This window comes from Myxocyprinus asiaticus, chromosome 5, assembly GCF_019703515.2.
Source record: "Myxocyprinus asiaticus isolate MX2 ecotype Aquarium Trade chromosome 5, UBuf_Myxa_2, whole genome shotgun sequence".
In the NCBI taxonomy this organism is placed as follows: Eukaryota; Metazoa; Chordata; class Actinopteri; order Cypriniformes; family Catostomidae; genus Myxocyprinus; species Myxocyprinus asiaticus.
Genome location: NC_059348.1, coordinates 13,163,229 through 13,271,286, shown reverse-complemented (window position 1 = coordinate 13,271,286; position 108,058 = coordinate 13,163,229). Strand labels below are relative to the sequence as shown.

The 108,058-nt window shown below is 38.3% G+C and overlaps 1 protein-coding gene across 1 annotated transcript; it reads left to right on the top strand.

Annotated features, from left to right (window-relative positions):
• Positions 1 to 6,015: 6,015 nt before the first annotated feature.
• pth1r (parathyroid hormone 1 receptor) lies at positions 6,016 to 89,796 on the top strand. The gene is made up of 13 exons (XM_051698036.1): positions 6,016 to 6,952; positions 56,154 to 56,256; positions 68,151 to 68,261; positions 70,948 to 71,072; positions 78,768 to 78,862; positions 83,479 to 83,665; positions 85,212 to 85,365; positions 86,029 to 86,089; positions 86,297 to 86,363; positions 86,532 to 86,626; positions 86,731 to 86,872; positions 87,097 to 87,138; positions 88,693 to 89,796. The coding sequence occupies exons 1-13, from the start codon at positions 6,878 to 6,880 to the stop codon at positions 89,044 to 89,046; spliced, it is 1,611 nt and encodes a 536-aa protein (XP_051553996.1). The 5' UTR covers positions 6,016 to 6,877; the 3' UTR covers positions 89,047 to 89,796.
• Positions 89,797 to 108,058: the final 18,262 nt, after the last annotated feature.

Below are 108,058 nucleotides of genomic sequence, written 5' to 3'. Positions count from 1 at the left end.
AAGTCCTGGTTCTCTAATATCTGAAATGAGCTACTCCCTCTACCTTAAAGAGGCTTAACACTGTCATCAGATAATACTCATCTCATCTGCTCTTCTGCTGCATGCAGCCGCTGTTTGTTTTGTGCTTATCGTGCTGTAGGTGGATTTCAATGTTGCCAGATGGCAGGCAAAGATCAGAGGCTATCCGATTCAATGACAATGTAGCGACTAATGGAGAGGCAGCAATATCGACTACAATGACACATACAGGCTTAGAAATGCGTGTTGTGTGTGTTTGATGTTGCGTAGTATGTGTGTGTGTGTGTGTGTGTGTGTGTGTGTGTGTTTGTGATGGGAAAATTAAATTGCCAGTAGCCTCTAGATCCTCCCTGCAGGGGTTTAGTATTGCTGTGGAGGATTATGAGGAGGCGTTAAATAATGTGTGGTGGAATGATGCCTTTTTTAAAAAAAAGCCTGACTTGTGAGGTTTTGAAAATGAGAAAGGTTCATTTGATATGCAGACTTCCTATTTTATTACCAAATAAACTGAAAGGAATGGGTTAAATTTTGAACCTCACTTTTATCCTATCGTTTAGTCATTCCCTTGTTAGTCAGCTTCAGACATGACACTGAACCTCTGCAGCGGCAGATTTACAGTGCAAAATAAGCTTTCCAAGGTTCTCCATCAATCCTATTTCAAACCTTTGCAGCTCCCAAATTATGGTTCATGCCTTCTGTAATACTGAGGGTGTTCATAATTGGAGAGAAGCCCAAACTTTAGGAAAGACGGTAAAGCATGCCACTAGTGGCTAGAAATGACAGAGAAACTAGGACGGTGGGAGTTTTAGCATAAAACAAAAAGAAAAGAAAAAGAAGAGTTTTGTACACATACTAAACTCTGCCTGAAGGGATGCATTGCTCTATTATAAACTAGATCTAATAAACTATCTAACATGAAAATGCTTGTTTTTCTTGGCAACACTACATAATACCTTGCATTAATAATTATATCATTTCAAGAAACTAGTTTCTCAATTAACTTGTTTATAAAACCTTGCTATGTATTGGATTCATTGTGCCACTGCATTATTATTAAGATTTACATTTGTTTAATGCTGGTTTTATACTCTTTCAAATTAACCAAATCAACCAAAGATGAAATAAGAGCTCCTTTCAACCAACCATTTTAACCCTATAACGCCGTGTGCATCAAATATGATACACAACGTTTGACGGCTCCAGTTTCACTCTCTGTTCAAGCTGAAAAGCCAAAAATACGTATGGTATGTACAGTAAGTTTCACATGTTTATGGCACCAACTAGCGGTTCTTTGTGGAAAAAAAGTGGTTTCAATGTTTATATTGATTAATTTAAAATGGCGGCGGACTTGTGCGAAAAGTTATTCTTATGTTGGGATAAATGGCAGCCTATTTTAATAAAGTAAAAGTAACAGTAATGATTTTATTGTTACTGATATTTTATAATGAGGATTTGCTGAATATAAGCAACTTGTGCTGCATTAAAATTTTGTATATTATTTTATTGAAAAATCCATATGAAATTACATGTATCAAATATGATACAACAGGCTTTTGAGGTAAATCTCTCAATCACCATTCCATTCCATTCATCCCCACCACAAAAAAAATAAAAAATAAAATAAAATAAAATTTAACAGAGCTTTGAAAATTCTGACATGTACTTTTTATAAGATATATTTAAAGAGTGAACTGATATTTCTGTGTATTTTCATACATGCAGCCTGCTCTGTCATTATAAAGATCTCATTATTTTACATTACAAGCTATGATGATGTCATCTTACCATTAGTTCCTGAAAAAAGTTTTACAGTTTCCCTTTTTTAAATGTCAATATAGTGTTTGGTGCATAAAATACATATGATAAAAATAGTTTATTGTTTTTTAATCATTATTCATATTGTATTGGATGTGCTGAATTGAACTGATACATTTCAATCCATATTTATAGACCAAGGAGAGGAAGTTGTTATGGCCAAACTCTCAAAAATTTGGTATCTTTCAAAAGCCCAGGGAGTCCTCTGATAATACACCATGATTTACCACTGTAGCATGTATGGGCTAAGAATAAAAATAAAAAATAAAAAATAAAATAAAATGTCCTAAACAAAAATGAATTGCTGGGCCTCTTATAATGACCTTTAAAGCATAATGTATGAAATATGATACACACATGAGCTATGCTAGTTTTCTTGTCTCTTTTATTACTTCAAGGTATCTTCTCACATAATTACATTTAACTCAGATATATATTTTACTTTCATAATGTTTTATTTGGTAGAGTATATTAAGCGAGATAATGTACAGTAATCCCTTTCAGGTTGACACATGACCCCTCCACTTAATGTCAGGTTCCTTATCCCTCTTCTGGGGTTTAATTTTGCAATAATGACTTATTGACTGAACATTTCGCTTACAAATAATTTTGTACCTATTTTTTTTTTGTTTTTTTTTTTTTTATGCATTTTTTAAATGTTATCAGTCCACGGACCCCTGCAGTATCTTCATGGACCCCTGGTTGAAACCCCTGGCTCTTATACAATTAAGATCACACTGATAAAACCTTAACAGTCATTAACAGATGGAAGACTAAAAAAGTGAATGTTGACTGAGGCTAACATTCTGCCAAACATCTCCTTCTTTGGTCCATGGAAAAGAAAGTAATAGGGGACATATTTTAATTTTTCATTGTTGGGTGATTTATCCTAATACATTTGACAGTAGGATATAGTATTTAGTTTTGAAACAAAAGTCCTTGGCACCTTCAGTAATGCATGCTCTTATCTGTTCTGAAAAAATGGAAACAATATGGTCTTACAGATTGCTATTCCACATGTGCCCTGTCTGACTCCAGATTAGTCTACTGATATCATGGGAATGGCTTTTTTCTTTTTTTTTTCAGCTACATTTCACCCTTTCAAAGTGTGCAGGAAACTAGTGTAGGAAATAGCCTTTACTTGAAGTATAATTCCCTTTTAGTTGGAGCTTTTAACTTCTGACAGTCTATAGGTGTATAGTGTTCTCAATGTCTCATTTTCCCTAAGAGCATGCTATTTTGCAGCCCTGGCATGTGTAAATAGTCACATACCCATAAGACCTTTCCGTAAGAGCTGGAATACAGGCCACGTGGGTGAGTGTACACAGGATATTTCCAGCCCCCATTGTTTAAATAGTATGAGTAGAAATTTTCCATTTATTCTGATATGAGAGAAGTCTTTATTGCCCCTAATGGATAAGGTTCAGATTGGGTGTGGGGAGAACAAGTGCAGAGAAAAAGGTCATCGTTCTCACTAAAAACAAGCAACACCTTTCAGCTGAACCAATACGAGATTGAGGATGGTAGAGTAGTATATAATTAAGTGTAAACCCAAGTGGATTGTCAAGACATCACCTCCTCAGTTAATGCACAAGAAATGCCATACCCATGTGAAATGAGGGGCACATATAACTCTAATTTGCTAAGGGAAGAAATTTTCAAAGCCAAGGAAAGATATGTTGATTTTACGCTAGCACTTATGAGATCTTTCCATGCTTCAAATCCTCATATGAACACAATGCAAATGACAGTGACAGATGAGTTCTGGTGCTTGTAAGCGCTAACTCCAAAATTTCCTAGTTTGTATTGTTGTATTTTCTAATGTTGCTAATCTAACACAGTGTTTTTTAGAGAGGAACTGCCAGTCAGTATTTTCAATCGGCTAGTTAAACATAAATAGGACAATCATTCTTATAATGAAATAATAATAATAATAATAAAAACAGCATATGGGCTTGGAACATAAGGAGTAAATCATATAAATAATGACCGAATTGCAATTTTTGGGTGCACTGTTGCACCGAAAATCAAAAATATATACACTATATAGGCCTATATATAACCATTGCTGTTTTTATATATTTGTGCTTAACTTTATGACAAACAAAGATGCTTGTTTAATAGATTTACACACGCCGCAGTGGGATTCTGTGATAATTATCTGTTAGCAGATGTAACATCAATACATGTCACTGTTTATTCTTTTCAACAAGAATACCTTGGGTACATTCTCTCATACTGTATGTGAGAGTTTGTATTAACCAGATTTCCTTTCTCTCCTTAGACCAAACATTTGGACACTAAGTCTGAAGTAATTTGATTTTGATGTTGATGTTCTTTCCTTCATTTATTTGCGGATTATAGAAGCTTGTTTTGGGATACATTCAGGTTTTAAAATCTGCTTAAAGATTTTGGCCTCCTAAAAAGAGAAATAAGTTCATTTGGACAAGCATACGACACGCTTCGAGGGGATTATTTACTGTTCTAAAAGATTTTTTTTTTTTTTTTTTTTTTTTAAGGTTTCAAGGTTTGAAGGTTGCAGGCTAAATATGTAATAACATTGCATAACTGCAGCTTTGGTTCGACTAAAACTGACTCATGGAAATAAATAGACCTTCTTTCAATAAGCATTCATCTATCTCACACATTGGACATTGATTGTTTACCTTAATAGTGAATTGACTAGTGAATAATAGTGAAACCTAGTTTTAGATTATTGTTTATTGGAGCCTAAAAAAATAAGGCTATAATTTTGACGAAGTCTCAACCAACATCTTTTTTCCCTAAATATTTACTACAGTCAGCAAACATACACACGGCAGGAGCGTATCTATGTTCCCATGGTCCTAAGTTCTCCATTTCAATATTCTGTTAATACACATTAACCCTCCTATTGTGTTTGGGTCAAATTTGACCTGTTTCAAGTTAAAATTTTTCATAAATATTATCCATATTATATATATTTCATAAATATATATATTTTTGATTTTCTCCCCTTTTCTCCCCAATTTGGAATGCCCAATTCCCAATGCGCTCTAAGTCCTCCTGGTGGCAGAGGACGAATCTCAGTTGCCTCCGCGTCTGAGACCATCAATCTGCGCATCTTATTGTGTGGCTTGTTGAGCGCCTTACCGCACATGTGGAGGCTTCATGCAACTCACCACGCGCCCCGAGAGCGAGAACCACATTATAGCGACCACGAGGAGGTTACCCCATGTGACTCTACCCTCCCTAGCAACCGGGACAATTTGGTTGCTTAGGAGACCTGGCTGGAGTCCTCAGCACGCCCTGGATTCGAACTCACGAATCTAGGGGTGGTAGTCAGCATCTTTACTCGCTGAGCTACACAGGCCCCCTTATATTTCACAAATATTAACCCTAACCCTATAAATATGGGGTTTATAGGACCCTTTGTCATGTGTTCATTATGTGCCATATAAATCTGGAGAACATAGCACCCTGAGAACAAAGGAATGACCCCAGCTATGGCACCATTAATTATTCTTTCAAACCTTAACAATGAAACTTTGAATTCATTCAATTCATCCAACCATTCAGATTACACATACTCTGCCCCATGCAAATGTGCACCTGATTTGCAACATGCTCCTTTCCCGGTTTGTTTTTGATTATTTCGAAGTAAAATCCCCCCAAATAATAAATGCAGCCAGGAAACTGTGTAAATCAAGATTGTATCATAAGTGGACTTCAGGGACAGTTCAAGAAGTGCATGTATTTAATGAAAAAGCAAATAGTAAAACTCTCGCTGAAAGACGCATTTCATAGGCCAGTGAAAATCTGAATCTAAAAGTCTCCCAGCATTGTATTTGCATAATTTTATTGGTTGCATTACATGGTGTAGACGCGCGCCGCTAAGAAACGCTCGTTTTGCCAACGTGAAGCACAACGCTGAATGCGCAGCTTGTGCAGAAGGGGCGGGAAGCGCGTGCTGTCTTGAGTCGAGGTGTACTGAACCCCTAGAGACCGTGAGCCAATCAAATCCCACACGCTTCCCCGCGAACCAATCAAACCCCTCACGCTTCCTCGTAAGCCAATCAAAACCCTTCACGCGTTTCATTGATAACTGCCTCTTTCTGTCCACTACTTCAATATGTACAGAGGTGCAGTGAGGGTGTCGGACGTGTGTGCAACATCTGGAGCCGTTTTGTCAATGAGGGGAACTCTAAACTGACTCAAAAATACTGACTGTACCTTTATTGATTTTTTCAGCGGCGGACACCTGACGTTAATTGTGAAGTAAAAGTAGAATTTCTTTGTTAAATTTAACGCTACTTTGGTTTGTCAGATGTCGTCTGCCTCAGAACTTCCGCGAAAATTAGTCTAGTAACAGAGTCGAGACTCCTAGTTTATTTCCAAACTCCCCAGCGAAACATGATGTATGTTTTAACTTACTAATCTACTCGTGGGGGAAAAGTGAAACGGACATTTCATTGAGGAGTCAGACAGCGTTTCCCTGTGATGACAGACTGTCTTTTAAGCGCTGATTGAACTGTGAATATCTTTTTATTGCGGCTTTCATTATTCACCACATCGCCCCACCAGTCTACTTTGAAAAGAGTTTAGCCTATACTTGTTTTGCCATTTCTGATGTGTCCCGGGAGAAAACTGGAGGTTGAGCCTGAGGGACGCCTCTTTATTATGTCGCTCTTTTTTACAGCAAGGCTGAAGGGAAATTGAACAGACCTAAAAATAAAGTCTCGGTTTCTACTCCACAAAGAATCATTTGAACTTCCTACCGCAGAAGCAGAAGGACATAAATAGCTCTGACATGTGGATGTAATTTCAGGAAAAAAGGCAGACAGATGCAGAGAAATAAAACGCGAACAGGGAACAGTTTGACTCTACAGAACTGTGACAAGGAGACGCCGTGAGAATATATTCATAACCTCACACGCCGCTGCAACACGATGTAAAGCAGACGGAGGAGACATGACTGACTCTAACGGCGCTTAAGTAGACGTGAACATTAGAGAAATCCCTTTAAGCCGCCATCAATTTGCGTTAACTTTCTTTGTAGGTCGGAATGGGAGCCACGCTGGTCGTTCACACTTTGGGTTTTCTCTTTTGCGGCACCTTGCTGAGTTTCGTCTATGGTCTGGTAAGTTCGTACATCGCTATTTTTATGGCAGAAATGCATGTTCATGAATTAAATGCCTAGTCTGGTCTCTTCTTCAAAGCGCTCCCCAATTTACAAATTGGACAAATGTGTAATTAAGCTGACTTTCTTATATCTCAAGTGATTCACAGAACCAGTGGTGTGGGCCAGGGTGGGTTGGGGTGGGCCATTGGAGATCATTCTATGACTTCCAATATATATTTATAAAAAGTAAAAAAAAATAAATAAATAAATAAGCATAAATTCTGATTACTAAAAGTGTGAATGAACTGTTTGAATGCGTCACCTCTCTGTTGCTAAGGAAAATTAGGTAAAAATAAATAAATAAATTGGTGCGAAAATTTGGCCCATCCGTTTTTACCGAGGGCCACCCAACAGTAATGTCCTGCCTACGCACTTGCACAGAACACTTAATACAGGGAGGGTCCCGCCGGTGATTGGTTACAGATCAACCCTTGAAAGTTCGAACCTGCAGCCTTTCGGGTACCACCAGCACAGGTCTTTATTAGGCTGCAGCACCCCCGTGTTTTAGGGTGTGTTCACACTTGTTATTCAATTCTTGGTTCTCTTGGTCCGGACCAAAAAAGAAAATGATACATTTAGTCCTGGTTCATTTAGCGTTCACACTGGCATTTTTAACACCGAACCTTAAGGTACAAAACAAAAGGCATAAGGATAAGGTTACAACCTGATTGGACAGCTTCAACTCCTGATGAACCCACTTTCCCTTAACCTATCACTGAACATTTGAACACTTGAGCATTTTTGTGCGTTTTTTCCAGTATACTGGAAATATGCTCGTCAGACCAAATGTTAATATGGAGCTTTACCTCCTCATTGCTCCATGTTTGACCTCTGCTCATTTTTGTTTTGCGTACACCGCTCTTTCCACTCTATGTTATCAAGTCATGTGATTTTTAGGGTTGCATCTTGTGACAGAGCAATCGCACCAGAGTTTGTTTAAATCGAACCAAACCTGCCAAGTGTGAACACATCATGATTAGGTTGTAATACTTGTTTTAATGTTCTCAGCTCTGCTGTCATATTTTCCACTACAGCACGTGCACTAAAGATGCTGTAGTTATCCTAATCCATTATGCTTTATGGATCATATTAGCTGCCATGTTAAACCAAAGATAACCTTGACAACATGTAAACCTGATTTGTTATAAACTCTAGCAAAGTGCATTTCCATTGGTAAAACCTTATGATTGCATTACTCACCCTTAGAGCTTTTCCCTGCTTAGATGCAATCCAGACACTAGAAGTGGCAGTGATGGGCTGCTGCTGAATTAATGCTTTGTATATAAACATCATGCACTATTGTTGTTTAGAGCAGTGACTCTTTGGTACTGGTGCCCTTATGAAAAAGCAGGATCCCCTGAAACCATGGTGATGGATGTGTAGTGATGTGGCAGGTAAAAGATGCTGCTTTTTACAAACTTCACACATTTTGATGTGCACTGTGTAATTAATTCCACTCCATGGTGAAAGCTGCAATTTGTCACAGCATGAACAGAAGGCTGGGCTTCGTGTCTCACTATAAGCAAGATCAATGACATGTCAACAAGTCTCCACTGTGTAGACTTTGTATACAATTTTATAGAGATTGTGCCAAGGATTTTTCCAAACACATTTTCCAAAATTGCACCAGCAGGGTTTCTTCTTCAAAAGAGACCGACTCAAGTGGTGCAGCACAATCACCCAAAAGTTACCATTTAAGGCACCACAGCTAAAGTATGCCAGACTGACGGAAAGTATGCTGGAGTAGAAAGTAAGGTGACAATGACCCTCTAAGTCAGTCTAACTCTTAAATCAGAAAGAGTCCAGAATAGATTGTGTGGGCCACTTATAGTGCATATGCATTAAAAAGTAAAGCAATCAGCATAGTTTTGGATCGATGCTGAATAGTTTTGTTAGTAGAAAATCTTTGCAGTGGGAGAAAAGGACATGATTTTTCTTTAGCTGTACATTTGCCTTTGTACTATTTGTGAAATAGTCGAAAATTGCTTACTATGTTACTGCTATTGCATTAAATAAATGAAGAGTAGAGGTGACATAATAGCGTATATAAGAGCAAGACTGAGGGAGACTGGAATTGTTGCTCCACTGTAAAGAAAAGGATAGCATTAGAGAGACTGTTAGACTTTGGTCAATATTTTACAGAGTGAATTGTGTGATTCTAATGATTGACTGAAATCTTTTTCATTCTTCCTGACTGTCTAAGGGGCATACAGTGTGATTAAATACAGTATGTGTCATGAGTAAGTAGATGTGTTACTTGCATGATTAAGCTAATGAGTGCATAGTGTAATTTAGGCAGGGCATGTTTCAAAGAAAATAAATGTATAGCAGCTAAAGGTGTAAATCTAACACTTGTGCTGCTAGGATAATAGGGTTACAAATAATTACTTTTTCTCTGAACATTAATCAAATGTTCAGAAATCAATATTTCCTTGCTCTGTGTTCGGAAAGTTACACAAAAAAATACAAATAAATAAATAAATAATAATATTTCACTAAAAAGTACTAATTACTACATAAAAGTTGTAATCAGATTACTGACTTTACTCATTACTTTAATTCACATTACCAATTACTTTAGTTACTTTCGAAAACATGTTTTCTCAAAAAAGTTTTTGTTTTTCTGCTCAACAAATTCAAAATAATGTCAGGTGTACATATTAGCGTAATTCATGTTTTAAATGTACTCTACATATAGCATAATATTTTAGAAATATGTGTAACCCAAGTAATAAAAGTAATGAAGTCAATTGAAAGTCAGTAACTGTAATTAGAATACATTAATTCATTACTTTGTAATTAGATTACACCCAACACTGTTCCCCACAAAATGCTATTTTATTACATTTGAAATTTTACTATAGTGCATGACTTGTATTGTGATACATTTTAATGTTTGCAATATAACAAACTACTCAAGTGCATTCAAATTGCATGGTAGCTCAACTGATAGAGTGTTGCGAAGGATAGTACGAGTCCCGAAGAGCACGCAATTCGACACGTGAGGATAAAATGCTGTGGCTGCTTCGGCAATTGCATTTTTAATCTCACATTTGCTTTTTGTGACACTATCAGTTAGGTTTAGTTTTAGGGTATGGGAAGGTATTGTTGATTTAAAACTCAATAAAGCATTAACCTTAACAACCTCTTTGGGAGAAAATTTAACTTAGTTTTAGCGCCACACAGTGGACATTTCACATTGGAACTGCTGCGAACATGTAATATCATTTTGCAAAAAATTTCGGCACATTCAGATAATTTTCATTAGATCACATTAGACATTTGGCCTTAAATCCTGCCATGTTTTTTGAATACATAACAGAGATTCTGTTAATGCCCATTATTGCTTGATTTCCTCTCGTGTGGTTGCATGCCATCCAAGAGCACCTTTTGGCTGCATATATAGTGTTTTCCTTTGCTTTTTCCCCACTGGGAGCCTTTTTTTTAAAGGGCAAGATCTGGTTGTGGCTACTCTGATTTAAGCGGAACCACTCAGATGCATGCAATCTAATAAAAAAAGACCCCCTCTCTGTGGTTACATGTCGTCCAGCATGCCTTGTTATAGAAAACGCTGTCTGAACTAAGTGATTCACTATGTTCTTGCATTTATTAAAGAGGAACTGCAACTTCTCAGGAGCCATGGCATGCAACTAATGCCTGTTGCATGATTAAGTTGTTACTTTGCTGCCCAACTGCATGCATATTTGTCCACAGAATAACAGTGAGAGCACTAGTCTATATTCACTTGTCAAACACCTAGGCTTCAAACTTAACCAGAATGGCAATGAGAAAAGGTCATATTGCAGATCTCGCCCACTGCAGGTATAGATCTGGCCAGTATAATAAGTCCATCATTGTGCATGGTGCTGCTTTATGAGGAAGACGCAGATGAGCAGAACTGATGGATCACTATAACTCTATTTCTCAGGCATTACTTCAAGGTACATAAGAGCCCATTATAGGTAAAACATGTAAATTTGCACACAAAAAAGAAGCCCATAATCATTTAAACTGCTTGGTGACAGTAGTAGAGACAGAAAGGAAGGATAGAAATGGTATAAAACATTTCGGAATACATTTATTTAAAAGCATTTAGCTAATTTTAACATCATCATCATCATCATCATCATCATTTACAGTTTATTTTTAACATCACTTACAGTATATTTCACACTTGTTTAGTTTTGATTACAATTACATTCAGCCATACAAAGAGTGCAAATGACTTTATTTTTATTAATAACATTCAGATTTCATGTATAAATAAATTTGCCTTTTAAAAGGGTTTTTAAATGGTTATTGAAGAATGTTTTTCCATCATTTACTAATAATTAAGAGTCCTGCCATATATGGGATTGTGTCTGACTATTGAACTCCACCTGTGGCATAATCCTCGCAGAGTTCTGACCAGTTTATGTTTTAAATGCAATCAAAACAACAATATTGTACATTTCAGTGTCTTTCCAAAGATAAAAAATGTGCCTGTACATTTTACATACCTCCGAAAATGAATGCGATCACTCTGGAAGTTTATTCTCTGAAGTCAATATTTTTTTGACTGTTTAAAGTCAGCCAAACTGGCAATATGTCATTTTTCTAAATCACATTATACCTGTCTTGCTCTTTTAAACCCTTTGAGCACATGTGGTTGGCTGCAAAGTGTGTCTTTAGTGAGTTTAATAGTTGAACGTGATTAGTTGACTTTGGTTGTTCTTTCTTCTTTAGAAGAGATTTTTGAGATAAATGCAGTAGGGAGAATGTAAAACTTCAGCACATTCTTTGATGCATCAGCAGTCAGATTTAATTAACTGTAACATTTGCTGGTACATTAAAAAAAAAGTGAAGTATGTGTCATTCCTTAGTGTTACTTTGAACCCTAATCAAGAGAACTGTAAAATTATAAATAGGCTATTTCAGCTTTATTTCTATTGTGACACAAAAGTTATTACAGCCCATATCTCTGTAACTGGCAATTTAAATAAAAAAAATAAAATAAAAATGGGTGATTCCTTGAAATCCCCCATGCATACCTAATTTATGTTTTCGTAAAGTGTCGTACTGTGCATGTACACACTGTTTACGAATTGCATTATCTTTAATGCTAATGGGATACTTTGTTGCCAAACATTTTTTTTTTTTTTTGCAGCCACAGAGCATGTTGCACTGTTTATTAACATTCCGACTCTACACATTTTATTCTGAAATATCTTACATGAAGAACAACGTTTCAAGTAAAACTGTGGAGTTCATTTTATTTTTAATTTTTTTTTTTTTTTGCCTGAGCACCTCCAACCTTACTATCTCCTCTCGACATACGGCCCAGAAACATCCAACATCCAATAGAGCAACATGAATCACCGCTGCTCCACAAACAGACAGTGAACACATTGATCCACTTTGGCTTACTGCCCAAGGTTCACCAGCATAGTGGCAAAACTCTCTGGCTCTTCTCTACGACTTCACACCAAATAAACGTTTTTGTTTGGCAATATTCTTAAAGTGTTCTGCACACTAAATACGGCTGGAGTTTCTTAAAAGGACTGAATGTTGAAAGTGCAGACCGCTTCACTTCATCAGCAGTGTTTTCACTGTTACTATGACAGCTTTGACCTTCAGGAAGAATTCCTGCTGATTGGCCCTTCCATTTGTGCGCCTATTACTAGATACAAATCGTCATGATTGCAATCAGACTATTTCTTCTTTTTTTTTTTTTTTTTATGGCTCGTAACCTTGCGTGCACTTGATGGGAGTAGCCAGTGTGTCAGTTGTTATGTCACATGGCTCTAATTGCATTGAGCAGGACACTGCAAGGTACAAAATGGTGCCATGGTCCAGTAGGTACCAGAGAAGTTATATCCTGGCAGCTCTGTGTAGTGATGATGTGTTAATGAATTTATGGTTTGTGGTGTCATAACACGAGAGTGATAGAAACTGCCTGAAGGATACAATACGAATTGCTTTATTTTCATACAGCCTTCGTGGTCAGTGTGACATGATGTGGTGAGTGATGTGGTGAGTCGAGATATATGTCAAATGACTAATACCCCTTGGCCTTAATTGCTAAGCAGCGTTTATTGTTCTTTTTTAAAATACAGTAGTATAGTAAATTTAATACCTAAACTAAACCTTATTTTAACATGAGTTAATGGTAAATGACAGCATGGACTAAGCAAGAAATGTCTAAGTTCAAGCATAAAACTCTACATGGCACAAGCTGATACTGTAGGCCCTTTGAACTTGTTATTTGTTGGCCAATCGGCTCTCTTACATGTGATGTTTTAGGCCAATCGGCTCGCATGGTGTAAGCCTAAGGTCCTTAGATTTGTAATCTGTTAGCCAGTCAACTTGATTTATCTCTTATTGTTTATAATTTAAATTGTTCAGTCATGCAGATAAGCCGGTTTCACTGCTAGCATGCTGTGAGAGTTTTTCTCTGAAACCCTTCACCTCCCCAGCTCCACAGTTTTAACACAGTATGTGGACTTTTCAGACAACTCCTTACCCACAGAATAAAAAATGTATATCAATATTAAATTAACGATCTGGAACGATTTTGCCGTGACGCCATCTGACCAGCTTACGGGACAAATCGCGTCCTGTATTGATTTGATAGGGGACGCATCATTTAATATTTTAATAAGGGATAATCCCGTATGAGCGAAGTGTGGATGCAGAAAATTGTGAGTTTATTGGGAGAAATTGTAAATCGAGAGTACAGCGGGAGGAGGGGTGGGAATTCGAGAAAAACCTGGTAAAATCGGGAGTGTTGGCAGGTATGGTCTAGATCAGCTACAAGGGATTGTATGTCTGGCTGGAAATATGTCAGATCTGGCTGGAAATATGTTATATAAACGAAAGTCAAGAGGGTTGTGAACAATGCTCCACATTATTGTGATGTGTTACGTTTTAATTAACAGTTATGGATCAGCTATATCAGTTAGGCTCTATAACAAAGAATGTGAAGTGGCAAACTGCACTCTGCTCTTGATCTGAAGTAAGCATGCACAAATTTAACCCAATATCATGCATTTATAACTTTTGTCATCACATCTGTCATCATGTGCAGTTTTGTTAAGAGCTTCATTGGATGGAGCTAGTTATTGCACTTCACCATCATTCAACATCCAGGGAGATAATTTATAAAAATAATTCTAAATATTAAATTAGATTAAATTAAATTTGACTTTACTGAGTTTATCCATAAATGTTAATTACCACTCTAGTCATATCTCATGCAGGCTTTTTGGTTAGTTCTTAATTTATCCATGCCTTCATTCACGATTAGTTCGTGTTAAATTAAGAGTTAGTTCAGGTATTAATACATGATCATGTAAGTGCTCTTTTTGTAAAGTATTACAAATGCAGTGTTTTCAGTGACCTTGCATGGTTCACATTATGTAAACACTCAACAAGAGCCTTTTAGCATTAAAGGAATGCTCTGGGTTCAATACAAGTTAAGCTGAAGCAACAGCATTTATGGCATAATGTTAATTACCACAAAAATAATTGCGACTTGTTCCTTGTTTATTAAAAAAAGAAAAAAGGTAAAAAAATCACGGTCACAGTAAGACACTAACAATAGAGGTGAATAGGGCCAGTACAAACACATTGAAATATGCACTTTTTCAAAACATGTAAAAATAAAACTTTTACATGTTAACATGATTTTAGAGTTCTGAAATCACTTACTATCCTTATGAGTATGAAGTTATATCCAACTGAAGTTATAACTTTGTTGTCATGACAGTGTAAACCCTGTAATTTGATAAATGGTGTAATACTGGCAATCTCTGATTTTATCCAGTGAAAGTCTTGTTAACCCGTATAATGTTTACATCTTGTGGCAAAACAGTAAGTATTTTAACGTTTATGGGCTGGCTCCATTCACTTCCACTGTAAATGCATTACTATAATTACAATATCCTTTTTTATATATATAGATACAGTATATAAATGAGGGACTAGTCAAAATAATTTTTGCCAGATGTAATTTGCACCCTGGTGCAAATAATGGTATATGCTATTTACACCCCAGTGCAAATAGTGTCAGATATTATTTGCACCCATTTTAAATACTAACTTACAGTTTGTGCATCACTGCAGTGTGTTTATTGTGTTTATTTAGAGTCCCACAGACACACTACATAAACCCCCACCCCTAAACCTAAACATAACCTTAGAAAAAAATAACCTTGGTTTTACTACAGTAACTAGGGTTTCACCATGGTATTTTTGTAAATTTATAGTAACCACAAAATTAACCATGGTTACTATATTACCACCATATTACTGTACTAACACTGCATTAAAACTATGGTTTCTGCCAAAAAAACAAGGTTACTAAAATATTAGTAATACAGTGATACAATCTACACACAAGCAATGCCGAGCCGTGGGAACGAGTGTGATCGACAGACTCCGTCTCCGGATCAAACTCTTATCTGCACTCCCTGACATTAGCCCTGACCAAATCACTGCAATGAAATCTATATTTATATTCATTTTTATCTATTATTTTTAGTAGTATTAAATGAAATATTAAGAGTGGAAACAGGAAATCGGATGGGAAAAAGAGTGGGACAAAACTCAGATTTGTACCATGGTCGCTAGGACAACAGTACACATTCACACACCATCTTTACACCCCACGCCACTGCAGCGATATCTATTGTTTAGTTTTCCATAAATTCTTTGGTTCCATCAGACTATTGGGGTGCAAATAGCTGCAGTGTGTGGAAGATGCTATTTACATCGGGGTGCAAATAGACACTATTTGCACATTTTTTTATGGTAATCATCATTATGCAACAAATGCTGTCAATTGAGCTTAACTTATATTGAACCTGAAACATATGTCAAAATAATCGTAATAATATTTTTTTACCAAATAGTATAGCCCTTGCGCACATTGATGTTTAAGAGATTTTTTGTGCTGTATTTTGATTGGGCATTACTAGAGGATATGGTTTCTTGCAGTTTTTCCAGAGAAGAGTGCCTCTCAAGAGGGAAGCCTTCAAATCCAGATGACGCAAGACACTACCTTTATCCCTGGAGTCTCTAATATGGTTAAAAACAACTCAAAATTGCAGATATTATAAATTATCACTCAAGTGGCCTGGAACATCAAAACAAAGAACACAAATAGCAGGCCAACTCCCACTAAGGAGTCAACATTCCTCTACGAGGGCTACACACTCCCAGTTAAGGATAAAAGTAAGTGGAAAGAAATATCCTCAACTGAAACCGCTATCTTTCTTTCTGGATGATAGAAACAATTAGAAAAGTATTCCAAACTCGTGGCATTCCGTGGACTGACGTACAGCGTGTACTGGCAGGAGTTCTTGACTCAGAACTCATGGCACGTTAATAGTGAAGGCCTCAGTTTCTCTGGCGTGGTAAGGCAATACGATGGCGGTGTTTGACTCAGGAACATGTTGTTTACTTGACTTCCCTTGACCTTTGGAAGGATTTTTCCCCACCTTTTTCCTCTCAAAGAATGTGGGAGTGTGAGTAACTCAATGGCACTTTTACAGCAAGCTAAATAGGTGACACAGCTAACACAGGTATTTAAATGAGAAGCATTTTGCCTGTCAGGTTTCTGGATGCAGTCCCTGTTTCGCCAAGCCTTGTGTACAGCGACTCATGCATTTCCTTTATTCATTATATATTGATTTCTTCTGGCTACCTGAGCCTGTGGGATGTGGTCAAATGAGAACAATATAACATTTTTTTGTATCAAAAGAACTGAGTAGTACTGAGCTACGTTTTCTCATAAACACAACATAGAGCCAAGACACAGGGATCATTATCTCAAAAAGTAGGAGGCGGTTGTTTTTTGATACGCGCCTGCTTTGACCTAATATGAAAAGAGTAGACTTTGTTTTCTTACATTTTTCCACATGTCTGGTTGGAATGATGTGTGCCATATGTGGGGAGCTGACAGGTTTCAAAGGGACGTGTGCAGAAGGATTATGTGAAGAGCATCATTACAGATACTATAGGGAAACATGTCAAGATTCTTGACAGATCTCAGGGAATTCTTGCTACTTCTTTGCATTGTGTCATTTGATATAACCCACACAATTTACAGGTTATTACAACTTTGAACATTTTAGTCAATTTTCTCTCTGATGCTTGAATTCCTGTTACTAGAGTAATTACATTTGATCAGATATAATGTAGTGACCCAAGCTTTACAGTATATATACACAGGTCACGTACACACAGCAGTTAAATATGGGTGTCACTCCTTTTTTGAGTACTTTATCCCATTTTGTAAGACATGGGATGTCGCAATGACAACCGCATTCTACAACCAAATTCACTTCTGAAAAATATACGTATTGAAAACCGAACTTTCATAAACTTTGAACTACGAACAGAACTGAGCAACTATGTGCCATTGAGGTGTGTTGCCAGACAATTACAGAAACAGGAGGTATGAGTGTTGACCAATTTGCAAATTTTGATATTGTCTCTCACCACCTTAGTTGTTCCCATCAGCCCTGCGGTCAGTGTTGGGGAAGCTACTTTGAAGCTGTAGTTTGACAAGCTACAAGCTACTCATAATTTAAAGTAGTTAAACTACAGTCAAGCTACTCTTTTGAAAAAGTGCACTACAAGCTACTAACAAAAAGTAGCTTGCTACATTGAAGCTACTTAATGAGGCAATATTTTTGCAACGTTACTATAAAACCAATTATAATAATAATAAAATGTACACTAATAACATTTATTAATTTATAAATGTATTAATTAAATACAATAAATGTATTTAATATATTTAATGAATAGTAACATTAATGCATTTTATAATGGCCATAAATTAAAACCAGAAAAGATCCAAATATTTTTATTCTACAGGTATACTTCACACATTTCAGTCCTCCTGCCCAGGTGTAGCCTACTTCCCTAAAGATCACATTTTTATGACAAACTCACCTTGGCCTGATACTTTGTCACATAATATTTAGTGTGGATAATATATGAAAAGATTCTCAGGGCTTGTTTTCTGCCCTCACCTGTGTTTGTTCATTGTATTTCCTGACGTTTTTGAGATGCAAGTGCCAGCATTACAGGTCACATACAGAGGTTGCGCTACAAATATCTGATGGACTAGCTGTAAAATTTCCATCATGGTTTATTTTCATCCGTCATATTCATTTAAATCCCTGATACGTAGTAAAGGCTATTTGATGTTGTCTCAATATAGTCAACATTTTCAGTTAAAAGTGACTTTGCATAGTAAGCGTGAGTCTGATAAAACATGTTCTGTTTAATAATTCGCAAAGTTAGGGAACATACTTTTAAAAGTGTACTTACGTTATTGATGTTTCTTGCTGAGAGTGACAATGCACGTTTGGAGATCTCTTTCCCGCACACACACACACAGCATGTGGAGAGAACTAGCGGGTGAGCGTGAAAGAGAATGTGTAAATAGCCAGAATAATCACATAAGGACATATGTACACATGAAAGCTGATGTGCTGTATCAAATACACAGAATGTATGATAGTCCTAATTATAGAGAGCACATCAATATGAAGACAAAGCCAAATCCAGGACATTTAGAGGCAATTTGGCAATTCCTGCTGGGCACTTTTTTTCACATCCGATAAAGAGGACGTATGGTCAACCCCTTTAGTAGATAGTCGCATAATAATACATGCCATAATAAATTATTTATTTTACCATTCATTTTATTTTTTGACATGAAAATAATAGTTAATTAAATGCTTAGAAATAGAGAAAATGTGTTATCAAATATTTATGTATGATAGGAATTATTTCTCTCACTGCTCCCAATAAAGCACAGATAATGAGAACCAAAATAAACTTATTCAGAACAGAAAATAAATCCCTCAAAAGGCAATAATAACGTATTTTATTTTAAAAAGTCTGAAACCTTCGTTGTTTCATAGAAGAATAAAATGGTGTTATTTTATCATTTTTAGACTTACCCTGTATGTCTTTTTGTGGTTGGTCACTTTAACCATCAGACAGCCTCTTATTATTAATAAGCTGTCAGTTGATGGCGATAATGCACTATTTTAGTTTGTGATCTGCCGTTACCAAATAAGAAGAAACACCCTGCCTGATTCTGAGCAGCAGCTAGAATACGCTTCAAGTTCGTCAGATGTTTTGCCAGTAGAAATTTGGCTTCTACGCAATAAAGAAGGCTGTTAGTTATAATCTGACCAAAACATGATTCCTGGAAAATGTAGTTCGTTACTAGAAAAGCTACACTGTTTTAAAAGCAGCAGAGCTACTGTCAAGCTTCTGAAAAATGTAGTAAAGTTAGTAGCGTCACTACTTTTAGTTAGCTATTCCCCAACACTGCATGCAGTTTACGTGTAATGCATACATTGCAACCCAGAGAGAGCGTGCTGTTTTAAAGCAGTAGCTTAAATGAATATTCCAGGCTCAATACAAGTTAGCTCTATCAGCTGCATTTGTGGCATAATATTTATTACCTCAAATATTAATTTCGACTTTGAAAATCCTGGTTGCAGTAAGGCACTTATAATGGAAGTGAAAGGTGCCAGTCCATAAACATTAAAATACACAGAAGTATGGCCACAAGGCATAAACATTATCAGTGTTAACATGATTTTAGTGTGAGAAAATCGTGTACCCTTTCTGTGTAAAGTTTTTGCTCATTTTCAACTTCATTTAACTACGTTAAACTGCTGTAAACCCTAAAACGGATGCAAAAACAATGATTTAAACAACTTTACAGCTCAAATAATACACAGGTTTTAACAGAAGAATTAATGTAAGTGGTTTAATTAAATTATGAGCTTCACATTTCTGCTTTAAAACTCTCCAAAAATTGGCCCCGTTCACTTCCGTTGTAAGTGTCTTGCTGTAATTTTTTTCACTGTGATTTTTGCTTTTTTTTTTAAAGAAAAAGAGGGAAATAATTTTTTGTGGTAATCAACATATGCCACAAATGCTGTCAATTCAGCTCAAGTTGTATTGAACCCAAAATATTACTTTTAAAGGGCATTAATAAAACACTGTGCAATGATTAATAAAAAATTGCCAGATGTTAATGTCTTTGGTCTCTAAGGTTTTTTTTCAGGAAAAATAAAGCTAAATAGCACCAAACTGTCAACATGATCACATAGGAAATCAACGTGTTGCTTCCGAATGTTTATGTACCCTAAAATTATGCTGTAATACTGACAAGCGCCATCCCCATCAGACATTTGTGCATCAATCCAAACATGATCACCCTTCGCTCTGGCACTACTGATAGTATGTTATGCAACCTACTTTTGAGCCACGGGTTCTGGTCCCATGGAACCCAGGAAGGTGGCACATTCACATAAACAATGGTGAGTGTGATTCGGAGGTTGCACTTTCATTCTGAAATTACATTTTTACTTCACTGACAGTTAGGATAATAAACTGTAGTACTTGGCAACAAAAATAGGAGTGCCGAATCAACCTCAAAGTTGGCGTTCGAAAGGACCCCTCTCCCCAACCTCACTGGGTCGGTTGGCGAAACGATCAAGATGGACCTTTGGACCTAAAAAACACTTATAAGTGTAGACTCAGATTAGTCTCTCAAAGCATTTTTTCACTTGTGGATATGCATCCATATTTGAAAAAAAAAAGCAGAATAGCATACTTTCAATGCCTGTGACACAATCAATTTGACTCAATCCCTTGTGGTTGTTGTCTTCTTCCATTTGCCTATCAATCTCCCGGCCCTTGAATTCCAAGCAACTCTGCATTCCACAACTCCCAGGTTGACAGAGTAGTGTTACCATGTGAAAATTCTCAGTCATGCACTTTTGCCTCTCCACTAATTTTTTTACCGACTTTCTTGCGCTTGTCCTTATCCTCTTGTTTCTTTATATGTACTAGAAGCACTTCTTTTTTAATGTCATCAAAGGACATAGGAAAAACATGTTTCCTCTGAGTGTTCCTGACAAGGAATGGTCAGATGCCCTGGGCATACGGCTTCTTCACCAGGCGGCACCAAACTCTTGGCAGAGATTGGAATGTAGTGAAGTGGGTGCAGAGGGATGGGGTGGGGGATTCTTAAAAGGACCTTTATTAGTTTCATTGCAAACCTTAGGGGCTTATGGGAGTTTGTAAGTATGCAGTTCACTGCTCCAGATTTTCCAGCCATTACCAATAAATCCTCTCAATGCCAGTTATTTTAAGTGATATTCAGATAGCAGAAAGGTCTTGCCCTCCTCAAAGCAAAAAGTAGGCAACCCTTGTGAATATATGTTATAGTTATTCTCTAGGCTCAACATCACTGTACAAATTACCTCTGCATTATTTACCCTTGCTTCCTTATTGTGTGGCTTTTGTGCCTGAAGGAAGTGGTTTGCAAGTTGGGATTGCGTGTTCTAGGCTGATAGGACTCCTGTTCTTTGCCAAAAGTCAGCGAGGGTATAGGCCTATGATGGTCCAAACAACAAATCAGCATTGCAGCCCCCAAGTGGTCTGCGGTTGAGCTGGGCAACTCTCCACTCTTCAGGTCTGGGAGTGAAGGTTGGTGATTTAGAAGGTAAGTTGAGTCACTAGAGTGTGAGCGCTAGCCTCAGTGACGTCATAGTAAAACACTGAGGCTCATTTATCTAGTGCCTCGTGCGCCCTTGTGACTCCTTGTTAATGTATGCAGAGACCGTGTGCTGTAAATGCAGCGCTATCAGAGCCACGACCAGCATTCCTGCACACGGTCGCTCACTGATGTACACAATCTGTTTTTCCTCATGAAGTCAAACATAAACATCAGGCTTGGAAATGCTACGGCAACACTGGGACACTTCACCAGAAAGGCCATTGGTGAAGGCTTGTTATGTTCAGGACAGATTTTTGTAGAACATTACGCAGACATACTGTATGTAGAAAGTATCCCAAACATCCCGAAGCCCAAACTAAGGATTGGGACTTCCAAGAAACCGAGTACGTTGATGTGACAGCAATGATCGATCATGAAAACTCATTAATTGCGTGACTTGATTTTCAGAAAAATTTATTTTAAACATTTTCCATCCATCAAAGTCAAGTAATAACTATTTGTGTGAGACCTGCCAAGAAAATCTCCTGGTCTAATTAGAAAATTACATTTTGCATAAAAAATATATATGATTTTTTTCATAAAAAATTATGACTTTTTCATTAAAAATTATGAAAAATTACAAACGGCATTATGACTTTTTACATTGTGACATTATTGTAGTTACGCACATTTTACCGCCTAATTCTCATTACCGCAGTGCGAAAAAAGATGGTCATTATGATATACTCATTACTGCAATGTGAAAAATGTTGATATATTATTTAAACTGTAAAGTATTAATATATCATAGCAGAACTCTATTTGTGTACTGCATTTAATTTTCACAAATTTTATTTAAAAAAATAAATGTACAACAGCATATTTTTGCTGTAATACAGTAAAAACAAATGACTGTGTCACAGTAAGTAGGATCATTATTGCATTCAATGGGAATAGTGTAAGTAAAACATCTGGACGCATTACGGTAATGAGAATTTGGGGGTAAGTGTTCTGAAAATAACGTCACAATCCAAAAAAACCTCTGGTTGTAAATATAGGCTTCCTTTTCATTAAGCAATGTATCATTTCAGACTGGTTTTGTCACCCATATACAAACGTGCCAAAATGAGGCCTCACTTTTAATTTTGTGATTTGTTACGGTGTTACGGTGGTATTTTTCAACTTTCATCAGCACTGTACAGTGACTTTTCATCCGGAGCAGCATGAAAGGATTAGAAGTTGTATACCACAGGACGTTTTCTTAAGTAAAAAAAAAGAAAGATAGCTGGAGCGAGACGATGAAATGATAGAAGAATGCAATGCAACAGCCAAAAATGTCCATCTAATCCATATGTACATAGACCAACAATAATAAAAAAAAAGACAACAAACTGAACTCACACCATAACCTCACGTACTCTATGCAGTGACCAAGAAAGACCCTGAAGTGCAATTGTCATTTTCTGTTAAGGTGCAGTTTCACAAAAACACAATGCTAATTGAAACAACAATTATTTTTTTCTTTTTTGCTTTAATTAGCACTTTGTCCAAAATAACATTGTGGTGTTAATTTATAAATCACAACTGCATGGCTGGGAAATGGAGCTATTTATTTAATTCTGCCTTGCATTTATGTCAACATTTATAATATGAACATGGAACTAGCTGAAGTCCCACTTACATCCTTGGAGTCCTGAAAACATACAGATTTAGTAAATTGTGCCCAGAGATGTTGTCAGACAGATGAATTTGTAATCTTGGTGTTATGAGGATAAGCAAAATTATTTATGCAAATCAGGAGCTCTACTTAATGGCAAAATTAAATATGAAATTTCAAATATTGTGTTGTTGATGTCAAAGTCCCTTGTGTCCAATTAAACTTGGGTTCTGAAATCAGGACTACATTGGTACAGTTATTAAAAACATGCATCAAACATCCACACCAACCCAGCCTTGTTTTTTTAGATATGGTAAATGGTCCACACTTATATAGCACCTTTTTTTAACCTTAGCGGTTCTACAAAGCGCTTTACACTTTGTCTCATTCACCCATTCACACACACACTCACACACCAATGACAGCAGAGCTGCCATGCAAGGAACTAGCCTGCCATTGGGAGCAACTTGGGGGTTCAGTGTCTTGCCCAAGGACACTTCGGCATGTGGAGTCATGTGGGCTGGGAATCAAACTGCTAACCCTGCAATTAATGGACAACCCGCTCTACCACCTGAGCCACAGCCGCCCGTGATATGCAGCCAATAACCTACAAACAAGGAAGTCTTAAATAATGCCTAAACTAAAACTCTGCTAAATAAATTCAGCTGACTTGATACATGTGTTAACGGACTATGATAATGGCCTACTCGGACAACACATTGTTTCCTAGAGCTGGCAGAGAATACTCAAAACAGACACAAGCAGCGTATCTATCAACCACAAGTAATATAATATTGAGCAGCAGCCATCGGAGTTGCATTGGAATGATGTCACCTCCCCTCTTCGAATGATTGACTAGAGGAGGAGCTGTCGATCAAGAACTAGTGGACCAATAGGGATGCAAAATGCTCCTTGATTTACATGAAACTCTACTCTCAAGTTTTGGAAAATCAAGCGCAGAACTTGGAAACAAAAGCAAAGAAAATTACAGCGTAAGTGTACCAAAAATGAAAATATGAGCAAAATTGTCAGAGAGCACAAAAAACTAATATAACCAACGAAAACATGAATTTGTTTGCAATTCTTTCTTTTCTTTTTTTTTTTCAATTTGGAATGCCCAGTTGCCAATGTGCTCTAAGTCCTCGTGGTGGTGTAGTGATTCGCCTCAGTCCGGGTGGTGAAGGACGAATCTCAGTTGCCTCTGCATCTGAGACTGTCAATCCGCGCATTTTATCACGTGGCGTGATGAACGCATTACCTCGGAGACATAGCGAGTGTGGAGGCTTCACGCCATCCACCGCGGCATCCACGCACAACACACCACGTGCCCCACTGAGAACGAGAACCACATTATAGCGACCATGAGGAGGTTACCCCATGTGACTCTACCCTCCCTAGCAACTGGGCCAATTTGGTTGCTTAGGAGACCTGGCTGGAGTCACTCAGCACACCCTGGATTCAAACTCGCGACTCCAGGTGTTGTAGTTAGCATCTTTACTCGCTGAGATACCCAGGCCCCCTTGTTTGCAATTCTGATGACTTTGCTTTCATTTTTCAGTTTTTTTTTTCGCAGCATATTTTAAATGTGTTTATATATTTTTGATTCATGCTTGTTATTTTTTGATCTGCACTTATTATTTTGATCTGCGTTTTTTATTTATTTTTGCGCTTATTATTTTTTGATCTGCACTTATTATTATTTAATTCATGCTTATTATTTTGATTCACGCTTATTATGTTTGGATCCGTGACTGCAATACTTTTGACAGGATTTTGATCCATAGAGCACTGTTCAATGAAAAAGTCAGCACTGACTCCAATGAAAACTGTGCAACACAGAAAGGAATAGACACTCACCAAAAATGATGACTGAGTGCCTGAAAACCACTCAGAAATACATTTGACCTTGCCATCAAGGTTCACTTACAATAGCCCATTTAACTAGCTCAAGGGTCGGCAACCAATGGCATTAGCACACGGAGGGGTAATCACTGGCACGCCAGCAACGGCGAGAGAGAAGTAGACTATTTTATTTATATAATTTCCGCAGCTGCATTCCAATCTACATCTTGATGTAATCCTTCCTTAAAATAAAATAAAAAATGGCAATCCATGTCAAAAAGGTTGCCGACCCCTGAACTAGCTAATCAAAGGGGTTGGATGTTTTTTTTTAAAATGAGACATCTGATAATTAAACAGCCTCTGATTAACGCCCATTGTGATGCCCACCATTCACCCCCTGAATCTTTCTGTCCCTCCTCCCATGGGTCCTCAACTCCAATCAGCCATTTACGCAAATTTCTGCTGTCTCTTCTGACCTCTGGTTGCACCATTGGACCGTGTGTTGCAGCTCGACCAGTTGAAAACTGACCTTGGCACGCTCCTTGCCAATAACTAATTAGCCTGTTGTTCTGGCTTAATTGTACCATGTCTCATCAAAACATAATCAAACAATTATTGTACAAGAAGTCAACATAAGGTCAAAACAAACCTATTTAATTTTTAATACATATGCCTTATTGCGCACAAATTAGAAGAAAATTATAATGTTTATCTTAGTAATCTTTCATGCCAATTTGCTCTGCTTTTGCTCTGCCTATGAAACAACTTTCATTTTAGGATGACACCACCAAGGTTTCAATCAAAGTTTGCAGTCGGTGTTTCGTTGAGGGATTAATGCTCCACAATTGACTGTAAACTCGGGTGTGGAATGCCTGCTTTTTACTATTACATTAATTCTTGATGGATAAACAGTCTGATCACACTGTGATTTCAAAAACAGGAGGTAGAAAGTTCTGCTCCTGAAATCGATCAGTGCTTACTGAAATTTGAACCACTGTCCCCAGTGGCCGAAGCTGGAAGTGTTGTTGAGGTGAAAAATCCACAGGGTGTCGAAAAGCGAGTTGTATTTTTAGTTGTAAATGATGTAATACAGTCAACAGGAATGCATGTTTTATTAACTCTACTGCTTAACCCATACCCCAACCCTAAACCTAAACCTAACCATCAGTGGAGTAAAAATGTAATCTTAGAGTGAAAATGTAAACTCAGAATTAGGGTTGTAATGGTTCAAGTTTCTCATGGTTCGGATTGTATCACGGTTTTAGGGTCACTTGCTACATGCATCAACATAAAGTGTATTTCAGAGATTACTTTAGATGGAATAACCTTGCTATTAAAATGGATACAAGTAGGAATGTTGTAACTTGGTTGTGACGAGGAGGAGGACGGGGCAGGGCCGGGCCTTGAGTGCGCAAGGCCGGCCCCCAATCGGGCTAATCAGCCGAGGAGAGAGAGTTTGAGAGAGAGAGAGCCACATGCATCTGCCGTGTGTGTTTATGTTTATGTCTTTTTATGTTTTCATGAAACATTATTTTGATGGTTCGTCCAGTTCCTGCCTCTTCCTTTCCCATTTTTAACCCTGTTACATTGGTCCTGAAACCCGGGAGGGAGGAGGGATGCGCTATCGTGTCGAGTCACTGCCGGCCGCCTGGACAACACACCATGCGCCCCACCGAGAGCGAGAACCACATTATAGCGACCATGAGGAGTTTACCCCATGTGACTCTACCCACCCTAGCAACCGGGACAATTTGGTTGCTTAGGAGACCTGGTTGGAGTCACTCAGCACGCCCTGGATTCGAAGTTGCGACTCCAGGGGTGGTAGTCGATTTCAGGGTATTTGAACATTTAGAAACAGCATGTCTATGTCCTGCATGATCATGTTGGGGTAAAATCAAGTTTACCAACTTTTTCTTCTTGTTGAATATCCTTTCTTCTTGTTTCACTTGATAATATGTCAGATTATGAAAGCAAAATTTTTTTTAAATGTCTTTTCTTGCTAACTTCAAGGGTCGGCATTGGTCGGCAAACACTCGACTCAGGCTAGGAAAGTGACTTGTAATTCCCACCTTTTGATCCAATCACTGTTGAAAAACAGTTGAGTTAAATGTCCACTGCAGAGGGAGATGCATGAAAAATAAAGGCGTGGCCTGTTAGCTTTGATGAGGTATAATCTAATTTTGAGAGAATTTTCTCTGTATTTGTACACAGAGCTATCTACCCTATTTAGACTGCAGGGAAAACAGGATAACATCGACCAAGGTTTTCTCGTATCTGACCACAAACATGCTGAGGCAAAGAGTTGCTCCTCAGAACACATCACATTTTACACGGAAAAGGTGTCAGAAACCAACCGTATTTAGTTTTGATACGCATGAGGAGGCTGTGTTCTGACAGTGGCCGTGGAGCGACAAAAGGGCACCGGAGATCCCTTGATAACAGCGTATATCGCTTTGACACTTACTTGACATTCTCACACTGAATTGGGGTATCGGAGTGTTTCAGAGTATTTGCTGTTTGGTAGTTACAGCCTTCATGTCATTTGGCACTGGCTATTTGTCTGAATGCCGGAGGTGTCACTAAACATGATGTGACAGCTAAGCCTAGGTCTTATTTCATAGTGCAGTTTAGATATGTTTGTAGCCATGAGACCTTCAAATAACATTAACATTCTGTCTCATAGAAGTGAGCTTTATCGGAGAATACATTTCGGTCATGGAGGATGTTTTACTATGAATAATTACATCCAGCAGTGCCCTTTAACTGCCGATTCATGGTGTTTAGAAGTGGAGAAACTCATCCTAGACTAGCAGTTATGGCAGCTTTATCCAGGAGCACCAGTTGATGCACTGACATGCAATTTAAGTTCAGAATGTATGCAAGAAATAGTGAAATCTTGCTCCTGTCATTACAAAGATGTTAACTTATATTAAAATACTATTTGCAAGTTGATATCTAGGGCTGTCAAAGTTAACATGTTAACATTTGAGACACTTAATGTATCATTAAATGAGAGCGAAATTTCAAAAGAGGATTTAAATGCACTGCATATTGAAATATACTGTATATATATGGCAAAATGTATATTTGGCTGTAATAAATCTATCAGTTAAAATGATCATGAGTTCGTAAATTAATTATTATAATTAACTGACCTCCCTATGCAACATCAACATGCATTTAACATGTTATTTCATATCTATTTGATATGCAAAACAGACATTAAAAAACATTTCTTACTGAGTGACACTTGTTACATTTATATGACGGTTAAGGGAACATAATTTTTTTCAGAATAGATCGAGACTTTGACTGAAGTTACAGACCTTTTGGCGTTTTGTTTGTTTTTCCCCCTGTTTGTTGCAGGACATCTCTCTTTGGAGGGCTTTCAGACATGTCTTTCATCATATTTACTTCCCTGAAATCCTTTAAGCTGTTTATCTGCCATCCTGCCTCTGGCTTTTGAAAATGTAATATATCCATTACATCTCACCTGTAATCTTTCAAAGTGAATGCTCTGGAGTCTTGCTCACTTGAGCAATGACAGCAAGCACTAGATTTACCAGGTGTATTTCATACTTTATGTATATGTCATGCAATCGAAGATAAAAGTTCAGGAAAGGCTATTGTCTGAGATCAAACCTTAGCTTTCATTTCATACGAGATTACAAAAATTGGTGCAATTTCACAGTGCTTATGTCGCAATTATCTGTGCATATATAAACACTACATTTCTTTTTTTGGTTCAGCTTAGAAGTCACTGAAAAATGTCAACAGCACGACTAAGCAATGAGATCATTTCAGATTTGCTTGTGCGGGTGTGCTTGAAACCAACCACGTAAACATTTTTAACCTTTTGTTTTCTGAGCGCAAGCATCAATAAAAGTCCCTGCAAACATTACCAGAGCTTAATGCATTGTAAGCAGCACAACGTCTGTAGCATCCAAAAATAGTGAGCACTTAAGTATGAAAATCTCTTCTAATCCATAATCTAGATGCGGTTATTCGGTCATTAGATTAATATAGCTATAATGAGCCCACGTACAGGTTTACAAATGCGTGCAAACTTGTGCTAGTGCGCGTAGACAGCTGTTCTGCCCCATTACATTTCAACATCCACCCCCAGTATGGGCAGTCAATGAGTGACATGTTTTAAATGTCCATTAAGGTATTGCAAAACTCGCAGTGTCCACTTGCCACATTACGTAACCAGTTTTTAAGCTTTAGATGAAAATTAAAATGCTGCTTTGGCCATGTCCAGCAAGAACATATACTGCATATTAAAAGATCTTATATAACAGATAGAAAATGCTACATTTTTTCAATTAGAGGGAACAAACTGAGGGAGAGGCCGCTGTGAGCACACTAAAGCAACACACAATGTTTCCATACCAAATTCAGCTGCCGTTCTTGAGTCGTATCTGGCCAAGGCAAGGCTGTAATTAAGGAACTGAATGCTGCTCTAAGTCAGAATGCGGTTTCGCGAGCATTTCCAAGGGACAACCAGTCTTGTGGTCTGTGGTTTTTATCATCAAATGCAAATTGCACAGTTGAGGAGGAGTGGCTCTGACTCACATTCTTCATAATGTCCAGGAAGCCGCTCGGCTCGAACATTAATGTGGTGCAATATGTCAGAAGCATGTCTTTTCCAGATTCCAGACACGACATTAAAAACACGATGGCAAAGCTGTAATTTAAAAGATCACTGCTCTCTCTTCTCGCTCACTCTTCGTTTTCTGTTTCTCTAAAAAAAAAAAATAAAATGGCCCATGGATAACATTTTGTAAACATGCCAACAACAAGGAAGGAAATGTTATGCTGTGGCGTAAAAGAGGGCAAAAGACCAAGACAAGTAGAGAAAATAAATAGAAACTAGCAATTCCATATTAAGCTCGCTTAAGTATAAACGTTACATCCGTGTTATTTATCATCTGTGTGGCAAAGAGTGATTTGGAACTAAGTTTCACTTTAAGTGGTTGACAGAGCACTTTGCTTAGATTACACATGCAATAGATGCGCATTTTTCCTTACATCCTTACAGCAACGTCAAATCAAAATTGACCCTAGGCACTTTTTTAAATACACATTTTTGGTAGATGCCCACGTACAAATTACTTTTGAGCCGGTTCTTTTTAATCTATAGAACAAAACATACAGCGTGACCAGTATAGTCCAATTCCTGAACAAATGACTCTGATGAGCTGATTATTTTGAATATACAGCACAACACATACAGCATGACCAGTTTAGTCTGATTCCTTTATAAATGACTCTTTTGAGCCGGTTCTTTTGAATCTATAGAACAAAACATACAGCATGACCAGTTTAGTCTGATTCCTTTATAAATGACTCTTTTGAGCCGGTTCTTTTGAATCTATAGAACAAAACATACAGCATGACCAGTATAGTCCGATTCCTTTACAAATGACTCTTATGAGCTGATTCTTTTGAATCTATAGAACAAAACATACAGCATGACCAGTTTAGTCTGATTCCTTTATAAATGACTCTTTTGAGCCGGTTCTTTTGAATCTATAGAACAACACATACAGCATGACCAGTTTAGTCTGATTCCTTTATAAATGACTCTTTTGAGCCGGTTCTTTTGAATCTATAGAACAAAACATACAGCATGACCAGTTTAGTCTGATTCCTTTATAAATGACTCTTTTGAGCCGGTTCTTTTGAATCTATAGAACAAAACATACAGCATGACCAGTTTAGTCTGATTCCTTTATAAATGACTCTTTTGAGCCGGTTCTTTTGAATCTATAGAACAAAACATACAGCATGACCAGTATAGTCCGATTCCTTTACAAATGACTCTTATGAGCTGATTCTTTTGAATCTATAGAACAAAACATACAGCATGACCAGTTTAGTCTGATTCCTTTATAAATGACTCTTTTGAGCCGGTTCTTTTGAATCTATAGAACAAAACATACAGCATGACCAGTATTGTCTGATTCCTTTACAAATGACTCTTATGAGCTGATTCTTTTGAATCTATAGAACAAAACATACAGCATGACCAGTATAGTCCGATTCCTTTACAAATGACTCTTTTGTGCTGATTCTTTTGAATCTATAGAACAAAACATACAGCATGGCCAGTATAGTCCGATTCCTTTACAAATGACTCTTTTGTGCTGATTCTTTTGAATCTATAGAACAAAACATACAGCATGACCAGTTAGTCCGATTCCTGAACAAATTACTCTTTTGTGCTGATTCTTTTGAATCTATAGAACAAAACATACAGCATGACCAGTTAGTCCAATTCCTGAACAAATGACTCTTTTGTGCTGATTCTTTTGAATCTATAGAACAAAACATACAGCATGACCAGTATAGTCCGATTCCTTTACAGATGACTCTTTTGTGCTGATTCTTTTGAATCTATAGAACAAAACATACAGCATGACCAGTATAGTCCGATTCCTTTACAAATGACTCTTTTGTGCTGATTCTTTTGAATATACAGCACAACACATACAGCATGACCAGTTTAGTCTGATTCCTTTATAAATGACTCTTTTGAGCCGGTTCTTTTGAATCTATAGAACAAAACATACAGCATGACCAGTTTAGTCTGATTCCTTTATAAATGACTCTTTTGAGCCGGTTCTTTTGAATCTATAGAACAAAACATACAGCATGACCAGTATAGTCCGATTCCTTTACAAATGACTCTTATGAGCTGATTCTTTTGAATCTATAGAACAAAACATACAGCATGACCAGTATAGTCCGATTCCTTTACAAATGACTCTTTTGTGCTGATTCTTTTGAATATACAGCACAACACATACAGCATGACCAGTTTAGTCTGATTCCTTTATAAATGACTCTTTTGAGCCGGTTCTTTTGAATCTATAGAACAAAACATACAGCATGACCAGTTTAGTCTGATTCCTTTATAAATGACTCTTTTGAGCCGGTTCTTTTGAATCTATAGAACAAAACATACAGCATGACCAGTATAGTCCGATTCCTTTACAAATGACTCTTATGAGCTGATTCTTTTGAATCTATAGAACAAAACATACAGCATGACCAGTATAGTCCGATTCCTTTACAAATGACTCTTTTGTGCTGATTCTTTTGAATATACAGCACAACACATACAGCATGACCAGTTTAGTCTGATTCCTTTATAAATGACTCTTTTGAGCCGGTTCTTTTGAATCTATAGAACAAAACATACAGCATGACCAGTTTAGTCTGATTCCTTTATAAATGACTCTTTTGAGCCGGTTCTTTTGAATCTATAGAACAAAACATACAGCATGACCAGTATAGTCCGATTCCTTTACAAATGACTCTTATGAGCTGATTCTTTTGAATCTATAGAACAAAACATACAGCATGACCAGTATAGTCCGATTCCTTTACAAATGACTCTTTTGTGCTGATTCTTTTGAATCTATAGAACAAAACATACAGCATGACCAGTTAGTCCGATTCCTGAACAAATGACTCTTTTGTGCTGATTCTTTTGAATCTATAGAACAAAACATACAGCATGACCAGTATAGTCCGATTCCTTTACAAATGACTCTTTTGTGCTGATTCTTTTGAATCTATAGAACAAAACATACAGCATGGCCAGTATAGTCCGATTCCTTTACAAATGACTCTTTTGTGCTGATTCTTTTGAATCTATAGAACAAAACATACAGCATGACCAGTTAGTCCAATTCCTGAACAAATGACTCTTTTGTGCTGATTCTTTTGAATCTATAGAACAAAACATACAGCATGACCAGTATAGTCCGATTCCTTTACAGATGACTCTTTTGTGCTGATTCTTTTGAATCTATAGAACAAAACATACAGCATGACCAGTTAGTCCGATTCCTTTACAAATGACTCTTTTGTGCTGATTCTTTTGAATCTATAGAACAAAACATACAGCATGACCAGTTAGTCCGATTCCTGAACAAATGACTCTTTTGTGCTGATTCTTTTGAATCTATAGAACAAAACATACAGCATGACCAGTATAGTCCGATTCCTTTACAAATGACTCTTTTGTGCTGATTCTTTTGAATCTATAGAACAAAACATACAGCATGGCCAGTATAGTCCGATTCCTTTACAAATGACTCTTTTGTGCTGATTCTTTTGAATCTATAGAACAAAACATACAGCATGACCAGTTAGTCCAATTCCTGAACAAATGACTCTTTTGTGCTGATTCTTTTGAATCTATAGAACAAAACATACAGCATGACCAGTATAGTCCGATTCCTTTACAGATGACTCTTTTGTGCTGATTCTTTTGAATCTATAGAACAAAACATACAGCATGACCAGTTAGTCCAATTCCTGAACAAATAACTCTTTTGCGCTAGGTCTTTTGAATCTGCAGAACAAAACATACAGCATGACCAGTTAGTCTGATTCCTGAACAAATGACTCTTTTGTGCTGATTCTTTTGAATCTATAGAACAAAACATACAGCATGACCAGTATAGTCCGATTCCTTTACAAATGACTCTTTTGAGCTAGGTCTTTTGAATCTGCAGAACAAAACATACCGCATGACCAAAATAGTCTGATTCCTGAACAAATGTCTCTTATGAGACAGCTCTTTTGAATTTACAGCATGCAACAACACAATCAGTAAAGTCTGATTCTTGAACAAATGACTCTTATGAGCTGATTCTTTTGAATCTATAGAACAAAACATACAGCATGACCAGTATAGTCCGATTCCTTTACAAATGACTCTTTTGAGCCGGTTCTTTTGAATCTATAGAATAAAACATACAGCATGACCAGTATAGTCCGATTCCTGAACAAATGACTCTGATGAGCTATTTATTTTGAATCTATAGAACAAAACATACAGCGTGACCAGTTTAGTCCGATTCCTGAATAAACGACTCTTATTAGCTGGTTCTTCAGTGTGAAACAACACAAGCAGTGTAGTCTGATTCTTGAACGAATAACTCTCATGAGCCGGTCTTTTGAACCTGCAGAACAAAACATACAGCAAAGGTTCTTTTGAATTTACACCCTCAAAACAGTGCCCGACCAGTGTAGTCCGATTCTTGAACAAATGACTCTTATGAGCTTGTTCTTTTGAATTTACAGTGCGAAACCGCACGACCACTATGGCCCCTTTCCTGAACGAATGACTCTTATAAACGGGCTCTTTTTAATCTACAGTGTGACCAGTATTGTCCGATTCCTGAACGGAATACTCTTATGAGCCAGTTCTTTTGAATCTACAGCCGGAATCATACAGCCAGAGCTGTGAAGTGAACAATGTTTACACTTTTCAGGGGAATCAACCCATGAGTTGTCTCTACACATTAAACTAGGATAGGATAAACTATTTACTAATAAATATGAAATAAAATCCTCAAAAGATTATACTTTGTAAGGCTGAATGCCAAACCCTGCGCAAGACACGGATATGCCGTAGTCTTTATGCCCACTTCACAATCTAGTCAGTTCCTAATACATAAAATTAAGTCCCGTCCTACAACTTTTCTCATGAATATCCTGTTTCACATGAAACAGATTGCTACACTATGACACAGATTCAAAGTTTTCCATTCAACGTCACTTTCAACTAACGAATAATCACAGAAAGTAATAAAGTTTCTAAACCAAATCTTCATCATAATGATCATCATCATTTATCCAAATGAAAAACCAAAGATATTGACGAAAAGAAGGGGTGTGGCTTTCTTAAAAAAATAAAAATGGGTGAAGCGGTGAGAGAGACGAGACGCGGAAGTGAGAGCCAGGTGGGAAAGTCGGAAACTTTTGAATTTGAACTATTGTTGCAAGTTTGCAACCGTGCTGATGTTTGAACTTTTGCATATTTGTGTCGTTTGAGTGCCACGAGCGCGAAGCGCTTCAAAAGAGTTTTTGTTGTCATTGGTGTGCTCAAAATGAACTGAAATAATATTTCTTATTTTTGATCATTTTTGATTGTCATTTGTTTTATTGCTGAGTGGGTTTATGTGACAGTTCATTTAAACTGTCTGCTGCCTGAACTGAACTATTATTTAAGGTGACCACCGCTACACACTCGAAATATACCACATTACACAAGTAAAATGATCTGTGACTTAATGGATCCAGAGAATGAAGACTAAGTCAGGAGGACACAGATCGTTACAGATGGACACAGCACTTCTGTCCAAATATTGCTGATGTTTTCCTATAATAAAAGTGATTTGTTGGATTTATTGGTGTATCCCCCAAATGACCACATTCTGCCAAACTGCCTAAGATGCTCTCACATCCATAACTAATCCCTGTGTGACTTTAAAGTAATACAACTATTGTTCACGGGATACAGTTTGATTAAAAGGGATCCCACGATATGTCACGCATTCCTGAAACTCATCTTATAATGGATAAAAAATTACCAGAGAGACAAGGAGGGTTTGAGGGGGTGAGACACAAAATAGTAGATCTTTACATCTTCTAAAGAAAATGTGAGTTGTGATTGCCCATGCTTAAGTCAGCATCACAATGCTAGTGTGTTGTGGCCAGTTGCCAGGGTGTTGCTATCGAAGACGAACGGGTGTGACGTCATTTAGAATGAAATCTGGCCAAAAAGGTGTTTTTGCGTTCGTTTCGGTGGTTCGGAACAGCTCGCTGGGGCGAACTTTTAGGAAAATTTTTAATCGGCTGCTAAACACCTCCATACTGCCATTTGTCTATGTCATCAGTAGGTGTGACCTGGAGCTCCACCTACCTTGAGGCCGATGGCTAGTTTTGTTTACATTGTTCAGTCAGTCAAAATCAGTCAACATGAACACATCAATGAGTTTTTAGCAAGCTGGTGCAAATGTACCTACATTTGTATGATCGTTTGCTTAGAGACATTTTCCAAGACCATGTCATGTGATTTATTTTTGTTAATTAGTCTACTAAATGAATCAAATCTTCTCAAATACTCTCAAGTGCCCATTCACTCATGTGCCATCTGCAGCAAAAGCCATTCACACATCTGTCTAAATCATCTCTCTACATCATTGTTTTATCTTTATTCTGCACATTAACACTTTTATACACTCATCTTTGCAATAGTATCAATGTCATAATAATTTACAATAATAGAGTAGAACCGACATATGACTGCATATAGCATGTTAGTGCATTAGTGTCATGAATTAATAATGTAAACAAGACAAATTAAACATTTTCTACTGCATATATATTACTTTAAATCATCATCGAGTGGTTAAAACAGCTTCTTTTACTAGGGGCCTGGGTAACTACCACCCCTGGAGTTGCGAGTTCGAATCCAGGGTGTGCTGAGTGACTCCAGCCAGGTCTCCTAAGCAACCAAATTGGCCCGGTTGCTAGGGAGGTTAAAGTCACATGAGGTAACCTCCTCGTGGCCACGATTAGTGGTTCTGGCTTTCAATCTTGCGCGTGGAAAGTTGTGCATGGATCACGGAGAGTAGCATGAGCCTCCACACAATGAGCCACGTGATAAGATGCACGGATTGACGGTCTCAGAAGCGGAGGCAACTGAGACTTGTCCTCCACCACCCGGATTGAGGTGAGTAACCGCACCACCACGAGGACCTACTAAGTAGTGGGAATTGGGCATTCCAAATTGGGAGAAAAAGGGGATAAAAAAAAACAAAAAACAGAACAGCTTCTTTTACTGACCTCACGTGAATTCTACTCAGAATGAGTCATAAAGTAATTGATAACATGTTTTTAAAGTTTTATATGTAGTGTCCTCATATTTAATTTACTTCTAAATGCCTCCCACATTGGTGTGGTGGTGTCTGAATTTTTGGAAACAGTGTACCATTGCTCGGCTGTTTAGAACTTCTTTTTACCCCTGAATGAAGAAGAACTTCTACGGAAGTATATCGAGGCCTTTAGGGTTTGTATGAGCAACAGTAGTTGTGGTGCTTTTTTTTATCAAGCACTGCAAATAATCTTTTATATAGGCTAATAAATATTAGTCAGGGCTATTTCAAGGCAAAGGCAAACTAGGCGGTCACCTAAGGCACCCAGTAGCGGATCCTGGCATAGGCAATATAGGCAGGCGCCTAGGGTTGCAACGCTCTCTGGGGCGGCACGACAGGGTACCTGATCGATCGCCCCTGCACAGAGCTCACAAGATCACGATGGGAGTGAGGAGCCCCAAGTTGTTCCTGACAGGCTACTCAGCCTTAAAGGCTCTAAATGGTTAGGAATATAGATGTGCATAATGCATTCTTACATTCTGAACAAACATAAGATAACATAAGTGACACAGGATCGACTCAGTGGTCTTAAATAAGTATCAACCATGTGATTGCTGGGCAGATTTGACAAAATAATTGATGATTTTGCACCAATGAAATCTAGGAGGCCGTTGTTCAGGTCATCCTGAAATAACGGTGTCCTGAAAATCCAAAGCCTGCAAAGAGTTTGCAGAGCAAATATGTCGAATGCAAACTTGGACTGTGCTTGAGACCAAGTTTATTGCCACTTTTGCAAAATATCTTCTAGATCTTTATTCTGCGCGATAAAGTCATAAGGATGGATGAACGCACACACGCATTGTGCTCCCAGAACTGAGTGACGAGATGTCGCTCCCAGACATGAGACAAGTTCTTTACAATGTTTTGTCTGTGTGCTCTAAACCAATGGTATTTATTTTATTAATAAAAGAGTAACATTGGCTACAGTTTATCTGGAAATGAACAGTTGTTGTTTTGAACACATGGGATAGAAATGTGGTTTTAATCGCACATTGTGTTTGCGATATTATGGTTTTTCTGCAGAAATTTAATTCGCAACTTGGATGGAAACATAGCTATTGTAATGCAGATCTCCACTGTTAGTCTTCATTACTTGCTGGTTGAGGACTTCTCTCATGTCTCAGAATATTGCTTTATCTGCTAGATTTGCAAATTCATTTCTAGCCCTCTTAATGCAGACTTTGCCAATTCCCAATTTCAGAATATAAAACAATGTATCCCATGACTCTCTGACTTCCCACAGCTGATTTTGCACAGTTTTGTTTCCATTGTTCAGGGATAGTTTGAACAAAAACCGCTGACAACAAGTCCACTCAGGACTAAATGTCTGGTTCGGTATACAGCAAATGCCGCAAATCTTGTGTATGTATTATGCTTCTCAGAAATGATGGTAATCAAAACATCTTGGAACATAGCTGTGTTTGCCCATGGTGATGATGCAAAAGCTTGACCACAGCTTGTTTTGGTGTGGCTAACTTGAACAGCACTGCCATGTTCTCTTGCTAAGACTGAACTAGCCAGCAACGCTCTTAGCCTGCCACGCAAGAACGTTTACCTCTGAAATGTGCTGCATCTCTTGTGGCTAACAGAGCATTACTGCAGTTACTTTGAGACAGCATTATGATTGCTCGACCCTAGAATTTTCATGTCAAATCTGACTCTTGAAATAGCTGAATATGCACAAGTTGACTACCCTTACAACACTTTACCATATTAATCATCGTTTCCACCAAAGGATGATGCTAATGCAGGCACCTTCAGGAATAGGCATTTGAACAAAGTAACAGTCTCATGACAACTCGTAATAATTAGAGATGACAAAATTGTAATATATCATACAACCTTGGCTCATACGAAAAGGCCTGACATTTATTTCCAAAGAGACCAACCAAGACAGAATTTTAAATCGATACGATTCAAGAATCAAATTTTATCTAGCCTCCTATCCAACAATTAACTTAAAGAGAGGTAACATCTGTGAACAAATTAGTTTATTCATTTATTTATGAAATGCAAATGACCTATGCATGTCAATAATCTTTAATATGCTTCCCTCGTCTCATTCCAAACCCTGATCTTTTCTTTCTTCCATAGTACACAAAAGTTATTTTCCTATAAAATCATTGTTAGGTTCAGGGTTTGGGTAAGGAGTTAAGCCCAAAATATACTTCAGTTCTGATGCGAACGCTTAGCGTATGTGACTGTCGAATGCGTAGCCTTTCAGAGAATACTCCATTTACTGTACGCGCACACACAGGCATTTGGTGTATGCGCGCTACGACTGGACTATTTCTCTTCAGGAGTTTATACCCATTAAGATGTCTTTATATTCCTTCAGACTCGAGTTATACAAATGCAGGGATCTCCTGACCTCCTCACACACGTGCTCTTGACGTGCACATCCACTGTTGTTGTTTCCACCTTCGTCTTCTGTTTAGCAGCAGTTACATCTTCTAGCGCTTCATCATGACAACAACATAATGCACGTTCTGCGTGTTCAGAGTACACACGGTTAGAAAAATCTGGCTGCACACGTTCAGTGCTCGATCACTCTGATGATGACGAAATTTGCATCACGCATCCTGGATGCTCAGCATTCACAAAGTATACTTTGGGCTTTAGAGTTTATATTTAGGTCTAGATTAGGGGTTAAAAATTGGAATAACACTGTTATTTTACTCTACGATGATTTTTTCTAATAATTCATACTATTATTAGAACTTGTCATGAGAACGGGATGGAACAACCCCCTCATCTTAAGGTTTTTTTGGGGGGGTGGGGATTTTCTCCCCTTTTCTCCCCAATTTGGAATGCCCAATTCCCAATGCGCTCTAAGTCCTCGTGGTGGCATAGTGACTTGCCTCAATCCGGGTGGTGGAGGATGAATATCAGTTGCCTCCGTGCCTGAGACCATCAATCCATGCATCTTATCACATGGCTTGTTGAGCACATTACCGTGGAGACCTAGTGCGTGTGGAGGGCTCACGCTATTCTCCGCAGCATCCACGCACAACTCACCATGCACCCCACTGAGAGCGAGAACCACATTATAGTGACCACGAGGAGGTTAACCCAACGTGACACTACCCACCCTAGCAACCAGGCCAATTGGTTGCGTAGGAGACTTGACTGGAGCACGCCCTGGATTCGAACTCACGACTCCAGGTGTGGTAGTCAGCGTATTTACTCGCTGAGCTACCCAGACCCTCTGATAGAAAGCTGGATTGATATTTTTATCTATGTTTTATATTGTGTATCCTTGTTAGTGTGTTTTTGTTCTGACTCAAAATGAGATATTTATACTTATGTTGGTATCTGAGCATGTTTATGTTTCTATTTTTTTAGAACCCTCTGCCTTTTCTTACTTCTACTTCCAAACCTTGAAATTTTGACAATAAGCTTGTTGAAGTATTTAACATTTACAGTATGGCCCTGATTTACTAAAGGTTTGCGTGTATGAAAACGTGCAAATTTGATAGCACGTGCAAAAATGGTCCGAGCTGATCTACTACTGTAGTCTTATAAGTATTGCATCTTTCAGATGCGCTAAATAGCACGTTTTGGCAATGTTTGTGTGTTTTCATGAAATGGATATGCAATTTAGAGTCCTGCCTCCAAATGCGCATAATAAAGGAAGTTGTCATTGTCATCCAATTGCACCTGCAAAGTGATTTATCAAGCCTGAAGGTCATTTCAGAAATGGAAACTGCAAGAGTAAATTAATACGAATGAAAGGCAGGTATTAATTTGATTTGCACTGTGCATCATGCTTTCGTTGTGGCAAATACGAGACTTTAAGAATGGAGAATACATAGAACAGTAGAATTAAATTATTTCTCATTAAAAAAAAAAAAAATTATATTCTGTTATTTTAGAAATCAGTATCATAACTGAGATCATACAACTCCTATAACTCTTAGATAAAAAAATAAGTAAAAAAATAAAACCTAGGATTGAGTGGGGCACCAACTAAAACTGTTTGGTTGTCCTAAATTTTTGTATACTTTAAAGCGTATACTTGTTTTTTACCATCTACCTGCAAAGAGGGGAAAGTGGGGCACGTTGTAACATGACCAGATGACAGCTTAAAATCCCCCTCTAACAACTGTATCTGATCTATAATTAAAATAAATAGAAGATAAACTAAAGTATTATGTCAATGAAAGCCTTTAATTAACTCTTTTTTTATACTTGGCAATGAATAAACAACAATACCACAGCATTGGCCGAAATAATCCATGAACTGATGACACAACACACACTCACACACACATATACATGCACACACATAAAGGGAAATTATGTAAATTACATATCTGACCACATGGTATTGCATAAAATCTGTCTCAAACACAGCTTTAACATGGTCACTATATATCAGTGGTGCGATTGCTTAACGTGTAGATAATATTGTATTTTCTTCTTTTTGTTAAAGAGAAGAGTGTCATACATGGGTATGCTACTCTATCAGCTACTCTTGCACTTGCTAAGTAGCAGGGATTTTATGATGATATTGTATAATCCAATAAAGAAATATATTTAGGGATAAATGCCATATTATATTGAATAAAAATGAGCATTATTTAGTGAGAGCTGTACTGCATGCAAAAGTCCAACATATTTGCACGTGTGGCATTTGCGTAGTTTTTAGTTTTTCTAATTTACTACAATACGGCCACGCACACGCAATTTGGTAAATTTGCACAAGCAAATTAGCACCCGTTAATTTGGAGTCTTAGTAAATCAGGGCCTTGGTATCACATATTCTTTGTTGTGTAAATCATAGTTAAAGGTATGGTTCAAAAAAACAAATACAATTCTGAGTAAATGATTAATAGAATTTTCATTTCGAGGTGAAATATTCCTGGGTGCTGTTTCTTAAATTTCATGTCCCAGGGGTTCATTTTTAATAACAACTATCAGCTTTCAGCTCTTTTCATTTTGTTACATTTTCACATGCCTCCATCTTTTAGTCATTGTACTTTTCAAATGCCTTTTATGTACAGATTTGACTGTTTTAGCCTTGTCCCAGACCCAGACTTTCAATATGAAAATCCATTTAAAAAATACAAATGATTAAATTTAAATCTATGATAATCTAAACAAAGAGCGAAATAAACCATTTCAATAACCATCAAACCATTTATCAAAATGATGACTGTCCCACAACTGGGGCATCATTCCCACCACACCAAACAATTTCTCAATAATAATATATATATTTTTTCTTTCTAAAGTTAGTGTACCTGTTAACCAAATTGTAGTTAATCAAATTAAATTAACTTCTGAGAGTGTAAAAAATGTTTTAAAGAGACTGTACTTTCTGAAAGCTTTTTAAATACTACGGAACCACTTAAGAAACACTGCCATCAATTATAATGAGGTGTGATGCAAAATACAGTGTTCAGATATGCAGTAGCTATGTGTGTTAGTTTTATTGACTCAAGCAGAGTCAGCAGCCTGCTCCTATTCATGAAATCATAAAGCAACTCAGTGCCGAGCTGGCTACCTTCAACTCTCTTAAGCCTAAATACAGCAAGCTCAATATTAGTTGAGGTATTTCCTCGAAAAATAGATCCGCTTCAGAGACTGAAACAGCAAGGCATGGCGTCATTCAAACAGAGAGTGTGCAAAAAACGTGTGTATTTTGATGCTGTGTATTTTTCTAATTTTCTTCCTGGACCGCCTCCAACGCCGTTTAACAAGAAGAAGACTGTGTTTTGAATGAAATGCTGTAAATAAGAATATCTTAGCCTCCCCCTATGACTCTCATGTTTACTTTGGTGGCTGGGAGTTAAGCCAATGGAGAGGGACTAGTTTTCAAACATAATTGTGAGGCGAAGACTAATTACCCGTGATCCGCCTCTGGGGAAGGTTTAATCCCGAATTACGCTCTGTATCTTGATAGAGTCGTAAAGACGATCAGTTTTCCACCAATTATTGTACATTGTTGCCAGCCTCAGGAAGATGCTTTCGCTCTGACAATCGGAGGTCTGTGTTGCGTAATTGTGGAACACCTCACAGCCAATTGCTAATTTCTGTATTTCTGCAGGAGCTATGCTGTGTTCCGCTTCAATTTAACATTCACCGAGTAATGTAAACCAGCTATGAATGGCACCAAGAGGATATATATCTGATTGAATTACACTCAAGAATGCCATAGACAAGAAGAGTCAGTGACTGCTTGTCACTCTCTCAATGAAGTAGGAGTTGGCTTGTACTAAATGAGGTCAGACTTGAGTGACTCTATATATAACATATATAGCATGTACTGTATCTTGACATGGCAACTTATTGTCACTAGTGATGGCCAACTCAAATGCTTTCTGTGAATAAATTTTAATGGAACATCAAACTGGAGAATGCATAAGCACAGATGCATATTTTGTGTTGACAGCCAAACCAGTTGCAGCCTATCAAGTGATATTTGTTGTGACCCCTCCACAATACCAAATCAAGGAAACTGAAGGGGAAAATTCACCAAACAATTGTGCCAGTGCAAAACCCTGCATCTTACAAACCATCCACAATCAATTTTTACAAGGTGCAAAATGTGCTGATGTAGCATTGCACCATGCGTATTTATAGGTGGAGTGCGAAATTTCTGTGTGTAACGTGTAACTGGTCTGTGCTTATCGAAATTCAAATCACTGCCACCAGTGGCCAAAGCTGGAATGTATTGGCACATGTGAGCTTCGGTTTCCGGGTGAAATGTCCACAGAGTGGCACCAAAAACAAGTTGAATTCTTATTCATTATTGATGTAATACAGTCAACAGGAATGCATGTTTTATTCCCCATATGCCTGACCCCAACCCTAAACCTAACCGTCACTGGGGTAAAAATTGTATTTTAGAGCGAGAATGCATCCTCCGCATCACACTCACCATTTTTTTATGTGATCACGATTACTTCTTGGTTCCCACGGGACCAGAGCCCCTCTTGCTGCTTGCTCAAACTTGCTGCAAATTCGCACCTCGTTATTTTCACATGCAACGAGCTTTGCGGCAAACTCTTCATTGTTGTCAAAGCTTTGCGGCAGGTTCACCACTGCAAACTTCTGGCAAACATTTGTGGCAAATACAAAGCTCATTTGCTTGTGAAAATAAAGAGTGGCGTATTTGCAGCAAGTTTTCAGCAAGCTTGTGGCAAGTTTGCCAGAACTCTAGATTTTTTTGTAAGGGTCATGTCTTGGAGGTTGCTCAAAAAATGTTGATAGGCGATGGCACTTGGGCGATCAATAATTTGGCTGAATGGGGTTCATTTCAGGTTGCTTGAACTTTCAGAAGCAACATGTCGATTTTGTTGATTTCCTATCTGATCATGTTGATTTTCTTTTTAAAATGCCACAATTCCCAGTGCGATCAATGTCTGTTTTGTGCACTTCTAATTTGCGGCATTCCTTTAGTGAATTAGTTGCTAAAACAATGCAGAGGACACTATCTTAGTGAATTCCCCCTGAGAGATTTTTTTGAGAGAGATTTGTTGCCTGAATACGGTCAAAGGACACTTAATCAAAGTAAATAATCTTTACCATTTACTACCATAAGCACAGCATTTTAAAATGTATCTAAAGCTAAAAACATATCTATGGGTAAAACTTCTCCCTTGCTTTGGCTTTTGCTAATGTATTTTTGGTTAAATATGTCTGTTGTGCCCTGTTTGTGACTGGCACAACCTCTGCATAACGTTACGTCAGTACAGAGCAAATTTATATCTTAGTCTTCTATCCTCACCTGTTTGGATTGGATTCTGGAATATTCTATATTGCCCCATCCAGGACAGCAAACAAGTTGTATCTATCCCATGTTTGCCTGTGGCAAAATGTTGTTCCATTTGTGGTTGTTTACTATGCGTAACCATAAATGTCTTTCCTCTGTACCCCCTTTCAGTGCCCAAAATATTACTTCCCTTTACCTTCATACTTTAGAGAAGAGAAAATATTGATGGATAGAATATTATGGTTGCAGATGCTGCCACTCAGTGGGGTCAGATATTTGGGCGACAGTAATAAGCTTCAGAAATCCACAGCCTGATCTAGATGTGGAGGAAAAAAAAAAAACACTGGAAAAGATGCTGTGATGCAGCACGTGATTGCCACTGAGCAGACAATTTGGGTTGGCTGGCCCCAATTTAATTTGGATGATTCACTGGCATGTCTAGTCTGTCAGTGTTACTTTAGGAGAGCGAAAAGTTGGTAGATCTTGGAGGAGGATTTTCTTGAAAAACTAGCTAAGGACACCCTTGTTGTCTTATATATTTACACAGAACCTCAAAATGCAATGTACAGACACCTAGATACTGTACTTTACAAAGCAACTGCATCCATCTACAAAGCCTATAATTTAAATAGAAGCACAATTATTTGTGTGCTTTAGTCTTAATATAAAACCATAAGGGGTTTCCATTGCACAAAGAGAATAATTAAACAACCTGAACCTGTATTCTCATTGCCAACTTGGAGTTCTAGAACTTGGAGTAGAGCTGGGCGATATATTTTTCCAGTGAGATCAGACTGTTAAAATCATTGTTTTAGATATTCATATCCGTCCATCCATCTGTCTTTCTGTGTAACAGTATTTCTAAGTATTATCTGACAGTCTGTCTGACTTTCTAGCTAGATGGTATAATTAACCATCACATTTCAAACTTTTAAAATTATTTAAAACTTTCAGACAACACTTTGTCAAGACAAATTCAAAGTTTGTCTTGATAAACTTTATAAATGTAGTTTTCTTTTATATTCACCAGTATAAGAGTACTGAGACAGAAACAGTGTTATTCACTTACTTCTGTGCAAATGTAGTAAATCCCGCTAGCCAGAGATCAAAATAGATTCAACCTGGTCAGAGATTAAACTTCGGTAGCAAAAACGGCTTAAGAGTTTGTAAGTTCATATCCATTGAATCAGTTCAACTATTCATTGCAGTGGATTGATTCGAAACGTCTCGGTTACTGTCTTAACCTCCATTCCCTGATGGAGGGAACGAGAAGTTGTGTCGATGTAGTGACACTAGGGGTCGATCTTGAGAGCCCGAGACACCTTCAGATCTTTGATAAAAGGCCAATGAGAATTGGTGATTAGAATTTGCATACCACTCCCCCCGACATACGGGTATAAAAGGGAGGCTGGAATGCAGATTCATTCAGGTTTTTGCACTGAGGAGGCGAGACAAGGTCCCGGCCATTACAGCGGTGTAGTTCAGCCTGTGGCAAGAGGGACACAATGTCTCGTTCCCTCCATCAGAGACGTTCCCCTTCTGTCACTCACTCGATGTTGTGTCGATGTAGTGACACTAGGGGTCCCAATACGAAACGCTACAATGGCTGAACATTGTTACGTGAACTGCCGATGCAGGTGTAGGCAAGCTACTGTGAGTGTAGGAACAGATGTACTCGGACTACACGCAGCCTCCCCAGATGCCCCAAAACGTCATGTAATTCTCAACAACCCTGAGGGGGGGAAGGAGACGTATCTAGTATGGGAGCAGGCCGCGCCAGCCGCTCCACAGAAAATTCGATTCGCCTGGGGCCTTTAATACTCATAAAATGCGCCGGGGAAGGTGGTCTTTTCCGTTCCTATTCTTTCAGGGGGAAAAGACCCCGTGGAGGCCACACCCTGCCCTGAAGGGGAGGGTAAAAAAGTGGCAAATACATCATATGGGCCTAAGGCCGCACATGGAAGAGGCGCGGCGGTAGGTCCTGCCCTTCGTAGGGGAGGAGCTCTACAAACGCAGTGACTGGGGCAGAGAGGGCTCTGCCAAGGGAGACGCGGGTCTACCGATAAAGGGAGACCGTACCGCGGAAGATACATCACAGGAGGTTACCGGGGTAACCGAGACCTGTGGAGCACTTACACCAGTACAGGGCACGTTAGCACACGTTCTGGTTCCGACTACAAATTCCTCTGCTGAATTCGTGAGCCAGAGGGCTAGGAGGAAGGACATCCAGTGTTCATGGGTCGTGAACACGCATGGGAGAGAAAAACACATGGCTTCACCTCGTGGAGGGGAAAGCACTATACACAAGCGGTACATCTGGCCAGCTGCCCCACATAATGAAACGTACCTGTTCGTACCTGAAAGGACACGGGACGAAACCAGGTCAACCCGGAGATTGTAAAATCTCGTGAAGGTATTGGGTGTTGCCCAGCCCGCTGCTCTACAGGTGTCTGCTAGAGAGGTGCCATTGGCCAGTGCCCACGATGATGCCACACTCCTGGACTGGGTCTGGTAGGTCAAAGCGATGGCATCCACGATCCAGTGGGCAAGCCTCTGTTTGGAGACAGCGTTCCCTTTCCGCTGTCTGCCGAAGCAGACAAAGAGCTGCTCAGAGCGTCTAAAGCTCTGCATGTGATCCAAGTAGATGCGCAAAGCACGCACCGGACACAGCAAAGATAAGGCTGGGTCTGCCTCCTCTGTGGGCAGTGCTTGCAGGCTCACCACCTGATCCCTAAAAGGGGTCATGGGAACCTTGGGCACATAGCCTGGTCGGGGTCTCAGGATCACATGAGAGTCTTCCGGACCGAACTCTAGGCACTCTTCACTGACAGAGAACGCTTGCAGGTCCCCGACCCTCTTGATGGAAGTGAGCGGGGTCAGGAGGGCGGTCTTCAATGAGACGGCCTTTAACTCGACTGACTCTAGGGGCTCGAATGGAGCTCTCCGTAGGCCTAAAAGGACCACGGAGAGGTCCCATGAGGGAAAGAGGCACGGCCTAGGAGGGTTCAACCTCCTGGCGCCTCTCAGGAACCTGATGATCAGGTCGTGCTTGCCGAGAGACTTACCTTCAACAGCATCGTGGTGTGCTGCTATAGCAGCTACATAGACCTTGAGAGTGGAGGGTGACAGCCGCCTGTCCAACTTCTCTTGCAGGAAGGAAAGTACTGACCGGACTGCGCACCTCTGGGGGTCTTCGCTATGGGAAGAACACCACTTAGCGAAGATATGCCACTTCAGGGAATACAGCTGCCTTGTAGAAGGAGCTCTGGCCTGAGTGATCGTGTTAACCACTGCAGGCGGTAGACCAGTTAGGTCTTCCACGTCCCGTCCAGGGACCAGACATGGAGATTCAAGAGGTCTGGGCTTGGGTGCCAGAGGGTGCCCCATCCCTGAGAAAGAAGGTCCTTCCTCAGGGGAATTTGCCAGGGAGGTGCTGTTGCGAGGGGCGTGAGGTCCGAGAACCAGGTCTGGGTGGGCCAATACAGAGCCATGAGAATGACCTGCTCCTCGTCCTCCCTGACCTTGCACAGAACCTGTGCAAGTAGGCTCACTGGGGGGAACGCGTATTTGCGCAGCCCCCGGGGTCAGCTGTGTGCCAGCGCGTCTGTACTGAGGGGAGCTCCCATCAGGGCATACCAGAGCGGGTAGTGGGAGGATTCCCGGGAGGCGAACAGGTCAACCTGTGCCTTGCTGAATTGACTCCAAATCAGCTGGACTACCTGGGGGTGGAGTCTCCACTCTCCCCTGAGCGTCACCTGCCAGGACAGAGCATCTGCTGTGGCATTGAGGTTGCCAGGGATATGAGTGGCCCACAGCGACCTGAGTCACCGCTGACTCCAGAGGAGGAGGTGACGGGCGAGTTGTGACATGCGACGAGAATGTAAACCGCCTTGGTGGTTTATATAAGCCACTGTCGTTGTGTTGTCCGTCCGGACCAACACGTGCTTGCCCTGGATCAACGGCAATAGCCTCCGCAGGGCGAGCTGTACTGCCAGCAACTCGAGGCAGTTGATGTGCCAACGCAGGCGAGGTCCTGTCCAGGAGCCAGCGGCTGCGTGCTGTTGCACATGGCACCCCAGCCTGTCTTGGAGGCGTCCGTCGGAACCACGATGCGCCTGGACACTTGCTATATGGGGACTCCAGCCCACAGGAACACAAGGTCTGTCCAAGGGCTGAAAAGGCGGTGGCAGGCGGGCGTGAGTCCCGTAGCGGTCTCATATGCATCAACCCGAGCGGTGTGACTGCCGCTGAGGATGCCATATGCCCCAGGAGCCTCTGAAAGTATTTCAGTATTTCGCATCAGGGAGCGGTGCTCCGACTCAAGGCAGCCGCGCTGAGGGGACCCTTGAAGCACTTACCTTGCTCCGCCGCCCGGCGTGAGGTGGGCTGGCGACTGAGGACGAGAGCCTACCAGGGAGTGGGCGGTCTGTGGGGGTTTACCCGCCGGAACCGTACCCATTGAAGCCCCCGAATCGCCTTCAGCGTCAACCAGGGCGGCCTCATACCCATGGGTAGAAGGACCAGCGGGGGGGACAGCTGAAGTGGCTTTCCCTTGAAAGAAGGAAAGCCGCGACCGCAACGTTGCCATGGTCATGTTCTCGCAATGAGAACATGAACCATCCACGAACGCTTCCTCAATGTGATTTTGGCCAGGCACGTGAGGCAGTGATCGTGACCATCAGAGGTGGGGAGGTAACGACTGCATCCAGGAATTGCACAGAGACAGAAGGGCATCTTTAAAAAGGCGCGTCTTTAAAAAGATGTTCAACATCACTGTACCTGCTCTCATAGAGGAAATATACTCTTTAGAGGAAATAAACTCTTTTAAAGCACTGTCAAAGCGCCCAAGGGCATAGTCTGCAGTGGAGTGCAGAGTGAAGAGAAAGCCGCTGGAATGCACCATATATCCAACAGCACATGCTTCTGAAGAGGTGAATGGATCAGTAGTTGTATTCAGCTCGCTGAAATACAACTGCTCGGCTCCGAAGAAAAAATCTGAATGAATCCGCATTCCAGCCTCCCTTTTATACCCGTATGTCGAGGGAGTGGCATGCAAATTCTACTCGCCAATTCTCATTGGCCTTTTCTCAAAGATCTGAAGGTGTCTCGGGCTCTCAAGATCGACCCCTAGTGTAAGTACATCGACACAATGTCGAGTGAGTGACAGAAGGGGAACTCTGATTCAACAGTTTGCTTCCTTCATCACTCAAAAAAGTTCAGTGACATTTCCAAGTGAGATTTTACATGTACTAAAATGTTTTAATAAAAACATATGTACGTGCGTAGATATTGCTGTTTTTTGCTATGTACTATTAGGGTTAGGTTTAGGATTTGGGTTAGTGTTTGGACTATATTAATGTAATTTCTACTCAAATGTTTCAGAGAATCATGCACTGTGCCTTTCACGTCAAATCCATTCAAAAAAGTATATGAAAGAACCCAGGTTTGGTCTCACTACTGTTGCACATGTGCACGACTGCAGTTCCAGCTTCGGCCACTGAAGGGCGGTAAAAATTAGGAAAGAATTGACCGATTTTATGTAACAAAACATTAGTGGTTGACCAATATATCGCCGAGACCGATAATTCGGCCGATATTCAGACTTTTTTAATTATCCGTATTTCCCGATTTTTCGGCCTCTGCGACCACTAATGTTTTTTACCTAAAATCGGTCTATTCTTTCCGAATTTTTACCGCCCTTCAGTGGCCGAAGCTGGAACTGCAGTCATGCGCAACAATACTGAGACCAAACCTGGGTTCTTTCATTTACTTTTTCCCATTTGGCCGATTTTTTTCTTGAGGGTGCCAAAAATTGCCTGCTTGCATGTGAAGTGACTGAGACATGTAAATTATCAGTCACGGTTTGTTTTGTTGTTACGTGCCATCGTGTTACTACAATAATAGACAGGTGTGCAACACAGTCTCATTTAAATGGTCCGCATATCAGATCCACAGCAGATGTGTTTGAGCTCATAACGTTAAAGTGTTCGCCTGTTTTATTTTCCCTCTCTCTCCTCAGCAGTTCCCTGTAACTTTAACTGTCTTGTCTAATGAGAATATCAATAAAACTAATATCATATACTGTCTGCAAACATGCGCATATCTCATTTAAACAGATGTAATAAACCAACCTCACACAACTTGAGCAGATCCAGCATCCTGTGGAGCGCTCATTTATTTACTTCTAAAGCACGTATTCTAACAGTCTCTCCTCAATAGTTCCCTGTCACCTTTAACATTATTTTCTAATGATAAAAGGCAAATATCAATAAAACTTGTATTATATACAGTCTGCAAATATGCAGATATCTCATTTAAACAGATGTCATTCACGAACCTCACGAAAATCCAACGTTTTCTTCCCATCGAGTGCACATCTAATATCTTCCTCTGAAGCATGTATTCAATCAAACTTCAGCATCAGGATCAAAAGTTCCTCTCATGATGAATCATGATGGTCACTCCGTAACATTTCAAGCAGGTGATCCAGGCCGTTTAAACTGTCAGGAGATTGCTGGATCCGCACGAGCGTGTGAGTGCAACTTCAAGGCTGCATCCGAAACCAGGAACATGCTGCCTCCGGAGGCTGTATACGAAGGTACGATGAAAGTAAGGTGCTTTTCTAACTGTTCGGAGATCAGTTTCCTTAAGAGTTCCATTCATTAAAAACAGCTGTCAGTTAAGCCATTAACTGATTAGGCAGCAAGGTAGCAAAAGTCAGCTGCCTACGTTTTCAGATGCAGCCCAAGGTAAAAGCGCTTCACGTGTGCTTTAAGTAAATGTCTTATTCACTATACACTGTATGTACAGTTGGTTTGATTCTGTATTTGTTGAGTAAATGCGATTGCTAACGTGGACATGCCATCCATGGTTGCAGAACTATTGTGTGTACTGATATTTCCTTCTTCCTAATACATTAACAGTTTATTCATGTGCAAATAAATTACTAAAATTTGATGACTAAACAGAAATCTGAAGAAACTGCTATCTACCATTTAAAATACAATATAATTTTTTAGTTTTGTGTGAAATTTAGTAAATGTAGTGCTAAATAAGAGTTTATTTTATATATATATATATATATATATATATATATATATATATATATATATATATATATATATATATAGCAATTATATGTTTGTTATTTACTATATTATATTGTTTGATATATCAGCATTGTATCGGCTTATCGGCCACCCTGCTCTCTGGATATTGGCATCGGCATCGGCCATTAAAAAGCCCATATCGGTCGACCACTACAAAACATTTGACCTTCAGTCGCCGGTTTTCTGGTGAGATCAGACTGTTAAAATCATTGTTTTTAGATATTCACATTGTTGCTTAACCTCATGCGACCCCGCGTCAACATGATCTCTTCCCTATACACAACGCATAATTTAAATGAATTAAAACCATCTGAACACTGTTTACAAGATTCTACACTGTCATTTAAGGGTTAAACTTCTGGCGCACCGCATCACATGACACAACAGCATGACGTTGATATACAGGAAGTGCTGCTACTGGCGCCAACAGTGATTGGATGATGCTGGCCATTACTTTGAATAAGAATTATTTATTTAGCTTTACAGAAAAATCAGCTGTAATGTCTGTAAAGTTTCAAAAACAAGAATAACCAACACTCCTGGAAACAAACTATTTGATAAGAAAATCTGACTTTCTATAGCTTGGTATTATAACAGATGTCACAACTTAGTCCCGCTGTCCACATATGTGGACATCAATTTTTAGGAAAACTTTTTTTTTTTTTTTTTGCTTGTTTATTAAGTGCTACTAGTTACAAATCAAAAAGGTAAATGGAAAATGCACACAGCATTCACGCTCGGGTTTCAGGAGGTTGATTTTGTATCAGCAGGGAAATCATTGTGAATTATTGTGAAGATTCAATATATATTACCCAGCATTAACTTGGGAGTGACTTAACATGGCAAGAGGACACATTAGTTATGTCCTTCATGCTGTTTTTATTTATTAATTTTTTTTGTCAATCCTTATATATAATTTTGTGTGTTAAAATTAGTGTTCAGCTTGGACAGTTCCTCTGTTTCCACAGCTCTGTTGCTGCTGTAATGAGATATCTAAACATCTTTTAATAGATCTTGTGATATCTACATCTTTTTACGTTTTAATAGCCATATATTCCAATATTCCCCCTAAAAAAAATGTCTCAATCAAATCTCTTTTTAATGACATTTCTCTTTTACTCTCAGTCCAGGAGATTCTTTTTTAATTAATTTTTTTTAATAGATCATATTTCAGGTATTTAAAGGCATTCCTCCAATATTTAATATGGTCCCCCCCTCCCCTCACCCAAGGAGATTTATGATCTGCTGTGTACTTCTATAATGCCTTTATCAGCTTCGATTTTTCCAGCTCAATGCCATTCTGGAACTTCCAAATTCGAAAAATTAAATGGCCTATGAGACGCTGGTCTCATTATCATATCCAAACATGGCAGTGCACAGTTGAGTTGAGAGTCACTCAACCTTTCAGTCATAAGATAAAAGAGAGTCTATTCATTTCATTAATTTTGGCCGGGCCGTTTGAAAAAACATTGCGTTTTTAATTTAATGAAACCCTGCCTAGCTACTCTGCTGACACAAGTATAATGTGTTGACTGATGTGTAAGGTAAATGCTAAATGTTTTGAGACAAAAAAAACTAATATTGATTTAATGCCTAAAATTAGTGGTAATGTATGTCAATGCAAGTTCTACAAATTTTCATGTTTAGCCATGAGATGTTCACTCATGTCTCTTGAATAATGCATTTTCATATGATTACAGAATTGTCATATTTGGATGAACTATTTCTTTAAGGACTGTAGTGAGGGAATGCATACAATAAAAGAAATGCCATCCAGGTCTATCAATGTACTTCAGACATTAACACCTTCCCCGAAAGTGAAATGAATGTATAACAAGCTACACGGGAACCAGAACTCAGCTGGACGTAATCATTGTTGACAGACTCCGATCAAATACATACTGGGTTCATTTTCTCTGTGTCATTGTGTGTAATTAATTTGAGCTGATAATCAGCAAGGCTGACAGTGTACTAGCATATGTAAATCCCCATTTTCAACGTATTTGGTGATTGCTTATGAATTGATTTAATTAACTATTGCATAAAGTGGCCTTTTGAAGCTGTGGTTTATCAGATCAGAGTATTAACATGGGGCATGCTATTGTTTTGCTAGCCATATCATCTCTAAGGGTGATGATAGTAAATGCGTGATTGTCCCACAATGCTAGCTTTTATGCCAGATGTCATCTAATCTAATATTGTTGCGGCTACGTTGTCAAACTCAAATCTGGATAGGATTGTTTTGTACTTTCAAGATAGTCTTGCATAGCCAGACACTTGACTATCAGCATGAAGTCTGGTCCACATTGCAGCTCATTCTGATAATATGTCCTAAAAGTAATAGTAATAATAATCAAATTATTAAAACTTAACTTTTCATGATTCATGATTTTTAAAGTTTTGTGGGAGTATTGAATTGTGAAATTTAGTACCGTGAATCGAACCAAATTTGTATGCCCTTTATCATTTCTGTTTTTAAAAAAATCACATTTTCAATAAAATACAGGAAATAGCTTTTTTTTATATCCGATTAATTGATTTATTTGAAGAAGTAATTAAAGATTAATCGATTATCAAAATAATCGTTAGTTGCAGCCCTAGTATTAGATGAAGACGCACTTCTCGGCAGTCAAAACAGTATGTTCTTTAGGTATGCATGAGAGAAGGATGAATAGATTTCGGACATACTTCATTCAGGGACGTGAGTATTGACCCCTGACCCGAATATATGATGTAAGAACAACAACCGCGAAAATAATATACTCTGGTTTTGTTAAACAAGCACAATTTAAGCACAATAAACAACTTTCTTGGTATATGCTGTGTATCACACTTACAGTTGAAAAGATCCGTCTGACTCGCGGTTCACCACTGTTCTTTTAAATCGTCGCCTCAGCTCCCAAGGGATTATGGTAACGGAAAGAGTCTAGCTGATCCGCACTTCAGAATCTCGCCGGAAATAGTTGGTAATCCGGGTATTTCTCGCTCACTGCTTCATTAATACTGAGGATTTGGATGTACTGCTACTTTGGCATACTGTTTTTGGAATACTTTATAATAGGGAACAGGGTCAATTCAGACCATTCTGGCGCCCTAGGCGAGATCCCTATTGCTGCCCCTGTTGGGGGGGGAGGGGGTGTTTGGGGTGGGTTGCTGTGGCCTCCTCTTTGGAGTGGAGTATGCACTGATGTTAAGAAAGATAAAAAATAGTTGGATTTATTCAGAGTTTAACATTGGTTTTATAAGTGTCTCACTGATATATGAGGGTGCTGGTCTATTCATCATCAGTGGAACAAAATATGTGCTTTTGTCATTGCTCATAAAATTATAATACTGATAATAAGTTATGGGATACAGTATATTATCTCCCATGACCAAGGGTGTAGCAACACTTACATGTAGCAAAATGTAAGCAATGGCTTTAATAACAAGGAAAAACCTCTGCCGACTGACTGAATCAGTAGTGGACTGGACAAACATACAAGCAATAAAATGACCTGCCTTTCAGCAAAATAGTCAGGACTACCTGACGAAACATTACATAAACTTATCAATATTAACGAGCAAAGCTGAGAAGGTTTGTAATGTCCCCCCGCCCAAACTGATTTTGCTTAATCCTTCTAATATTTGTCATTTGGCTAATGAAAAAAAAAATGCATGACACATCATACAGTTGCACATATTCACAACACATCACAAGAGAGGTTTGCTCATTAAATCCTGCTTACACCTTTTATTGTAGAGCTCTGAAAACAGTCATTTTGTGCCTAATAGATGGCATGAACTAACTGAAAAATGTAATTAAAAAAAGGGCAGCACAGCAGAGATAGGGCTCATTTTTCTTACATGACACTTTTGTTGTATAACATGTAATCCATATGTATGGTTATGTATGGTTAATAAACTTATCTACATTGTGCTTTCTTTTTCAGTATAAGTTGTAAATGTTGGATCACGAATAATTGGTCATCAATTATATATGGCAATCTACTCTTGTGAATGCAGCATGACACATGGGTGGCATTTTTTTCTTTTCTTTCTTTCTTCAATCAGTTACACAAAATTGCCTTAAAACTGTGAAATAAGACTTTTAAAATGCCATGTTGTGATATGTTTTCTATAAGCTTATTGAAAGCAATTGTCACGTTTTATATCACTTGATGATGGAAAAGACCATCATGGATCAGAAATAAAACAGGGATTGACACAAAAATGCCCCTAAGTTCAGAATGTGAGGGCAAAACAATTGCCCTTGTAATAAATTACACTGTTTATTATTTTTAACAGCTGTTTTTATAATTGGTCCAATTGATTTAATTTTATAAGCAATTGGTAATACATTCTCAATCTAATTGTTCAGATTGAACATTGATGTTCCAAGTACTTGGCATGAAATGATGACACATAGGGAATGTATTTAAATGGTTAGAAAATAATCTGCCCTCATAAAAAAATAAATAAAAAAAAACCCCTGAAAATGAAAACTCCAGGGGTCAAGTATTGCCTCTTAATGGAAAACATAATTTCTGACACTGATAAGTGAAATTATTGTGTGTGTCTTTACAGGTTGATGCTGATGATGTCCTCACAAAGGAAGAACAAATCTACCTTCTCTTCAATGCAAAGCGAAAATGCGAGCGAATTATCAAGTCCAAGCATAAAATCGGGGGTGAGTTATAAAGGTTGTGCTCTGTTCTATTTTTCTTTTTTCCAAAAATCCCCCCAAAAAAGCCCACAAGGTTCCAGACAGCATCCAGAATTATCCACTACTAATCTCACCGGGGGCTGAATAGACATGCACAATCTCAGAGCACTATGCACCTGGAGAGCAATTATCTTCACCCTCAGGTCATTTCAGCATCGTTGAAATTACGCCTTTGATGAAAGGAGAGGTTGTCAATATGTGTGTCTCTAGGGACGTGTGCTGGTGTCAGGCCTGAGACGTGGAGGTGCTTGACTGCGATTCAGCAGTACACCACGTCCAATCACATTGACGCTAAGATGAACTGACATTGATTAAGTTGGAGCTCCCAGCAACACTCCATCAGACAACGCCAAAGCCAACAGAATTCATTCGTTTCTATTACACTGTCTCAATTGTCATTATTTAAGAGATTAAAAAAAAACAGGCAGCTGCCCATCAGATTCCTGCTTTTAGAAAACACCAGGAAAAATCTCTGTAAGCCATGTCTATCACTGACATTTTAACTGTTTTTCATTTTAGTCTTAGACAGCATGCAGTATCAAAACCTATCAAAACAATTCTAATTTAAAAAATGTAATTCGTAGTGATGATAACACAAACCCATCATGAGCTCAGAGGTTATTAAGAGATGGTACTGTATATGTATCTATAGTAGCCACAAGTCAATTTGATTTCAGCTCAATTTCCGAATTCCTGGTAAAGAACTACACTACCCATAATCCTAAAGCGAGATCCACCAATCAGAGAAAACATTGTTATCATGGCAGTTGCGACCAAATATATCAGCAACGACTGCCTATTACCATAAAGCATTGTGAATGGCAATAATTGAGTCACTCTCCCTACGCTCTCAAACGACCTTTATATTTGCATATATTAAAATATTTTGCAACAAACTTCAAATGTATTGTGGTTAATAATATATTTATATTTACAATGGTTTATGGGATTGTAGTTCTTTCTCTTATAAAAGACGTTCAGTACACAGTATTTTTTTTTCTCCCCAATTTGGAATGCCCAATTTCCAATGCACTCTAAGTCCTCGTGGAGGCGTAGTGACTCACCTCAATCCGGGTGGTGGAGGACGAATCTCAGTTGCCTCCACATCTGAGACTGTCAATCTGCGTATATTATTACGTGGCTTGTTGAGACATAGTGCGTGTGGAGGTTTCATGCTATTCTCCGTGGCATCCACACACAACTCGCCAAGAGCAAACCACATTATAGCGACCACGAGGAGGTTACCCCATGTGACTCTACCCTCCCTAGCAACCGGGCCAATTTGGTTGCTTAGGAGACCTGGCTGGAGTCAGAGTACACAGTCTTGTACCTTTGTCCTTTTTCCAGTTTTATATACTTCTTTTGTTGTTGCTTTAAATCAAAGTTATAAATGCTGCAATTGATCTCAAGCCATTATCATTGTTTTGATAATGGCTTAGAGTTCTTATTGAAGAACTTTTTAAATGCCATTTAGAGAAAATGAATAGGAAAAATATCTCTAGAACCAAGGCTGTTTAAAAATTGGTCATTACACTGTTGAGCTTTATTGTCATTGAACAAGTACAGGATTTGTTTGTAGTTCATATGCTACCTTCAAGTCCTCCTGTGAAGTTCCTACTTGCAAGCCCAGAAGTCTTATTCGAGATGCTTTTGTTGAAAGCGATCAGCCTACTCTCAGAAACAATGGATGCTTTGAGCAATTTCAAATTCATTTCTCTCTTTTTGAATTCTTGACAAAGACAAAAAGCTTTTTAGTGCTAATGCAACAAAATGAGTAGTAAAGGATGTGCATTTGATGTTTATTCACTTTATGTGTTTTATCCTTTTGTGCTACCATAGGGAATGATGGCACATTTTGTCACCCAATAAACTCGGCTAAATAAGTCATATTTATGCAATAGTGATTAATAGTGACCAATTTCAAACATTCAAAATGAAAACTTATGACCAATACCAATTAACTTCTGCTATGATTTTTAATTGACACACCCCAACTCGGAAAGTTTGGACTTTCCTGAAAATCCTGAGTTTCCCACTGATGATTATAACACTGTATGGCGTTGATGTGTGCTGGTAAATTCTGTCATTCAGACATGACTTGAAGACAACATCAGACAGCTAGAAATTGCAGCCAGAGTTCCTTTGAAGAAATACTGAATTATGGTGTCTTTATCCTTACCTACTGACCTAATGACCTTCCAGTGGTGTCTATAAGATACATTGGCATTACAGTATCAGTAAAGGGTTCTGTGCGGCTTCAGGAAGAAATAAATGCTTCTAATAGTGTCCAAAAGTTTCCCCTGGAAAAATAGCATAGCACAGCTCTGTGTAATCCCTTTTGGGTCATTTGCCACAGTAAATACAGATCTGGGAGTAGTAGAGTGTGTGAAAGGGTTGGAGTTTTTTTTTATTTTATTTTTTTTATGGTAACCTCAGTTTCCTTTCACTGTGGTCACTTTTTTCCCTGGATGATTGTCTCCAAAGTGTTTTTAAATAACATTTTTTTTTTTTTTTGCCGGCCTATTGTCATAGCCAGACTGCCTTATTATTTTCTTCTCATTACAGGCTTATTTTACTCCTGTTAAGTCACTGTTGTCTCACAGCATGAAACGGTTAAGGATGTTTATGTGTGAACTCAAGTGAATGTTAAGGAATCTCGTATTCAGGCCTTCGGCAATTTGTTCTCACACAATGGGACCGTGCACTAGACATTTTCAGTTTTAGGTTAAAAAATAAATGAAACATGACATGGCTGCAAATACATTAGTCACACAGAATGGATTTGAACATGAAAACACATTTTAGACATCCCGTTCTTAAAATAGTTGCTCATGCTTACGTCTGATCAAATTACAGAAACATATGATTATGATTTTAGAAGGTTTTCACAATAAGTAATTTTACAGAGCAATCCCTGTAATTTGTTTCTGTGAAAAATAACATAAGTATGAAAGTATCAGTTAATTTATTCATTCATTTATTGATCTGTTTATTTGGACTCTGTGCCTCTTCTGGACAGATTATTATTTCAACACCGATTATTATGCTTGTTGCTTTTATGACCTCATATCAATTGAGAAACTACATGGAATGTCCTCTTTTATCCTACTACTATGTATACAGTACGCTATATACAATACACGTACGGTAAAACTTTACAATAAGGTTGCATTTGTTTACATTAGTTACTGCATTAGTTCAAATAAACTAACAATGAACAATGTATTTTTACAGCTTTTAAAAATGGTTAATGTTAGTTTATAAAAATACAATTATACATTGTTACTTCATGTGAGTTCATGATGCATTTACACTGCATGCATTAACATACAGCTTCTTTGAAATGACTGTTAACCAAGATTTAAAAGTGCTGTGAAGGTGTTGTTCATTGTAAGGTCATGTTAATTAATGTAGTTAACAGTTTTAGTACTTTATTTCAAATAGGGAAGTGAATATGAGCATCCAACCTCCATACAATCTGCTGATACCATCTTAACATTCAAGAAGCAGCTGAAAACACACCTGTTCCGTGAGCACTTACTAATTCACACTAATTACACTGACTATAAAAAAAAAAAAAAAAAAAAATATATATATATATATATATATATATATATATATATATATATATATATACACACACACACAGTATATATGTATTCATACATTCACACATACATTTGTGTGTGTGTGTGTGTGTGTAGTGCGATTCTACAGATATTGTTGACTTTTTTTTTTTTTTGACAAATTGCTTGCTTTGTTCCTTATTTGTAAATGACTCAATGTAAATGTAATGTAAATGAATATTGTATGGAAGCATTGTTTTATTTACAGTTACAATACAGGATGTGGTAAACATGTGGCAGTGACTGTGTTTATGCGGCAACTGCAGTCTAGCTTAATGTAGAGTTGTTCTGAAATAAACTTTGAGTTGATCCAGCAGCAGTGTGAAAAGCGTGTGTTATGATTAGGGGTTTAAGACGCAGTAGAAGTTCATGTGTTCTATCAGAGCCACTGATCTCAATGCAGCAGGACACTGATGCTGAGCAGAGCTCTGGCACATTACTTCTCATTCACATGGAGTTAATGCTACCCTGTCTGAGCTCTGTCACACCTAATGCCACCTGACATCTCCTTTGTGTTACTGCCAAGCTGGAAAACTGTGATTTTATTTTTATTTTTCTACTCTTACAAAGTAATTTTCACTCTCTCTTCTACTTCACTTTGCAGTTCTTGAATGTTGTAGATTTCTTCAGGAATTGGATGATGAATGACAGACAGGAATACTTCTAATATCAACTAGATAAGAAAATGTGTGTGGTGGAAAAGTTGGCACCACTGTGCTAAGGTGTTATGTGGGCATAGCTGTGCGGTTGCTGGGGTGTCCTTGGTGGTTGCCAGGTGTTTGTTTACTGGCTTTGGTCAAAACGTCCAGCAGGCAAGAATTGTTAGTGCGATCATTTACCGTACCTTTCCACTGGCGCAGAAGAAATCCGCTCACAACACTAGGGAACAGCTTGCTCTGCACCGCTGTCAATCCCACAATCCACTTCGCGAGTGTGGCACTCGGCTTCAATTGCAATGAATTGAAAACTCTAGCTTGGCTTTGCTCACAACGCGCGAGTGGAAACGTACGGTAAGAAAAGTAATACAGCACTTTGCCGAAGTTTAATTATATGGTTGGGGGTTTGTTCAGATCCCTAACCCTAAAGGCCGTTTCTCTTCTAAAGTACAGGAATGCAGACGCTTCTAGCTTCACAATCTTGATTTCGTACATTGTTGCGTTCCCCAGTGTGTCAGACTGCAATTCATAATACAACGCAAGTATGTGTTGCATTCTCAATGTTGCCTCAAGGGGCACTATAGAGGACATTAGTGTGAACTGTCCTCCTCTATAGTGAGATATTTTTCAAGTCAACTACTATAATTGCATGGCAACAGTTTGAAGAGAAAATTGCTGAGCAAGTAATTAAAGTCTATACATTTATAGCAACTTACCTGAAAAATAACACATCCAGTTTAATGGCACAGATTTTTGAAGGTAACTCTATCGCCCCCTAGAGGACTGGGGTTTGTTACTGCCATAGTATCACAGGAACACATGCTAAGTATGTTCAGCCGGACCGCACACTGGTTCACATCTTCATTCGCTTACTTGTAAAGGATTTTTCTTAGCAAAACCTTAGCAAATACCACTAACTGTAAAATAAAGATTTTGGGATTTGTATACTTTGCACTGAAGTATTTGAATGTTTCAGAGGTCTATGATTAAAGTGGTCAAAAATGATATAATCATCTAAATCACCTTATATTCCCTAACATCGTTTTCTTAGAAATTTGTTCACAAATTGCATTCAGCATTGTTCAGAGAACAAAACCCTCTAATAAATCTGAATCTCTAATGCGTGTCATGCAATCAAGTAATAGCACTGCGGTGTTAAAGAATGAAAAAATTCCTGATTTATCAAGTCTACACACAGCATCTGTAGTGATGCAATTTTTGCAGGATCTTGGTTGTTATTTCTTGCTATAAAATCTTTGCTCTAGGCTTTGTGTTGTCAGGCTGGTGAGTCAGATCGGACCTGTGTACCTGATGACACTACGCTCTTTCTGGTGGCTGTTTTTCGACCCCTTTTGGAAGGGTGCACATGTCTTTCCGATCACAGAGCAGCAGAAGAAATCAGGCTAAGCGTGTTACCTCGTTAAAGAGAGGGTGTACAGTGTCTTTTTTTGCTGTTTTTTCAAAGTGAAAAGACCAGATATATTTTATGGTTGCAATGCATTTTATATCTGGTTTAAAGGTGCACTCAGTAATTTCTTTCTCAAATAAAAAGGTTTACTCCTAAAGACATTTATTGTAATTTTGAAACATGTAAAAAAGCATCACCTCTCGCATGAGATGAAGACTCTAGTCATGTCAGTAACCTTATAAAAACTGTTTTATAATTACATGGAGAGGGTCCCCTCATGGGGGCGGCCATGTTAAGATCACATGACCAGCTGAATACTACTCGCTTAATCTCAGTAACCGCCCTGTTATTGGACACTTTCACTAATGGATAAAATGAATCTACAGTAAATTTCTACAATGGCATTAGTAAATGAAAACTGTTGTGTTTGAATGATGCTGCATCCACACCACTAGGTGTCAGTGTCCAATTCCAAGAAGAGAAATTCAAAATATTACTGAGTGCACCTTTAAAGTCTCATTTAAAGGCTGAAAATCTTGAAAAATTCACCGTTTTTAATGATTATGTATACATGTGTACTCTCACATGTATATCAGGTATGAAACCAATATGAATAAACAGATTAAATTTATACAAACAAGGAACGTGCATTTTAAACCAGATTTCTAAAAGGTTCATCTTGGACATCCTTATTTGTCATTGACCCATTTTTATTGGGATCATTTTGTTCCTAAGTTCTGAGATTACTTGCTTTCATTGTTTGGCCCAGCAATATATTTTCTCAAGGTCTATTTTGAAGCAGGTCACACCATCTTTTTTGCTCTCAACTGTAGTACAATGTAAATTTCTGCAGCATCTGGGATTTTAACAGTAATCTTACCTCCCCAGTATTGGATTTACACTGTGCATTTTCCGCATCAGAGGACTAAGATGTTTGACTCTCATTCGTGCTAACTGCTCGTCACTGTCAAAGCAATGCTCACAGTCTGGTGTTATTGTGAGCTATTGCCAAGGACGTTTCTGGCCCCATTACAAATAAATGCATGTCATAGTGCATTAAGTTGATTTCCTACAGTAGTAGCAGTAAAAACAAGTCTATTTTCGAGAATTCATGATCAAAAGGATACAGCTGCCTGGTATATCCACCAGCCTCTCTGAGTGAGGAAAAACATTGGGCATGATTGAGCTGCTGGATGTCTTTGGCTGTCTCCCGATGCCAGGTCTTTTCTAGTTTTAAATTTTTTATTCAGTTTTTATTACAATTTTTATTTCAATTTTGTTTTATTTTAATTCGTTTTCACTCTGTCCATAGCTTTCTTATCAATAAAAACTGTTAAAGTTTATATATTTCCTATTCATATGTTCATATGTTTTTACTGATTGGATACTGATCATAAGACGCGATCAAGTGTAAATGAGCCTGGTTGGTCAGGGCACAAACGCAAACTTTCGGTTACTCCCCCCAAATGGAACTAGGTCAGCATACGGAAGTTTGGGAGTACAAAGTCGACAAAGAAAATGCAACATAAAAACTGTTGCCTTTTACACCGCAATCATCAAATACATTTTTGCTCATTCTTTTTTTCTTTTTTTTTTAGGGTTGTTGATTTAACTTGTTAATTTAGTGCGAATAATTATATAAAAATTTATGTATTACATTTCTTTTTACACAATTAAACATGCCCCCTGACCCATAGGTAAATTCCGTAATAAAAGTACATATTTTAGTAGCATCGGAGCAATTCAAACTTGCAGTACATGTAACTTTGTGTTTTCACTGTGTCAGCAGGGGGCAGTCAGCGCGCCTCAAAAAACCTCAAGCAGTGCAGCCACAGAATGAGAGCAGGTCACACAGGACACATTCTTGACAGGTGGATGAAGCACAACAGAAAACAGGGGTCTCGAGATGCAATTTTCAAAATGTTGACTACTTTTAACTTGATGCAGCGTTTATGAAACTGAAAACCACTGAGACTTTCGAAAAGTATCCGTCTGATGCAAATGTACATAGACGACAATTAAAAATAGTGCAGACGAAACGCAAAAATACGTCCTGTGAAAGCAGAACAGATTGACAAACTCAACTGCAAAATTTGATTGCTGCTGATTTAATCTTTCAATGATATTGGAATAAAATAAACAATATATTGACCTCTGTTGTCATTTTTTTTATATGGTCTAATAAATGCTTGTCACTACAATGCAATATTTTTCAGTCTGAGTTACTATTTTCATTATATATTGTATTTAGTATTTATTATAATTTATAATTTAATTATTTGTACTATTTTGTATTTTGTATTTTATATATATAATTATCTTTATTTATTTGCCTTTTTTCAACAAATATTAATATTTGATTAATTGTGCTTATTTTGATTAATTATTTGGCATTTTATGTAATTCATTTGATTACAAAGTGCATAATTTTGCCGTCTGGCATTAGCATCAACATAAAAGTGAACACTGTTGTATTTGGATATAGTTCGGAAGTTCGAATCAAATTTATATTTGTTTTTACAGACACACATTATATGTAGTGGAATGCACATAACCAATCAAATAGCAATCCAGTCGATCAAGACGCACATGTCCTATGACTTTCACATTGTTTTCTTGTTTCATGTAGTTTTAGTATTTTAGAGCTGCCAAAGTTAATGCGTGTAAATAATATCATTTACATGTTTTTAACAGCATCAAGTTTGCTTTTTAGTGCATTTAGTCAGATTGTAAATGTTTTAAATAATGCTATCCAATTATTTTCCAATAATTAAGATTTAATTTCTATTTTAGTTGTTTTCAAAGTCTTCATTTTAGTTTTCATTGAAGATAATAGCACTGTGCCTCACCCCTGACCTTATCTTTTTGGGACCACCCCTGACATTTTTGTTCTGCTGTTTTTGTGCCACTCTCCACTAACCGTTCAGCCAACTATTCTTAGACCATTGGATTGGTTGTGGGGTTTTGAGATTGTTTGCTTAGCAAATAGTTAGTTGAGACAGTTTTAGCTATTCTAGTCCAGGATGGAGGTGGCGGGGCCCAACCTCAAGTCAAGGCTAGGCTTCAGAGCTTGCTGCACTGCAAAGCTCTCCTATTTGTTATTATTGCACATTTGTGCTTCGGTTAAGACCAAGTCTCCATGGCGGGGCATGAACAAGGTTTTCATTGAAAAAGACACTGAGGTTTCAGCCTGGGTCGCACAGTGAAGGGATGTGGCTTCCACAAGCCTTGAGACTTTCTGGTCTGTGTGTGAAAATAGCCTGACGCTCAAACTTTGTGGTCGGGGTGTAAAATAACCGGCATATTGCTATAAAAGCTTTTATATATCAAAAGCCCAGTACAATTCGGGCCAGGCATCTTGAATCTAATGTGAGAAGGGGGCAAGAAGATAAATATTTTTCAGAAACCCCAAATGACATCATCAACCCACAGCCTCATCAGATACGATTATAGCTTCCATATAACCTTGGAATGCTGGAAAAGTGTATATGTGATGTTTCTGTGCGGAGCTATATCTGAAGCCAGTCGGGTATTGATGGTGGTCTGCGGGTTAATTTTCTGTATGCATTGTCATTTTGGAAACGTGACACACACGGCGTACTCCCTCTTGGACTAGCGTCCTGCAAAACAGGCCTGTTTTCAGAAACTCTCCTTTAATTAGATTCGCAAAAAAGTGACAAGCTGGTCTCCAGGCATTTAAAATGCACTTCATCATATCCTTTGATTTTCCCTCTGAAAATCTTTAATTACGGGCATAGGAAAATAATGGATCTGCAGTATAGCCATACACTGTTGAGTTTTATCCTTAACTAGTTATTTGTGGCAAGTCGGGACAGCTGGTTTCAATAACAGTGACTGGAAGCAAAGCCATAAATATTTGCTTTGCCAAAAAACTGTGGGAAAAAAAGGCTAATTTTCTGCCTTTATCAGAGATCTGTGTCCTACACAAAGAAACTGCTAAAATGTAAAAGTGTTTAAACCATGTGAATGCACTTAAATGCATTACCTCCAATCATTTAGACACTTCATTCAATATCTTGTCATTTATATAGTATTTCCAGATTGTTTGTCATTTCTTTGTCAAAAATGGGTATTTTACATCATCACAATATTCAAGTCCATCTGACACATGTGTTCATTGACGTGTCCTTAGTCAAGCCCATTCGATTGCTAAATGGATTTCTGTGAACTGTTGGCCAATGATTGGCTTATGTTCAATAATATGGAAATAAACAATATATTGGATTCTAAAGCCAGGTTTTGTATTGTCTTATCAATGCTTTACTCATCTGACACAATAATATCATGCATTGTAATTATTATATTTGATGAAATATATATGTTATTAATATATTATATAACTAGGGCTGGGCGATACAGCTAAAAAATGTATCACGGTATAATGTTTCATATCATTCGGTATCGATAATTATCGATACATTTTAATAACCTTTTTTAAACAAAGACCAGTAGAAAAAAAGGTTTGAATTTAACCACTGTATTTTTTATTTACCCACTCTATTAAGGCAAACAAAAAAATAATTTTAGTCAAATACAGTTGTGCTCAAAAGTTTGCATACCCTGGCAGAAATTGTGAAATTTTGGCATTGATTTTGAAAATATGACTGATCATACAACAAAAATTGTCTTTTATTTAAGGATAGTGATCATATGAAACCATTTATTATCACATAGTTGTTTGGCTCCTTTTTAAATCATAATGATAACAGAAATCACCCAAATGGCCCTGATCAAAAGTTTACATACCCTTGAATGTTTGGCCTTGTTACAGATACACAAGGTGACACACACAGGTTTAAATGGCAATTAAAGGTTAATTTCCCACACCTGTGGCTTTTTAAATTGCAATTAGTGTCTGTGTATAAATAGTCAATGAGTTTGTTAGCTCTCACGTGGATGCACTGAGCAGGCTAGATACTGAGCCACGGGGAGCAGAAAAGAACTGTCAAAAGACCTGTGTAACAAGGTAATGGAACTTTATAAAGATGGAAAAGGATATAAAAAGATATCCAAAGCCTTGAAAATGCCAGTCAGTACTGTTCAGTCACTTATTAAGAAGTGGAAATATCCTGATTAGCTAGTTTAGGAACTTTTACCTTTCTGTGTGTTCGTGTCCTGTGGCAAATACAAGCCCACAGCAAATGATGATAAACCTCTCGCCTGTTTCGCTTTGCTTTCCTCTTTGCGACGTGCCGTCAGTGAAAACATGTGAACATGTGATCATCCTCCATAGCGCACTCGCTCTAATGTTTACCTCTCATGCCGTCGCCAAAATACAGATCTGTTTTGTACATTCTCCTAATTTCACTGCACCACAGTGGAAAAGGAAACCATTACCACACCAACTGGCCCGGAACTGCACAGTTTTGCGACAAGGACTGTTTGGCCCGATGGTTCTTTTCTGGTGCGTACCCTTACAAAATTGAGAGTTCACTGCATATTTGACGCAAATTCGCCACAGATAATTTTCACATGCAAATGAGCTTTGTGGCAAACTAGCGTCAAATTGTCCACTGTAGCCAAAGGTTTGCCAGAGGTTCACCAATACCGGTGAAGAGCTGCAAACTTCTGGCAAACATTTGCGGTGAATCACAAGTTCATTTGCATTTGAAAATAACGAGCGGCAAATTTGAGGCTAGTTTGCAGCTATAGTTTAGAATTTTTTTAGGGTAACGCCCACTCTTCATGAATTTGCGATGGATCAAATCAAGTCCCGTCTTATTTTTCTCATTGAATATCTTTTTGTTCACTCTGCAAATTTCACGTTGCAAAAGTAAAAGTGCACATTACAGATGACTTTAAACTACAAAACTAACATACACATAAAACAAGGTTTAACAAGTTGACAGTGCATTCCAAGATATACCACAGTTCAGTGTTACAGTGTTGGAAACAGTGTTGTCTATTCAGCAAATACAATAATAGAGAGTGTGTCATTGTCATTAAGACAAAATAATTGTATCAGAGTGTTGGAAAAGCTTGCTGTCAGCCTCTCTCTCGCCGTCTCTCCATCACTCTCTCCTCTGGCGCTTTCCTCAGATTGCGAATGAGGTTTTTCATGTACTGCTGGAGTGGGTAGGCGAGTTGGGGGGTGCTAGAGGAGTAGAGTACACTTTTTCTAAATGTCAATCCTGTTTTGTGTCGTAGAGGGTTACTGCCTGCCAGAGTGGGATGGCATCGTGTGCTGGCCCGAGGGAGCTCCTGGAAGGACGGTGTCCACTGCCTGCCCAGAATACATCTATGACTTCAACCACAAAGGTGAGTCTGCAGCTGCTGGCCTCTGGTTAACTGACACATGCCTAAAGCACACGACTCTCCCCTGAAAATAATGGATGACCTCCAGAATGCTTCCAGTATTATTTGTTTTGCCAAATCTCTCTGCTTTTCTCTTAGCAGATCATTGTCAAGGTAAAAGTTTTAGAGAAACATTCAGGAATTAGAGCTGTCAATTAAACACATTATTTAAACAATTAAAGCTGAAGTGTGTCATTTCTGTGGCACTAGCCTCATCAAATTGAATCTCTAAAATAATCAGTGTTGTCAAACAGCTTCCAGAAAACTCTCCTGTCTTCCATTGGTCATACAAACTGATAGTCCCACACTAAACTCACACCATTGGTGAAGCCAGTGCTGCTGGCTACAGAGGAAAGTTTTGATAGCACCACAAGTCCATAGTGCTACTTTTAGGTGAAATCAACCTACAAATGGTTTAATATAGTTGACTCTGCACATCTACTTTAATTCTAAAAACAAAAAATAATGAGGTTAAAAAAAGAATGCATTTATTCCTGCACCTACGTAATTCTAATGGCTGTCAATCATTTAAAATTTTAAATCAAGTTAATTTCATGAGATGCTGATAGATTAATTGAATTAATTACAATTAATCACATATATCAATATTTGCTGAGAATGGCCCCCAGATAAATACATTTCAATATATAATATTTAAAATAATTACAAATGTTATGATATATATATATATATATATATATATATATATATATATATATATATATATAATAAAAATTATAATTTAGGTCATTCAAAGACAGACGAATGGCAGATGAGAGATAAGACAATACAAAAAGTATCTTTAGAAGTCATTTGCTTGTTTTCCTTATCACTGACCATGAGCCTATCACTGGCCAACAGTCCACAGTAAACTATTTTGCAACTGAGTTTGTCAAGCTGTCTGAGGTACACTCATATATATATATATATATATATATATATATATTAAGATTTACGGATTTTAATGTCATAACAGAATTCCATTAATTTGAATTGAGTAATTTATTTTGTTCTTTTTTTTTTTCTCCCAATTTGGAATGCCCAATTCCCAATGTGCTTTTAAGTAATCGTGGTCGCATAGTGATTCGCCTCAATCCAGGTGGCGGAGGACGAATCTCATTTGCTTCCAAGTCTTGAGACCATCAACACGTGCATCTTATCACGTGGCTTGTTGAGCGCGTTGCCACGGAGACATAGCGCGTGTGGAGGCTTCACGCCAACTCACCACGCGCCCCACCGAGAACGAACCACATTATAGCGACCACGAGGAGGTTACCCCATGTGACTCTACCCACCCTAGCAACCGGGCCAATTTGGTTGCTTAGGAGACCTGGCTGGAGTCACTCAGCACACCCTGGATTCGAACTAGTGAACTACAGGGGTGGTAGCCAGCGTCTTTTACCACCAGGACCCCTATCTTTTTTATTTTTATTTATTTTTTTTAACAAAAATATGAAAAAAGTTATAAAAAAATTATATATATATATATATACATATTGCTTAATTTAATTTAGTTTTAAACTACACAATTTAATTTGGAATTGTATTAAATTAAAACGCTTACATTTTAAAAATTGGCTTACATTTTTTGGAGTGTAGATGCTGTTCTCACAGGGCACGTTCTTGCTTCTGTCAGTGCTATTTTTGTTGGTCTATGTACACCAATATTGCATGTTTTTGTGGTTTTGATTTACAAGCTTTATCTATATGATCCTTCAGTCATAGTGTGTCATACTGACGTTTTAGCGTCTCACTGTGGATGCATCGTGTTTCACTGGTTTTCAAAGTCTTGCGCCATAAACACTGTGTTTTTAGGACGCTGTTCCAAGTTAAATGCAGTTTGAAACTTTGAAAAGTGCATCTTGAGGCCCCGGCATTCGGAGTTATGCTCCAGCCAACTGCGCATTACCTGTACAGCTGGAGCTGTGCTGACTGCCCCCTGCTCACTGTGACTCGCAAAAACATTAAAGTGGCGCTTCAAGCTTGAATTGCCCTTTTGATTGGAAAATTCTTTATTACGGAATTTACACATGGTCCGGGCGGCATGATTGATTGCATAAATTGTTTAAGCATTATTTTTTATTTATTACACAGCTCTGTAATACTTGATTCTGATTGGTCAATGGTGCCATCTAGTGGTCTGATATTTCTGAGTAACAACCGTACATGCACGAGTCAGTCCGCTCATCCGGGTCTCTGAGCCATTTTTACTATTACTCCGATCACTGTGTGATTGCTACAAGTAAGCTAATAAAATAATTTCTCAAATCAATGTTTCATGTGCATTTATTTATTTATTTGGCAAGTAGTCTTCTGCTGTTGTAGTAATAAGATGCATAATGAGCAGTCAGACGTACATTAATTACAAAATTAACACCACCAGAGCTCTGACGCAGGAGGTGGATTTCAGCTGTTCAGCTATTTACTTCTTTTCACATAATTATATAATTTCAAAACAAATCAATATTTTATGTCCATGTATTTATTTTGTGTTGGGATCCCAATCTCCCTTTCAGGGTTTATTTTTTGCTATAACAACCAGCTGACTGTACATTATCCCTTACGTATGAGCAAATTAATGTATGAATGTCCTACCTGAAGATGCGATTGGTATGTTACATTGTGTTTTTTGTTGTTGTTGTTTTTTTAGGACATGCCTATCGTCGCTGTGACACCAATGGGACCTGGGAACTGGCTTCAAGTAACAACAAAACTTGGGCTAATTACAGCGAGTGTGCCAAATTCCTCACTCATTATAACCAGAATCAAGAGAGGGTAAGACTTTTGACCTTCCAATCTGCTTAGTTGTCTTCCACAGTTGCTGCACATCAAAAAACACTCAAATGTGGATCCACAATCATTTTGGACATATAGATCAAATTTAAGAGTCAGAACACCTTGGGGTGAATTCACCAAACAATTCTGTAATGCACGGGTGTTGTGCTGTGCACATATAAATGAAATCATGGGTGTGTTTGTTCTGTTAGCTGATTAGTGAATCAAGAGCTAAACCAATGCATACAGCACATGCAAATAAACAATGCTATCAACACGCAATTCATTCTTAGCGAATTCCCACCTTTGTGTGGATACAGTTTAATAGGCATTAGTCTAGGGATGTCAAAAGAACGTTTACTTTGAACATAAATTGCCAAAATGCATCAAACATGCCTTGTGATATATTCATGCACAAGGTATATTTTTTGTTTAAACGTTTCAATTTATATGTTAAACAATGAAAAAAATAATTTTACAGTGTGATCACACCATGTGGTCCCAAGGTTATGCTTCATGAAACAATGTCCAACCTCCAAATGATGCAAGATATGACTCCCATACTTCATTTTAATTTTCTTGGACATGTTTTGAAACACTTTGATTAAAATAAAAAAAATTATTTATTTATTTTATTTTTTTACTTCCTGAAAATTCAAGCGATAGCAGAAAGGCCCAAGTTGTTCCCGGCAGGCTACTCAGCCTTACAGGCTCCAACTAGGGTGCATTGGCAATTTACGTTTAAGTTTCTCTTGCCAGTAAAGTTTGATATGAATGTAATCTTACCATTTGATCCTATTATTAAAAAAAAGTCCACTGGGAAACACCAGAAGATTTTGCCCAAATTGCAATTACAACATGTCCACTGATTTTATGGCATGTATTCTATACATATATTTGTGTAAAAGATTAATACTTGTAAAAATATGTCTAATTAACTCTATATGCAAAAACAAAATATATATATTTTACATTATAATGTTTTTTTTACATTAAAACAGTATAAAAAATAATGACGAACCAATTTCTTGCAAGTTCTTTGTGACAAAGTATAAATAAATATATTTGATTATTTTTTTAATGTTTGCTGTAATGTATCATGTACAATAATTTAATTGTGATTAATCACAGAAAACGGTGATTAATTAGTAAAAGAAATTTAATCGATTCACAGCCCTAATACACACTCACAGTCCACTTTATTAGGTACACCTGTACATCTACTTATTCATGCGATTATCTAAGCATTAGAAATTCTCCTCTGACCTCTGCTATTAACAAGCCGTTTTCATCCACAGAACTGCCACTCACTGGATGTTTTTTGTTTTTGGCACAATTCTGAGTGAATTCTAGAGACTGTTGTGTGTGAAAATCCCAGGAGATCAGCAGTTACAGAAATACTCAAACCAGCCCATCTGGCACCAACCATCATGCCACGGTCCAAATCACTGAGATCACATTTTTCCCCATTCTGATGATTGATGTGAACATTAACTGAAGCTCCTGACCCGTATCTGAATGATTTTATACACTGCACTGCTGCCACACGATTGGCTGATTAGATAATCGCATGAATAAGTAGATGTACAGGTGTACTTAATAAAGTGGTCACTGAGTGTATATTGATGCTTTTAATGAAAGATTTATTTATTAATATGGCACACCGAATCCTCCATAAATAGCATATTTTTTGTTTTTGCTGTGGTATCACAATTGGTATTGAGAACAGTTGAATTTTATGACTGTTGGTTTCGACTACTAAAATGTTGGTATCGTGTTAACACTACATAAGTTATTTCTGAACAAGCTGATTTTGTTTGTCTTGTGTTAATGTTTAGATTGAAGTCTTTTGTTGGTTGAATTTTGTTTCTCTCATCTATGTACTGTTTATTTAGGTGTAGACTGGCAAAAAACGGAGCTGCGGGCAGAACTATTTACCATTTAGATGAGGAATGCACAAACTGTACCCTCAGAAATTCCGTCTCCTCTTTAGAAGTCGGAATTTAATGTAATCATTAGAATCAGCAACATCAATGTGGTTCACCAAAGCGTGCAATGGAGAATGACATTTTGCTTTTGACATGATCAGTGCAAGATCTGACCCTGTGTGGTTTCCCATCAATTTAATAATGAAAGGAACACTAATGGATTCATTGTTTTAACCATTAATTAAAAGCAAATTTGCTGAGTTTCATATTGTTATTCTGCCTTGTAAATTTTCAAATCAATTTGAATACTTATATCATGGCTAAAAAGACATTTTGGAAATGTGTTGCTTAAGCCAGCAATCTTAAACTCGAGACATTACCCACAGGGTAAGGGTAAGTGGTATGACTGTAAATCACAGTATGAGCATTTTTATATAATGATAATGAAGCCTATATATATATATACAGTGGTGTGAAAAAGTGTTTGCCCCCTTCCTGATTTCTTATTTTTTTGCATGTTTGTCACACTTAAATGTTTCAGATCATCAAACAAGTTTAAATATTAGTCAAAGATAACACAAGTAAACACAAAATGCAGTTTTTAAATGAAGGTTGTTATTATTAAGGTAAAACAAAACCCAAACCTACATGACCCTGTGTGAAAAAGTGATTGCCCCCTAAACCTAATAACTGGTTGGGCCACCCTTAGCAGCAACAACTGCAATCAAGCATTTGTGATAACTTGCAATGAGTCTTTTACAGCACTGTGGAGGAATTTTGGCTCACTCATCTTTGCAGAATTGTTGTAATTCAGCCACATTGGAGGGTTTTCGAGCATGAACTGGCTTTTTAAGGTCATGCCACAGCATCTCAATAGGATTCAGGTCAGGACTTTGACTAGGCCACTCCAAAGTCTTCATTTTGTTTTTCTTCAGCCATTCAGAGGTGGACTTGCTGGTGTGTTTTGGATCATTGTCCTGCTGCAGAACCCAAGTTTGCTTCAGCTTGAGGTCACGAACAGATGGCCAGACATTCTCCTTCAGGATTTTTTGGTGGACAGCAGAATTCATGGTTCCATTTATCACAGCAAGTCTTCCAGGTCCTGAAGCAGCAAAACAGCCCCAGACCATCACACTACCACCACCATATTTTACTGTTGGTATGATGTTCTTTTTCTGAAATGCGGTGTTACTTTTACGCCAGATGTAATGGGACACACACCTTCCAAAAAGTTCAACTTTTGTCTCATCAGTCCACAGAGTATTTTCCCAAAAGTCTTGGGGATCATCAAGATGTTTTCTGGCAAAAATGAGACGAGCCTTAATGTTCTTTTTGCTCAGCAGTGGTTTTCGTCTTGGAACTCTGCCATGCAGGCCATTTTTGCCCAGTCTCTTTCTTATGGTGGAGTCATGAACACTGACCTTAACTGAGGCAAGTGAGGCCTGCAGTTCTTTGGATGTTGTTGTGGGGTCTTTTGTGACCTCTTGGATGAGTCGTCGCTGCGCTCTTGGGGTAATTTTGGTCGGCCGGCCACTCCTGGGAAGGTTCACCACTGTTCCATGTTTTCGCCATTTGTGGATAATGGCTCTCACTGTGGTTCTCTGGAGTCCCAAAGCTTTAGAAATGGCTTTATAACCTTTTCCAGACTGATAGATCTCAATTCCTTTCTTTCTCATTTGTTCCTGAATTTCTTTGGATCTTGGCATGATGTCTAGCTTTTGAAGATCTTTTGGTCTACTTCACTTTGTCAGGCAGGTCCTATTTAAGTGATTTCTTGATTGAGAACAGGTGTGGCAGTAATCAGGCCTGGGTGTGGCTAGAGAAATTGAACTCAGGTGTGATAAACCACAGTTAAGTTATGTTTTAACAGGTGGGGCAAACACTTTTTTACACAGGGCCATGTAGGTTTGGATTTTGTTTTCCCTTAATAATAACAACATTCATTTAAAAACTGCATTTTGTGTTTACTTGTGTTATCTTTGACTAATATTTAAACTTGTTTGATGATCTGAAACATTTAAGTGTGTCAAACATGCAAAAAAAATAAGAAATCAGGAAGGGGGCAAACACTTTTTCACACCACTGTATATATTAAATAAGCATATGTTAATGTTTTTCAGAGATTGAAAAATGCTTAATCTCATTTGATTATATAGATTATCAGCTCTTCAGACATGCTCCTCAGATCTTTGGTTGCAGAGTGCCCAAATATAATTATGATCAAATGTTGAAATTTTCGATTTTGGTGTCCATTTTTTTATGCGTCACATTTTTGGAAGATATTTTCCCTTTGAACAGTCACTCGGTGGTTTGAGTGTGGGGATCCATATATTTTTGCTTCCCATGTTTTGCATTTGATGAACTCCCAAGAGCCACTGAAAAAGTCATCCATGCAAATTAAATGCTGTGCAGTGCAGGGTTTGGCCATTGCTCAGCACGCTAAATGATAGCAGCTGGCAAATCTCTTGTTCCATGAGCCCCGGTTCACCCTCCTTCAACACATGCCGCGGATCCAGCGAGCTCGGTTAGCGTGGTCGTGATCTGAAGCTCCCCGGCTGCCTGCAGCCTGAAGTAATCTTAGTTGAAAGTGTGGCCGCTCAACTTTTGTCAGGCTGCTGAACTTCAAGACAAACTGTTTTCGCAAGAGGGCGTGACCAGACACCTTAGTCACAGGGTGTCAGCTTGCTCACCAAATAAACATTCACATTCAGGCGGAAAAGCCGCCGAAGGTGGGGATTTGCTCTGCAATTCCTTTAGCTATACCTGCTCTGCTTTTGCTTACACACCAAAAGATGCAAAGTTGTGCTTTTGAGTTTGAGTCCATACTGAAATTCAGTAGAGCTGAAACACATTTTCATGTGGTGTGAATGGTAGTAAACATAAGAGAATTGTAGAAATGTTTCAAGCAGTATCACAATTTCCTAACCTTATAAGAGTTGATGAAAAGATGCAATGAGATATAAATTAGTCCAAAGAAAAGTAAAAACTACTATAGTTTTAGGAATAGTTCAACCAAAAGTGAAATTTTGACCATCACCCTCATGTTGTTCCAAACCTTGATGCTTTTAGTTTTTTACATGCAACAAAAAAGATGTTTTGAAGAATCTGCACATAGCTCTTTTCCTCACAACAACAGTTCATTATGAAATGTCTGTCAAGCTCCAAAAAAAAAAAAAAACCCCATAAAATCACTACAGAAGTATCTGTATGGATCTGAAATTGAAGTCATTATTCACTGAAAATGTAATTATCCATTGTGCATACCTGTTCGATTTTGGCATGCACACAGAGAAAAACCAACACCTTTAGTTATCAATGACAAAGTCAAACGTGGTTAAATTTTTTTATGTATTTATTTTGTTTTGTTTTTATCTGAACACAAAAGCGAATTAAACTCAAGATTATTAATGAATAACGATTAAAATTTTGGTCTGTTCTTCCAACGTGAACTTATGAGAATTCGTATGTATTCTTACGTAAAATGTGGTTCTGTGCTTACGTTTATATTGACAGGAAAAGATTTCATGTGATGATGAATAACTTCTGCGATTAATAACAATTCCACTCTCTACCTCATATAAAGCTATTGTATGCTGTCAGGGAGCACTGAATGCAGCACATCATCATTTTGACTATTTTTGTACTGTCTTTTTCTAAACAAATTATCATGATTACATTTATCTGCCTGCTATGTTTTTAGATTGTAAACAAGTGGTTAGGGTTAGGGGTAGGGGTGGGATTAGCAGCTTTAAAATATATATAAATATGTCACCGTACATTAATTTGCCTGTTACTTTTTTTTTTGTATTGTTGAAAGGTTATGTTGAAGGGTTTAGGTAGGGTTAATGGATCTAAAGTATTAAAAAAAATAAAAAAATAATAATATATATATATATATATATTTTTTTTATTATTATAAATACATTTGTTTTAATACATTTATAATGGATTCGTCAATATTTCATATTTCCAAAAATATTGACATTTTAGATGCTGTCAAAATGTCTATTTTAAATACAAATAATAATTATGTTTATATATTCTGTATAGCTACATATAATAATGAGATCAGGCTGGTCCCTCACACAAAGATATCATATGGATTCAGAAGACTTGGAAGATAGCACACAAGTCATATTAACTACTTTTATGGTACTTTTATTATCTTTTCTGGAGTTTGACAGACGTGGTAGTATGAATTGTTGTTTTAAAAAAAGAAGCATGTACAGTACATTCTCAAAATTTCTCCTTTCAAATAACAGTATTTGAAACAACATAAGCGTGAGTAAATAAAAGCAGAATTAAATTATGGGTTAAGTATTCTTTTAATTTACTCTTTGAGTTCATAATACGTACATATCAACAGTCCCTCTAGGATTTTGCAATCTCGCGATCATTGGAATTTTTGCAAATTCAACCACTCTCCACATTATTTGTGGTAGCTTGCAACTTTGTATAATTTCTACAATTGTTCCACATAAACCATGAATTTGAGGTAATCCCATAGCTTTTCTCAACATTGCTCGTCAAACAAGTGCTTGAAAAGCTTGAAGCAGTCAAGACATATCCTACTGCACAGCTGCCATTTTATCATGTGGGTCCTCCTCATCTCCTTCTCTGTCACTGCGTGTCATTAACCCTAATATTTGCCATTACACGAATGTTAAAGTGAAACCGGAACATTTTAAACTTTCAAACGGCATGCTTTAAATGGACCAAGGTGCGGGTTGGTGACAGCCTCAGTTCATTTGGAGTGCTCACATACTGCACTGTTACACTCTAAATGAGACTCAAAAAGGCATAAATGACCGCCATTTTTATATTTGCTATATTTGGATAGTACAATGTGATTCGAATTAAAGTGCGAAATAATCGCAGTTATCTCAAATAATTAAATGTATTGTATATTAGTATTTATTATGCTTGCTGCATATTCAGTTGTTATGCACAACATAATTAAAGGCAATTGCTCTTATACTGTCATTGAAATTACACCAGTATACTATAGCTGTGTCCCAAACGACACACTATACACTATGCACTCAGCCATATACTGTATGAATTTTTAAAGTATAGAATTGTCCCAAATGGAACACTTAATGGTTTTTCGCCATTTAACAGCTGACGGAAGTGACGTTTTGTTTTGCAGCTAGCTTTAGCGCGTTAGCCAACCTGAGTTCAACACTTGTATCTTAAACAATGTACATATTCACAGAGCTCGGGGTGATGGTAAAGCCTTCAACTCACACTTGTAAGGTGCTGTATCCTCTGAAGTTTTGCTGGCTGCTACATTCTTTATTATTTATAACTGTTTTGTCAGACCAGCAGCACAACCAGGTAACTTCGCCCCTTCGTTGAGTGCATGAAGTGTCTAACATTCCACCCTCCATTTTGATGGCTGAGAAAGTACATCCTCTGGATTCTTAAAGTACACTTTTTTTGCTGCGTTTTCAGTTTAGTGTGCGTTCCAAACCGCTATGCTATTTTACATCCATTCAAAATTATGATTATTTTTCACTGCAAAACAACACAAAATCATAATTTTTAAGAAAAAGCACAGCAAATTTCATTCATTTTGGGCTGCAATAATAAGGAAAAACTGCAACCAAATCCTGGTGGGACTGACATGTGTTTGCAAAACTTTCTTAAGTGCTGTTGTGTGATGGCTAAAAGTGGCCCAAGAAACAGATCAGTTTACCCTTGCTTTTTCAATTGATGTATTTCTCGATGTCTCATGTTCTCGCTTTCTCTTACTGTCTCAATGCAGGAGGTCTTCGACCGACTTTACCTCATCTACACAGTGGGCTACTCCATCTCTCTGGGATCACTTATGGTTGCGACGGTCATCCTGGGATACTTTCGGTGAGAAAAACCAGCCTGCTTGTTTTCTCAGACATGATTCACAAAAACCCTTTACAAGCCAGGAATCTTCTAATGCAATTTTCTAGGGCTTAGTCTCATCCTGAGATCAGTGTAGAAAAGTTTTTGTGTTTTCAAGTCTGGTAATTCTAATATCATCCATCCATCCAATTGAAGATGTTAAACTCCACACCTTAAACAGTTTTTGATGTGTGCTTTTACTGTTAATGCCTTTAAAGGGTTACTGTTTATTTTGTTTTGAGTGTGGAGAAAGCAACTATTTTATGGTGTCGTATGGTAAAGTGCTATGTGCTTTCATTTTTGACTGAAACGATCAGTTTTCCTAATGAACTGCATCAAATGAATGTTTATCCAATAGTTCACCCAGCGTGCATGCTGGCCGCTTGTCAATATTAAGACATACGAGTGCATTTATTACTTTCGCATTCAATCGTTCCATTTTCATTGCTAATTAATGCAAAGAGGTTCACTTCGCTATTTATCCAACAGCCTTATTCAAATAAAGGGTTGGGTCGTGCATGTAACGAGCCGCTGACAGGTACCGGACTTGGCTTGACTCAGCTCCAGCGCACCATGTTTTTAAGAGTCGGCCCCTCGCCTGGGCACCAGGAAATGCGGGGCAGGAAAATAACTTTAATAAAGGCTCGTTTGGGCTGCGGCTGACGCACTGCCAGCCTTTCCATGCTCTCCACTCACACTGTCAGTATAATGTCTCAGGTACGCGAGCACTGGGAAATCAGGCATGCGCCGTGGAGACTCTCAAACATTAGCGCCAGTGTTTGAGGCACGCTCAGAGGAGCTCAGCTCTACATGGATCGGCTCTCCAGAGCTTCCCGATCAATAGTTCCCAGCGGGACGGCGGTTAAGCAGCAGTTAGTCTAATGATGAGGAGGCAATGGATTCCACACTTGTCACCCTAAACCTCTCCAGAGGAGACAGAGTAACAACAAAAACAAACCCTAAATGATTAGCCAAGGGATTCATTTTTCAACATGTCTGGCTGCAGTAAGAACTGAACTGATCTGTGCATTTTGGGGGGCTTTGTAAGAAATGGCACAGGCTTTTTTTGAGTTAACAAGCTAGAAATGATCTAGTTGCATGAGTAGTATGGCTCGGTGTTAATGCACATTTCCCAAGCTCTCGGTTGTGAATTTTGGCTGTTGGTTTACATTATTTTAAGCCAAAAAGGAAAGCTGTTTCATAGACAAAGTTTTTACATTTTTCTAAAAGTTTAGAACGATTTTTGCTTTCTTTTGAATGATGTGCACTGATGAATTCGACTAGAAAGACCAGGAAAGTAAACTAAAATATTGCTGAACTCTCTCCAATTGGGCCCAGTTTTCAGCAAATATCTGGTGTTGAACCAAAGCAAATGCTCGCAATCACTTTTGACCAGTGGCGGATCTGAAACAATTTATGAAATTGTAGCACAACCTGATCAATGTCTTTCATGTGGCTTGGCACTCGCTTGCAATTGAAGCTGTTGTGTTGGATGAAAGGGGCATTATTGTGTAAGTGTTTAGGTCCCTCTTTATTAGTCATCAATACTGGATCGTTTAAGAGAGAAAAGGGCTATGAAATCAATGCCAAATAGCAGTCAGAAGATAAACAATGAAGTGCAGTTGTAGGAGGATCCAAGCACAAATCTGCAGGGGCTTTTCCCCAATAGACTCGCTCAGGTCAAGCAAGTTTGAAAGAGTGTAGACAAGCCGACGGAATTAATCTGGGAAACACATGCTTGCAATTTTGTTTTTATAGTTTACTTTTTGAGCCCTGCATTTTCAGCATTCGTGCTTTCCGAACCCTTTAAATCCGAAGAATGTGTTAAAGTCAGCAGCTGACTCATCTGGCTCTAATTAGACGAGTATTGTTCTTCACCTCTGTGAAAAGGCTATTGAAAAAGTAACCGTACACACACACACACTTGCTATTACACAGTGCGATTCAGTGATGTTTTAGTGTGTAATTTCACGTGCCTGAATACCTCTTGTCAGGGTCCAAAATAAACGTTTTGCCACACCTGCCAATAGCATGTGAATAGAGAAAAGTTACAGGTTTAAATTCACTCATTTAATTTGTTAGCGGATATGAAACTGCATTTTACATTCTTTTTATTAATTGCTTACATCAGTGAGGGCTATGCATTGTTATATATATATACCTATAGCATTGTTTATTTTCAATCCCTTTAGTGAATTGGGTGCTTAACAAGCATTGACACCATTTTGTGTGTACTGTAATTTACTGATAAAGCTTTATAATAACAACACAGAGTAAAGTATCAGTAAAGCACTAGTTTATAGTTAATTGATCATTTATAAATTATTGTTCTTATATCGTTAATAAATTAATAAGCCTTATTCAAATAGAATGTAGTGTCTGTTTTGAGCCTTAGTGATTGCGAGATGCTGTTGAGATTTTTCAGAGTAATGGATCCATTAATAAATGTCATTAAATATACATAGTTCTCACTTTAAATTAGGACACTAATACTTAGGAAAATACTTAGCTAGCAATTAGTCATTGCTTTACAACAACAGTTATTAAGCATTTATTGCTTTAATAGTAAATGTTCCTAAAACATTAAAAAAAGTCAAATTCATGACATGAATGTATAAATAAATAATTTATTGGTTACACTTTACAATAAGGTTCGATTTGTAAATATTAGTTAAGGCATTAGGTATCATAAACATAAGAATGAACAATATATTTTTAAAGCATTTATTAAACTTAGGTAGTGTTAGTTTATAAAAATACAGTTGTTTATTATTAGTTCATGTTAGTTCATAATGCATGAACTACAGTTAACATGCTCAAATTTTCATTTAAAAAAAATTATTTATAAGATTAATAAATGCTGTAAAAGTATTATTGTTAGTTCATGTTAACTAATATTATACCACTGGTCTGTTGAATGCTTGATTCTGATTGGTTCACGGACATTCTAAGGTGTGCAATTATTTTTCAGTAAACGCACGACTATGAAGTAGTTCCAGGTCTTGACCGCATAACGGTTCCATATCACTTCCCCAAATTATTCAGTTATTTCAAAGAGCCGTACAGGCTACAACAACAAAATAACCAGTTAAAACAAAGACACCGGCTAAGTACGTCAGATAAGAATTAAAAACAATGTCTATAAAATCCTAAATTTATATCAATTTCGGTTGAATAGCATCCTTGCGCTCGCTCTCTTTCTCTTTCACGCACACAGACACGCCGTACAGGCTACCACAGCAAAATAACCATATAAAACTAAGACATTGGTTAAAGTAAATCAGTTTAGAACGTCATTGTCTATAATACCATAAATGTATTTAAATTTCGTTTGAAAAGCGTCCTTGCACTCTCTCTTTCATCACACTCACACATATACACGCACACACACAGAGACTCAAGTCGCGACCATCAAGCACGTCTGAAGATCTAAAATAATTTAGTATGAAAAATACACAAAAATATAAGAAATCAGGATATACTTTTTCACAGAACTGTATTTCACCCTAATCAGCCTTCCATAGCTTTAGTGGAAAGCACCATCACACTCCCCGTCACACTCTCTTTCGCTCTCACACAAACTCTCTCTCTCTCTCTCTCTCTCTCTCTCACTCCTGCTCTGGGATCAATGGGACTGTAAACAGTTGTTTAGCAATGTAAAAGCTATATAAGAAATACACTCGCTGCTGCTGAGAAGTATACTTAAACCAACATCTTGACAATTTGAAGCAATATTATTCCTGATGAAAGCCGCTTCAAACACAGGTAATTCCGCACGCGATCTCTCTCAGTTTCTCTCTTTTTCTCGCTCACACATACATATACAAATGCACACAAGTACTTAGTACACACGCACTACCTTGATACTTCAATGCTGAAAAGCAGTGCATCCTCCGTTATTAGTTCTAAAGTGACATTTTCGAACTAGCAACGTAGGCTTGGACTGTATCAAAGCTGAATCCGTGGAGGAATAAAGTAGCTCCACTCACAAGAGCGTTTTAGGGACGAAAACCAGAAATTGTCTGAGATAAAACCTTGAACGTTATCTTAAAGTGTGGTAACTGTAATATAAGAGGAATAATTGACTCCAGCCCATTGAATCATTGAAAAATAGTGCGCTCTGCTGCGCATCGTGGCTGCATTACCACCTCGGGTGTGCAGTATTTTTCAATAATTCAATGGTCCATCATCAATTATTCCTTACTTAACAAATCGAAACTTGTAAAGTGTTACCAATTTTTTTATTAAGTATGAATAAAGAATTAATTTATGCCTTCTTAATGTTCTTATAAATAAGTTGTTTACTAAGGATGAAAAAACATCAAACTGTTTATACAAACAACTGTTTAGCAAATCCTTAGCCAATCTTACAGTTCCCAATAAATAACCATTTAACTGTTTTATTTAGTCACCATGGTACATTTTTACAACCTTTTGGTGTTAATTATTTAGTCACCTTGGTAAATTTTTACAACCATTTGGTGTTAACTTTGGACCCTACCTCTGTCTATTTTCTGTTTGCATAATGACACATGGTTTGAACTCATCTCTTACGCCTTTTCCTCTTATAGTATCCCTCTTTTTCCTGTTATTTTCAGGCGGTTACACTGTACCAGGAACTACATCCACATGCACCTGTTTGTATCGTTCATGTTGAGAGCCATTAGTATCTTTGTGAAAGATGTGGTATTGTATTCTGGTGCTGCATTAGAGGAAATGGAACGCATAACTGTGGAGGATCTGAAGTCCATCACAGAAGCCCCTCCTGCCAACAAAACCCAGTTTGTAAGTGCAGCACACAATCAAATTTAACGGTACAGTCCATGGCGGTAAACACGGCAGCAGTGGATTAGCAAGATCTCACATTGTGTGGTTGCCATAGAAGCATGCGGGAGCATCATTATCATTCAAAGCCATTTGTTGTTGACGTGCCACAAACACCCGGCAGCAATTTATGCATGTTCGCGTAACCAGGACACAGGGGTTTTCAATTAAGAGTTTGTGTGAATTGAATTATAAATTATTTCTGGGTAATCGCTTTAAACACATACAAAATAGACTGCACTATTACATTTCACTACATTTCATTACAATTAAGACTGAGAATGTATGAGAACACCAATCATAGTTGACCTGGTCACAATTGACATTATCAGTGAAAATATTATGGGTTTATACTTCTATGACATGTGCCATGAGCTTGTTACCAGCTCAAGGTTTTTCTTATGCAAGGTGTTTTTGTGTCCTTATAAGGTAGTTAAATGTGTTTGCTAAGGCAATCATCACTATTTCTAAATCTAATACTCTGGCATTTGAATAAACCCCTAACCCAAAATCTCAGCATGTAACTCATCCTTTGTCATTTACATCCCTATTACTTTTTTGACTTGGGCCAGTAAGCAACCACATCCTGGCAACGGCACAGCAGTGCCCCAAAAAACATTTAGAACACCTTAGCAACTGCGAAGCAATGCACTTAAACCCACTTAAAACACCTTGGCAATCACATCAAAACACCCTAGCAACCACCTTGTAATGCAACCTACCACAACGCCCTAGCAACTGCACAGAAATATGCTTAAGCCCACTTAGAACACCTTTACAACCACCTTGCAATTCCCTAGCAACCTACCACAACACCCTAGCAACTGCGTAGCAATGTGCTTAAACCCACTCAGAATACCTTTGCAACCACCATGAAACACCCAAGCCACTGTACCATGTTATAATGCCCTATCAACCTACCACAACACCATAGCAACTGATTTAAAATGCACTTAAACCACCCAGAGCACCCTAGCAGCTGCATAGCAAAACACGAAAGAGCACTCAGAACACCTTAGCAACCACCTTGCAATTCCCTAGCAACCTATCACAACACCCTAGTAACCACATAGAAATGTGCTTAAAATCACCTAGAACACCCTAACAGCTGCATAGCAACATGTTAAAAATCACTCATAACACCTTAGTAACCACCTCACAACACCCTACCAACCAAACACACCATAGCAACCACATAAAAATGTGCTTTAAACCGTGCAGAACACCCTAGCAACTGCATAGCAATGCACTTAAGCCGACTCACCTTAACAACCTTATAACACCTTAGCAACCACCTTGCAACATCCTAGCATCCACCTTGCATGTTTCAGGGTCAGGCACCACTCACATTTTTGTCAGAAAATGTAAAAATCTAATTTTAAATTTAAAGTCTAGTTTTAAATTTAAAACACAAGTTTTACAGACTTCAAAAGCAAATCAAGGTGACATGCATAAGAACATGTGGCTAATCAATATGTGTTCAATTGGTTTTCCGTCTCCCATCAAGATTGGCTGTAAGGTGGCTGTGACTCTTTTCTTGTACTTCCTGGCGACTAATTATTACTGGATCCTGGTGGAGGGCCTGTACCTGCACAGCCTTATCTTCATGACCTTCTTCTCAGACAGGAAGTACCTCTGGGGCTTTACTCTGATTGGCTGGGGTGAGGAAACAGTCTTGTTCACTAATAAACATTTCCAATACTCTGCACTCAAAAATCATTATTCAGCTGCTGGCTACAGAGTCCAAATCATATTCATGTGATATAATTACTGCTTTCCTTAGATTCATTATTGGGATAATGTTGAAATAAGTAATCGGTCAATGAAAATTATTTTCCAATTTACACTTGAACATTGGCTTCAGTTACTTTAAGTAAACAGTCAGTAATAAAACGAAGAACAAGCAATAGAACAAATGAAGACAATAAAACAGATTTTTAGGTAGACATGGCTCCTTAAAGTAGCAGTTGATACTCATTCTGTAGAAAGACTATTATTACATTCTTTATGTAAGTATCAACTTGGTACCAAAGTACTGGTACTTCTGCCACTCCTTCTGTAAGGTCTTGTTAATTGCATTTAGCGCCGCACAGCGTCATGTATGTTTTAAAGACACATGTGGAGATACTCTGGACTCCACGGCTCCTGCATTGTACACACTGTGCGGAATAGTTGAACATGCACAGCGCATACAATGTGGATGCCGTGGAGCTGAATCACTTCAATGAAGCTTAAACAGATGTTGTAGTGCTGTGTAAACTACACATGTTCTTTTGAATGTAACAACTTGGAAAGTGAAGGCCATGTGATGTTTCACCAAACAGGTGTTCCTGCGATATTTGTGACTGTCTGGGCCAGTGTGAGAGCCACTCTTGCCGACACTGAGTAAGTACTTGAGCTGCAAACTGTTTGCCAATGTCACCATATGTGCATTTCTACAGGAATGTTGGTGTTCTGCATGTCAAACAAGTAAAAAGCTATCTAGAAGGTAAATAACACACAAGATTGGCAGTTTCGCAAAAGGCTCTTGAAATAAAACATGGATGTCTGGAATGGCCTGTAAAAGTGACTGATTTGGTTTATGGCCAACAGGTGTTGGGATTTAAGCGCCGGAAACCTGAAATGGATTGTGCAGATCCCCATTCTGACAGCAATTGTTGTAAGTTTAAATTGCATTTTAAAAGTTTTCATTCCAAGTAAGATCATTGTTTTGTTTTAAACAATTCAAAATGTGCCTCAAATTATTGTGAATATTATTTTGAACGCCCCTTTTATGTAAATATATTGTAAAATAATCCATTAAATGATTGTATTTACTTCCCCCAAGGTAAATTTTTTGTTGTTCCTGAATATAATTCGAGTTTTGGCAACAAAACTTAGAGAAACAAATGCAGGGCGATGCGACACCAGACAACAGTACAGGTAAGATGGCGGTGCTTTCTTAAGTATATAACTAGCATTTTTCTTTGATATTGTTGATTGATAGACACATGAAGGATTATAATTTTTTTCTTCTTCTTTAATAGAAAGCTGTTAAAATCGACCCTGGTCCTCATGCCATTGTTTGGCGTTCACTATATAGTGTTCATGGCAATGCCCTATACAGAAGTTTCTGGCGTACCATGGCAAATCCAGATGCATTATGAAATGCTCTTTAACTCATTCCAGGTGAAATTTTAAACTCTATAACATATATGAAATGTAAAATATTATGAAATGTTGAGTCACTAAAGTATTTTGCCAACATTAGAGGCTATAGCTATGTTCACAATAAAATATTATACTGCTTACAGCATACTGTGCATTATACACTGCACACTGCATACTATTTTTAACATTGAAGATTTTATGTTGACTAAACCTGATATTAAAATTCACTCTCTCTTTTCCAGGGATTCTTTGTTGCAATTATATATTGCTTTTGCAATGGAGAGGTAAGAACAAGATCATATGCAATCTCCCCAACATGTATTTGGGCACTAATGGCACACTTAAAGGGATAGGTCACCCAAAAATAAAAATTCTCTCATCATTTACTCACTCTCATGCCATCCCAAGTGTGTATGACTTTCTTTCTTCAGCAGAACACATTTGAAGAAAAACAGAAAAATATCTCAGTTCAGTAGGTCCTTAAAATGCGAGTGGATGGGGATCAGACTTTTAAAGTTCCAATAAGAACAGACAGCCAGCATAAATGTCAACGATATGACTCCAGCTGTTAAATGAATGTCTTCTAAAGCAACACGATCGCTTTTGATTGTGAAAAAGATCCATTTTTAAGTACTTTTTAACTATAAATGATCGCTTCCTGTCAGCAGCGATATGCGCATGTGACGTGATCACGTTGGCACCTTCAAGCGAGAACTGACACACGTGCGTCACACCCGGAAGAGCGCCGCTGTTTACAAGCGAGGAGGAACGCTGTACAGTAGCTTCTTTGGTTTTGGTATAGATCTGTATTTGTATGTTTGTTTTTCACAATGGTGCGTTTGTGTGCTTATCCTGGATGTCTCAACAGAGAGAAAAACCTGAGTTACTTTCAAAACATGCCAACATGAATACGACACACAAGAGACTGCATGAACTCAGCATTCTCGTGACGTGAACGCACATACTGCTGCTGACCGGAAGCAATGATTTATAGTTAAAAAGTACTTAAATATTGATCTTTTTCGCACCAAAAGCGATCGTATCGCTTTAGAAAACATTCATTTAACCGCTGGAGTCATATAGATAACGTTTATGCTGACTGTCTGTGAATTTTGGAGCTTCAAAGGTCTGATCACCATCCACTCGCATTTTAAGGAACTACTGAGCTGAGATATTTTTTTATTTTTCTTCAAATGTGTTCTGGTGAAGAAAGAAAGTCATGCACACCTGGGATATCATGAGTTTTTATCATCACGTTTTTGGGCGAATTGTCCCTTTAAAAATGTAACTGCATTATTTAACAAAATATCAAACCAATGGCATTTATTTTAAATAAACACAGAATAAGCACACTTCAGTATTAAGGTATTAAAAGGTATTAAATAGTAAGTATTAGGTATTAAATAATAAAATAATAAATGTACCGCTCAAAACATTCTGGTTGTCAAAAGTGAAACATGTCCATAGTTAATGTGAACCACACCTGTGGTAACTCTGCAAGGACAGTGTGAACTTGAGGAGAACCAACTTCATACATTCACTAAAATCTTCTTGGGACCATTGCAAAAATCATTGCAAAAATGTCTCGGAATGTGAAGTTAGTTCTGAGAAAAGCACAAGCATTGTTTATTTGCAAATGCCACTTGGTTTGATATTTTGTTATCTAATGCAATGACATCCATACATTAAAGTGTGGTTTTAGGCACTGCTGTATCTTCTATGTCCCAGAAATTTGTCAGATAATTGTTATAGTCATTCATTTTTATTTCTAACAGTTATTTGTTGTAGAATATAGAAAAATGGTGAAACAACCCACATATTTCCTCAACACTCTTTAGGTCCAGGCAGAAATCAAGAAGTCATGGAGTAGGAGGACACTTGCTTTGGACTTTAAGAGGAAAGCCCGTAGTGGCAGTAACACATACAGCTATGGACCCATGGTGTCCCACACGAGTGTCACAAATGTGACCGCACGGGGTCCTCTGGCCCTGCACCTTACCACCCGCCTGGGGCCCGTCACCATCAACGGCCACCGGAACCTTCCGGGTTACGTGAAGAACGGCTCCGTCTCCGAGAACTCCATCCCATCTTCGGGTCAGGAGCTCCATATCCAGGAGGAAGAGCCTTCAAAGAACTTCCAAGATGAAAAAACAACCCCAGTGGTGGAGGAAGAGCGAGAAACAGTCATGTGACTTTACAAACCTAAACAAAGATAATAAATGTTTTACGTAATTTGGAAAATGTGTTAAAGGATGAGAGATTCCTTTGTTCCTCAGGATTCCCTAACAATTTGGATTGTTGAACCTTCTCAGATGAGTTGAACTACAGTGTTACCAGTGATCAATCCAATGGATCAGTGTCTTTTAACTGAGCCACAATCTTCTTGCAAATCTGGACGATACTATGGGTACCAGGACCTCTTCACCAGCAGTACTTGAACTAGAATGTTTGGTGAATACCTTAAGATTTTCAATATGTGTTCCTGCATGGTGAACAAACAAAGCTGGTGCTTTCAGGTTCTCATGACACATCCATCAGATAAAGAAATATTGAATTTGCTCCAGGATCAAGCCATAAAAATGATATGGCACAATGGACCTTGAATTGTATATAAGAAACTCATAATATTTTAAATACTTTTAAAAAAACTACTTTTTTTTTTTTTTTTTTTTTTGATCAGCACTATTGTACTTTTATTTACACTGCAAATAGTCCAAACAGATAGCATCTCATACAACTGCCAGTAGGAGCGCTATTACGGTAGCAGGTTCTTAAAGATGATGTGCAGGTTAGCTGAATGTGATATTTCTATGTCTCTAGACCTTGAGTGATTGTCGCATTTATCCACTGGTTTGTTCGGTGGATTTGCCAAATCTTACTAAGCTATTCTCTATGGATGCCAAATATCGCCAAGAAATAACAAAATAACAAAGGTAATTCTGACTATATATATATATATATATATATATATATATATATATATATATATATATATATATATGTCACAGTTGTGACTTTAATTTTTGCAATTGCGACTCTAATAGTCATAATTGTGTTTATATATTGTGATTTCAAGAGATATAAAGTCGAAATCGTGAAATTTAGAGCAGTTGCAAGAAATAAAGTTGAAATTGTTATATATAGTCGCAATCGCGAGATTTAGAGTCGCAATTGTTAGATGTAAAGTTGCAATTATGAGAAAATAATTAATTAATAAATTTCAAGATATAATGTGTGCAATATACTATTGTGACTTTATATTTCGCAATTTTGAAATAGCAAAATATAAAGTCGCAATTGGGAAGAATAGTCAAAATTGCAAGATATAAAATTGAAATTGTGAGATTTAAAGTCACAATCGTGAGATATAAAGTCGCAATCGTGAGATATAAAGTTGCAGTTGTGAAAAATTAAGTCAAAATTGCGTGATATAAAGTCCAGTTTTGAGATTTAAAGTCGCAATTGCTAGATATAAAGTCGAAATTGATATAAAATCGAATTCGCGAAATATAAAGTTGCAGTTATGAGAAATAGTTAAAATTGTGAGATATAACGTGCGAGATATAATGTTGTGACTTTATATTTCATTATTTCTAAACTGCAAAATATAAAAAGTCTCATCTGCAAGAAATAATAATGTATTATTTCTATGTCTCTATTCAGGACTTGTGCGAATTGTCGAATTAATCCATAGGTTTATTCGGTGGATTTGCCATATCTTGTCCAGTTATTCTCTATGAAGCCAGATCCTGCCATGAAAAAATATTAAATATGAAAGGTAATTCTGAATTTACATATCACAATTGTAACTTTATTTCTTGCAATTGCGACTCTAATACTTGTATTTGCATGCTTAAATATTCCAATTGCAACTTTTTTCACATTATTACAAGATATAAAGTCGAAATTGCAAAATTTGAAGTTGTAATTGAAATTGCAGGAAATTAAGTCGAAATTGCAGTATATAAAGTTGAATTTGTGAGGTATAAAGCCACAATCACAAGATATAAAGTTGAAATTGCATGATATAGAGTAGCAATTACTGGATACAAAGTCGAAATTGCAAGATGTAAAGTCACAGTTGTGAGATATAAAGTTTCAATTACGAGAAATTAAAAACTAGATATAATGTGTGCAATATAATGCTGCGAATTTATATTTCATAACTTCGAAATTACAAAATATAAAGTCGCAATTACAAGAAATAAAGTGAAAAATAGATATAATGTGTGCAATATAACGCCGAGACTCTACGTTTAAAAACTTCGAAATTGCAAAATATAAAGTCGCAATTACAAGAAATATAGTCGAAAATATAAATATAATGTGCATAATATAATGCCGCGACTCTATATTTCGAAACTTTGAAATTGCTAAAGATAAAGTCGCAATTGTGAGGAATAGTTAAAATAGCAAGATATAAAGTCGAATTTGCAAGATATAGAGTTGCAATTACGAGATATAAAGTCGCAAACGTGAGATACAGGAGTCAAAATTGCAAGATCTAATGATCTCACAGTTGTGAGATATAAAGTTTCAATTACGAGAAATTAAGTCGAAAACACTAGATATACTGTGATGTGTGCAATATAATCTTGCGACTTTATATTTCATAACTTCGAAATTGCAAAATATAAAGTTGCAATTGCGAGAAATAAGGTCGAAAATATAGATATAATGTGCATAATATAATGCCGCGACTCTATATTTCGAAACTTTGAAATTGCTAAATATAAAGTCGCAATTGCGAGGAATAGTTAAAATTGCAAAATATAAGGTCGAAATTGTGAGATTTCAAGTAACCATTGTGAGATATAAAGTCGTAATTGTGAGATTTCAAGTCACAATTGTGAGACATAAAGTCAGAATGACCTTTTTTACATTTATTTTTTCTCCGTGGCAAGATCAATGCCCCGTCATTTTCTTCATGAGTCTGGCAGTGAAAATGAAAATAAATTCCATCTGAATTTGTTTTGACTTAAAGGAATAATTCACCCGAAAAAGTTCAATTTAGATACTCACCATTATTCTGTTCCTAAGATTGTCTTTCTCTAGTGGAACACAAAAGATGTTAGGCAGAATGTTGACACAGCTCTTACACCATACAGTGGCGACAGATGCTGATATTTCAGTATATTCCTGACTCTGAGTATAACACACCACTCATATGGACTACTTTTGGGTGAAGGATTCCTTTACATCTGCCTGCATTATTGCTAGTGTTAAGTTGGTGGGGAAATATACTAGCATTTTGTTTACGAGCATTATTACGACTGACATTAGGAGAGAAACTGTGTGTTATGTTATTGCTCATTTTTTCAGGGTCATTTTCAAGCTGCCTTAATCATTGATACAGACATCATTACATTTAACAATGCTTGACAGATCATTATTGTGCAATCATATATTTAGAAATGTCATTCAACCTTGATTTACTGTATATATTTTCATAAATATATTTGAATTTACAGTAAATACTGATCTGTTTAGCATTATACAATGTCTATTAATGACTTATTAATAAAAGTTAATATAAAGTGTTACATATTGTTCATTGGCAGCACCTTGTTTAACTTTCAGTGTGTGTTTTCTTCTGTTATTGTTGTCTGTGTTTTAGACTGGATAACTGGATACATGACAGGCCATTACAAAATATGAGAAATCCACCTAGCATTCTCAGAAATTACAGAATGAATGAATTAGCCACAGCATCGTGATCTTTTCTATGAGTTTTCAGGGAATCATTTGCACTCTATTATAACCGCATAAGAGCTGTTTATTGAAACCATCCCCATTATCGTATAATGAACGATTCTTTTATGCACACATCAAGATTTGATCATGAAAAGCCATTTATTACAAGTTACTACAATGTCTCTGTCAATTCTCTCCACTGCCTCTTAGATTACATTTCATTTCATCATAATGCATTTCATGCATGTTATGAAAAGCTAAAAACCATCTAATGCCAAATCAAAATCATCTAATTTCTGCAGCCATCTGAGCACAAACAGAACGTTTATTCATTTTCCCAGCATCATAACTGTTCAAGTTTTGCCCATTATTTATTGGTAATGAATTGGAGTCAGTATTGTAGGTTTAGAGGCTCACTGATTGCTATGTGTGATCTAATGTTCTGCTGCTTTTTCTTAATCTATGTATTTACATAAATATTGTGGATATATAAATAGATCTCCGTGTTTACAAAAACAGATGTCCATCCAGTGATGAGCTAAATGAACATGTATTTCTGCAAATATTCTGTAATATAACTATGAAAGGACAATAATCAGGGTTATGATTTGATATGCTGGCCATGTTCACAACAGACCTGGTGCTGGTGATTTTGAAGTATTAATGTTTGTAGTTCATATAATTATAACACATATTCGTTTCCAAAAATTAGCACTTTAAATTCAAAGGGGTGTTTTTGGTATCCCTTAAATTCAAACGTTTACTCCTGATGAAAATATAAAACATGCATTCAACTTTTCTCTATACAGGTTGAGTGAGAGGACAGATAATGCAGCTTTTCATGATGACAAGTAATTATTTTTAGACAAAATTGATGTTTTGTAATTAAATTTGCAGCCATTTCATTTTTGTTCTTTTCTTTCTTTTTTTAAAAGAAAAATAATAAGAACTTTTTTTTTTTTTTTTTTTTGCACTTTATATGCCTTGATACTCAATGCCAGTTCTGACTGTTTGTTTCCATACATTATTAGTGATTCTAAATAACTGATTGAATAATGGAAGTAATTAATCTTGTTTGACTAACAGTAGTTTGGCTTCAGTCCTGTTCAAATTTTTAAAGGGTCATTATGTACATTTTATTTGATCTTGTTTTGATGTATTCTGATGTCAGAAGGCTGTGGAAGTTTTAAATGAGCTGTTAGTTTCATTAATTGCACTTTTTAGACTGGGGATTAAGTTTTGAGTTCTGAAACTTACTGTACAGCTCTTATCACAAAAGATCAACGAAAAAAATATGAGCCCTTTAATGCAAGGTTTCCATCATTCCCACATGTTCCCATTAATTAATTCATCGTTATTTACATTCTCATTAAGAATGAAATTGATTTTATTTCCTTGAAATATTTTAAGAATGAAAATTTGACATGCTTTTTGTTGTTTATATGTTACATATATGTAAATTTACTTTTGTAAGAACATTAGTAACATTATTTGGTGCTGATCATGTGTATTGTGAATAAGGAATAAATGAAAATGTATTATTAATTAACATTTAAAATATCTGTTCTGTTGGATTAGAAATTTTTCACCCTTTTTTTTTGTTTTTGTTTTTTTAAGAAAAAGGACTCATTAACTATATTTGAGAGAGAATAATTTATTGTCAATATATACAATTTACAATAAAATAAATGTAAGTGACTGTAAATGTACAATAAAATACAAAAAAATAAATAAAATAAACTTCGCTTGCTCTGTAAACAATGGTTAGTAAAAGTTTAGCACACACTGTTAAAGGGATAGATCACCCAAAAACTCACGTACTCACCCTTGTTGTTGCGTATGATTTTAAGTAAATGATGACAGAATGTTTATTTTTGGGTGAACTGTTCCTTTAAGGTGACTAAATGTTCACTTTTTTGCGGGCTTTTTGGCACTGCCCTTGGCTCCACCTCCTTTACTTCCTTTATCATCTGCTTTCTCCCCCCCTCCTTTTTTACCTTTCCCTCCATCTGATGCCTCTTTCTTTGATGCTCCTTTCTCTCCCTTTTCTCCTTTCTCTCCTTTCTTCTTTGTGGATTCACCCTTGTCTTCTCCCTTCCCTTCTTTCCCCTCTTTTGCACCCTTGCCTTCGTGGTCTTTTTTGCCTTCTTTTTCCTTTTTGCCTTTCTTTTCTGCATCAACCTTACCCGCGATGGTCGGCACCTCCTCCTTCTCCACTGGCTTTGCCGCTAAAAAAATAAAAGAGAGAGAGAGAGAGGATTAGTTTAACCAGTGATGTGCAAATGTCCAAATTGATAGCAGTCTGTCACTAATCTTCAATGTAACACTTAAAAAATAAATGTAGTCCCTAAAAATGCTATGAAAGGGAGGATTATTATAGTCAAAATTACTTTCAGTAAAGTCACTTCTACTTGGTAATTGATATCATAAAGAGTCAGCAAGAAAACTTTGCAGAACTTAATTCCGGTTGCATTAAGAACATTAACATTCTAATTATATATTATGTAGCCTACAGTATATAAAAAACGTTTTTCAGTTTGTAGGCACGTACAATCTAAGTCTATGGGACCAACATAATCACATGGAAAAATGACATTCTGCTTCCGAATGTTCATGTACCCTGAAATGGACCCCCTTCTGCCGAATTACTGACAAATGCCATCCCCTATCACATACTTTTGCATCAATACAAACATGTTTACCATTCCCTGTGGTGCTACTGAAAGCTTGTTGCCCGAGCAACCTCCGCGACATGGGTTCTGGTCCCACAGAAACAAGGAAGTACAGCATTTAAAATGAAAATACATCATTTAAATCTAAACATACCACTTGCTTTTGGCACCACGCTGTGGACATTTTACCCACAAACTGGTCAACAACAATTCCAGCTTCGGCCACTGGGGGCAGTGATTTGAATTTCGGTAAGCACAGACCGATTTCCGCTGAAGAACTTTCGACCTATAGTGTCACTGAATTCACAACGCGATCTGATTGATGGGATGAGGCATTTTGAAGGATTTTACAGCAGAAATGTGCAGCTCGTATATTTGTTAAAACATCCATATTTTCATTGAAAACTGTGTGTTATTTGAGCTGGAAATCATTTAGCAGTGGGATTACAGTTCTGTGCAAATGAACTTCTGGTTAGAATTTCTGTTTGTGGATTTTCTCTATGTAAACTGTCCCTGGTATCCTTGTATTATGCAAAATTTTGGGTTTTCCAGTATTACGTCGTCATGACAGGACCATGTATACTGGATGATTGCAACTTTGCAGAGACAAGATTAGTAAGCGCGTTTATTAAACAAAAGTTTCATTTTAACGCGAAATATTTGAGTTGTGGGTAGACTTCTGAAGCCGCGTGTATTTTGATGTTTATTCCAGTGCAATGTTTTCTCCCGCTTCCAGTAATGTAAACACAATTTTTGTGTTTTTACAAACTGAGGGACGAGTAGAAATGAATCTCAGTGGCCAGCGACAGCATGAATGAATGCAGTCGATGGAGCTATATTGACTTGTATTGAACCCAGAGAATTCTGTTATAGGAATATTCCGGGTTCAATACAAGTTAAACTCAATCAACAGCATTTGTGGCATACTATTAATCACCACAAATATTCATTTAAACTCATCCCTCTTTTCTTTAAAAAAAGCAAAAACGGAGGTCACAGAGAGACACTTACAATGGAAGTGAATGGGGCCAATTTTTTGGAGGGTTTAAAGGCAGAAATGTGAAGCTTATAATTTTATAAAAGCACTTACATGAATTCTTCTGTTAAAACTCATGTATTATTTGAACTGTAAAGTTGTTTAAATTGTCATTTTTATGGTCATTTTAGGGTTTTAGGGTTTACAGTGTTACGTCGTCATGGCAACGAAGTTGTAAAATTGGATATAACGTTACACAGACAAGGTAAGCGATTTTGTCACAATAAAATCATGTTTTATACGCATATTGTTTACGTCTTGTGGCTATACTTTTGAAACAGTGAGTATTTTAACATTTAAGGATTGGCCCCCATTAATTTCCATTGTAAGTGCCTCACTGTCACCCAGATTTTTTATGTACACTACCAGTCTTACTCATTCTTTATTATATATATATATATATATATATATATATATATTCACATTTAGAATAATAGTAAAGTCATCAAAACTATGGAATAACATAAATGGAACTATGGGAATTATGTTGTGACTAAACAAAATCCAAAATAAATCAAAACTGTGTTATATTTTAGCATCTTCAAAGTAGTCATCCTGTGCCTAGAATTTGCAGACATGTACTCTTGACATTTTCTCAACCAACTTCTTGAAGATTCACCCTGAGATGCTTTTTAAACAGTACTGAAGGAGTTCCCATCTATATGCTGGGCACTTATTGGCTGCTTTTCTTTATTATTTGGTCCAAGTCATCAATTTCAAAAACTTTTTTTTTTAAATTAAATTTTAGATTTATAATGAAATAAATTAATATGGTGGCACAATTATATTTTTGTCTACAAAACTAATTTCAAACATTTAAGCATACGCCTTCAGATCAAAAGATTTTTAAGATCATGAGAAACATTTCAGTCAAGTGTTTCAAAACTTTTGACCGGTAGTGTATAACCAATTTATTTATTGCTAATCAACATGATGCCACAAATGCTGTCAACTGAGCATAACGTCTATAGAACCCGGAATATACATTTTAGTATAATATACAGTATGTGTATATTAAATAATGTATCGAAATATTGCAACTTGCAGCAAAAAATATGTGTTACATTTGACAGCCGAAAAATCTAAATGAAGTGACAACCTGCTCCAGTTTTGAACATTACACAAAAAGTTTGGAATGCACAACATATAGAAGATATAGAAAATGTTCTAAAACTACTATTTTTACTATAGTACTATTTCAGAAAAAAACAAACAAAAACAAAATACTTGTAAACATTTATGTGTTGTTTATGTAGTCTTCTTTATTAGTAAAGTAGTGGACAATTCTCCTTACTTTCTAAAACCAAACCCCACTTCCCCACTCCTGATGCAGACTCGCCAATATATCGAGCACGCTGGAGAAAGACTGATGGAGATGTTTAAAAAAGGACCCAGAATAGAACAGACAGCATTATGATATCAGTTAATTGGTTTCATATTGATCAGCTGGCTGAGTGCAGCCCTGTACGACACACATATCCTCTTCGTTGAGCTCTGACTGCACTTTGCCCAATCTGAAACATTAGCACAAAACGTACAAAAAAAATAAATAAATAAAAAAAAAGGATAATTTTACATGCACTCAAAGTTTTTTTTTTTGGTTTTTTTTTTAGAGAGAGATTTACCACTCAAATCCTCATTCTTTCACTGTATGTTCAGCTTTCAATGCATTTGAACGGATTTGAACACAGCTTTTCCCTTTATTGAATACAAGCAAACACGTGTTTACAGAGATAGACAGTCCAAGAGAAGGGACAGTGTTGAGATAGTCTGAATCATTGTGGGACTGCTCCGAATTCCATCAAACATTTTTATGGGAAAATGTTCCAACTGTAATATTTTCCCTTCCTCACATTTACCCTATGAACACAATCTCAGTGCATTCCTCCTCTGAGGGGCCATTCTTCCCTGATGATTTATACTGCCACATATACACGCACATGCTGCTTTTGAAAGAATAATATCTGTGTAATGTTTAATAACAGGCATATATAATTGGACCAGAGATGATAATATCCTCATGTTTTAGTCAAGGACAGTGTGACCCAAAATATGAAAATACCATCGATCTGTTTAAAGTAACAACATGATCTCATAAGTATTTGTAGGTATTGATATGTGTGTTTTCTTTCACACATCTTGTTTTAATGTTTTGATAGACACATATACAATATTAACATATAGACACCATATAAGACAAATGACTTTAGAGAAATGTTACTAATCCCGTGATGTTTGTAGAATAATTCATTCATGGATTTCATAGATTTACTTGTAAGAAATCAGATTAATTCATGCTTAACGCCATCGGTTTTTTTAACACAGTTACGTATTTACCTTTGAAAGCTGTTCTGCGTGATTTCATCAACGGAAAATTGATGGATATTTGGTGATTATTAAATTCAGCCATGCAAAGTGTGCCTTAAACTAGACTTTCTTTTTTTATATAAATACATTTACCATTAAAATGGTCTTTCTCAGGCAAAGTTTCTCCATCATTTACAAATAAATGAGAGTCCCACTGTGGGATTGAACTCGGTCACATGTGGTGGTACTGTATCCTCATCAAAAGTTCCAGCAATTCCAGTTTTGATTTGTAGGTAGGGCTGTCATGATTACGAAATTTGGCAAACGATTAATTGTCAAACAAATAATTGCGATTATGACGATTAATTGTCTGTTTTAGGGCTGTGACGACTAATTGTCTCATTAAGGGCTTTCACAATTAATTGTCATATAAATTGTCATATTTCTTATGTTGTGCTTTTTTTTTCAGGCATGTGTGCTTCATACACCTTAAGAAGTCATTTTTACATATTCAACTTAAATAGGAATAAACTGTGATTTCCTTTTAAGGCTTTAAAAACTTAAGAATGACATGAAAAATAATGATTTAAATATCAAAATATTTCTAAAAACGTAAAATATGTCTCTCTTCTTGCTCAACTTTAGTTTTGGTCAATGTTACATTTATACTGTTGTTGTTTTTTTTTACTCATATTTTACATTCTATATTTTTGTTAAAAAAAAACATACATATACATATATATATATATATACACACACACACATATATATATAATTTTATTTTATTATATTATGCAATGTTAAATTGTAAAATATTTCTGTCCTAATTTGTTTTACTTTCACACGTTATTTTAATGCTCTGATTAAACACACGAGCCCTTATTTGTCATGAAGCAAAACCTTTGTGACTTTGTTTCATCATTTCATCACTCCACAGAAATAAAGAGTGCGTCTCTTCCTCTGTGTCACTGCGTGTACACTGTAAAAAATAAATGCATTTTTACAGAGGAAATACAGTTTAATTTAACATTCATTCCCCATTTTTTATAAAAAATGTGAAATTCCCCTAATACACATTTATTCACACTAAATTTACATTTTCCCTGTAACTTAACGTCATGGTTACTGGTGTAACCTCCGTTCCCTGATGGAGGGAACGAGACGTTGGTGTCGATGTAGTGACACTAGGGGTCACTCTTGGGAGCCCGAGACACCTCTGGTCTTTGATAAAAGGCCAATGAAAATTGGCGAGTGGTATTTGCATGCCACTCCCCCGAACATACGGGTATAAAAGGAGCTGGCATGCAACTACTCATTCAGGTTTTACGCTGAGGAGCCGATATAAGGTCCGGCCATTTCAGCGGGTAGTTCAGCGTTGTGGCAGGAGGGACCAACGTCTCATTCCCTCCATCAGGGAACGGAGGTTACACCAGTAACCATGACGTTCCCTATCTGTCACTCACTCGACGTTGGTGTCGATGTAGTGACACTAAGGGTCCCTATACAAAACGCCACAAGGCTGAACTGTGTTATGTGAACTGGCGGTGTGTGGTGGGCAGACTTGCTGTGTGCCTCATAGCCAGCGCACCAGGTCGACACGTAACCTCCCCCAACACAGTTATGAGTGTCAAACGGCCCTTTTTGGGGACAAGTCGACTACCCAGAGATAGAGACAGGCTTAACGCAGTCGTGGCCTCTTTCCCCTTCTCTTTTTCCACTCCCTAAAAAAGAAGGGGGATTATCTGACTGGGCCGCCAGGTCTAGTCGGGGGGTGTCCCTCCCAAGGGGAGGACACCGCGGAGACCACACCTCGCCCCAAGAGAGGGGGGGATATTTAAGTGGAAAAATACATCACATGGTCTTTCCAACCATGTGGAGAGCCTTCAAGGTAGATCCTGCCCAATGGGGGAGGAGTTACTACAACATGGAGACTGAGGGGCTCTGCCCAAGGAAGACGCAGTTTGCCAGTAGGGAAACGAACTAGCGGAAGATATAGATCGCATGGGGTTAGCCTTACAGGGAACCGCCACATGCGGAGCACCTACCCCAGAACCGGGCTCTTAGTTAGCGCGTGTACTGGGCCGGCAGTGAGTCTCTCCGAAAACTCGACTGCCACAGGGCTCGGAGGAAGTCAACCAGGGAACAACTTTTGTGAACACTACTGGGAATTAACAGCGCACGTCTTCAGCTCAAAAGGAGGTGGAAGGTGCTATGTGCAAGCGATACACCCGGCCGGCTATCCCGGGCTTATCCGCTTGTGTTGCGTGCCACAACCTGGGACGAAACCGGTTCCACCCGGAGGTTGTAGAACCTTGCAAAGGTGTTGGGTGTTGCCCAGCCCGCTGCTCTGCAAATGTCTGTTAGAGAGGCACCTCTGGCCAGGGCCCAAGAAGCCACTACACCACGGGTAGAATGGGCTCGTAGCCCTACCGGGGGCGGCATGTTTTGGGCGAGACATGCCATAGTTATGGCGTCAATGAGCCAGTGGGCGATCCTCTGCTTGGAAACAGCGCTTCCTTTCCGCTGTGCACCAAAGCAGACAAAGAGCTGCTCAGAGATTCTAAAGCTCTGCGTGCGATCCAAATAGATGCGTAAAGCGCGCACCAGACACAGCAACGACAGGGCTGGGTCTGTCTCCTCCTGGGGCAGTGCTTGCAGGTTCACCACCTGGTCCCTAAAAGGAGTGGTGGGAACCTTGGGCACATAGCCCAGTCGGGGGTCTCAGGATCACGTGAGAATAGCCTGGACTGAACTCCAGGCACGTTTCGCTGACAGAGAACGCTTGCAGGTCACCTACCCTCTTGATGGAAGTGAGCGCAGTCAGGAGGGCAGTCTTCAAGGAGAGTGCCTTAAGCCCGGCTGACTGCAAAACTCAAAGGGGCTCTCTGTAGACCCTGAAAAACTACAGAGATCCGATGAGGGAACAAGGCGTGGCCTGGAGGGATTCAGCCTGCTGGCGCCTCTTAGGAACCTGATGATCAGATCATGCTTCCCTAAGGACTTACCGTCGACTGCGTCATGGTGTGCTGCTATGGCAGCAACGTACACCTTCAAGGTGGAAGGGGACAGCCTCCCTTCCAACCTCTCTTGCAGGAAGGAAAGCACTGATCTGACTGCGCACCTCTGGGGGTCTTCCTGATGGGAAGAACACCACCTGGCGAACAGACACCACTTAAAAAGGCATACAGGCGCCTCGTAGAGGGAGCCCTAGCCTGAGTGAACGTGTCTACCACCGCAGGTGGGAGACAGCTTAGGTCTTCCGCGTCCCGTCCAGGGGCCAGACATGGAGATTCCAGAGGTCTGGGCGTGGGTGCCGGATGGTGCCCCTTCCCTGAGAAAGAAGGGCCTTCCTCAGGGGAATTTGCCCGGGGGGAGCTGTCACGAGGAGCGTGAGGTCCGAGCACCACGTCTGGGCGGGCCAGTAGGGTGCTTACCAGGACGACCTTCTCCTCGTCCTCCCTGACCTTGCACAGGGTCTGTGCGAGCAGGCTCACTGGGGAAAACGCATATTTGCGAATGCCAGGGGACCAGCTGTGTGCCAGTGCGTCTATGCCGAGGAAGGCCTCGGTGAGGGCGTACCAGAGCGGGCAGTGGGAGGATTCTTGGGAGGCGAACAGGTGCACCTGTGCCTGACTGAATCGACTCCAAATCAGCTGGACCACCTGAAGGTGGAGTCTCCACTCTCCCTTGAGGGTAACCTGTTGTTACGGCGCATCCGCCAGAGTGTTGAGGTTGCCCAGGATGTGAGTGGCTTGCAGCGACTTGGTGCTGCTAACTCCGTTGGAGGAGACGGCGGGCGAGTTATGACATACAGCGGGAGCGCAGACCGCCTTGGCGGTTGACATATGCTACCGCTGCCGTGCTGTCTGTCCGAACTTGCACGTGCTTGCCCTGGATCAACGGCCGGAACCTCCGCAGGGCGAGCAGAATTGCCAGTAACTCGAGGCAGTTGATGTGCCAACGCAGCCGCGGACCCGTCTAGAGGCCGGCGGCTGCGTGCCCATTGCCAACAGCGCCCCAGCCCGTTTTGGAGGCGTCTGTCGTGACCACGACGCACCTGGAGACCAGTTCTAGTGGAACACCTGCTCGTGGAAACGAGAGGTCGGTCCAAGGGCTGAATAGACGGTGACAGACCGACGTAATGGCCACGCGGTGTGTCCCGTGGCGCCATGCCCGTCTCGGGACTCGAGTCTGGAGCCAGTGCTGAAGTGGCCTTATATGCATCAACCCGAGCGGGGTGGCCACCGCCGAGGATGCCATATGCCCCAGGAGCCTCTGAAAATATTTCAGTGGAACCGCTGTTTTCTGTTTGAACGCCTTCAAACAGGCCAGCACCGACTGGGCGCGCTCGTTCATAAGGTGCGCCGTCAAGGAGACTGAGTCCAACTCCAAACCGAGAAAAGAGATGCTCTGAACCGGGAGGAGCTTGCTCTTTTCCCAGCTGACCCGAAGCCCTAGTCGGCTGAGGTGCGAGAGCACCAGGTCCCTGTGTGCGCATAACCCGTCTCGAGAGTGAGCTAGGATTAGCCAGTCGTCGAGATAGTTGAGAATGCGAATGCCCACCTCCCTTAACGGGGCAAGGGCAGCCTCTGCAATCTTCGTAAAGATGCGAGGAGACAGGGACAGGCCGAAAGGGAGGACTTGTACCGATACGCCTGACCCTCGAACGCGAACCGCAGGAAGGGTCTGTGTCGAGGAAGGATCGAGACGTGAAAGTACGCATCCTTCGGGTCTACCACCGCGAACCAATCTTGATGCCGGACGCTCGCTAGAATGCGTCTTTGCGTCAGCATCTTGAATGGGAGTCTGTGCAAGGCCCGGTTCAGTACTCGCAGGTCCAAGATTGTACCGAAAAAAGGCGGTGGGTTGAGGCCAATGAAGTAGGGGCTGTAAAACTCCTTCTTCATCTCGGCTGGAGGGACAGGTTCTATCGCGTCCTTCCGTAGGAGGGTAGCGATCTCCGTGCAAGGTAGCAGCGTTTCCGTCTTTCACCAAGGTGAAGTGGACACTGCTGGACCTGGGCGGATGTCCAGTGAAGTGAATCGTGCAGCCGAGTCGGACGGTCCGGACCAGCCCTCGTGACGGACTGGAAAGCGCAAGCCATGCGTCCGAGTTCCGCGCAAGGGGGACCAAAGGGACAACGTCATCAGATGTACCGGCGGGTGGGGCCTCGCGGCGGGGCGGAGCTTGAGGTGCCACACCATATCGTGGCCATGCTGAGTCCGAGGACATCGAAGCACTTACCTGGCTCCTTGTGACCACCCCTGGAACAGCCTGGGACGGGGGAGGAAGAGGCCTGTCCTCATGACCCGTGGAGACTGTCACATCGGGGGCGGATTTGTGCCACAGCTGGGCGCTCAGGGCGGGAGACCGCGCTGGAGCGCCAACCTGCCAAATGGAGTGGTGGACGGTGGTCGTGATGCCAGCCGTACACACCGGATATGTGACCCAGGGAACAAGGAAACCACTCTTGCGGAGCTCTTGAGTACTGCAGCCACTTGGGCATACAGCGCAATTAAATGCAAAAGGTAACAAAAAGATGAAGATCTGCTTACCAGCTCCAGAGCAGCGGGTTTCGTTGTCCCTGGGTCGCCCGTCTCAGGGGCGCTTCGAAGACCTCCATGGGTTCTTCGGTGCCGGCTGCGAGACGGGTGGCGTCGGCTTCCTGCGGTGGAGTCACCGCAGGGGGACGCCCTCGGCGATGAGTAGATGGGGTGCGGGATCTTGAGCCACGCCGGGGCAGGACAAGCTGGCTAGCATCCATCTACTGCTCTACCATCGAGAACTGCTGGGCAAAGTCCTCGACGGTGTCGCCGAATAGGCCCGCCTGGGAAATGGGGGCAGCAAGGAATCGTGTCCTGTCGGCCTCACCCATCTCGACCAGGTTGAGCCAAAGGTGGCGCTCCTGGACCACTAGTGTGGCCATTGTCCGCCCGAGAGACCGCGCCATGACCTCCGTCGCTCGGAGAGCGAGGTAGGTCGCCGAGCGCAGTTCCTGCATCAATCCCGGGGCGGAACTACTCTTGTGCAGTTCCTTTAGCACCTTGGCAGACTTGCAGGAGAGCCATGGCATGCAGGGCAGAGGCGGCTTGTCCAGCAGCGCCGTAGGCTTTGACCATCAGAGATAGCAGCGTTTCCACCCGGAAGCCCGATCGGGGCAGACGAGCGTGCTGGGGAATGGGAGGTCCGCGGGGGGATACCCGGCGGAGGCGGTCCCATTGGGGTCCCCAAATCGCCCCCAGTGCTAGCCGCGCTGGCCTCAAACCCGTGGGTAAAAGGACCGAGGCGGGAGCCTCTGGGGTGGCTCGCTTCCTTACGAAGGCGAGCCGCGACCGCAACGTTGCCATGGACACATTCTCGCAATGAGAATGTGACCATCCACGAACGCTGTCTCCGCATGAGCAGTGCCCAGACACGAAAGACAGTGATCGTGACCGTTAGAAGGCGAGAGATAACGAGCACAACCAGGAATAACACACAATCGGAAAAGCATCTTTAAAAAGACGCGTCTTTAAAAAGACGTTCCGTGTGTGCGCTCTTTTAGAGAAATATATACTCTTTCAGAAAATATACTCTCTAGTTTTTCTGCCGAAGCGCCCAGGGGCGTTCTCTGCAGTGCACCAGTGCAGAGGAGGGAGAAGCCGCTGAAATGCGCCGTCAGATCCAGCAGGTGAATGAACAGTAGTATTCAGCTCAATGAGCATGACCGTTCGGCTCCGAAGAGAAAATCTCAATGAGTGGTTGCATGCCAGCTTCTTTTATACCCGTATGTTCGGGGGAGTGGCATGCAAATACCACTCGGCAATTTTCACTGGCCTTTTATCAAAGACCAGAGGGGTCTCGGGCTCCCAAGAGTGACCCCTAGTGTCACTACATCGACACCAACGTCGAGTGAGTGACAGATAGGGAACTGATTATATGTGTCCTTTAAATGAAGGTAAACGTCATGTTTTTCACATGTGAAAATGTCATTTTAACCTGAGATGTCTGCAAAAACAAGATTTCTTCCAGTGTGAAAAAATGCATTTTTACAGAGAAAATACAGTATAATTTCAAATTTTTTAATAAGTGTTAATTTCCCATAAAATTCATTTATTCACACCAAATTTACATTTTCAGTAAATATTTCTCATTGAAAATAATACTTATAAAGTTGTTTTGTTCTTGTGTTTTTGACGCTACATTTACATACACAAGATATTACATTTAAGCTGTACTCATAATAATGAAGAAACTCAACAAATAATTTAAAGTGTCAAAATTAATCTGTAAACTCCAAAATAAAATACATTTTTGCTGCTCGTTCAGTTTACTTAATTAAAAAGAAATCAAACAAAATTTCACTTAGTGAAAAACACTTACTGTAGAAATGTTATATGTAAGTTTACTTCATTTATGTTGGGATTTCTATAACTGTAAAAAATGTCTGTAATTTAACAGAAAAAGAATGCAAAAATGCTACTGTAAAAAAAACGTTAACTGGTTAACAATTTACCAAGTTACCTTAACATGTACAGTAAAAAATTATAATATATTTAATAAGACAATACATGTAATTTTACAGTAAAATATTGTAAAAAAAAAAAAAAAAGTTTTTAGATGTAAAAGTACCATATGATTACTGTTAAAAATGTATATTATGTCTAACAAGAGATTACATGTACTTTTACGGTAAACTTTTGTTAAAGTCATGGTGAAAACAATAATTGGGCATTCCCAGAAGTCTCTGCGAGACTTATGAGTCTCATTACTGTGTGAGTAACACTGTGCACGGTCTATACATGTGTATTAATTTAAATATTGTTCCTGTAAAGGTCACTCTTGATGCCTTTTGTAGTTACAGTGTTTAACATCATAGATAAAAAAATAAACAAACAAACAAATAAATAAAAAAAATCGGATGGAATGAAAAATAGATATTTGTAGTTCCAGAAGGCTCATATATGAAGTTTTTTAACATTTAATAATATAAATGGTAGTGAGCTGTAAATTTATGGTATTTGACAGTGTTTTTTTCCCCAGCATGCTTTGCATGAGACTTGATGGGGAGAGTAAATGTTAAAATTAAGAGCAATTTTATGTGTAAAGGGGGAGATTTGTAAGTATTTAATGTTCTGTTGAGATTTAGAAGAGTTTCTGTAATGTTGGAGTTTTGGGGGTTACCACTGTGGTGAAGAGTCGAGCTTGATCTTAAAAGCTCCTGAAATGAAAAGATTCTAAGTCTTAAAATAATAAGTCTAAATGAGTTTAAAATGTACAGTGGTGTAAACCTACTTTAACTCTAACTTTAATAACTTTAATTCTATTTACAGTCAAACCATGTTTTTTAATTAATGGTCTACAAATGTTTATTTGTCTGTCCGAACAGTCAAAACAAATAATTTCATTTTATAGTTGAAACTTTTCCTTTTAAATACAATTTTAAACATGATATTTGAAATGACTATTTAAACATTTTAATTTATGGTTGAAATACCTATTTCATTTCACAATCTAAACATGTTAATTCACTTCACGGTCTAAAACTGTTATTTCAGTTTATGGTAAACATTTGGCACCCTGTGCTGCCATGCATTTACCACTATTTTACGTCATTTTTTTTTTTTTTTTTTTTTTTTTTACAGTGTATGAACAGGAACATATGCCATTACACGATCGTTTAAAGTGAAACCGGAGCACTTTGTTATTATAACAAGTATAACTTGTTATATCTGGTTGTCACTAAGGTGGAGAAATGCAACATGCCATGTCAACTGTGTGAGAAGTGTGTAATTTGAAGTTGATGCAGATTTTCCATTCATTCATCAGCGATTAACACAACAGCTGCCTTGAAAATCAAATGTAAGAAAGTCACAATTGAAGTTCATATTTTTAGAACAGATTTGAGCATAAAAGAGAAAGAGAGGAAAACGGAAAGAAAAATATGTGCAGTATAGAATACACATAATTTGAAGCTTAGATAAACAGTGTGCAAAAGTATTTTTTGGCTAAATATACCATCTTATTCTTTTTCTTTAGATTTTGCGGTGAAATGTGACCTCGAAATATTTTCATGTAATCCTCACTTAGAATTACTCTATTCTGCAACTCAACTGAGCTCTGTTGAAACAACATAAGGGTATGTCAATGATCATTTTGGGGGGCACTATACCTTTAATCGCTAATCCCACTGAGACAAGCTCCCCCATACAATAACATTTATATTCCACAGTCATCTCATATATTCCCAGAATGGAAAGGGCTCCATACACAACACTTTAACCTGCATTTACTGTGTTCTTCTGTGTATCTCTATAACTCTCAGTATACACAATTTGTACACCAAAATTACAAGACAACAGCCACCCAAAGGATAATGGAGGGCTTTCTTCCCTTGTAAAGAGCTCTCTTGAGCTGTTCAGCTGCAGTGTGTACGTGTGGATGATGTTGTCTGCATGAGCTTTAAACCACTGCAATCATCTAACAGCTCGTCTATGTGTTAGCTGTTCCCCCAAC

Bases quoted from the DNA above. Each gene is read 5' to 3' on its own strand.
- pth1r (XM_051698036.1), top strand. From the start codon at position 6,878: ATGGGAGCCACGCTGGTCGTTCACACTTTGGGTTTTCTCTTTTGCGGC. The intron at 86,090-86,296 runs GTAAGTACTTGA...TATGGCCAACAG, and splicing joins GCCACTCTTGCCGACACTGA to GTGTTGGGATTTAAGCGCCG. The intron at 87,139-88,692 runs GTAAGAACAAGA...AACACTCTTTAG, and splicing joins ATTGCTTTTGCAATGGAGAG to GTCCAGGCAGAAATCAAGAA.